At 35.7% G+C, this 102532-nt stretch overlaps 6 protein-coding genes across 12 annotated transcripts; 2 read left to right on the forward strand and 4 right to left on the reverse strand.

Annotated features, from left to right (window-relative positions):
- The first annotated feature begins 17336 nt into the window (after positions 1–17336).
- LOC141633644 (PHD finger protein ALFIN-LIKE 4-like) lies at positions 17337–21774 on the forward strand. Of its 2 annotated transcripts, none has more exons than XM_074446073.1 (5): positions 17337–17594; positions 17781–17813; positions 19535–19763; positions 20667–20799; positions 21317–21774. In XM_074446073.1, the coding sequence occupies exons 1-5, from the start codon at positions 17498–17500 to the stop codon at positions 21566–21568; spliced, it is 744 nt and encodes a 247-aa protein (XP_074302174.1). In that variant the 5' UTR covers positions 17337–17497; the 3' UTR covers positions 21569–21774. The 2 variants fall into 2 exon arrangements, with proteins under 2 accessions (XP_074302174.1, XP_074302175.1); XM_074446074.1 differs by having other exon boundaries at positions 21332–21774.
- A 1406-nt stretch (positions 21775–23180) lies between these two features.
- LOC141633647 (uncharacterized) lies at positions 23181–24903 on the reverse strand. Its single transcript, XM_074446075.1, has one exon. It carries the CDS (start codon positions 24290–24292, stop codon positions 23252–23254), a length of 1041 nt encoding a protein of 346 aa, XP_074302176.1. The 5' UTR covers positions 24293–24903; the 3' UTR covers positions 23181–23251.
- Positions 24904–25753: 850 nt separating this feature from the next.
- Positions 25754–29701, reverse strand: LOC141627384 (uncharacterized). The gene is made up of 2 exons (XM_074440681.1): positions 28920–29701; positions 25754–26616 (listed from the first exon to the last, which is right to left on the reverse strand). Exons 1-2 carry the CDS (start codon positions 29508–29510, stop codon positions 25861–25863), a joined length of 1347 nt encoding a protein of 448 aa, XP_074296782.1. The 5' UTR covers positions 29511–29701; the 3' UTR covers positions 25754–25860.
- A 412-nt stretch (positions 29702–30113) lies between these two features.
- Positions 30114–65721, reverse strand: LOC141633650 (midasin-like). The gene is made up of 76 exons (XM_074446077.1): positions 65303–65721; positions 64853–65199; positions 64206–64290; positions 61943–62205; positions 61637–61816; positions 61230–61387; positions 60598–60707; positions 60360–60479; positions 60183–60261; positions 59661–59783; positions 59509–59587; positions 59334–59430; positions 59122–59253; positions 58983–59039; positions 58709–58885; positions 58441–58566; positions 56233–57981; positions 56057–56097; positions 55741–55936; positions 55536–55637; positions 55154–55453; positions 54763–54953; positions 54608–54662; positions 53649–53799; positions 52950–53023; positions 52289–52436; positions 52029–52127; positions 51837–51937; positions 51606–51695; positions 51465–51530; positions 51193–51357; positions 50854–51061; positions 49234–50120; positions 47499–49010; positions 46871–47063; positions 46727–46792; positions 45987–46057; positions 45651–45899; positions 44607–44742; positions 44443–44528; positions 44255–44340; positions 43778–43919; positions 43597–43686; positions 43213–43336; positions 42982–43136; positions 42768–42881; positions 41895–42041; positions 41301–41480; positions 41026–41211; positions 40733–40834; positions 40399–40623; positions 40199–40318; positions 39946–40027; positions 39723–39853; positions 39301–39465; positions 38432–38507; positions 38221–38333; positions 38055–38134; positions 37846–37959; positions 37700–37768; positions 37420–37576; positions 36967–37109; positions 36772–36881; positions 36287–36567; positions 35856–36110; positions 35422–35640; positions 35150–35308; positions 34819–35037; positions 34358–34645; positions 34139–34270; positions 33856–34059; positions 31590–33248; positions 31209–31490; positions 30755–31033; positions 30488–30619; positions 30114–30394 (listed from the first exon to the last, which is right to left on the reverse strand). Exons 1-76 carry the CDS (start codon positions 65405–65407, stop codon positions 30362–30364), a joined length of 16227 nt encoding a protein of 5408 aa, XP_074302178.1. The 5' UTR covers positions 65408–65721; the 3' UTR covers positions 30114–30361.
- Positions 65722–68144: 2423 nt separating this feature from the next.
- LOC141633652 (GPN-loop GTPase QQT2-like) lies at positions 68145–71920 on the forward strand. Its single transcript, XM_074446084.1, has 6 exons — positions 68145–68259; positions 68707–68859; positions 68980–69206; positions 69707–69997; positions 70980–71185; positions 71447–71920. The coding sequence occupies exons 2-6, from the start codon at positions 68712–68714 to the stop codon at positions 71718–71720; spliced, it is 1146 nt and encodes a 381-aa protein (XP_074302185.1). The 5' UTR covers positions 68145–68259; positions 68707–68711; the 3' UTR covers positions 71721–71920.
- A 566-nt stretch (positions 71921–72486) lies between these two features.
- On the reverse strand, positions 72487–80109 carry LOC141633651 (putative phospholipid-transporting ATPase 4). 6 transcript variants are annotated; one of them, XM_074446079.1, is made up of 11 exons: positions 79845–80109; positions 79648–79689; positions 77247–79157; positions 77031–77141; positions 76428–76793; positions 75418–75505; positions 75107–75343; positions 74844–74969; positions 74517–74615; positions 73793–73984; positions 72487–73401 (listed from the first exon to the last, which is right to left on the reverse strand). In XM_074446079.1, the coding sequence occupies exons 3-11, from the start codon at positions 79022–79024 to the stop codon at positions 72736–72738; spliced, it is 3663 nt and encodes a 1220-aa protein (XP_074302180.1). In that variant the 5' UTR covers positions 79025–79157; positions 79648–79689; positions 79845–80109; the 3' UTR covers positions 72487–72735. The 6 variants fall into 6 exon arrangements, with proteins under 6 accessions (XP_074302180.1, XP_074302183.1, XP_074302179.1 ...); XM_074446082.1 differs by having other exon boundaries at positions 75107–75316; positions 79845–80073; XM_074446078.1 differs by having other exon boundaries at positions 77247–79175; positions 79845–80054.
- Between the last annotated feature and the right edge of the window lie 22423 nt (positions 80110–102532).

The following is a 102532-nucleotide window of genomic DNA, read 5'->3' on the forward strand; positions in this document are numbered from 1 at the left end:
CAATTTCCGAAAATCCCATTGCTCATACACAATCTCAAAACAAAAACACTAGACTCAAATTCTTTAAATCTAACAAATTCCTCTTATGCACCATATGACATACATCAAGAGCTTTAACAATTCTTGTCACCTACCACTACAATCAAATCCCACTTCTTGTTATAGTTTCCAAATACCTCAGGTTCCCTTATTCCACAGTGTATACGGAGTCTCCAAATTGACCAACTATACTGTACTATCTTTAAATTGGCCAAGAGTTCTCAATATAATGATTGGTTATGACGATCTCTTAATGCAAACATTAAGACCCACTTAGCAAACTATGACCATTATGATAAACAACCTATCATACCATGCATAATCAATCAGTACTCCAGTAGTCATTCCTATAAACAACCCATACACTTATTTCTTACTATAAACCAATTTAATCGCAAATTCCTAAATCAATCCTAATGTTAAACACGAAAAGCAACCCATCTCACAAATATAATTATTATACTACTATTATACCAATACGGATTTATGAGCATACTTGAGACGGAAATGAAAGAGTAATCTACCCACAACCTCAACACTCGACATGAACCACAATGACACTCGAAATCATGCCATGACAGCCATCAAACGCCCTACCATAGCTGAAGAAAACAGAGCACAAGATAGTCCAAGGTTCGACTCTAACAGCCCTATGAACTCCATTTCAACTGACCAAGAACAGCCCCGAAAGGAGTACATGAAATCATAACTTTAGGGAACCATAACAGTCCCAATTTCAGCATGAAAACCGCCTATCACAACTCCAAAAACGACGCCCAATAGTCCACACCACCCTTAATCCGACTGCTCAAAACAGAGGACAAGACCGTCCCAAAACAGACCATTTCAGACACTAATATCTGACGAAAATTTACCATACAAATGAGACAAGTAAAGAACCAAACTTTATCAGAAGAAGGACATATAAAACGACACAACAAGACGGAATTTCGACATTTGTCGAGTGACCTATCACTGTTACCTTAACTTCTCAAATTTTGGAGTGGAAATGTTCAAAATGGCACGAGCTACCCTCCGGGCTTCAAGCTTGACAACTAGGAGGAAGAAAGCGGATTATATAAGACCAAAAACCGAGTTGTTTTAAGACGACATTTTCGAAAACTTAACCAAAACCGAAACTTTCTTATTTAGAAAGAAGGAGGAAGGAAAGAGGAAGAGAATGGTACAAAATTATGAAATTTGGTTGAGAAATGGAGGAGGGATCCGGGTTTGAATGTTGCGCAAAAACTGGAGGTTGAAGGTTTGTGTTGGTTTTGTTGTGTTTGCAGGGAATTCGAAAAGCAGAAGAAGGAAGGAAGGGTGGGGGTAGGGACACGGTGAACAAGCAACAACAATAATAATATATATCAATAATAATATATAAATAATAATAAATAATAATAATAATAATAATAAATAATAAATAATAAATAATAAATAATAATAAATAATAATAATAATAATAATAATAATAATAATAACAATAATAATAATAATAATAATATAGAACAATACATAAAGGTAGAGGTTGGGGTGGATAGGGGTATGTGTTGTCGACATACGGTTGGTCCGTGTTTAGATAAGATTCCCAATTAAAACGCGACGGTCCATGTTAGACGGAAATTATTATTACTGTCACTATTATTGTCCGACCATAATATATATACATATATCCTTATATAAATTATGCCTTAAGAATATAATTTAATAATACGTATTTTATATAAATGAGCTTTTTATATATTACTTTTATAAAAATCGTGTTTGAAATAAAATTAATTAAATTGAATAATTCAAAAATATAAAATAGAGTAGTCAAACGGTTTAATTAATTTTAAATGTCAAAATGGGAAATTTGCGGGTGTTACAAAGGTCGGCAGCAGAAGCAGAGTATCGCGTTATGGGTAGTGCAACAAGTGAATTAATTTGGTTAAAATCTTTCTTAGCCTCGTTGGGGGTGTTCCACACGAAACCCATGGAGTTGTGTTGTGACAATCAAGCGCCCATTCACATAGCGAAGAATCCAGTGTTCCATGATAGGACAAAGCACATAGAGATCGACTGTCATTTCGTTAGACAACATCTCATGGTGGGTACGATCAAAATGGTACATGTTCGAAGCAAAGAGCAGGTGACAGACTTGTTCACGAAGGCATTGGGAGGAGAGACATTCGACTATTTGCAAGGCAAGTTGGGACTCGGTTTACCCGGAGATCCAACTTGAGGGGGAGTATGGAAACCATATCAGAAAATATCGACATATGATTGGATTACGATATGGTGTATATTTTAGAGTATAATGTATATTGTCTAGGTTATTCAGTTGCTATATTTGAGGAGATATCGTAGGAGTATAATGTGTATATATTGTACCTATGTTATACGTATGTATAACAAGCAAATATCCTTCATCATTCATCCCGTCTCTCTCGATTTTTCATGTAGAGGATTTTTTACAACAGAAAAATGTAAATAAATTAATATGATATCATAATCATAATCATTTATACTCTGTACCTTTTAGGTCGAAGTGTTGTAATTTTGAGTACAAAATCACCAAATCGGAGGGAGGTAGAAAATATTATTAGGCGCTTTTATAAGTAAAAGCGCATCAATTATATGGATAGAAGAAAATATACATTATAAATTTGTTGGGACCGAGTTGACAATAGCAACAGTAAAGTGGTCTCTCAGGTGAAGGTTGGATTTGAATCATTTGGGTTATAGATTATTTTATTTTGCTATATATATATATATATATATATATATATATATATATATATATATATATATATATTAGATTTTAGGTCATCTTCATTATTCAATCACTTTGAATCAAATCCTTATTCAAATATAGTCATTTCTAATTAGATAATTTTCGAACCAGCGATTAAATTTACACTACAAGTAGTTAAAATTATTATACATAATAAAATGTTATATTTGAACCACAATTTGAAGAGCTACATAAAAGGTTATATAATTGGGACTGATCTCCCCTATAAAACCACCTCATAAGAGACCGACGAACACCACAATTACGTGAACCTAAAGTCTAAAGTGATCATCTGACATAGTGCTATTTTAAAAGCATCCCAGAGGCTAAAACTAGGGTTATCAAATTTGTTCAGGTATTCTACGAATCGCGAACGATTAAGACCGAATTTTATATTACCGCTTAATGAAAATACATATAGCACACATTCTATAAAAGTGAATATATCGGTAATGGCGTATTGATAGTGATTCCGGTAACTACAGGGTAAACTATGCGAAAAGAAAAACACAAGAGTATTCAGGCCATTACAAGTAATTTTACTAGTGTTAATTTGGCTACTCTGAGTTTTCACGAGTCATTTTATACCAAAATTCCCCCACTGATACCCTATTCACCAAGCCATTCCAAGAACATCCTAACTAATAATAACTATTACTCCTTACTATATCCAGATGTAAACTAAATAGAGTATAATTTATATGCTTAAGAGAGCTATTTATCGGCCAAAGTGGCAAAAAAAGAGAGGTTTCCTATGAGTGTTTAGTGATCACCATCATGGAAGTAAGAACAGAACACAGGTTGTGATTCTAACGGATATTGAACGAGTCAGATGGCTAGCGGAAATCACAGATACTGTTCTTGGATCATGGCCTTGTTCTCTTCCCACCACACTCGCGCATGCATTTCTCCAAATCTTTCTCGGCTGCATCAACATAGAAAAATTCGTCAGTTGAGCATCGTCCCTATTCAAATACATATACAGTAACGAGCATGGACAAATTTACACCGTGTGTCTATCAAAACAATGGCGAAATTAAAAATTAAGGAATGTGGCTCATTTTAGAATTATAAAGTTCCATAATTTTATCATAGTTCTCACCCTACCATCTTTGAGCTTGCCATTTGTTGAAGAGCACACCGGGTTCAACCTGAGCAACCCACTCCTTAGGCTCATCCTCCTCCATGAAAACAACTGATTCCGACCTCCCACTCACTGACACTGAAAACAACTGGTCTTAAACTTACAACAAAGTCACTATACTAATATTAAATGAACAATATAACATGGAATTAAAGAGGCCAACTTAAGCTTAAGACATTCACATAAGTGGTGGAGCCGGAATCTTTTACCTATGAGGTCTATTTTAATGTAATTGTTAATCATTTCTTATTACAGGGTCTTAAAGACATAAAAATTTCAAAACAGACAAATTTTAATGATAAAAAACGTCAATTATCGAAAAGTTGTGGGATCTCAAGATCCAACAACCATATATGTGGCTACGCCACTGGTCGCATCTCTATCTCATTCATTTGTTTAGCTTTTAACTTCCATGATTTAGACATTCCTTAAACACTCCAAATATACTGAAAAATGCTTCCTTTATTAACCCAAATACATAAGCATATCAAACTAAAGTTTCATGGGTCTTAACTCTTAATAAATTCACAAAATCACACCTAGTCAAAATGTCGCAACAGCAACAAGAGTACCCCAATGACTCAACGGCTCCCTCAAATCTTATCTTTATTAATTCAGAAGAAAATGCTAAATGGAGAACGCGCCACGTCATTTGTACAACCTTTTTTTTTTTTTGGAAACTCGGGTTATGGTGGGTCCCGTTGGTGTGCAAAGAATTTTTTTCTTCGAATCGTCTGCCAATATAACCATGCGACAACTTCCGTCTTAGAAAAAAATTTATGAAATAATTACATACAATCGGAATAAATGAAACTAATTGCATATAATCGGAATGAATTACAAATCGGAATAAATGAAATAAATTACATATAATCGGAATGAATTACATAATTAATAATAAAACTACATAATTAATAATAAAATTACATAATTACGAGAATAAATTACATTTAATTACGGGAATGAATTACATATAATGGGAATATTACAGAACTTAATGAAATTAATTATTACAAACAATGCGAATAAATTAATTAACTTTTTCCGATGTAGATCTAAGTTTTTCAGGGAAAAAAAAAACATAGTATAACAACAAATTTCCACATGCATGTCGATTATTTTATCTAATTCGATTAAATATGTTAGATCGTCAATTTCATGTCGATTTTTTAATCTAAATGACTTCAAATTTTTATGGACAAATTTGTTTCTTATGAAAAAACATAATTTTAATAGTCCCAAATTAAAGAAATCGAAAAATTCATTCACTTATAACAAAATTAAAGATGAATAAAGAAAAAATGAATTAAAAGTTAACATACCAGATTTTCACATCTAAATTAATATTCCGAGCATCCATTCTGTTGTTTACTACACTTGGAATCCTTCACCTTCTTCATGGATTATAATCTTCATGAGGGAAAAAGGGGGAGGCGACGGTATTGTTGATAATCTTCATGAGGGAGCTTGAGGGAGGCGACAGGTTGTGTGAAAATTAGTGTGAGACTGAGTGTTTTAGTGAGAGAGTGAGTAAGTGAGAGAAGGAAGGAGAGAAATAAGGAGGCACGGTAATGAATAGAAGACGGAAATTGTAGGGTTTTAGTGAGGTTAAGATGTATTTATATGAAGGAACCATTTAGGGTTTACCGCATTTGGGCTTGACGGTCCAACTACGTAAATGAGTCATTCTTAATTGTATAAGTCCATTATGTAAATCGTGTGGCCTGTTTATGCATGTTCGGGATTTATTTACATATGGTCCAAAACTTTGACGATTTTAAAAAGTACATGTTTTAAATATCGTTTGACATAATTTTTTCGGTGACTTTACGCTTGACGAATATAGATGATACGATAACACAAACAAACTTAGTGATTACGGAAAGTACGCAACAATCAATGTGAAATCCCCGAGAACCGCTCTCAGACATTACGAACGGTGTAGGAGGTATATGTAGTCTTAACGATGTTGTTGAGCGCTTAGTGAGAGATTTATGTGCCGAATATGGTGAAACTCTTACTGATGTTAATCCGTCTCTAACAGGAAATGAACATTCACTCGGTAGTTGTGATTTTAATGCATCCTATTTACGCCGAGAATGTTCATTTTCAGTTAGATCACTGATCTACATTAAACATGTAGATCACTGATATAGAACTATTAGATAATTACAATAGAAATGTAAAAATAAAATATTCATCAAAAAACATTCACACCGTCCTAAATATATACCCGTGCAATTTTACACGGGTTTAAAACTAGTAATCCGTATCAATTTAAAGTTCCATGGGTCTTAATAAATCCACAAAACCACTCCTAATAAAAACGTCGCATCAACAAGGCACTCAAGTAAGTACCCACCTTTTAATTTTATACATTGTAATTAGTTCTGAAACAATGTCTTTTAAGTTGTTGATAATTTGCGGGAGCTATTGAGACAGTGGGGTAATGTCGTTATTGTTGACTTGTACCTGTATAATTTACGTAATGTGGTTTACATGAGATATGACTTTGGTACTGGATATGGTAAGGAATGACGTTATAATGCTCTTATGGTAATGCTAATGTTAAGACACTGTTATTAAAATGTACATTTGGCCAATGTATCATCCGGGACATTATTATTGGAAGGGACCGGACCACATTTCTATTTTATCCCGTGTACATGGACGTGAGCTCTGAAGCGGGCTCGGCAGGGGGCTCGACAATTGGCTCCGCCCGTTATATCCGGATAAAAAGAAAAAGAAGAAAAAAGAGAAAAAGAAAGAAATAGAGAAAAAGAAGGGTTTCAGACCCAGAGATTGTTATCTTGTGTACACGGAGGAGGGCATAGCCTAAGGGAGTATCTGCTCCGTAATGTGGCTCTGTTCAATAATAATGACCCGAATTATATTAATTTGAGTTGGAGGTTATGGGAAATATACTCAACTTGTGGTTGGTTGACCCTCTTTATTGTATTAATCTTTTCCAGATACATGAAACAGGGAAGGGCATGAGTGAGATTGACGCAAAAAAATGGAATAAGAATAATTTATCATAATAATATAATCTTATCAATAAGACCCGTTACTAATTATTTGGTTGTACTGAAGAATAATGTAAGCCTTGTATTTCTTTGTATGGGGAAATACGGCGGTAACGCTCTGTAATTTCCGCTGCTATTATTAAAAGGAAAATGAAAGGGCGCCACCGAGTGACACTTAATTTAGGCGTCACCCTCTCACATGGGGTAAGTGAGGACCCCTTCAATTAAGAATGCACGTGAGAGGGTAACACCCAATTTAAGTGTTATCTCGTGACACCTTGTCACTATCCATTCTTAAATGCAACATTAAGATCACCCATATTAAAAACGTTTTTTTTTTGTTTGGAAAATTTAACTAGGTTTGTGACCCGTGAAAAATTCACGGGTTTATCTGTTTTAATTTTGTTATTTTTATCTTTTTATTTATACTTGTCTGAGAAATTTGTTGATCCATTTAAAAAATATTGTCTTGGAATACATAAAAGTTAGTCGGTTAGTGTCTTATTTCTTTGACAACTTTGGTTTATTTTCAAAATTATATATTGTACTTTAGTTGTTTATTTTGATTAATATACTAATAACATGTGGCTTTTAAAAAAAAATTACCTTTAATAAGTCCAGTAATTCTTGATAAATGCTTAAGATTACCTTTTAATTAGATTGTATAAATTATGTACTAAATTTTCTATGCAAAAGCTTGAATGTCCCTTTGTCATTTAGTACGTGAAGACGAAAGAGTAAATTAATCCATAATATTAAATTATTGATCCTTTTTTTTTTTGAGAATAATAAATCTCAAAATGTAAGGAGTTAAGAAGATATAGAATTGTAGGACTTTTTATCTTCTTAATCTTTTAATTCTCACAAATCATATTTTCTAATAGTAGCATAATTATGAAGTTTAATAAATGATAATCTTAATATATCGTTTATATCAATTTATCAGAAATCCTAAATTTTAAAATTTTGCATAAAAGATAAAATGAGTTAAATGGTAGCCTACTACAAATCTCATTGCAATCTCATTCGTGTTATAAGACATACACACAAAATAATATGACATGTACGCATAAGTATTATAGACAATAATTTACATTTAGCTATTATCAATACCAAAAGAGATTTTTTTGTCCAACTTGTTAATAGGATTGAGATCATCGCAACTCCAATTTCATTCTGTGAGAGCTATTTTTCAAAGAAAAAATGATGAATGAAAATATAACACATACCCAAATAAAACATATAGTTGAAAGTTTCTGAAATAATAAAAAAAAAAAAATTATGAAGCTAAAAACAATTACTCATTCACATTCATGTTGTCAATCTTATAGTTAGTTTATAACATAGTATTGAGTGTAATGGAGGGAGTATTTGTTTAAGCAATTATAGTATTTCTCTTCTTCATATAGTCTTATTTCTCCAATTAACTATCCATGCAAAAAAAAAAAATCCACTGAGTGAGTAATAACAAATAAAATAGTGGAATTTGATTTATGTAATATTAACCTTATCGTTATTAATTTAAGTTTTCTCTTAAATAAGGTAAGAAATAGGCATTGAATTATAAAGATATAAGTATATTTACCACAAGTCTTGATAACCTCTAATGAAAACAAAATTACATATATATTAAGGTTAAAAATGTGAAGATTACTTCAAACCAATGGAACTTAAAAATAAATAAATAAATTATTAATTTAAAACCTTAATACACTTACCTTGAAGTTGATACAATGATAAGAAACATTATTGACACATACATACAATTCTTTTGGCAATAGGGGTAAAAAATAATTTGGCTTGAATTTTGGCTCACAAATGTTGCCTTCCATAAAACATTTATATAGCCAAATAAGGATGCATTTTATGACTTTTATACTTTTTTTTTTTATTATTATTATCAAAGTTAATATATACATAAATATGTAGAAAGGTTTTATGACTTCTGAGTATTCGTTTTCATTATTAGCATATTTATGATATACATAAATATAAAGTAAATAGAAATGAAATGTAAAAGGTTTTTTTTTTTCTTTTTTTTTTTTTTTACAAAATTCACATTACATGAAAATTTTTTAGGGAGTTATCTTACGAAACTAAAAGAGGTGGATATTTTGCCTTGCATTTTATTTATTAACTAGGTTTGTGACCCGTGAGATTCACGGGCTTATCTGTTTTAGTTTTGTTATTTTTATCATATTGTTTATATTTCTCCGAGCAATTAGTTGATCCATTTAATAAATATAGTCTTAAAATACATAAAAGTTAGTTGGTTACTGCCTTATTTTTTTGACAATTTTGGTTTATTTTCAAAACTATATATTGTATTTTAGTTGTTATTTTGATTAATATACTAAAAACATGTGGTTTTAAAAAAAAAAAAACTTTCAACGAGTCAAGTAATTCATGACACCATGTAAAAAAAATTAAATGCTTAAGGTTGCTTTTTGATTAGATTGTATAGATTTTGTACTAAATTTTCTATGTAAAAGTTTGAACGTCGCTTTGTCTTCCGGCAAGTAAAGTTAGTAAGTAAAGACGAAAGGGCAAATTAATGCATAATGAATTATTTATTTTCTTCTTTTTTTGAGAATAATAAATCTCACAGTGTATGGAGCTTATAACATATATAATTATAAGGTTTTTTATCTTCTCAATATTTTAATTGTCATAAATCATATAGTAGCATAGTTATGAACTTTAATAAATGCTAGTCTTACTATATCACTAGTTTTCTTACCCGTGCGTTGCACGGATATTAAAATAATGTGTGATAAATTTCACAATAAAATGGAATATAGACATATAGTACATCGTTCATGTCTAAGATTTTATGTATACCTCTTAACCAACAAATAATTCCGTTTAACATAATATTGACATAAGAATAATAGAGTGTTTGATTAATAAAATACTTTTTTTTAGGAAAATAAAACCAATATGAAGTTTATATATATGATACTTGGGCTGATAGTTTTTGAATTTGTCCATTAATACCTGTTTGTTTTTCAATTGGTAAAGGAAAACAATAACAACTCAATGATGCAACAAATCTCCTTCTTTCGAATAACAACCATAATTTAATCATTGCTGGATCAAATTGTAATTATGTAAATACATTTAGAGGTAGTTAGAATGTTATATCTTCCGGTCAAACTATAGAAATACGTTTGAATGTGAACCAAATTCCGACGTAATATTACATGGCTAGGGCTGCTTATGCCACCCTCTATAACAATAGTCTTGCGCCCCCATTTTCTCATTTGAAACAAAATCCTTCACGCAGACCCCTAATTTTCTTCCCTATTCACACACATGATCTAAAACAATCTCATCCCTTGAAAGATCGATCCTTGTCTTTGAAACTTCTCTCAAATTTATCCAACCAAGTGAAAAACTAAACCCCTACTTCTAGAAAAATCCACAATCCAATGGAAACTAACCCTTGCTCTAGACAATGTTGTTAGAATTAAGAATTTACTTTAATTTGGATTGATGGGGTCAAGATTAAGTTTATCAGTATGATCTTTTGAGGTTTCTTGTTATTATTCATGTTACCTATATGTTTTAATGCAAGCGATATTTTGCTGATAAATAACCTTATTTATTATCACTATCCTAGTTAAAGTCATCACCCTCCACAAATGCACTCTCCCTCCACCCCACTAATTTAACCGCAAAATAAAACATCAGCCGCTGTGATTAGTTCTTACTACTTGAAACAACCTCAAATCCACTACCACTATCACTACCTTTTTGTCACGTTTTACATCTAAGAAGTCATAAATCACATTCACTTCCATGAAACACCAATCTTTACTCTAGATGATATGGATTCTCGTCTCCCTTATCGAAGACAATTTATTTCTCCTTCAACAAAAAAAAGTTTAAGAAGCAATCTTCCTTCTTATCTCTCTCCCTTTTCCTTCCTAGTTTTTTTCTCGTCCCCTCCCCTACCTCCATTCCAAATACTCAAACAAAGTGTATGGGTACTATGTTTATAAACTGAATAAGTTTGAATATTATATATATATACACGAACTTTGCTATTTATTTTATTTTGGATAAATAAATCTTACTACCTCCATCTCATTTTTATTGTCTTTTTTTCTTCAAATTTTACTATCTCATAATTATTATCCCCTTTCTAGATCTAGTAAGGAAAAACTTTAGTCAACCAACTCGTCGCAATCAACCTCATTCCCACTCAAAAAAACCTTTAGCCCACTACTTAATCTCTTCAGTTCACACATAAAACGGTCTAAAATGCAAAGCTTTCATCTCTCTCTCTTTCTTGAAAAGTCCATCTAACTAATAGAAAACTAACCGCTACTTTCTGAACTTCATCATTTTTACATCCCGTAAAGATTAAGTTGAACATGACAAAAAAAAATGCAGAAACTTAGGTTTTGTTTGATAACGACAGATTGAACATTTTTTTTTTAGTGTTTTGAGAGTTTTTACACTATTTAAATAACAAATGTGCTATTTTGAGTGTTGATCATGGACATATTGAAATAGTAGATTGTGGTGTAATTTCTTGTTTTACATTATGACCTTTAATTAGTATATTATAAGAAAATAAAATTTGAGTTTTTTTATCTCTGAGGAAATTAAAGATTAAACTTTATTTTTAACATATTTATAATTAATATTTTTCACTTAAAATATATAAATTTAAGCAACTTCAAATAAGTTAGCTAAAAGTTATAAATCAAAAATTGTACGAAGCAGTATAATCATTTTTTTATTAATACGAAATAAATGTCATAAACTTCATGAGAATATTAATGTGGTAGAGAATTATAGAAGAGTTGCCAAGTACGTGACCCCCTTTTAGGTTTTTATTTTTTCATTTATTTTTATAGTTTTGCCTAAAAGTGGTTAAAGCATCGTATTATGCATGACGAATATGTCTCATCCTTCCCCAATTCGTATCTCTCCCTAAATTATAGTGATGTTGTGCTCAATTTACACACACACACACACACACACACACACACACACACACACACACACACACACACACACACACACACACACACACACACACACACACACACACACACACACACATATATATATATATATATATATATATATAGCATCAACAATAATTAGTTTGCTCCATATAATTGAATAGTACCGTTTTTTATGCATGTAAATTTGTCAGAAGAAAAGCTTGAGAGAGACGGCCTTCACTATGTTAGGGAAAGGCTACTCTTACCCTTTTATGTGTTTTTCATGACTTTTTTTTTAATGTTGATCGTTGCTTGAATTGAATCTTAACCTTATACATATTTCTATAATAAGTGTATCTAATTTACCTTCAAGCCTCATTTAAATCTATTTTATTATACTTTAAAGTGTAAAACAATCGCACAATAAAGATTTTCAAAACATTTAGTCATTTGTCATAATATGATATTTCGATTCGCAAATTAGCAGCAACTTTCTTTATCTCTTAATACTCCTTGAAAAATAGATATCAAACTTTGTACTTATCAATAATTTGTGAATATCTTATTTAAATTTTGATTAATATAATTTTATATAATGACAAATGAATGTAAATAATATAATAATAAATTATCAATAGAAGTTGAAGTGTATTGTGAGGGAAATAACTTTAAAATTAGTAGGAGAAATACATATGACATTTGAAAAATAAACTTCGTATTATGTATAATTAAATATGACATTAACAATAACAAAATAGGTAGGGGCATATTTTAGCGTTCATTTTACTCTTTACATGAATAAATTCCATGTAGTACGTATTATGCATGCACATTTGTCACAACCCAGTTCGGCCTAGGGCCTTTTAGCCTCATAATACCTCATTTTTTTAATCGCAAGTTGTTATAAAAATTGGATATTATAAATATATCAAAGGTTTTTTCCTTATAATTTAATAAAAAGTGAACAAATACTAATGAATAAATTTTTAATATTAATAAATTGTAGATAATTAATTTATTTCCTGTTTCTAATAATAAAATTATAAAATAATTAATAAATTCTCATTTCTAATAGAAAAATCATATTCCTAATTATAATAGAAAAATTTTAAATAATTATTATCTCCTAATTCTAATAGTATAATTAGAAAAAAAAGCCTTAATGAATTGTTAATTTATTTCCTATTTCTAATAGGAAAATTGTAGAATAATTAATTAATTCTCATTTCTAATAGGAAAATTATATTACTAATTATAATATAAAATTATAAATAATTAATTATCTCCTAATTCTAATGCTAATAGTATAATTAGAAAAAAAAGCCGCCTTTAGTTACATATATTGAATATTGATTTATACCAATTTGTCAAAAATTCTAAATTTTATATTTTGCATAAATGATAAAATGAGTTAAATAATAGCCTACTACAAATCTCATTGCAATCTGTTATGTGTTGTAAGACATATGCATTAGATAATATGACATGTACGCATAAATATTAGATAATAATTTACATTTAGCCATTATCTATGTCAATAGAATTTTTTTGTCCAACTTGTTAATAAGATTGAGATCCTCGCAACTCCAATTTCATTTTATGAGAGTTATTTTTCAAAAGGAAAAATGATGAATAAAAAAAAAAACACATACCCAAATAAATTATACATTTGAAAGTTTCTGAAATACTAAATTTTATTTATGAACCTAAAAACAATTAGTCATTCACATTCATTTAGTTAATTTTGTAGTTAGTTTATAACATAGTATTGAGTGGAATGGAGGGAATATTTGTTTAAGCAATTTTAGTATTTCTCTTCTTCAAATAGTCTTCATTTTCCAATGAACTATCCCTAAAAAAATCATTGAGTGATTAATAAAAAACCAAAATGGTGGAATTTGATTTATGTAAGATTAACTTTATCGTTATTAATTTAAGTTTTTCCTTAAATAATGTAAGAAATAGGGTACTGGATCATAAAGATGTAGGTATATTAATCTATGAATAGCGTTACTCCACAAATCTTGATAGCCCCTAAATGAGAACAAAACAACATATATGTGAAGGTTAAAAATGTGAAGGTTACTTCATAACCAATGAAACTTAAAAATAAATAAATAAATTATTAATTTAAAACCTTAGTACACTTACCTTGATGTTGATACAATGATAAGAAAGATTATTAACACATATATATAATTCTTTTGGCGATGGGCGTAACAAAATATTCGCTTGAATTTCGGCTCACAAATGGTGCCTTCCATCAAATATTTATAGCCAAACGAGGATGTGTTTTATGACTTTTGGGTTTTTTTTTATTATTACCAAATTTAATATATACATAAATATGTATAAATGTTTTATGACTTTTGAGCATTCATTTTCATTATTAGCAAATTTAATATAGACATAAATATTTTGTAAAGAGAAATGAAATATAAAAGATTTACTTTTTTTTTTTTTTTTTTTTTTTTTTTTTTTTTTTTTACAAAATCCACATTGTATGAGAATTGTGTAGGAAGTTATCTTAAAAACTAGAAATTGGTAGATATTTTGTCTTTCCTTTTATTTACAAATCATATTTATAGATTTACATATATATTTAATTTAATGAAATTGAGCAAGTTTATTGCAATAATATTTAAGGAGTTACACATATAAATAATTTAAAACTAGAGTGATGTAAATTTTTATTTTTCGTTTAACCAATTGTAGTTTTAAAATTAAAATGTCAATGTTTAATGTTAAGTATGTCATTATTTGCCCTTAATATTTACAAATTCTTTATTATTTCATAAACGGCATAAAATTAGAATTATGTGATATTTATTTGTTACTTAAAATATTCTAAGAATAAGTAGAAATTTAAAATCTAGTATGAATTTTGATTTTTAATTTATCTAAGAATTAAAAAGGCAAAAATTTAATCTTTGTTATGTAAATTGTTTTTAATTTGTGTATCATTTTAAATGGATCATTAAACACGTCATACTACATGGAGGATTTGTGACGTGGAATTTTGATAATGCAAGGTGGCATTTAGTAATGCGAGGTGGCATTATCTACGTGGCTTTTAAGGTTTACCCTTTTCATAATACTTATAGATTATAATTCGAAAAATTCACATGGTACCCTCGAACTTTCCCATTTTGTACGTGGTATTCAACTTTTTAAGTTTGTGTACATGATACCCTTCATGTTTGATTTCATGCACAACATGCCCTTTTTGTCGCTATAATAAAACTCAAATGCGTATAAGTCCTAGACCGTAATTCAGAATCGACCATTTTTTTTCTAAACTGATTATCTCGTCATAATGTACGATTTGAGAAAAAAAATTATCGGGTGACATTTTATAGGGTTTTTTTTTAACGGAAATCTCAAATCAACCATATCTTCGATCTTAAATTTCCGAATGACCATTTTCGTTTTATCAATTTATAGATCTAAAAAAGCTTATAAATTTGAAAAAAAAATTAGTCAATTCAGATTTCTGGTCTATGATTTATGCCCAATTGAAATTGTTAAGAACGTTAAAAAGGGTACAATGTGCTTGAAAATCAATTCTCAAGGATATCATGTGCACAAACTTAAAAAAGTTGGGTACCACGTGCAAGATGGTAAAGTTCGAGGGCATCGCGTGAATTTTCCGTTATATTTATAGATTTATTTATTTATCAAATTTAACAAAATTGAGCAAGTTTATTTCAATAAGATTTAAGAGGGAGTTGCACATATAAACAGTTTAAAATTAGACTAATGTAAATTTTTAATTTTTCGTTTAACCTATTCTAGTTTTAAAAATTAAAATATTAATGTTTAATGTTAAGTATGTTATTATTTGCTCTTAATATTTATAAATTATTTATTATTTTATAAACGATGTAAAATATAATTATGTGATATTTATTTGTTGCTTAAAATATTCTAACAATAAACGTAAAAATTTTAAATTTAGTATGAATTTATTTTTAATGGTTGTTTAATTTATCTAAAAATGAAAAAAAGTCAAAGTTAATGTTTGTTATGCTATTTACATTTAATGGTTCAATTTTTTTTTCTTTTTAAATAAGAAATAATGACATGGCTTTCTACAGTTGGTGACGTTAAATTTTGGTTATGCAAGGTGACATTTAGTAATGCGAGATGACATTATCTACGTGATTTTTAAGATTTACCCTTTTAATAATATTTATAGATTATTACATTTAATTGTCGTTTTAGGAAATACAGAAGATCTTAGAGAATAGGAGATAGTATCTTTTTGTGTAAAGAGAATCATAAGGACGATTTTTATACTAATAGGGTCGAACATAGATCATGAGTAACATCTCATGACTTTACCAACTAAAGCATCTGCTATAGATTGTTTAGTTAAACTTGCTAAAAGTCTTGAATATGTCAAAAGTTCTCTATGGGGAGTGTTTGGTAAACGGTAGATTGGTGAATTTTCAGCATATTCAAGCCTTTTAGCGTGTTTGACTCACTAATCTACTAATTTACGTGTTTGGTAAATGGCATATTGAAACAGTAGATTGAGCTTCAATCTACTGTTTTCCAACATGCTGCTCCACCCAGCATATTTACATTAGTAGATTGGGAAAATTGTATCTGTCAACCATTTACATATAGATACAACAATCTATTAACTTAAATCCGCTAATTATCAAACACTATATTATTAAATCTGCTAATTGAAATATATTAGTCAAACCTGTCAATTCAATCTGTCATTTATAATCTGCTTGCTTAATCTGCTTTTGCTATTATAAATCTGTTGAGTACCAAACATGACCATTATCCAGGTTATTAAAAAAGCAAATAATCCAAATATTTCACCCTAAATCGAACCGTACCCCATACCATTGTTGTCAGAATCGCGATTCAATCCAACGATTCTACGATTTTACGATCCAAAAATGCTTGACCGATCCTGGATCCTACGATTCTATCATAGTTGTAGAATCTTACGATCCTATTAATTTGAAAATTTCTAGAGATGGGATCATAATACGATCCTACGATTTTACGAACCTACGTTCCGATTCCATAATAAAAAAATCAATACATATTTTTATATAATGACATCGTAAAACCCAAATTTCGGGTAAGTTGTTCATACAATGATACTAAAATCATTAATTACCAATATTTTATGAATAATAAATATTAATAAACAAGTGTTTTGATTTTCAATTATATGTTTTTATCAAATAAAAAATTATATTTAGTGAGTTTGTAGAATCTTGCGATTCTACGATCCAATTCTACGATCCGATTCTACCGATTCGATCTTAACCTCCCCATCGATCCAAAGTAGAATCCCGATCCTGACAACATTGCCCCATACCCTCCCCTCTATATAAGTTGGATAAAAAGTCGACACACCCATCTAATTTAGGGTAAATGAGTCCCTACTGGGCTACAATCCTACCTTTATTAACTATCAACCTTCTTCGTATGCTTCATACTTTTATTACTCCTCAAATTCAAATTCATTGAAAAATTAGTTAAATATTTTCTTGGCAAACCACACAAAAAATCAAATTAAATGGAAGACGTAGAACATTGTAATCCTGGTACTGTTGAACAAGTTTTTAGGGATTTCAAAGGCCGTCATGTTGGTTTAATTAAAGCCCTTACTTCTGGTTATTTCTCCTCCTTTTCCCTTTCTTTTCCCGACATTTTTCAAAATTTTCATTTTTTTTTGGTTCAGCTTTCTGGGTTTTTGATTCTAGTGTGGTGTGAACTTTTTGGGGTAAAATTACTGTGAAAGATTTAATCTTTTAACCGTAGGGTTTAACGCTGACATGGTGAATTTTTATTTTTTGCAGATGTTGATGAATTTTATGCACAGTGTGATCCAGGTTAGTGTTAATCTCACTTGGTTGTGAAATTTATTGTTTGAATTTGATTTTTTGTGTGTTTGCTTATATATGGTTGAACATTGATGAGACTTTTATTAATGTGGTAATGTTAAGTATGAGTAATTATCGCGTAAGACCGTCTTATAGTGTGAGACGGTCATTTTAGTGAAATAGAAGTAGTGTTTAACGAATAAAAGACTATGATACGAAATAGTTAGTTGTATTAAGCTTTCATTTGCTTAAAAGTTATATTAATTGCTTAATTTATTGATAATGATGTTTATTGACATGATATATGATGTTGGATGGTGATGGTTTTTCCTAGTTTTGTAGGGAAAACTGTGAATTTTTTTATTAAATGATGTTCAGAATCAAACAAATTAACAAAAGGAGGCTGAGTTTAAAGAAATTATCGAAAATGGGTCCACCTAGGACAGATAGATAGTCGCTCAGCTTCATAGCGTAGTCGTCCTCTGGGTAAGCGACTTGACCACAAGTCTTTTGTTAAGAATTTTTTTCCAACAAGGCTCAAGTCGCCCTCTGGCTAAGTGATTGGGATTTGAAGTCGTTGTGGGACTGAGCGACTTTCTTTCTGTCCTACGTGGACCATTTGCGTTGTCTGACTTCTTTCAACTTAACCCCTTTTGTTAATTTGTTTGTCTCTCAAAGCCTGTTTGAATTTTGTTGAGTGCTGTGACTCCATGTATTACATTCAGATGACTTTGTTAAACAGTGTTTATTTCACGCGAATCATTGAAGTTGGTATACTTATTATGTTGATCAACTGTGCACAAGTTGCTTAGCTTTTTCTTGATTAGTTAATGAAATTTGAACTGGGATCCTGTCTCAATGCTCTGTGTGTCGTGAGAGTCGAACATGGTTAGTTGTTATATAGTGGGTGTCTGTGCTGTTGAGAGATTGGCAAGTGTTATTTCTGTAATGGTGAGGCTGGTGCTGGTCTTTAGTATTTATTACTCCTTAAATCATCTACTGTTGTGTCACATTGCAAGGTTCTTTGTTGGAATGAATTTTCTGGGTGATTCGTGCTCGTGTCGATTCATATAAATAGGATTCTGATACTCGTTTTGTAAAACATGTGCTAGTACTTTAATGGTTACTTAGACAATATCAAGAATCAATAGACTTGCGTCAGATTTGAACAACTAAATAGCATAAACACAGAATCTGACCGCAACAGTCTCATCTCATCTCATGTCGTGTTGTGTTGTGTTTCTTTTACTCGTTTTCGCTCCTTCATTACTGTTGCATGTCTATTGGAGGCAATGCATTTTTGAGCCTTTTTCGTTAGTATAGCGTTGGTAATCGGCAAATGGGTCTTTTAGAATTATCTTTAGTTATCTGGTAGTCTAGTTTTATATGTATGTGCCTCTAACTGTCATTTTGAAATCACCTACATAGATTTTTTTTTTTTTTTTACCGGAAATCAACTGAAAGAGAGTAGTTCTTAGTTTTGTCATACGGTATCTTTGTATATTAGTTAAATTTGGGGTTATGAATGTATGTTGTCCATGTTTGTTATAGGCAACTTATAGCACAATACTTTCAAGATAATATTGTCAATAACTTATATACTTCCTTTTATCATTGTTTCTCTTCTATTGTATTTCCTCGTCTAATCTCTATTTTAGCTGTTCTTTATTTATATTCCTCATTTTCACCTGTAATCTTCAGGTCATTAATATAAGTTTATTGCTAAACAGAGAAAGAAAACCTATGCCTGTACGGGTTCCCAAGTGAGCAATGGGAGGTCAATCTACCTGCTGAAGAGGTGCCCCCTGAGCTCCCAGAGCCTTCACTGGGAATAAACTTTGCAAGGGATGGGATGAACAAGAAGGATTGGATAGCTTTGGTTGCTGCCCACAGTGATGCCTGGTTGCTGTCCGTTGCATTTTATTTTGGGGCTAGATTTGGCTTTGATAAGGCTGACAGGTATATCCGTATATATAGTTTGTATGTCTGAGTGCTTGTGTAGTCATTAACATCAAGCCGATATCAGTGGTCCATATGGCCTTCAAGTTATCTCTTCTCCGTTTTATTTTCAATAGGACCTCCCACTCCCTCATGAACTCTTCCGATGGTGTAATCTGGCTATTTTCTGAGTGTTCAATCGTGACCATGTATGTTTTTGTCATTATTCTAGCGGAATTGGTTTTAGTGCCCTTGCTTTATGTTGTTGAGAATTAAATAGGATAACAATTTTAGCCTATTGTCAGACTGTGAGGGGAGTCATAAATAGTAATGTGGTCCATACAAGATTTTAGATATCTTTGTTTATCAGTTTAGCAAAGGCGTCATTGTTTTTGCCTGAAAATTTAGCGTTTCAATCTTTGCGGGATTTTGCGGACTTATTCTTTCTAGTGTTAGAAGTTATAACTTGCATTCCCGGCAATTACATGTTTTGATTCAATCTTGAGATGATTATGAAGCAATGCTAATCACCACATTTTGTTTGTTTCAGTCACTAATGTTTCTCTAACCCTTTTCTTCAGCTACGGATCACTTGTCTGACACCATGACACAACACTTGATTTTAGGCCAAAACATAAATATGTTTCACAAAATTGCTGGGTTCGACATTAGTTTTGTTTGAGTAGCATTGGTTAGCATTCATGAAGGGGTCAATCAGCAGTCTATTGGCAAAATGAAAGAGAGTTTTATGAGTTACGTTTACTGTAGCTTGCTGTCCAAATTTCTCCGCTTAAATTCTTGATGACCAGGAGTTAGGGGATTCCTAGGTCATTTATTATTACTTGCTTTTATGATAACTTGTGTGCAGGTGTTACTCTAACCAAAGTGTGGTCTCTTTGACTTCTCATATTTTTTTTGATGTAGGAGGCGGCTGTTCAATATGATAAATGATCTTCCGACTGTATATGAAGCTGTGACTGGCAAAGCTAAGAAACAAGTGGAGAGGTCTAAAGTCTCACAGCACAGCAGCACTAAATCAAAATCACATTCAAATTCGGTAAAAACTCGACTTTGTTGCTTTATTTGGCTTGTTCACCATCTGTATGCTGGCTTTTTCCTTGTTGCACACTTGTCAGTGGCGTGTTTTCATCGTGATTTCATCTGCCATCTCAATGGGTGTCATGGTGGTGATACTTGTCGATATTATGGTTGACACCCGAGTCATGACTAGTAGTCTAGTACAACTGATACTAAACCAATACTGTTTTTATCATGTTTGCGTTCGGGGTTCGTTTGGTTGAAGCTCAATCCAAATCATTTGACCTGGTAGGGAGTTAAGTCGCTAACTAGATTGCTAAAGTAATTTATACTTCTATTTTAAACTAGTTGAGACTAGGTAGAGCATTATATGCACTCGATTATGTTGTCTGAACCGATTTGAACACCAAACCATACAATAGTTTCACCGCCTTATTTCTTTCCCTACTTATATTCTGTGCATTATACGGTTTATTGGCTTATCTTCAAAAGATATGAATCCTGCTCATTCTTTGTGCATGGGGCGATGAAAGCAGCATCCTGGAATGCAGGTCAAGCATGCAAAGGCAATTCAACCAAAGGAAGAAGAGGAAGAAGACGAGGAGAATGGTGATACTCTATGTGGGGCCTGTGGCGATACCTACTCATCTAACGAGTTCTGGATATGTTGTGATATCTGCGAAACTTGGTTCCATGGCAAGTGTGTCAAGATTACACCAGCACGCGCTGAGCACATTAAGCAGTACAAATGTCCTTCCTGCACTATCAGTAAGAAGATTCAGCCATGACATTGCTCGATTTCCCTGGCTCCGGGTTTGGTATCTCATTGATTATGACTTCTGTTCATTAGCTCTCTTGTGAATGTTTTTGGAACTTGTTAGTAGGATCTAGGATCTCGGTTACTTGATCACGTAATTGCTTAATATTAGCGTCCTAATGATGTCTTACTCGAACACAAAAAGTTCTCACCAAGATCTAACTACTCATTTTAGTATCATCGGCTTATTTGCGAATCAATTTATCTTGCAGTATCCATCTGGCAACGTTATGCTGTTAGTCGGCTATAAACGGGTCTCATAATACGTTTATTTCAGGACCGTTTGTGGTTTGATGACCTGTTTTTAAAGCGACAATATTGAACTTTATAAATTTCACTACACCATTGTGTTTTATGAGAATTACGACTTGGAAAAAAAATTGTGGAGTTAGGAATTCGTGACCAAGAGATACGGTCACTCAAAGTTTGTTCGGTTAAAAAAAACTGACATACAAAAACTCTTAGCCACGGGATCCAAATACGACAATTTTTTTTCAAATCGTAGTTCCCGGAAAGATGATCGATTTGGAAAAAAAAAAAAATTATCTTTCTTGACTCGTAAACCTCAAGGATATTTCAGGCAAAATTGTCAAACCTCAAGGATACCGCTTGCATTTTACGAAACAAATTGATGAGTATATTATTAGTTTAGGTGTAATGACTAGAACGTGGTGGTAGATCATAGATTCCTTCATTATGTTATTGACCAAAAAGGATTCAATATATTACAACAACAAGGGACAATTATTAAACTTTAGATAATCCAATCCTAATTGAGATAAGACACCACCTTGCAGCTACTCCCTTGCCTTTATTATGTAGGTACTTCTCTGTCTTTGTCCATTAGTTTATTCACAAATTCTCATTAAAGACGGGTACTGTCCGTCACAAGCTGAAGACGGATAGTGCCCCTCTCACAATATGCAAGTGACATTATTCATGGGGTGTTCCATCCAACCTCCCCCCCCTCCCCCCCCACACACACTTGTCCTCCCACTTGCTTTATTGTAAGAGGGGTACTATCCGTCCTCAACTTGTGACGGATAGTGTCCGTCACAAACAAGACGCTTTGTTTTTTATTTATGCTACTAGAACTCTCCCTCTATTTGACCTTTATAAATACACAAATTCGTTAACGTTGTGCTTTTGTAAAACGGTTTTAGATAAAAAATGAATAAAACAGATTCAATCGCCAAAAAATCATGATCCATATAATATAAAGGTAGTTGTCAAATAGCCCTTTTACAATTTACTTGTTACTCCGTATAAGAATGGCCTAACGAATAACTACGGAGTATGTTTTATCCACAGAACTGGAGAAATTGATCAGTAATTCAGAGCCCATAGAACCATAGATCACTACATAACATAACCCGAGTAGTAGTTGGCTTATAGCCTTATACCATAAATTGTTGGAACTTCCTACATTATCAAAGGGTCAATCTCTAGATTATCAATTAAGGAGGGTTACGGTTTCATACAAGAATTTGGTGAAACGCGATGATAACAAAGCCGGAAACTGCATATGCTTGATATGCACAATGTAAATTATCTTTGAGAACGATATTTTCAAACAAAAGAAATCAGAATGAAAAATAAACACCACTTATTTATATCACTACATTTGATTTCATTTCATCCTTAACGGAAAAACCTAAGTGACACCCTGTTGTGTCTTAGCAGAGAGCCGCTTAAGAAACTCATAAGTTGTGATCATAGCCGTGGCCGACATCGACATAGACGCCCATCTCGGTCCCAACCCACGATAACAAGCCGTCCACCCGCCTTCTTGTACCAAATTCCTAACAGTCTGAGCCACTGTCAGACCCCTACCACTACCGCGCCCATTCCCATTCTCCTCATTGTCCAACACTTGCACTCGAGTCTTAATAGTATCCAATGGCATTGTAATCAAAGCCGATACACCACCTGCCAACGCTGCGCTCACTCCTTGGACTGCCATTACCGCTTTTGAACTCGGCCTATACCCCCCGCCATTGTTGGTATCCTCCTTTTTGCAATTATAGCAACTGATTCCACCCCAAATTAAACGCTGCGCAACAGAATAAGACGCCCACCAGACCGCATTTGACGGAGCATATGTTAGTATCGAAATCCCAAACCCTCTATATAATCCTCTAAAACCGTCGATTTTTACGATCTTTTTAAAAGCATCAACACCATTAACATACTTAACTTTGTTGTTGATGTGGTGATCCTGAACCATGAGTCTCTGGCTCACCACATCAACTGGGGTCCAGACCAGCTGAGCCGCTACGGCAGCCGACACTCCAGCTGCGGCATTAGCCAGTGTCGCTGCCGTCGGCTCTGGGACACCAAGCCCAAGGGTGGCGGACCCCACACTCGACTTAGTAACCTCCAAAGCAGTCATGTAAAGCGCTCTAGCAGGAATTGTGCCGGTCAAAGACGTCCCAAATCCCCTGTACAGCGCCCTGAACCCCTCGTTTCGTACCAAATTGAAAGCGGTCCCGATACTTGATCTCTGTAGCTGGGCTGCAACTGTAACTTGTTGTCGTGTCTTGAGTACTACCACCGGGTATAACGCGGCCGATACGCCGGAGAAAAGAGCTGCTCCTAGGATGAAGAATTTGGATTTGTCAAGCATTTCCCAATTAATTTCAGCTGGAAGTTGGATTTCTTCATGGGATTCTTCTTCTGCTGTTCTTAAACTCATTTTTTTGATGACTTTTTTTGGGGATTTTGGATTTAAAAAAAATTGAACAAAAAAACAAAAACACTAAAAAAAAAAGTGATTAATAACTTGTAAAAACAAGATTATATACAAAAATGGATCCCCAATTAGCAATGAACGCTAAAAAAGTGATTAATTAGTTGAAAACACAAGATTATATACAAAAATTAATCAAACAAAGATGCCCAATTAGTAATTAACACTAAAAAAGGTGAATAGTTAGGTTTAAACACAAGATTATATACAAAAATGGAAAGATTTGATGATGGGATTAGTGAAAATATTAAAAAGATGGGATTTTTTTACGTTTACGAACCCAGATTTTAGAGCAAAATATATAAACAAAAGAAAAATCAAGCATTTCTGATCAAAATTAAAATAAAAAAGATGATTTTTTAGTAATAAACAAAATTAGGTTAAGATTATCATGTTAAAGATAATAAAGATTGAATCTTTATGATTAAAGTTTAGATCTTTATGATAATTTAGGGGAAATGTGGGAAGAGTGGAGGAGTAGAGTCAAGAGAATTGGGGGTTTAGGAAAAGAGGGAGGAGTTGGGAACTGACACGTGTCGGTAAGTGTTAGGGCTTTGAGGTTGTTCCTTTATTTTTGGCGGTGTGTCTGGTATTAGCACGTGAGTGTCACGTGGGTCTGAGATTGTGTTCGGTTGCCCTTATCCGTTTGTGGGTTTGGTTCATGTAGCTCGTCATCTGCTCTTTTAGCCTTTTTAGGGACCATGGAGAGAGCTTTTGGACAAGAGAATGTGATTCCTTATTTCCTTGATCTAAATTTGGATCATATTTGTATTATTTTCTACGTTTTGATCATTTGTTTACTTTTAAATTAGTTATTCACGTATTTTTAAATTGAATTGCTTAGAGTCATATCGAAATTGAGTCGCTCAATTTACATTATAATTTTATCATGATTAGAGTACCGAGTATATCACTACTCTTCTCATCTTGGTCATTTGCTTAGTTATTTCATTTTATGATATCTAATTCATATATTTACCTTTTTATAATAAAAATGCTTCTAATCTAGGGTGAAATTCCCACGAGATCCAGGTTTAAGTCTCCCTAAAACAATATTGTGGGGGTGTTTATGGCATGAGTCTGCCACTCTCGGGTGACTTACTAGTTACCTAGTGTATGTGATTTGCAGGCTATTATGTATTTACGTATACTCGGGGATTTATCCAGTGCACACCAAAGGCAGCGACAGTAAATCCCCTCGTCATAAACATAGAAAAAAATATATTTGATGTGTGTGATATTAAAGAGGCTACAACAAAAAATCATTTAACTATAGTAAAATATGATCAATTTTTATTCAACAATAAATCAACATAATATTTCACTTCACAATTTAACAAGTATGCAAATATTAACAAAAAAAAAAATGTAGAACACAAACTTTACATATAAAGTAGGTCAATAAATCTTGCTTGTGATAGACACTATTCATTATAAGTTAAAGATGGATAGAGTAGGTCTCTTGAGAGTACAAAACGTAAGTAGATCGAAAAAGTAACACCATCCGTTGACTTTCAAGCATTTGACAAAGCATTAGAACTCCTACCTCGCAACTTCCTTCTCTTAATGCAAGCTTTCGTGCAAACCACAATCCACACAATTAGCCTAATGAGATTTAGTGCCGAGACCATTAGCAACAACCCAAACAAGATCAGCACCGAAATAAGCGTAGGTGCATCGATTCTCGAGTATCGACTCTCATTCGAGATCATTGATCCGAGAAAGTTCACCGCCAAAAACCCGATTGATGTGTACATAAGTTGTAGTACAAGCCATACACAAAGTTTGTTCCTAAGGGAAAATCCACTTACCAATAGGACCAATAAGGCCGAAACCGGTACAAATGTTAATGAAAATGTTGAGTAGTCATCGGTTAAATCAGGTCCATTGGTATTCATGTTGATAACTGGCACTGCTGATGCCGCGGCTATTATAGCCGCGACAATTAGCAGTGTTCCTCGGTGTTGTTCTAATCGGGTATTGTCAAAGGTGAAGAGTTTTTTCCATGATTTCTTGGACCTTTGTTGTCTAGGAAGTTCCCTTGTATCGATTTTGCGTAGAGAATTAGGTGACGATTTTGGTTGAATTGCGGATGAAGAACTAGCGTTGTAGGTGGTGGCTCTTTGTGCATTCGATTGTAACATGAAATTGAGTATCTCAAGGCTTTTTATGTCTCGGGGAGAATTTTCGACCAAATCTAGTGCCGTAAGGCCATTGTTGTTCATCGCGTTTAGTTCAATTCCTGGCCTTGACATCAAGTACTTCATGATCTAATACAACAAGATAACAAAAATGATTCAAATAATACATATATCGGCTCAATTAGATGGTAATCAACCAAACCTACATAATTGGCTAGTAAGGTTACTAAAGGGTCACTTACGATTTAAACTAGATAACAATAACTGGTCTTAAATTAAAACGTACTACGTACTATTTTGAAATTAGGTAATTCAACACCAAATTATCATCATTATTAAGACAATCTTAAATTCCCATAGGTCCACTATGAAGAAAAAGACCAGATTAGAATGATTAATAGAAGTAGTTTTGTTTCAAAAGGTTGAAGTTGATAGCACGTCATTTTGCCTTGAAAGACACATCATTCGATCAAGACTTTCAAAGGTTAGCTAGATAAGTACAAGAGTTAGGTTGCTCATGATTTTCATTTTTTGTTAAGGAGTTGGTGTCTCTTAAGATGACTTGTCCGCCTTAAGAGTAAAACAGGTTAAATACACTTTACATAATTAGATAAGATAAATTGTTTTGCTAGACTCTAAGAGCTAGAGGTGGTAAACAGGTCAATCGAATCAGTTTCGGTTCGGTTTCTTTTGGATCGGGTTATCTTTTTTTTCGATTTCAATTCGGTTTAGCTCGGGTTGGATTCAATTTTCACTTTTAATCGGTTTTAGATATTTTGGGTCGGTTCAGGTTCGAGTCGGGTCAATATCAGAGCAGATAAGGTTCGAGTCGGGTCAATAACAGAGCAGATGAGGTTCGGATCAAGTCATAATCAGATCAGATGTCAAAGGATTAGGTCTTTCTTCAAAACAGTACAAATAGTTTTTTAAAAAAAAAGTAATATATAATGTTTTTTTTGTATAACTACGATATAATATTAATTCATTGACGTCAAATCGGTGACATTCATGCACAAAAAGACACCTTAGATGTGACGCTTAGATACATTCGGGTTATTTCGGGTTTCAATGTTGGGTTTCAGTCATCAATATACAGGTTGAAATCGGTTCAGGTATATATCGATTCGGATTAAAACAATTCAGATTGAAACAGTTCAGGTTCATTCAATCTTGGGTCTACTTCGGATATTACAAATTCGGTTCAATTTCGAATCAGTTCAGGTCGATTCAGGCTTCGGGGCGAAGTTCAGTTATACCTTTCGGATGTACAGTCAGGTGTCGATTCAGGTATTTTCGATCGGTTTTTCGGGTTCGGTATACTTTTGCCAGATCTACTAAGAGCCCTCCTTTTGTCCTATCCTTCTACTTGACGTCTTAAGTTTAAGACGGATATATGCGTCTTAGACAATAATTTGTGCTTTCTCATCAGTATATCCATTTTAAGATTAAAAATGGATTAAATATCACCGTATTTAAATAGTGAGACAAGTTTTTTTTTTTTTTTGTTGTTGTTGTTGTGGCTAAATCCTAAGCATTTTAGTTTTGTCTCATCTATCCTCATTGACCGACCTAATTCAGACTCGGAATTTAAGTTCTTTTCGGGAAAAAGTTAATAACAGTATAAAATTGCTATATCACGCCCCCTGTTTTACTTGTTACGCCCCCTACTTTTTCATTTATTCCTTTTTTGCCCTTGGACTTGAAAATTAATTAAACTAAAAATAAATATTGTTTTATAGTTATTGATTTTTGGAGACGGTTTTTTACATTAGTGTTGAATTATTGTTGTGTAGAGCCTATTAGGGTTGCGTTTTTTTTGTCGTAAATATGTTTGCGTTTTTGGTAGTGACAATCGAAATAGTTTAGGGAAAAAAAAACAATAAACGACGGTGGGTGGGTAGTGTCATGTGAAGTACATGACGGAGCCAAGGCCTTGTCGTGTGACTTACATGACGGTGCCAGGGCCTTGTCATGTGACTTACATGACGCTACCATGGCCATGTCATGTGGTCTGCACGACACTGCCTGGGCAATGTCGTGTATTTCACATGACGGAGCTTGGGCCGTGTCTTGTAACCCACCCACATGACATAGAGGATGTTTTTTTTTTTTTTTTTTTTTTTTTTTTTTTTTATCGTGTATAATGTATTTGTTTTTTTTAATCGGTTTTGTTATTTAAATACATTAAAATAATTTATGTCGAGTGTTTTAAGAGGGACCGTCTACATTACTAAATTAATTATTATAAAAATAGTCGCCAAAATACATTTACGTAAAACGATATTTAATTTTTTCTAAAACTAATTTGAAAGTCCAAGGGTAAAATAGGAATAAATGAAAAAAAAAAAATAAATAAGAAAAACAAGGCGTGATATAAAAATCCCAAAAAAAATAATGAGATTTTAATTTAATGTAATTACTAATTAGTGTACCTCAAAGTTCTTGTAGAGAGCAGCCAAATGCAAAGTAGTATATCCATCATCATTCCTAGCATTTAACAAGTCAACACCATCATTTTCAGCCACCATCACCTCCTTAACCAACACTTGCAAAGCCTCCAAATTACCAAACTTGACACACAAGTGCAAAGCCATGTCACCCTTATCAACCGTCATCCGAATCGACTCAGGACACGCCCGAATCAACTCTTCAACCACCTCAACTCGACCACCCTTCATAATTGCCAAGTGAAGGGGCACCAGCCCTTCCTTGCTACGAGCAAGGCAGGGATTGTGCCCCACACGTAATAAATCTCGCACGATAACAACATCCCCCTTGGCCGAGGCGAGATGAAGAGATGAGTGGCCGAGAGAGTCTAACTCGGACATTAGTCGAGGGTTGTGCCTTAGAACTTCCCTTGCAAAGTCTGCATGGCCACGTAGGATTGCGACGTGGAGAGGAGTTTCATGGAAAAAAGTGGTGGTAACTCTATTGAGAATTAATGGATCGTCTGTTATCAAGGTTTTTAAGAGTACCACGTCGCCTTCGATGGCAGCTTCATACAGTTTCTTCTCCATTTCCATGTCTCTGTTTATAATTTGTGATACTATAGAATGCGTTTTGTACGCTATTTATTGGAGTATTAATAATAATATGGGAAGTGGTAACAGCTAAGAATTGAAGTGTTTCGTAGTGGAAAACGTTGACTATTTGACTTTTCTAATAAGGTCAAACGATGAAGAAAAATGAGAAATCATTAAAATTTTCATGAACATTGAACAGGTCAAGTAACGTGGGCATTCATGCTATATTCATGTTATTCCGAACTACGAATCGTTACGGTGAGCTGTCGATAAGTCGTTTCAGGTTTGAGTCATTTTCAAGTCAATGTTTACATAAATGATCAGTTTGTTTGTTTCAACAAGAAATCATCAAGTAACTCGACTTGAGTAGGGTATATGTTCTCGCTGTAAAGAATATAATGGGAGAAGAAAAATAAGATAAAGCAAAAAAAAAATTACTATCTGATCATATTAGCAAAGAGTTTGAGTCATTTTCAAGTCAATATTTGCAAATAGGATCAGTTAGTAATTTTTAGTTTGTTTCGACAAGAAATCATCTGGTAACTCGACTTGGGTAGGGTATATGTTCGCTGTAAACAATATAATGGGAGAAGAAAAATAAGATGGAGCAGAAAAATGAAGGGCTAACTTGATATAATTGCTCAACACAATACTGCAGTTTTATCTGTGGATTACATTGTTGGCTAAACCCTGCCGGCTGCTGTCGATTTACAATCCCGCGTTACATGTGAATATTGTACTCGTACCTCAAAATTGTTACTCCGTATCATTGAACAAAAGCTCGCCGGTGTTTCTAGCAAGTAGTCCAAAAGATGGACAGATCCACAAAGGTTTAGCAATTAATCATAATATTAGTCTCTTGAATTTTGCATCAGCTCAAACCACTGTAGGAGAAATCATGAAGTCGTCAGAACGGGAATAAAAAAGATGGGGGGAAGCTGGAAGTAGTACAAGAATAAGTTTGATGATAATGATACCTGTCTTAAGAGATCAGCCAGTGTTCTTGGAAGTGCCTCGATGTTCCGCAGAACAATGTAGTATGGGAATGGGAACGAGTTGAGATATAGATCAACCTTCTCTAGTTCTCCACTCTTCTTGAACCAGTAGCGCTTCATAAAAAAAAAGGAACTAGTAAGCAATGAAGCATAGACCAAAAAGTATACTTAATTATCCTGTTTTTACAGGGGAAAAGATTAGTCCCCCCTTGATAAATTTCTAAATCTACAACTTTTTCTATGACATACCGGGAAAGTCAAAATAGACTCTTTTGCGTTATCTAGAACAATAAACGCCACCATACAGTTTTTGTTCAAGAGGTCCCTAACACGCCGCTCGAGCTTTTCGTTCTCATGGAAGCGGCCATCAGCTATGATCAGAACAAGCTGTTGTAATGGGTTCTGACCAGAAGGCGTTCTAGCATTTGTAGCTGCCTGTTCTAACATTTTGTTCAAATACACGAGGAGATCAAGCATTGGCTTCTCATTTATCGTATTCTCTTGTTTAAATGTCAGGCTTGAGATCATCTGCGCCACACACCAATAAATGTATTACTACCAAATTATAATCTTGCAAAGAATTAAATACGGTATTCACACTTAGTCACTACTTTGACCTCAAAAAGTCAAATGAGAAAAACGCTTAAACAAACAAAGTAGCTCAATCGAAGTTCATTAGTTGCTAGGTCACTAGAGTACTGACCTGTATCCCCGCCTCTCCTGTGAAGGGTTGATCAAAGTCATGCAGTAGCCTGACATTCCCCTGTTTTCCAAAGCTTGTAACAGCAAGCTTCCCCACTTCCAGCTGAGACAATGCACGACAGACAGTGACCAGAGCTTCAATGGCGAAATCTCCACAGCAATTCTCAGACATACTACTAGAATCATCCACCACAATCACGACTTGGTAATCACGTTTATTAGGCTTGGTACGTCTCAACCATATCTTATCTTTCCGATAGTGACTAGCAATGTAAGGAATAATCTGTTCAATGAGCAAAAATATGAGTAAGATGAAACATGAGCACCAAATTAAGGAAAATAATATGGAGTACGGAGTATAATATAAGAGGAAAAAGCTTACTTTCTTCATGTTGATCCTCTTGCCGGTCCGGTAATCCCCTTGAAGTTTGCTAGCTAGTGTGGGTTCCATGATGAGACGCAGCTGCTCAGCCAATTCCTGAGACAGCCTCGTTGTGCGCAGTTCGTAGTTTCTCCAACGTGCACCAGCATCCACTTTCATGTCGTTGAATTGCTCAACAAGCTCATCAGCAAGATCTTCCGATTCACTTACCTCACTTTGATCACGATTCATATGAAAATTCTGCATTGAAACTAAACTCTCCCCAGGATTTCCATGACGAACATCATTTTCACTGACAGGTTCATTATCATCAACAGACAATTCTTCGTGATGTGCATCAGGAATTGTCATACTTTGATCAATCCTACCAGTGGGAAGTGAATGGTTTTGGACTTGCTCAGTTTCATTATCCTGACTATTGGATGCCTCAGTTGTACCATCCTCGTCAGCATCAAGTCTGTCTCTGTCAGGCCTGTCGTTGCTAATGTTATGTTCCATCTGATCAGGCATTGCAGGTCCCAATGCCTGATCAGTATGCCTGTCAGACTCTGATGTATACCTATATTCATCTGCAGCTTCATCCATCACTTCATCTATAGGTCCTTTGTCTGTTTCTGGAAGGTCAGAAGAGACTTTGACTCTCTCTTTCCAGTCTTGGAGTGCATCCCCCAGGTCCCTTAAAGGGTTCGGCTGATTTTTCTGGAAAGGGGAGGAATCTGGCTCTGGTAGTTGTGATTTTTGCCGGTCATCTGTGGGATTTCCCCGCAATGAGTTGCCCAAAGTAGCGTCTATTTGGCTGGAATCTTCGCCCGCATTGAAGTCATTCTGAATATCACTACTTGTAGGCCACATCGTTTGGACAGATGACTGTGTGTTAGGATAGTGGTCAGCTGTCGTGTTGGAATTTTGATGCTCAGACACGTTCGTTGAAGGTGTATCAATATTACCACCCATTTCCTCGTTATTCTCCTCTGAATTATCGTTGGATTCATCATTCAAATGATCAGATTCTGCTTCTGCTAGAGTTTCATCTTCAGGGACAACAGTTTCATTCTCCAAGTCTCTATTGTCGCTGTCATTTTCTTGTCCTTCATTTTCATTTTCTTCCACGGGATCAGCCTGATCCACATCCATTAGATCGTCTTGGTCCTCGGAAGTTTGATTTGGCTCATTGAGGTCTAAATCAGTGGGATCAGCATACATATCCTCCTTATCAATATTCATCCCCTCAGTTTCATCCTTGTCCGAACCCCCATCATCATGATCATGATCATGATCATCATCTTCTCCACCAGATGCATCAGAATTACCTTCGGCATGTCCATCAGTACCAGCAGAATCATCCTTAGCTCTAAGCTCCCTATTATTAGGATCCTTGTCTTCCACCGCAGACCCAGGCTCGTATTTCTCTTTGGTAGCATCAAGATCCTTATCCTCTTCCTTGTCCCATAACTTCTCGTCAGCAATCTTTCCGTCATCCCCAGTGGCTCCCATCTCACTTTCCACTTGATCGACTTCATCATTTTCTTCCTCACTTGCATTATTCTCATCAGCAGAATCTTCACTGACACTCAATGCGGGAGCATCAATATCATGTTCCATTTCAATGCCATTAACATCCTTGCTCGGGATTTCTTCTGAAGCATCCTCCTTCTCTTCCTGTGCACATCAGAATGGCATACACAAAATGAGGCACAGATATTCACATCTAAAAATACAATTCTTGCAACTTTAGTAGCAACCCTCTTTATTCTAAAAGAATAAGTGTTCTCAAACATTTTCCCTCCAAAATGCATTTTCTTAAAAAAGGAAACTAATGACAATTATGTGCATTAACTTAAATAAGTAAACTAATAATAATAAGTTATTTCATTAAACTATTATCTTTTCATCAAATTATATTATTTTCACTAAACTCTAATCATTAAATTAAAACAAAATAAAATTGATATATAACTAATTGTTAAATCTTTTATTGATTTTATTATTATATACAATGACTTGACACATACTCCATATAAAACAGACCTGAAAATTGTTATTATTAGCTTTGTGGTTAAAAAAATGTGTTTTCATTTGAAGTACATTTATTTTGTTACTCAATTTTCTTTATTAATTTTCAGTTTCAACCTTTTTTTTTTCTCAAAGCAAAATATAATGATGAGAAATATACTAAAAATATAAAACTAATATACTGTGGTATATACTTGTTATCAGTACGGATTTACGGGTCATTCTAAAAAGCATATTTGGGCGCAATAAATACCTCTTTAGAAGTTCCCAATAGCTGATTTTCATCAGTTATTTGGTCACTAACATCTTTCACTCCAACACCTTCTCCCATGCCAGTCCCACTAACATCTTCGGTTTTATCACCAGCGTCATCAACTTGGTCTTCAGCAGGTGTCCCGTAGCCTTCAGAAAACAAGCAAGCAAATACCTCGGCAAGGTTATGGGTCAGAGAAGATACCTGCACGTGCAGACTCAGTTAGGATTATGATACATCACATAATATCACCAATTAGACAAGTCGTAGGGAGTATACATACCAATTGGTGGACAGCCAAAAAGTCATGCAAAAGACCATCACAGAAGGTCAGTGCCAGTGTCAAGAGTTCTTCAAGACGAATAAATTGCTGACCCATTTTCCGAGATAGGCCATACACATTTGCCAGTTTGCCCTAGATGAAGAAGATTTCATTAGTGCACAAATAGATAAAAAACTATTACATCAAACTACACTAACAGGCTTGAATATGAAGCCTTACAGCAGAAGTCATTATATTTTCAAGTTCCTGGCTTATAAGGTCCAGTTGTAGATCTGCTACATACGAATCGAAGAGATGTTTCCCTGAGTTGATATTGTCTGATGACGCTTCGGCAGGATCACCCCTGTTACTCCAAGAACCTATTTTCTGAAGTGCATTGGTGATATAAATGCATGTACTATTGACACAGGAATACATTTCAGCTTCCATTTCAGATAGACCTTGCGGTGACAATGGTTGTTTGCCATGCTGCTCAGAGGAAAGGAACAGCTTTTCAAAGTCCTGTGCCTGCAATTCAGACATAAAATAAGCTCTCTCAATAGGGGTAGCCAATTGAAATGAATCATGCAACAATAATTGGGATACACACAAAAAATATAAGTTAGGAGCTACAACGACATTGGAATAAAATCAATAAATATATAAATATTTACATATATACATACATGGAGTTTATATACCTTATCAAATATATCCTGAAGATGCTCAAGCAGAATATCGATTGCCCTCTTGTTCATTCCCTTCTCACGCAAAGCAAGAAGATCCTCATGAAGCTCTCTTATGAACCGAAAATTCTGAGCGATGGATTGCTCCATATCCTTGGTAATCACAATAGCCCGCATTTGAGCTGTAAGTTTTATAGATGGACCAGCACCAAGTAATTCACCATCTAAGTATGCCTGTGAAAATTCATATTGAAAAATGATAAAGCTTTGTCAAAATACTCTCTAAAGATTGGAGGAAGATAGGGAAGAATGAAGAGTGCTATTGACAGTAAGATCACATTCCCACCTTAGAATCCTCAGCTAACTGATTCTTTTCCTTAATGAAGGTAAGGACGTCATCTGCTGCAGTTTTGATGTTTTGACAGGTACTCAAATGAGTACTTTGAATTGTTTCAAACATCAAGGATTCTTCATTCAATGTTGAACACAAGGTATCAAACAGTTCCTGCAAAAGGTTGACAAAAAATCATAAAACAAAGTTAAAAAAAGTAACAGAAATGAATCGACGACACATAGTACGTAATCCAGTCTGGAAATTCTCAGAGAACAAATGGTTACTTTTTGCTGCCACATGCATCGGAGAAGAACATGTTGGTTGGAACACGTAGCAACTCCATTATCGTGTCCCTCAGTCAGTGAACAACTGACTGATAGCTTTTTTAAACAGTGACTGAATTCTCTGAAGTCTTTCAAACGCCTGGTAAAATCATAAGCAGTAGCACGTTGCTCCATTTGATTTATCATTAGGTGTCCAAGAAAGCTGCTTGATCGATTAACCTGCAAGGATTAGAAGACACTTCGTATTAAAAGTGATACGTCCTAGCAATATTGGTTCATTACAATTTAGAAATCAGCAGTTACCAAGTCCACAAAATAGTCTTTATTATTTAAGCATCTTTACTACAAATTTTTAATACAACTAGATAGCCTGAATCGAAGAGTTAAAAAGCAATAAAGTAATATCTTCATCTTAGCTCCTCTGTGACATTTACCTGATCAGGATTGAAATCCTTGTGAAAATTAAGGGACATCTGTTCTAGATTTTTCACAGATGCCAGACTCTTGAAGTAGTGAAGATTAGCACATCTCCACCTCTCTTCCAAACTCGTATTGTTTGAACTTTTGGATCGGTAGGAAGCAACATCAGTTTCTTGAGAAGACAAGCTTTCAAGCTTCACCAGCAAATGGTTCACATTATAGGCAGGCAGAAAGAACCACCTATCTGATTGACACCTTTCATTTTGATCCTGCAAATTTGCAGTCTTAGAACCAAGTAACATGATGTCGAATGCGAGCTCAAATGGTAGAATATTGAATTTCAACTCCCAGATCCAGAAAGCATTGTAAGACAGCTTCTATCTAAACAAATGAATATGAGTAAAAAAGATGCATAAAAAGAAATCTGATGTGATAATATCCTTACATCCAACATGCCAGGCTTTGACTTGAACAATGTACTGCTTTCCAGCAGCTTTAGAAGACTCGATTTGTGTTTTGACAATCCGGAACTTTCCAAAAGCTTTAGAAGATCAGTGAATGCTCGTGTTTTCACTTGTAACTTTCCTTCTTCCTTCCATATTTCTGCAGTTTCCACCACAGTTCTACATATTGTTTCAAGGCTATACCATGCGCTACTCCAATATCCTTCGTAAGTCTGCCCTGGACACTTCAAAATACCATTGCACCCTTCAGCAATACTATCCACTGCAAAAAAAAAAAAGAAATTTAGACAGGTTAAAGAACAATGGTAAAATTGGCACGACGAGCACATTTTATAGCACGGAGAAAAAAAGATTTATAATACCACCGAACACCCCGTAAAAATCATATTAAATGTAAAAGATTAGTAATTATGTTTATTTCTCTGACAGGTACACAAGTAAACGAGCATTTTAGTAAATAAATAACCTTTCAAATCATTAGATAAAGGAATTGCAGACTGTGTCCTCAATCTTCCAAGTTGCAGGCGCTGCACAGCATTATCAAACTTGTTCTTCCAATCATCATACCATACAACCCTACACACAATTTATCATGTAAAAACAAGCGTTTAACAATTCTGAAATGAAGTGTAAGCATCAGATGATAATAATTAACAACCACCTGTTAACATCACTAAATTGCGACATGTCAAAAGCTGAGAGTTCTCCACTCTTGACAGTGGCGTGGCCAATTTTTAAAGATTTCAAACTTCTTCGAGCAGATTCCTGAGTAAGAACGAGCATAACTGGCTGCTCGAGCACATCCTACAATACATAAAGGTTGAAGGCACGTATAAACTCCTTTTATTCAACGAGTACAAACGAAAGACAGAAATGACTAAAGGTAAATTATCTGAATGCCATGTGAAACAACCAAGAGCCTATTAGCATTGGGTATTTCTTCCCATTAGATTCATAACTGAAATAATCTATTAATTAATAGAAAAGAAATAATATAAAATAATTCATTAGAGCATGCATAAGCTTAAGTTCCGAATAGCGCGCCCCCACCCTTGGCCGGAGCTAGCTAACACTGCTGGAATAAAAAAAATTGCATGCAAAATGATTTACGCACGGTGTATTTTTGCATAATCCTCTTCAGCTTTTGGCGGTTCCTTTTGGAGTTCTCCAAGTAAAAGTGCTTCTCAGGACGCTCCCATCGACACAGCTTCACAAGATCCTGAAGCTCCTTTTTTATACTTCTTGTGCTGGTTTCAATGTGCTTCATGACACTGAATAAATAAATCAAAGAAGCACCCACGTTTAATCCTTCCCTCCCAAAATAAAACTAACAAAATTTAAGAAAGAAAGATTGAAACAGTGGAAAGAGAACCGCGGCAATAAAATGAACTCACGTTGGTAGCGATTGTACATAAAAGCCGAACACATTGTAGAGAATATCTCTACTTTCCTTATCCGTACAACTGCATAAAAGTTCGGTAAGTTTGAATTTCAAATACGGATCCCACTTAAATGAAAAGAAGCTACGAGAACCACGTACCTCGTGTATGCTCCAAGGTATAATCCAGCATTAAGTTGTCCATAAAATGAAAGGATAAGCTGTAACCGCCTTCTAAACTCACCCAAGCTGGATGTCCGAATCAACTCCTCTAAGCTGCAGAAAGATAATCAGTCCACATTATATTACAAGTGACTAACTTCACTACAAATAAAGTTACTTCTATTTTCAAACTACATTAACACCACTACCTTTGCAAGGTGGACTGAGCATACTCCGCAATATCAGCACCATTCTTCCGGTGGAGAACTGAATACAAAGGAAACCATAACTGCAAAAGGAAAGTGAAAAAGTTTAACACCATAAATACATGATATGACAAGAACTCGGCTAACATAAAGTAAAGCACACAATCACCTTTCCAGCATTCATCTCGAATTGGACAAGTACTTCATCCAGTATCGTCTCCCATGTATCGAACTCCATCGTTCGAAAAGAGGAAATCAGAGATAGTATACGTTCCAGTTTATCTGTCACAATACACCCAAACAGAGTAAGTCACTGTTTCAAATCTTGGCAAAAATAAAAATTATGAACTCTTGCTTGACCAAAAGATCGAAGTGCCCACCATTTAAAGGAAGCCTGGCTCCATTTTCCTGTAGAGACTTGACTCGGCTGACAAGAAATTGCAGGCCTGAGAGAGCCTTAAGTACGGCAACAAATACGATAAGTACAAGCAACATTAGAATGCAATTGGCTGAAAGTTGAACTCTACCATAGTAACTACCTGTCTATCTCCACCAACTTATCAAAACAAATCAATTAAAATAAATCTGGGAGTGCTGAAGACTAGAAAAAATTCTAATTAGATTGTCGATGCATTTTTTCCGTTTTATGAAGTTAAGTTCCATTAATTGTCGATGCATTTACTGGGAGTTCTGAAGACTAGAAAAAATTAGAATTTTTGCTGCAGAGCGTTCCAAACTTGTCGGTGAATTTTTTCGAAAATAGAGGCAAAGAAGATTCATGTCAGCCGACCCCAAATCATTTTGGGATTAAGGCTCTAATGTTGTTGTAGAGGCAAAGAAGACATTGCAAACATAAAAAAGAATCCAATATCAGATTTTTTTAGCTTTAAATATTCCAAGAGGAAATTCACGGTGCATCTTTACCTATAGGGATAGCTCTTTGTAAGTAGTTTTCATTTAAATTAATAAAAAAGGATAAATCAAGTGGTGTTAGTCCAAAAGAGTAGCCGGGTTAAACTTTGAAGCTTGCAGAAATGCAGGAGTTGAGAGGTCCCGACTCCCGGGTTCAACTACCAGCTAGGACGATGATCACTTGGCCACTGCAGCCCCCGAAGGGGGTGGCTTACATGGTCCATGTGGTGGTGCGGGAATGCATGGGCCCGGGGGGATTCAACCCCCTAGTCATCAAAAAAAAAAAAAAAGGATAGCAAATATCAAAATCTATCTCCAATAAGCAGTTTAAATTTACCTGGCCAACAGAGGTACTTGGGGGAAGAGCCAAGAGCATTTCTGTAATATCTAGGATTTTTTGCAATCCTTGATCTTCATCCCTCACCTTCAAAAGGGAAAGAACATCTTCCCTTAGAGCAAGGAGCGACTGGATCATGCCTGCTACGACAGGAGGATTTGAATCCTGAAGAAGAAGAAAATTTATCAGCAACATTATCACAAAAAAGTGAGAGTTGTTATCCACGATAATAGCCTCATAGTACATACTTACGTAAGGCAGTTTTACATATTATTGTAAAATTGCAGTTTATTTTACCCATATACTTACGTAAGGCAGTTTGACTACCAAATTCTTTTATACGAGTATTTACGTGAATAACATTTGGGTTTACATTATCTTAGTCTATAACCGTCTTCCAGGGGACATTGTCACTGTAATACCTTGTAAAAATTCCGCACCCCAGTTAATTTCTCAGGAATTGGGAACTTTTGCTCGTGCTCCAGACAAAGACGGAACACATGCTCAGCAACAAGCCGACCATCCAAGGAGGACGAATTAATTCCAGTCAAATCTGGAAACAGAGAGAACAAGAAGAACCTGTATTTTACTTGATGAATCCTGAGAAACAATGTTGACTTGGCAGATTTAAAAATAACAATCTACCTTTGACAACAGAAGTTCCAAGAGCGTAAGTTTTAATGAAAGAATGTATCTTATCAGCTTCAGAAAAGTGCACAATGCCAGGCTGCAGAATAAGAACTAATTTAGTAGGGCCTATACGTATCTCATGTTATAACAGTACCCTTGGAAAAGAGTAACAGAATTGATATGAAACAAAAACTCATTAGAAACTGAGTGCCCCTCTCACTAAATGCAAGGAAAAAAAGAGGCTAAGGCGAGGTTCCTGAAAACATACAAGTTCAGCGAGATTACTTGACCCAAACAACTGATTGTGTGCATTCACCATGGTGTGCATCACTGACTCTGGAACAATGTTCCATTGTCCAGAGCTTTCAGACTGATCAGTAGATTCCTTCTGCAAATCGAAGTAGATTGCTCAACAAATGGTGAAAATGTATTAACACACTACCACCATGCTTACAAACTGAAACTTACCCTTTCAGTGCTTTCTTCATCATGAAGTAATTCCTTCCACTCTGAGAAGCTATCGCTTGAGAATGCATTGCCTAGAGATGACAAATCAATTTCACAAACATTGTCAAGGTTGAAGGCACGAGGTTTGAATTTGTACAATTGAGCTTCATTGTCCCTTTTAGTTTCTTCAAGAACTTTCACATCCTTCCAACAGCTCGTAAAGAAATTGAAAACATTATCAATTATCTGATGCACAAAACATTGTGGCAAAGTGAGTGTCCGGGAAACTCCAGTTAAAAGATCCTCACCAAAGAGGACGCAAGAATCAAAGAGCTCTCAGAAATTAAATCCTTACCCTGAAAGATGCATTATCCAATGTTTTGGTATTGGCGACAGTATACACAACATGCCTGAGCATGCAATCAAATAAAGAAGCTTCGGCTTCAAAAGATGAAACCTGTAACAGCATACAATCACTCAATATTCTAACCAATGTAGCATAATTGATACGAATATGCCTGAGCATGCAATTAAATAATCTTGCACCATGATAGAATATATAAAACAACTATTCGCTGGGACTTAGCGGATTAGGTAACCCAGATTTTAGCAAATATTTTTCAAGTCCTTGACAAACATGATACTAACCTTTTCTTCCCCATCAACTTTTTCAGTTGAAGTGATAAGCTTCTTCAATAATTCCATCTTCTCCCTCCAAATAGACAGAGATAAATCAATGGTATACATGGGATATTTGGGAGAAAGGACGTCAAGCTGTATGTGCCTCTCAAAAGGATACTTGTGGGGAAATCTCATGAATGAATAAATAGCATCCTGCAATACCTTACATAAATTAGATAATAGACAATGAGAAATGACATAGTATACAATAAATATAATGCTGGTGGAAAGGCACCCAATACCATAATACAATGAACTTTGCTTCCTTGTATTCTTCCAAGAAAATCCTTCTCCAGGGCATTTGTTAAGAGCAATGACATGCCTAGTTTCATTTCGTACACTGCAACTTGTATCGGCTGGATAATATCGACATAACTACTATACTCCTCGGCTAAGCGGCCCACAAACTGATTTGCTGTGACCTAAGTGGAACAATGCAACATTCAAAATTTTGGTTGACCTATAATTCTATACTCATTTAAAATCAGTCTTCAACCTACAACTTAAAAAACACCCAAAAGAAAACTAGCCACCATTTAAGGCTCAATTGAACAACCTTGTCTGACCAGTCTGTATTGACCAGACCTAACCCCTACTTAAACAGAATAACACGAATGTGACTTTCTAATCCAAATTAACTTGATTCGACATGAATGGCAAAAATTTCCGAAATGACACTACCAGAACTGTACCAACCTGAATATGTTTACAAGGTCTATAATGTCTATTGTGTACCGTTAGCGAACCATGTGAACTAGTGTCACTTTTGTAACTTAGGATCATTACTCCAAAGGAGTTGAGGGAAGGTTATAATAAAGAGGGACAGAAAGACATACCTGCCAGTTACTAGCTCGACTAATAAGTGATGGCAATGTCATATTAGTCTCCTGAAGAAGCTTTAAGCCTAGCTCGACATTCTCAGAGAACTCTCTACACTCCTCTTTCAACTTGAAAAATTTTCCAGGATCCGAACGAAACACAATCTGTATGTGTAAGTTCAATCAGTTAGCAAAGAGCTATGAATTAGGAAATGAGAAATTCTTCAAAAACTCTTGTACACCTCTAATATTAGCTACAGATCGTCTATGGCAAGGTAAGAGGGTTGGGCGTATACAATCATCCTGTAAGGGCGTAATGAAAACCGACTGCTATATTACAATAATAAGCGCAAACCGGTTTGTAGTCTGTTTGAATCATTTGTGCAAGGTTTGCAATTTCTTAATGAAAAAGGGCCAAAAAAAAGTGGATATCACAGAGATAAAGGACAAATGAGTATTCACAGAAAGAAACAGCGAACACTTTAAACAATTGCATGCCTGTTTGGCATATATCACAAATCTCTGACCCATAATGGAATTAAAGAGACATAAAGACAAAGTTCCATCAAGTGCTAAGGGGGTGTTTGGTTGGAGCTTTTGGAATGGATTGGAATGGATTCAATCCATTCTAGTGTTTGGTTGGGGTGATTTGGAATGAAGTTAGATACCCAATGGATTCTAACTCCACCCCAACCCCTTGGAATCCCATACCCACCCTCCTACCTTGGATTCAAACTCCATTCCCCCCTTATATAATTTATGGTGAACCAAACAAGTTTAGGCAAGTATGGATTTAGAACCCCATACTACTATACTATCAAACTCCATTCCATTCCATTCCAACTTGTTGAACCAAACGACCCCTAAGGAAACTAACAGATTTTCCTATACCTTTTTCTGCAAACGTTTGCGCTCAAATTCATATTTTTCCAATAACCTTGCTTTTTCTTCATCAGATTTTCTTGAAGAATGTGAACCCGCCAAATAATCACAATGCTGTCTGACCTGAAAATATCAAACAAAGAGCCATATATAAACATACAAAAGTAGAACACCCAATTTTCAACAAAGCATTACAATCTGGCACTAACAAAATTATCAATACCTCAATTTCCAAGGAAAGCGAATCACATTTTTCTACTAGCTTCTGATACTTGGAACTATATTTTAAAGCTGGATCAAGCTCATCACAAGCAAGAAGAAGGTGAAACCGTAGTCCTCCAAGTCTCAGCCAAGCAAAGCTAATCCGAAGCAATAAATCTAAAAAAGAAACCAAAAGTTAAAATTCCTGTAAGCATGTACAAGTACTAACACAAACAATCTATACCAATACTACCATCTGAAGAGCCCGTAATATAAACTTCTTTGACTAATGGTTCAATGAATGGTTTCACGAGGGAGAGGAATCTCTTATGCCTCGATGACGAAAGAAGTGCAACCAAAGCTTCAACATCGACTTCCTGCAATGTGTATCAAATAAACAATATGAAACCTTTCTCAAGTACATTATATGTTAATTCAACTCGACCGCAAGTATCACACACGACACAGTGCGGAGTGAAAGACATGACTATCTTTATGGAAGTTATCGTGTTGCAGTGTCAGACACTCGTAAGTTGTAACAATACCAAAATGCAGAGTTCAAACTTCAAAGTAACATATTGGATGTCTGAAGTTCATAAGAACCAAAATTATAACTTAAGAAGCTAGAACAAACTACCTTAGAGACATTCTTTCGTAGAGACGCAAAACCTGAACTGATGGCCACAAAGTCTGTGGTAGTGAAGGACTTTCTGTGGGCAGATATAATCTGAAAGCAAAGGATACAAAGCTAAGAGAGAGAAAGAGAGAGACATCTAGCGTTTTAGAAAACTACATGAGCAGGATCACAGATAGCATACCTGCTGAAACAATGAACGAGCAGCATGTAAAAGAGAGTAATGTAAATCTTTACTAGGACTGACGCCACGCAGAATATGTAATGAAGCAACCCTAAGCTTCAAACGATGTAAATGGTAGTCCTTCATCACAAACGCCTTCTTCCTGCACAACATAATATCTATAAATGTGATACCACAGCAACCAGTAACAAATGACAACCCCGACAGGTTTTTGTCAGGAAAACTTATAAGGGTTAGAAACTGAGAGCCAGAAAAGATTAGAGAAAAAAATATGTTTGGACAGAATGAAGCTGAAGCTCAAAAGCGTTGAATCACCCAGCATGGAATATAAACTTTCTTCATTCAGGAATGAACAAAATTATACAAAAGCCATGAACAAATTAACAAACAAAGATGACCTTCTATATCTTAATATATGGACACGAGAACAAGCAATCAAACAACATTGGAAATAAGAGTTCTCTGCGTGTCTCTTACATAGTAAGGTGAACAGTCTTCGTTTTAACAGGCTTGACAAGTATACTGGGAAGCACAAACTCAAAAGCATTTCTTCCAGAAGGCTCCTGAATAAAGAGTGGATAATTTAGTTCAAGCTGAAATACACACAATTAAGCTAGTAATATACATGTATTTACCACTGCTTTACAGGAATGAAACGAGCATACCTTACTAAAGGCATATTGGCAGTTCCACAAGGAGGAATGCCAGTTGCACCACATAGCATGAACAGAGCTGACAACCTTTGAACTAGCTGCATCACAAATAGAACAATTTTTTTAGATTTAAGACTTCTAAAGGATACTATGATGTCAAATAAAACACACTCTACCTTCAGGAATTTCTGACCATGCGTCAACTGTCCAAACCATTTCCTGATGAGGTACGAAGTCTAAAGGTGTTCTCGAAGAATACTTTATTGAGTAGTCACAAGAATATTTTAGACGCTCATTCAACCCGGATAGAAGCTGTAATTCGCAACAAAAGATTATAGGTTAGCCGACCCAACATAAAATAGAACTTGTCTTTAATGATAGTGCATATCAAGAAACATGCTCTACTAATATCCAACAACAAACAGCTAGAAATAAGCATGAAAGAGCACTTGAATATCATAGTGCAATAAAAAAACAGCCTTCTTGGCTAAAGACAGCTAAGAATACACGAATCAGGAGAAGTATCCTATGGCAAAATATGGTGAGATACCGTATGTTTGCTGAATAAATCTCATTTCCAGCGTTTCTTATTATACAAGGACCATAGAGCGTTTCGAAAAATCTAATCCAAAATAGAAGCCCCGGCGCGGGTATATAAAATGACAGAAAACTGACCGTGCAAATAATTTTATGATCTCAATATGAATCTGGACATTGTAGCTAACTATCTTGCTTTGTTATCTTAATACAATCTCAATAAATAGATTTAGGAAGACAAGTGTCATTTTCCATGCAACATAGTACACGAAGAAATACTTCAAGGGACACTAAGAGCATCCGCAAAGGTGAGGTGCCCCATATTTTATCTCTCATTTTCTTATTCGTCCACCTCATTTTCCACTAACTTTTTTATCTACCCTCCCCATTTTATAACTACATCTTTGCAATAATGAGGTTCCCCAACAACATAAATTTACATACAAAATATGGGAACCTCCCCAAAAAGCACATCAATTTGCCTTACTTTTTCTTTTGGGAACCTCCTCTAAAAATAGAGGAATCCCAATATTTGGGGAACTTGGTGCAATAATGAGGAGGTCCATTTGAAGAGAGAGAACGCAAATGAGGAGCTAAAATCCCACCTTTGCGGATGCTCTAATAAGTCAGTTGAAGAATAAAACGGGAACTGTATTACAAATGGTGAGACATATCAATCTTACCAATTCCATGTCGCTTCTATCAGCAAGGACAATTTCTGAAAGATCTTCAAGCAATAACAAATCTAGTAAAAGGCTTGTGTCATCAGCAATTGGAATACTTTCCATCCAAGTCTCGAAACCAGACATGTTGCACATTACTTCCGGAATAATAGTACAGCATTCAGAAGCAGCCAGAGCATATGCGGTTGTTGGAGAAGCGGCATTCATCTCCAATTTGTTCTTCTCACTTTCGTATCTATTCAATAACATCTTTACAAAAGAGAAATAATGTTAGATAAAACAATAATACCGACTCCTCCCTCAAAAAATCCAGTATGATTAGGCATTGGTGCGTACCAGATACATCTCCTCTAGCCGCTCGGCAACATTTTCCACATTTCTGTCAAGACAAGATGTCATGCAAACACCTACATCCCAAGAGAGATATTGAGTATTTGTGGGCTTTAAATGCAACGGACACACTACAAAACTGAACATGGACCATTTTTTTTAAAGAAAAATAAGCAAAAACCGAAACAATAATATTTCTTAAACCCGCTCTCTAGAACTCTTGTTCATTGTTTGGAGCAGTAGTTGTACAATCATTCACCAGATTTATTTCATATTAATGGAACTTAAATTCATACTTCAGCTTCACACTAACTGATGTTTTTGAACATCATTACTATGACAAAACATTTAACTTAGTTGCCAGCCAAGAGTTTTGATCAGTAAAAGGTACAGTCAGCATAGCAGTTTTCTTCAATCATTCATACTTTCTTGTGCTTAAGGTTTGCCAAGTTTAACGAAGAGATAACAGTAAATCTTAGCCGTAATCAACCAATGAAGAGATAACCTGTATACCATGTACTAGCACCATGCAACCAATCATAGCTCCAAAATGGCATTCATTTCAGGAATAACAATCCAAAAAATAGATCTTGATTCATGTGTAAAACAGATGCCAACATATCACAGTGAACCCAGAAACTGCTTTTCAAGTGTGAATGCCAACATAAAAAAGAATCTACTATACAATTCAAAGGCATACACGTCTTACAAGAAACAAAGAGACATCACGGAGGCTTGCGTCTTACCTTGCATTGCAAGAAACCGAAGATCTGGCTTGGTTGACGTTGCAATCCCAGAAATGAGAAGATCAACTACAAAAATCAACGTTTTCAGCAGAAAGCACGCTTGCAACTTTTATTAAAACTAATACATATACAAAGCATACTTACTCTGATTCGTGGAAATAATTTTACTAGGCCAGACTAGCTTGGTGAAGGCAACAAATTGCTGTAGTTTGTAGAATATGACAGCAGATTGGGGCAATGAAGGATGTCCGCCATACGCCCATAATAAGGACTTCTCTGAGCTCAACGAATAAGGTAGTCTTCGACTTAGATTGGTTGACATCATGCCAAGATTATTCTGCATAATAAATACATAAATTAAGCTTTGGTTAGGAGAGCAAATCCAAATATCCAATGGACTATATTGACTGAATAATACTGCTTTTGAAACCACTGCACATTAGCATGGTACTGGATCTCGGTTTGAGGATCTCAGAACCGTTTGTCACAGTATTGTGCTATAAATCAGGCAAATACTGCCTCAAAATATAACCTTCAACAGTTCAACACTTCAACCTTAATAATCCGGTCACGGTCGATACTTAATACCACGCATATGTGTCACGGACTCACGGTAGATATTTAATACCATGCATATTAGTTAGAGTATCATGGCAAGATTAATAGAGAGAACTAATTTTCTTTTAGATAAAAGGCTTTGTTTCCGATCCCCACTCCGCCTTTAAAGTGCGGGGTATATGAAACGTTAAGCATATGGAAGTATGGAACGTACCCACACATTCTCTATTGCATCTGGGAAGAGTATTCTCAATTTAAGCACAATCTTGATCAATGCACGCCAATAAACTAGCAGAGATTCAAACTGTGAAGATGAAACAGCATTCCAAAGAAAAATGTGCACTTCAAGAAGATTGATATAGGTCTGATGTAGACTATCAAAAATCGGGGATTCAATCATCGCAGCAAGCACTTCTTCTTCCAGCTTCTGCAAAGACTGAATCAAAGCTTTCAAATCTTTGTCGGTGCAATTGACCTCACGACTCCATTGATGTAAGCTCGCTCTTAATAATCCAACACTTCTAATAGCATTTGAAAGACGTTTCGCACAAGATATCGATACTCTTTCCAAAACATCAACTGACTCCAAATCAAGCAATGGCATTGAACGCAAGTCAACATCCATATTTCTATGACAAACAACCTCATCACGTATCTGAAAGATGGATTTCCAAATTGGATGTTCTAGTTCTCTTTTGAGCAAACCTTCCATAGAACCAAACAGCTTACAGAAGGGTTGCAATTGACAATTAAACCAGCTAAACCAAAGAAGATTTAGCTCAATATCAATTGGTCCAGTAACTTGCTCCATAACCCAATCAATTGCAAAATGTATCCTTTCACTGGTTTTCACAGCATCAACGTCACTGCCCATAGTATAACTGATAGTTTCACCATGTATGCCCTTAGGATACATAAATGTCTGCAATTCCTTCCAGTTCACTAAATATATTGACTTTGACCTGTGGCAGTTAAGCGAGTAGTCCTTCTTGGAGCTCATAAGTTGTTGTGATGCATACTGCGCCCCAAGATATCCCAGATAAATGCAATCTTGTTGCACACAAGCACCCTTCGAATACCAGACAAAATCTGTAAGTTTCAATGATGCGGGCCAGCCACCAGGCAAACAAAGAGACAACTGTTCATCGTGACAATTGCTAAAGTTGTTTCCTTCAGTAAATGAAGAATAGATTTTAGTCAAATATAAGGCTTCAGCTTCGCCGACAATATTCCATCCTGCAGATTCACCTAATGAAGAAATATATGAATGTTCCCAGCTCTTGAGAAGACTCCAAAGAAGATCATTCCCTGTCATCAAAAGCTGCTGGAATAAGTGAACCCAGCGTCCCAGCTCTAGATATGTAATTTCAACATTGAGGTGAAGACCTTTAGTCCTAGCATGTATATGTGCTTTGGCCATGGAATCAACTAAAATCTTGGTAGGAATGTTGGACAAAGCAAGAAACATCTTAACATCGTCTAATTCAAGTTCCTGGATCTTCTCCTCATCATTTGTATCAAGCAGCCAGTGTGGTTGCATCATAACAATTTCAATCCCCCTGTTTCTCATTGCCCGGGAAACATTGCCACGGCTTGGGTTAACTGTAAGAAACATCCTAAAATTAGGATGTGGAAAGAGAACTAAAGGTTTTCCATCAATGTTCCCACATTCATTCACAGTAATTGACCCATTCGATTCAGCTAAAGAATTGATGCGGTCGAGAACCTGCAACAAATATGTCAGAAACAAAGATCAGGAATTGAGTGAAACCTTTATATTAAAACACAACGTAGAATCAAAGAAAAACAATACTGCAAACTTGTAAACAAAAGTTCTATTTGATTTTTTTTTTAATGAAGGCCTTGGTAATATTTCTTTTATAAGAGAGTATGTTTCTCAATGGGCATAACGAGGGTGTTGCCTAGGCCTTGAAATGAAAATGAAATACCGTTGGATTGCAGAGATTAGCGTCCTCCAACACAATCCATTCTCCATTTTCAATTGCTTTTATCAGCATTCCAGCAGCCCATTCAAATTTCACCGGAACTGGCTGTCTGTTTTGAATTGCCTGCAGCTGATGAACTTTTTGCAAAATTTTAGACAGGTCCTCCAAACCCCAAGAAATAGTTGACATATGACTCGGTAAAACTGACATTAAAAGTTCAATAATCTCAGCCAGCAACGATAGAGATTCTCGCCAATTTCCGTCGTCGCCATTATCAGACCTCGACATATAACCATAGTGTGCGTTAGATGAAAAGTGGAGCCATTTAGTGATCAAATCACTTCGCTCTCCTAGGAACTTGTCAGCTGAGGAATCTAACTGCAAGTTGCAATAGTCATTCACAAAACCTTCAACTTGATGGACAATCGAACCAAAATTTCTGTAGGCATTGTATTGCTCAAAAGACCCAAGTAACTCAGATATATCAGTCGAAGATGAGAGATTTATTTCATTCAGCACATTTCCAGTTAGGTGGGCAAGCAGCCTTATCATTGATGTCTTGCCGGACGCTGTGGGCCCAACCAAGATGCACAGCCATTGCTGCATAATACATTGTACAGCAGCTTCCAGGGAATTTCGGAATCCTGGTAGAATCTTTAGCTCACTGCCAATAGTCTTAATGGACTGCATATGGTTCCTCTTAATGCTCGCACTTCCTACTCGTAGATAGTTATCATCCAACTCCACGCGAGGGTAGGGGTTTATATAAGGCTTTGTTCCGAAAACTTGTTCATACAACCGCAGTACCTCCCTTCGGTCGTTCATGGTGCGCATCCTCTGCAAATAGATAACATTCAAGAAACAATCGTTCTTCCGATTTTCTGGCGCACCTGCAGTATGAAACAGTTTAGAGGGAAAGTTAAACATAACATGACACGCCCTTATCCCATATTGATTTGGGGTCGGCTAACATGAATCCTCAATTGACCCCGCCAATGCCATGAAAAGTAATATATGAATAAAGAAAATAACATGTTAAAACGATAGTAAATATAAAGGGATATTCTCTCGTGTACCCCTCAACTTTTTCATTTTCTATAATATACCCCTCTTTTCATACAAAAAAACTTTGACCGTCAATAACTCTTGGCTACAAGTTCAGAATACGATATTTTTTTTTTTCAAATTGACCGCCTTGAAGAGGTCTTCCGTTTGAAAAAAAAAAAATCACCAACGTTTCAACTCGTAGTCGGGAATTATGGTCGATCAAAGTTTATTCGTTAAAAAATGTTTGACCAACCATAACTACCGGCTACGAGTTCAAAAGGCGGTGAATTTTTTTTTCAAATTGAAGGCCTTGACGAGATAATTAGTTTGAAAAAAAAAATTACCATTTTCTGAATACGTAACAGAGAATTATTGTCGGTCAAAGTTTTTTTGTGAAAAACGAAGGGTACACCATAGAAAACGAAAAAGTTCAGGGGTACACGAGAGAATATCCCAAATATAAAAATAAAGGTAAGAAATAGATAAACATGTTAAAATAGTTTTCTTTTTCTTAAATAAAAAGTTGAGAAAAGGGTAGATAAATAGAACAATAAATTAACATGGGAATATGCATACATTCAATTATCTGACAGGAGCGAATCACATCACGGAGATTGAACTCCCATGGAGAACCCTCTACAGCGAACTTGCGATGTAGCATTGTGTCCTCATATAACCTCTTGTTAAACAAAATCAACTTGGAAAGTGTGGACTCGGGGATTGCTGGAAAGAGGGAGCGACATATGAAATGATAATCCTTTTCACTTAATTCATCTACATAGACCTGATTTAAGAAGAAAGATGTGAGGTTTAAGGCATAGTGGTTCACTTCATGACTGTCTCAGTGATAACTGATAAGGAATGAGCCAACAAAAAGTCTGAATAGACAGTAAGCATAAACAATTAAGCACATACCTTGGTAAACCGATTTAGAAATGATTTCGGAAGACCTTTTCTCCCGCCTCCCTGATGAGTAGGATTTTGACAGGCAAAGACTCTAAAAGATGATGGGCACTTAAAGGAACGGCCCAGCTCTGGAATAAAAACCTCGGCTCTATGGTCTAGTATAGCATTTAACCCCTGTGCAATGAATACCAGAATAGAGTTGATGAAACAGCATTGAATAGGATGTGAGTGAAATAAATAGCGAAACACATGAAGTAACAAATTCAGAGAGTGATAGATACCTCCAAAACAGATTGCTGAGCCAAATTGATCTCATCCAGTAAGACCCAAGATCCCTCTTTCAGAGCCTGCACAGCCAGACAACAGAAGTAAGCATTACAAGCTTTAACAAAAATAATGAAGGAAGATGGTGGTTTGTTTACCTGAAGTAAAATGCCATCAGACCAAGCAAATTGCAGACCTTCCTCGCTCTCGATAGGCAAGTCTGAGCCAAGGAGATCCATGATATCAGTCTGCAGAAAGTCAACAACTACATGAAAATTAATGCAAAATTAACTATAAAACAACGCATAACGCCTACAAACCTACAGAAGAGACAAAAAAAATAACAATTCAAAAACACAAATGGATGGCAAAAGGTGAAAGATTATGACCTGATCAGATAGGTTGATTCGCACTACATTGTGTCCAGAAAATTTCCCAATGGCCGAGATTAGACTTGTTTTCCCAACTCCAGGGCTACCCTCCAATAATACTTGAGATTTTGAAAGCAATTACCCAATAAGAAAAAAAATAATATACCAGGTAAAAAACAAAGTTAACATTAAATGAAAAACTAAACAAACCAGGCTTTCGTAGTTGCATAGCACGCAAGACCCGCATGACATTTCTGCTAGTTGTAGGAGCCAAGAACTCGAAACCCTTCTGTTCAAAGGGTGCACAGCCTACATAGAAGTGTAACCATGAACTAGGGCATCTCCCAAACATACAGTGACCATTATCATTAAGGGACGAAAAAAAGAACAAGCGCATAATCCCATAAAATTGATTAACAATGTCATTTAACTAGCACATTTAAAAGCCAACAGAGATTCATAATGGTTACCTTTCTCAATATAAAAAGGATTAATACCAAAAAGATTATCACATTGCATCTCGTCATGCACTGAAGAAGGTGTAGTTGTGGTGATCTCCGCCCAACCATAATTTTCCATCAGAGACAGATTTGACTCATCCACGGAAGAATCCTGGCCCTGTTACAATAGACATATAAGAAACTGAATAAGCAAGAATCACAAGTAGCAAAGTGCACAAAACAACTAACACTTGGCAGTTGGCACTGTGTATCATCATAGCCTTATATTTGAAGCGCTAATATAGATACTATTGGCAATAAATATTCTATCTAAAGGTCCACATACATGTCTGGAAAAATCTTAGTGATGTCAATATGCGGCAAAACGGCTTCGCGTCTACTGAATAAAATATTGTGGTTGTCCCACATCTCCATTCCAATAATAAGAGTTTTCAAGTTAGAACTCTAGTGAAGCTATAATTGTATGAATACACTCAACCTAAAGAGCATAAAAAGAAAGAGGCCCCAAACACTAGCCATTTGGTCAGATAACTGATAAAGTACTACTAACTTGCTATGAATTACCAAATCATTTGGAAAACTGGGTTTTAAGGCATTTATAACCAGTCTAGAAACAGAGACAAAAAAGCTACAAGGACAAAAAGAAACAGTATCTAGCTGAATAGAAAACCTTGAGTTGCTTCACTAGATAGGCAAGACATTTCTCTCTTAGTTCAGTAGCTTCACTCTTTGATATACTAGTGCCTGGAAAAAATAAAAAAATAAAAAGATATAAAATAAATGGCAAAAGACAAACTTTTCTGTCCACCTTAAAAACTCACAGTTTCCTTTCTGGGGTTGTCCGTATTTAAAGTTCCTCATCGGAATCTTTCTACCACTATATATTATTTGTGGTCATTATGTGTTGTGATCCCCATCTTATTCAGCTAGCGTTTTCAAGTTTCAACCCCATATTATTAAGCTCTTTCATTCTTGCACCCAAAGAGACGTGACCTTTAAAGGTGGACAGTTTGAGAGTTATTTGTTTATAAGTAAAATACACACACACTGACTAAACTGATGAAAGGAATCTGAAATAATACCAGCAGATGTATAGCAAGATCTGAATTATGTAGAAAGACCTTTAACATCCTTAACAAGCTATAGCCAGGAAATACACTTTGTACACATAACTACTAAATGTAGATGGGAAAAAAAAAACTCCATTCAAGGAAGTGATAAGGGGTAATATCCCCAGTCAGTCAAATACTAAATCGTCTTATGAGTAATACAAAAGTTAGTCCTCCGCTAAAAACAACAGATAGATAATTACGGTAGATGTAAGTTGGTGAAAGATCTCAACCGCAGCATAGAAACAAAAAGCACATACCCAAGCTTAATCCATCTAGCAAAACGAGGAATGCCCCATGAAGGAATGCAAAATCAGGCTGCAAGCTCTTCATCGTGTGCACAACAAAATCTAACCAAGCAAGAAGGTCCCTCACAGTTAGGGTTCTGCCTGTTTGTAGCTGATTGTACCACTGTGGAAAAAAAACACCTTCTAAGAACACAGAAAGACAGAACACAGACACTTGCGCCCTTCCTTGGATTGCATTTTTAAGGTGGTGGTGGGGTTGTAACACTCCGAGAGAGCGAGATTCGTCCACATCTACTTAACTTAGTAATAGGGCCTTGGTTTTGAGAATTAAGAGGAGGATAGGTATTCTTCTCCAACATTCTCCTCCCAGACATAAATACATATTTAGCCATAACAGGGGAAAACCAGCTCAAGCCTAAATGAGACAAGGCTTAAAAGGCCACAATGACTTGTCATTTCAACATCCAAGAAATTCAGTCATCCCTTACCAGGCACATGAAAGAAGACAAACACTAGCAGTGTGTCTCAAACTCCTAATCATCTCAAAGAGATTACTCATCGTCATCAAAATCAGAAGTGGTTACATGTTTTATGGAAGATGAAAGTATTTGGAAGCCAGTCACGAGGCTTACGCTTCCTCAAACAAGCTATTCACGATTCCACGCATTAACTTTCTCCAAGCACATAAATTTTGCATTCAAAATAGGAATCTCAATAGCTCATCTTAATATTTTAAAGTTTGTGCATGATGGTAATAAAATGTGGTCTAAATAAAAGTATATACATATACAATCTAACCGAAGTCTTACTCACAGCATAATCCCGTTATGCTTTTCTATCTGGCAAAGACCGCAGTTCATTTAAATTTTAAAATCAATGACGGAATTTTTTTTAAAAATGTAAATAATGCCTGGAACTTGTACAAATAAAAATAAACCAATCACTGGAGATGGAAGTCAAGAGAATCATACCTCCCAGAAGTTTATAAGAGGATCCACAAAATGATGGAGTTCGGGAATAAGAAACCTGTGCAAGTTCAAAAGAAAAGGTCAATGAAACACAAAGAAATCATAAGCAACCGAGTTATAGAACAACCATGTAAAACCCATCTCACTATGTTGCGTACCTTTTAGAAATCTCCCTAAGCTCATCCAGGTCACCAACAGAAGGAACCCAAATCTCAGTGAATCTATTGCGTAGTGCTGGAGATAATTCTTTTTTACCAAAATCACCACCAGGGTTCATTGTAGCAAGAAGAAAAAAATCATCATGAGCTGTAACAATCTCCAAGTCAGGTCCTCCCTTCTCAGCCAAAGACTGCAGAAAAATGAGAGGGCACGTCCTTTATTTAAGCATACTGGAGTGTGAAAAAGTAGACGTAAAAGCATGCATGAAGTCATGAAGATAAGCAAACCACCCAAGCCCCTATCTAACAGCAATCATTAGAAGCAGCTGCCGTAAGTAACACTCTATAGGTTACAAGATTAATTATTGAAGAAAGGTTACATAATCCTTACCAATTTTCGGTCAGGCTCGAGGACACTGTTCAATCTTTCAAGCACACTATCATCAGCCAATGAGATCTCATCTACAAGTAGTAAGTCGCCATGTTTCATAGCTTCTACTAGGGGTCCGTCTTGCCATAAAAAAATTGTTTGCCATTTCTGGTACAGCTGAGACAGCTCATCTTTTACTTTCTCAAGATAAGCAATATCTTGTTCAAAAACATCAGATATCAGACCCTTTTTACAGTTATCCAAAATTGTCGTCAGCTGATCAAGGGTAGAAGGAGCTTTGCCAATATCCACTGAGATGTTCTGCAAAAAAATCATAATGGTCACGATCAAATCACCAATACATTACAAAGGATGCTGAGTGACAGCGCTATAGCAACCATACATTTTCATGAAGATAGAGTAAAGCCTTGGATGATAAAAGCTGCTCGATCAGATTCTTGAAATCGGATGCTACTTTTGGCCTCTCCCTGATGGGATAAAACCCCTGATATTCAAACATCAAAGAAACTTCAGCAGCGTACACCAAAACATCAGTAGTTTCAAGACAAATTAGAAAATTTAAGGTCAGTAAAAAAGTGTTTGCTTACCCCGAGAAAATCTGATGTTTCTGTATACTGGTGACAATTCAGAACATGTAATTTGGCCTTTAATGCCAAGCTTAGTAGCTGGCAAGCAGTTGTCTTTCCACCGCCAGTTTCACCGACCAACAACACAGGCTCCCTTAGCTCATAACACCGCTCAACAAGAAAGAACAGTCTCTGCATACTTCTAGTCTGAACGATCCTGTAACAGAGCAAAGAAGCTTCGGTTATATGAAGAACATGCACCAAAATCAAGAGAAGCTACTAACATATAGTTCTTTTCATCAACCAAGCAAAGGCAGGCCTCTCTGCATATACATACTTTTGAAAAGCATCAGTGAAGAAGTATGCTTGTGCTGGTCCCTGCATACAGTCAAAACCCCAACTTCATCAAACCGAACGCCAAGGGAAAGGCCACCTATGAACTCAAATATCTAAACAAGGAAAAAAAAAAAAAGGCAGCTATGAACTGCTTCAGTTAACAATCGTTACAGTCACCTGATTATAGAGCTCATGAGTCTTCAGTTTTACTTTCAGGTGCTTCTCCAAAACTTCCTGTACAGTATTCTTCTCACTCTCATCGCGGAGTCGCTCAGCCAAAAGATAATAGCCATCCTTCGCCAAGTCCTCATAAGAGCACCCATCTTTCTGGAAACGGCTAGCCCATCGAAACAAATCTCGTGGAGTTATAAAACCATGTTTTCCAGCAAAGACTTTACTCTTCTGCCTAATCTTCTGCAGTTCCTTCATAACATCGATCATCTTGTCGGCATAACTGCGAGGGATTTTGCCCCGTCTCTCCAGAATTTCAGCCAACTCTCCCTCGGGTATTTCATCAACATGCAACTCAACAAAGCGATTACGAAATGCACGCGAAAGCATTTTACGCCCTCCATAAAACGTGGGCGGATTCTGAGTGGCAAACAACATAAAATCTGGGTGAGCACGAATAGTTTCACGAAGTTCGGGCACAAAAAGTTCTCTATTATCATCCAAGAGCCGATTTAATGCTTCTAGAACATCAGAAGGCGCAAGATTAAGCTCATCCAGGACAATCCAGTGCCCATTTCGGACAGCCTTAACCAGAACACCTTCATGAAATACAAGCCTCCCACTTTCATCAGTGATATATGAGCCTAGATATTCTTGCAAATCCGTATGCTCATGATTGTTGATACGCACAAACTCATGACCAGTTTTTGCAGCTAGATACTGCACCAGACTAGTCTTCCCGCTCGACGTTGGGCCCTGCAAAAGAACAGGATATCTCTTGATAAAGACAGCTCTAGCCAAGCTCCTTATGTGCTCCTCAACACTTTTGGTTAATACATAATCTTGCAGAAACTCTTCAGATCTAGCGCTTTCATTGACGTCCAAAAGACGGTCTAGAGGAATGGGGACAGGTAATTTAATATCAACACCAAAGAAATTTTTGATTATACTTTTATTCATCAGATCAGCACTTCGACCATCCAACAGGGTCATGAAGAACATGCAAAATCCATCATAAAGGGCTCTCTTAAATCCAAACTTGCTAGCTTTTCTTGTGTATTCTAAAGCACGATAAAGAGACCTTAGACTGTATTGTGGCCTCTGATTAGCACCATCCTGCAATGTTTCCTCAGAATCACTCTTTGCATCTTGGTAAAATTTGACAATCTTACTTACTAGATTTTTGTCCCTATGACTATCGTCAAGAAATTTATTAACAAAGAGAGACAAATCTGCATCACCCAAAACATCATCCACAAAATATTCGGTGAACCTGCTACGCAATGCATATGGCAGATCCCGCTTCCCAGCATCAGTAGCAGGGTTCATGCAAGCAAACAAGCGGAAATTAGGATGTCTCTCTACAAAAACGCCATTTTCAGCTAAGCATAACGAACTACTTTCCCGATCGAGGACGCCAATGATTCTTTGCAAGGTCTCTAGAGGAGCCAAATTAACCTCATCTAGCAAAATCCACTCTCCGTTTCTAAGCGCTGAAACAAAGACCCCTTCAACAAATGAAAATATCATTCCTGATGAGGCAAGAATTTGTTTCCTGGCAATCTCAACTTTCTGGTAAAAAAATTCCCACTGCGTCATTACTTCTTCTTTCAGAGGTCTCTTCCGCTTAGTTCCAGGTCCACATCTACCTATTTCAGCAACTCTTTGTACAACCTTCTGAAGGCCGCTCAGAAAGCTGGTCCAGTGTTTCTTGTTGACGTGTTTCCTCAGACTGGAAAGAAACTCATCATTATCCTGTACAAATTATAGCAGCGTGTCATACAAGGTTCACAGTCGATGCAGATAAGACAAACTACCTGCCAGTTTTAAAAGGCATGTGGCACTGTAGCAATGAGGGCCAGTGGCGAAAAAACACAAGCACGAAGCAAAGATGAGCACTTCACGAGTTCACGCCCACGCCGCATGCCGTTTTCACAAGAAATTACGTATTTTCAGAATAAAGAATTGGGCATCAACCCCCTTTTTTGCATTTTAAAGAGGGCTACCATGTAATATATGGATACAATTGGGTAAGATAGGAAAACTTCAAGGAAATAAATATGAAATTCACATAGCCCTGCACACCGCTTGGTACACATTATGCACAACGCACTTTTAAGGCACCACGAGGGGCTTTGGCTAGTGCCACACACAACATTGACCTGAAAATGTGACCAACGCACACGTCTCTACAGTAAGCTTTGAAGTTGATACCTTTCGAGAGAAGGTTACTGAGAACAGAAGTTCAAACTCCTTGTACAGAGGCAAGCATATATGTTGTGCATCTGTTGGTTTAAATCCACCTATCAGGTCAGCTACATCACTCTGTTGACTTAGATTCTGGAGCATCAAATAACAAAATGAATCAGAAACAAAATAGTTTAACAGACAGACATATCAAACAGAAGTCAGGAGAAAGGTCCTGCAAATACGATAATAACACAGAGTGGAAAGAAGAGAGCACAGAAGCTTAAAAAGATACCAGAACACTAAGCTTTTGACCAAGTCTTGCAGCAAGATTCTGCACAAGTGTAGTTTTCCCAGTTCCAGTTTCACCCACCAGAAGTATGGGCTCGTTCCATTTGACAGCACACGCTATCCTCTCCAGTACATGAAAAGAACTACGAATCTCGACAAATGGTTTAATTTCATGTAGAACCTGTGGCACAATTAGTGAAAGACAGTATGTGACACTCTAACAACTATCTCGGAAAAAAAATTATGAATGTCAAGGCAGAAATATTCATTCAACTTACAGAATCCTCCCTTCGTTCAAGAGTGACTCTTCCAATTTGCACAGCTCCACGCAAATTCTACATATTCGAGTTGGAGAACTTATATAACAAAGAGCGCCAATCAAAACAACTTCAGTACGAGATTTTAAACATAACTAACCTGAAGTATGGGTCTATCACTATATAAAGTTTCAGCTCTCGAAAGAGGAACAGCCCACATCTTTGCTATATGTCCAGCAATTGCCTGCCGTTTAACTCGTGAAGCAGAATAAGCGGCAAAAACATCGACAGCCTGGAATGAATATGTTAAGTCCTTAAACCAGAAAACCTAGTAATCCGGGAAAAGATGAAATTGAAAAATAAAAAATCTACCTCTCTATAGATCCCACTGCGTGTGTCAACTGACAGGCCATCAGCACTGATGCTTACGCCTAATCCAGTAATTCTTTTGCACCATTTCAGAAGATCCCTGAGAAGTGCATTGCCTTAGTAGAAATAAGAAATCACGAATTATTGTAGTCCAATGCACAACAATGGTTAAGCATACCTTAAAGAAAACTTGCTGGAAGAATTAATATTTGAGGGCACAATCAACTCAAAAGCCCCATTAAGTAATTCAAATGTTTCTGCAAGGGAAACACAATCGTAAAAACATGCACAACATGCCAAGATTGCAAGCCCATAAGGAAGAATAATTACCGGTGAGCTTCTCAGCAATAGCCTCCAAATTTGGATACCACGTACTCACAACATTCACTAAATCTGTGGAAGCAGCTGGCTTGACCATCACTCTCCTCCAAAAAGGAGATAAGGAACTCTTACCTTTAAAATTGAACAAAGTTTGTATTCTATCAAATTATCTTTTCAGAAAAAGAAAATGATTCTTTAGTAAGGATTCATTAAGAAGCTTGGCAAATCAAGAAATATATAAATATATCATGAAACACGCGTCTTTGTGTTTGCATACAGAATAAGGCTACGAACATCTGATTATCCTTACCCTACCATAGGATTTTTAAGCTATGGTAGATCAAAAGCTTCTGTGCCAAAAAAACACAGAGTGGAAAGAAGAGCGCACAGAAGCTTAAAAAGATAATGATAGAGACCCAAGACAGACATACAAGGGCAAATTGGAGTTGAAAAGAACTCTGACACGTAAAAGAGACAGTCAAAGCTCACGACATCCAAAAAATATCATTGAGAAAGAACTGCTTCACAGACCTTCAGTACAGTGATATACATCAGCCTTCGAAGTTGAAATTGTTGAAAATAATCGAAAACCTCCAGCTACTTTTATAGCCTGCAAATAAGTGATTGCTAAGAAACCCTTCTGAGACCCCACCAGGTTAGATATCATGTCAACATAAATCACCAATTCAGAATCAACGAGATGACTACCTCTCCATAACCAGTCAGAAAAGAATTATTACCCTCCAGAAGAGGTAATAAGATGGACTGCACATCTGAAGCTGATTGATCTATATTTTCAAACACCACCCAAAAGCCACTTTTAACAGCCTGTTTAAGGGTAATCATTCGGTGACTAATGAGAACGCCTCCGTGAAATAAGAACATAGAAAATAAGAGCCCAAAGCGGCAAGCACAACAGTAAATAAACATAAAAACAAAAGACAACCTGAGTCAGGGGACCTGGTTGCCAACGGAACTCGCCAGGCTGCTCCGTACAGACATAGCTTCCAACTAAGGTCTTTCCGTCAATATGTTCATCCATGTGAATTGAAAGAACTTGTGGCAGGAAAATGTAAAAAGGAAATATACAAAGATAGTCAATAGGTACGTCAGACTTTTTTTATAAGTAATTTAGTGTATCAATAAAAGGACACTAATTGGAGGAAACCCATGCACAAAAAAAAAAACTCCAACGGGGTATTGCAGTAAACAAAAGGAGAGCGAGAAGATAAAACTCTAATGAGACAACAGAGATTTGTGTTATGAAGATGCGATAACACAATCAGCAAGAATTTTTTTTTTTTTCTGCTACTATTAGAAAGCACCGTCTGGGATTTTAGATGAGGGAAATGTAACGAGGAGAAGAACGTAAACCACTCCATTCCTAGAATACTAGGACTAAAAATATATTAAACAACCAGTATGACATCACATTTTCATTGTTTACCGTCTACCAACTACGGTGATGACAACAATTAAAAAGACCAAGGCATACAATCAAGGAAATTTAATATAAAAGCAGTTTCCCAATAGAAATTCAAATTTACTGTGATGAAAAGACATAATAAATAGAGCTACCTTGACTTCCACTTTCCTCAGCTAACTTATTAAGAAGGGCAGTCTTCCCACAACCAGGCGGGCCATACAAAAGAACAGGCCATCTCTGATTGACAGCCATTATGACCCTCTCAAAACTACTCTTCATCGAAGTCGTCATGAGAAAAGGTTCATAGTTTCTGATCATTTCGAAAGAAAGAAGAAATATGACAATAAGTAAGGGAGTAAAGCAAGCATGGATGTCATTCTGATAAAAAACAGAAAAAGAAAGAACATGAAGAAAAAATTCTTAAAAGAATTTAGAACCGGATAACTAACAAGAAAAATTTTGAAGTATATTAATAGATATCATAGAGTTACGGAAGACCATGAAGTCCAATACCTCGTTGATTGGGATGACAATAATAATCATGTAGACAACAACATACCTTATTAAGCATTTTCTAGACTTTTTAGGAGGTGCATGGTCAAGAAGCTCCAGCCCACTAACAGCCATGGAATCTTCGCCAGTTAAAACAGTGACTCCATCTGAAGAATATGAAGCTTTTGTTATGGTCGTGTACCAAGCAGCCTTTTCTATTGATACATCCCAGCAAAACTCGCGCCACCTATCAAATGCAAAAGAAAGAAAATTAGTAACAACCCGACTTAGAATCCCATTACATGTACTCTACATGTTTCCTTACACCTGATGGCTGCATTATGATGACCAAAGTGTGCACGTTGAAACTTACCTCGACAAACATGTTAGCCCTTCTACAGGTTGTATGCCAAAGCTAGCAGCCTTGTTTGGTAATCTCAGAAGAACACACAATATCTGGACACCCCCCCATCGTATATCTCTAACAATCCCGTGATCAGATGAAGCATCAAAGCTTCCAGACTGATTCACCAGATCCAGGAAACAACACCAATTCCAACGGCTTGAAAAGTATTCCGGTTGTAGAAGGAGAAGTCGATAAGATGTCCAGACAATGTCTCTCAAATGTCCTGCAACCTGCAGGAAAACAGAGACAGAAAGTACACAGAATGTTAATGACTACAAAACAGCACAGTAAAACATGAATACAGTTGCAACAGGAAAGGGAATACAACAACAGTGGTGAGAAATAAGATTTTTAGTAACCCCTTTACTTTGAGCCTGTATAGGAGGGTGATTTTATAACCTATTCTTATAGGGTTTCGTAAATACTCTGTAAACAAAAATAATGACTTAGGTTCTTAATTGAATTTCATTTTTCTATGGAGCCAAAGATTCATTACTCTTTTGTTCGGATTATGATGGAATAAAGCAAAATGTCTCACTAAGGTGACTGCACTTCTTTCAATTGAAGTGGGGTCTTCGGAAAAAGTCTCTTTGTGTTGCTAACACAAGGGTAAGATCTGGACATCCGAAACAGTCTCGTTGAGTGTGGGACTTGCATGATCTAAAATTGTCACAATTTTAAAATTGGATCTAGTTGCACATAATCTCAAATGTTTGGGGAGTAAATTGAACTTATGGAAACATTTGGGGGTAAACTGCACCTAACACCAAATGTATCGGGCAATTTGTTATTTTCGCCCAGCGAGGTAAACCTTGACGTCACAAAACAATATTATGAATATAGATTTTCAGAAACATCAAATCACTGAAACCTAACTATACTCTTATATGGGGGAAGTTTCTAAACATTCATCAACACAAAAGGGTATTTTGTCAAGGAGTACCTAACGTGTACCCTCTTTGGCATCAAGGAACCTGATTTTTTGTTGGCCAGAAGTACCAAATATTTTGTGCTATATTGTCGCGTGGTACCAATTGCCAAATGGGATCGGAGTTTAAAAAGGCAACCTTCCGTCAGTTGGCTAATGAAGCTCCTTTTTTAGATGTTTTCTTCCCTCCAATTTTTCCCTCCTATTAGTTCCCACCAAAACCTTCTCTGCCTATTTAGTATCTTTATCTACTCCTTTATTTCTCTCCAAATTCATCCTCCCACAACCCAACATGCCAACTTATGCTCCAAAACAACCTCAACAAAGTTAAGAGAGAAATGCAGATGTGGGTATTCCTGCTTGTGAGAAAACATCATGATGCTTCCAAAATTCATGTTGAAGGTTTATGTTTTGCAAGTTCTACAGTTCCCAGACGGATATGTATAGCTGCTAGTTCTTCAAGTGGATAAATGAAGACATGACGTATGGACAAAGGAATGTTATCAATCAGTTGTTGAGTGTACAAAGGCGTCTCGAGAACGACTTGAATCAACAAAAGAAAGAGGTAGATGGTGCAAGGAAGCTTGAAATGCATGTTAGTGAGCTGGCTTTCTGAGTTGATGTTTCTAAAGAAGTAAATAAAGAAGCACAAAATAATGTTAAGCTTAGTACTTTTTGTAATCTGTGATTTATGCAAAAAGGGGTACTTTATATTCCTGCTATTATAATGGGTTTGTCTTTTAGTAAATCCTGACTAATTTTCAGCCCTTCGTTGTAACTTTTGTAAGCCATGAACTTAGTTATGTAATGTAATGAAAGTTGAAGAATGCAATGAAATTAGATGAGCAACATGTGTTTGATTTCACAAATCTGTCTATATATTAGATGTTTCAAAGTACAAACTTGACATTGTTTTATACAAAATATAAATTTGACTTGCAATGATCTTCAGTTTAATCACAGTAAATGTTAGAGCAACGTAAGGTAAGAAAGAGGGAGCAGTATAGTGGAAAGAAAGAGAGAGCAGTACATTGGAAAGTAAAAAATGGGAGTTGGGGAATGTAGGTAAGTAAAGAGGGAGTTGGGGAGGTAAACTAATGAGGGCTCGTTAGTCAACTAACATAGGTTTGACTTTTTGTAAAGTCAGGCCCCATTTGGTAATCCGCGACAAGCTAATACAAAATATTTGGTACTTCTGGGCAAAAAAATAAATTGTTAGGTGTCTTGGTGCCAACGAGGACAAGGGTTAGATACTCCCTCTCAAAAATCCCACAAAAAATTGACAAAAATGAATAGACTTACATCTGTACCCCGCTTAGAAATAGAAGTCATCTCAATAATACGAGCAAATGGCGGACCTCCGAATTCATAGTAGCAGTCTACAACCCTAAAAGAAAAGGGGGGGCAAGTTCAGCATATATATTTATATCACACGAAGTTCATCAACAACTACAAGGGAAAAAAAGTGAAAATAAAAGGGCGATCACGATTTTTTAAATCGCTAAAGCATTTCACATCTAGTGAAGAGTACTAAGAAAAATAGTACTCTTATATGAGTTTTATACCAGACAAGTTGCATTCCTCCGATCATGAGAACTGATAAAATGCAAAGATCGGATTTCATGATCGAAACACCATCAGGGAAAAAAGGGTAGCTACTTGTGTTTAGCTACTGCCCCACTATTTCTAAAATGCTCCAAGTATAGCAGCTGAAATTGCATGGATGCAGCGAGGAGCATGGAAGAGATTATCGTTTTCACAACTCACAACGAGTAGACGAATACCATACTATTCATAACAAAATGGATAGATGCCAACAATAATAAATACTCCATAGAACAAATGCCGCGTGCACAAGATTAAAACTTTCAACATGTTGATCAATATAAACGAAACCAAACAAGCTTAACCGAAATCAATGCCAAGAAACACTAAACCCGTGTGCGTACCAATTGAGAAAAGGTGCCAAATCAAGGACACTGCAAAAGGCGCGACCAGCAAGTTCATGAAGATCCAAAAACCTCCCATGGTTCGAATACACCTCAATCACTCCAACACTCTCTATACCATCAAATTCTTCACATCCAATAAAAAACCTATCATCCATAGAATTCAAAATTCCCGGAGAATTACTAATCCACCTCAATTGTGGCACCAATTTAAGCAACCCAATAACCTTTTCGACAATCTTTCGAGCAATTGGGCGAAAACAACCCATTATAGGTATTGTATAGCTAGGATGCAGAAACACAGTTGCCAACAAACTCACCACTTCTTCCTCATTCAGCTCATTACCCTTCAGACACCAAACACATAAACCAAAACTAATCAATTCAATCACAAATTAATCAAAAAAAACAACACAAATTCATTAAATTGAGAAAACCCAAATGATATACCTTTGCAACCAACAAATTAAAGTTGGGTATTGAACTGAGTTTAGTACACCTGAGAACTAGTCTCTCTAACTCCATATGCAAACAAAAACTCCCGTCCAAAGACATCTTGTTAAACCCAAGTTTTCGCCTTTTGGTGCCGAAAACAGTGAGAAAATCAAGAGGGATAAAAGGGTTTGTGTGATTGAAGATAGTGAATAAGAGGGATAAAAACGCCTAATTTTCGCAATTTATAAAATTGGTAATTGTAGACGTTTGTAGTTTTGTGTTGAAAAATGAAATTAGGGTTTAAGTAGGGTTTTGGGATGGTTTGGTTCTTAAGGTTTTTGACAAGGACGGAATCCCTTAAACTTACTAACCTATCGGCGCAAAATGGAGGCGGTGAATAAGACTGTTTTTTTTTTCTTAAAATATGACAATTTAAATGTAAGATGTAAAACTAACCCTGCCTAATAAATCGAGTCTATAAACATGGTTTGAGCCTTTAAAGTGAGATAGATAAATAGGACTCATATCCACCCAAAATATATCACACATGCTGACATGCACAATACTTAATCGGTCTTGACTTGATAAAAAAATGACTTATTTACTGAGGTTTTTGGAAAGGAAGTCGTATGAGAAATGAAATTATGGCGCAAGAGTTGAGGGCTTGAGGTGTTGAATATAAAAGTTTGGTTCCAAAAATAAAGAAATAAATGGAGAGATGATGCGGGGTAATTAGAAATGTGAAATTAACTTAATCAAATAAATCGATTTAATGGGTTTGATCAGAGTTTTGAAAGTTGGTTAGGTAGAATGGTGTAGACATGATTTGAGTTACACTTGACTCGACTTGAATTGAATCGTGTATGAGATTTGCTAAGGTGAAATTGACCGACTTGGAAATAATACGATTTAAGATGACATGTACAACACTACATCTACTCATCTAGTATGAATTTACAACACACCTTCCTCATCCAACGCAATACAACTATCATCAACAAATATATACCCACCCATCTCATTCCCCTCCAGCTAAGGCTCTGTTTGACAAAACTAACTGAAAAGGTAGCTGAAAACTGAAAAGGTAACTGAAACCTGAAAAGGTAACTGATAAGGTAGCTGGAAATTAGGAACTGATAAGATTACTGATTATATAAAAATGTGTTTGACAAACTAGTTGAAAAGGTAGCTAATTTTGGTAAAATGACGTAAAAAGATATGAAAATTATTTAATATTATAGAATTAAGGGGTACAAAATGGAAAATAAGTCATTTCAGGTACCTGAAATGGTACCTGATTTCTCAAATGCTACTCGAGGTAGCATTTCATTTCAGATACCTTATTTGACCAAATAACCTACTTGCCAAACACTTCCAAAAAAATCAGGTAACTGAAATTTTGATCAAATAAGTTACTTTGGTCAAATAAGCTACCTGAAGTGTCGTGCCAAACGGAGCATAATTCTCGTTAAAGAAAAACCGTCAATCCAATATCCGTGGATGCATATCAGTCGATTGCCCGAAAACCAACGACATAGCCGCATCGTATTAGAACCACGTAATAGAAATTGCCATCATCAAAGAGAATCCACGTGCGTTAGACAAATTGTCCTCATATTTAAAATTTAAAATTCATAACAACTCGTCACATTCTTACTTTGATTTCTATTATATTACATTTCTTTAAAATGAGGCAAGTGACTTACTAACTTATCCCCTTTTCTATTTGCATAAACCTTAGTTTTATAAATTTAATTAACAAACTTAATCCATAAATCCTAAATTCATAAATTTAACGGTAAAGTAATTGAAATAAATAATTTTAATAACTAGAGGAATTTGAATATTTGATTACGTATTAAGAAGAAATAAAAAATAAAGTGGGAGAAGTTTAGCAATATGATTAAAAGGGTACATGATGGAAATTTCATAACAAAGTGTATTACTCCTATAGTCCTATGATATACTCTGTAGTAAAAAATCCGTATGTGCGAAAAAGTAATTCCGTAAACGTAATTTATTTTCGCAGTACGTTTTTTACTCAATTCAGTACATTTTTCGCAATGTTTTCCATTTGCTTGCCCTTAACTTAAAAACGAAACAACAAACAGTAAAGTTAATCCTCTCAAGTCTCAACAAGATAACTTCTCAAATTTATCGAATTTCTTCAAATAAAAATTCTAATTTAGTTGTAGAACAATTTTAGATTCATTAATTATAAATTAATCATCGAAAACAATGTTGTTTTCGACTTTCGTTTGCTTTTCGTTTCTTTTATCAAGGTTGGGGTATTTAGGGTTTGGTTTCATGGTTAGGTAAAATTATTAACGATTGAATTGGTTATGCACACCCAAACTACTGCAATCAAATATCATAATGTCCGTTTAACATTGATAGAGATGCCTACTACAAGATCCATATCTTGGAGCATAAACTCTGCAATAATAACGACACTATGTGTCTAATTTTTATTTAATTGTTATTTTGTTGGATTTCCTGTCGCACGCCGTGGTGGGATATAGTGCAACGGCGTGAGGTGGTGGAAACGGGGAGTGCGCTAGTGCCGAATTCGGTGGGACGTCGGTGTTTGGCGAGTGAGGCGGTTGCCGGAGAGGGGTCGGCACAGTACACTCTTTCTTTTCCATTTTTTTCCTTTCTTTTTCTTGCGTAGTACATACATAAATTCTTAGAGTGGAAATGAGAGGGGTAATTTGGTCAAGAGTGTACTACATTAAGTAAAATATGTACTGCGAAAATCAACACCCTTCCGTAAATTATACCTGTATTTCCGAGTTGCTTTATGCCCTAACCAAACGAGAGGCCTCCTTAATAGCAATACCACGGGTCCAATAGCGCTCCCAAAAGGCCAAAACCCAGAAAACCTCTCTACACCCTCACACCTTCCAAGTTCCAAGTTAAACACTCCCCTCTCTTTCTCTTACGCGCGCCATTGTTGTGATCCCTTGACATAGGTCAGTAAATTCCTCTACTATTAATCCTTACAACTCTGTTCCCCAATTTTAATTTGATTTAATCTACATATGCTACCAATTATTCCATTTCGCGATTGTTTTTTAACCCCTTTCATTAGGGTTTCCTTTTATTAATGATTTAGGTTACAATTTTAACTTTATTTTTGTTTCGTCTGTTTAGTTGATTTTTACTCAATTAATACTAATTCGTTTAATGGGTAACTGTTGCTTTTCTGATTTTATGCAAAAAAATTGCTGCTTTAATGGTTTTGATTAATTTTGTAGCCTCTGTGTAAAGATGGTGTTTTTCACATTGTTTGATTAGGATAGTAAATTTATTATATCGGTAGCTTATGGGTTTCGGAACACAAAAGTTAGAGAAGGATGGTCTGAAATGGTATTGTTATTGGGGTTTTTGTTAATTTTTAATTGTTGAACTATTGTTAGTTAAAATGGAGGTTGATTCCGAGATGCACGAGCCAGCCGTTAATGCAAATGAAAAAGATGAGATTATGCAGTCAATGGAGAACTTGCAGATTGAGGAACCGTCTTCGGGGTTCAAGAAGAAGCCTGTCATTATTATTGTTGTGGGAATGGCAGGTGCGTCTACTCTAGCGGACCTTTAGTTATGCCATTTTGTATAGTATTTTGGTCGTGAGTGTTGTTTGGATATGCTCATTTATTTCGTGGAAAATATTGATAAAACTGTATTGTGGTTAGGAAGTGGAAAGACGTCGTTCATGAATCGACTGGTTTGCCATTCACAAGCTTCAAATCTTCGGGGTTATGTGATCAATCTTGACCCAGCTGTCACGACGCTACCATTTGGTGCAAATATTGATATTAGGGACACAGTCGCGTACAAGGAAGTTATGAAGCAATTCAACTTAGGTCCTAATGGAGGAATATTAACATCGCTGAATTTGTTTGCTACAAAGTTTGATGAGGTAAAGCTTGACATATTTTTATTCTAGCATTTATTTCATTTTTGGTTTGAAGATTTCATGTGGTGTGTTAAAGAATTGCGCTTGTGAGATTGTTCTGCTATGGGAGTCAGCCTGTTGAGTTAATCATGGACTTCACTGATGTCTCTAGTTGTATCTCATCCTTTTTAAATGACATCTTGTTCCGAGTTGGGTTTAACTTAATCTAATACACATGTTTTATCTGGATGTTCAATAATACGTAGCTTGTGATTTGTGACTCATATTCCGATGCATTATGATGCATTCTGATTGTCTGTGTTAATGGCTTCTTATGTATCTCATTCATGTATGTTTTTTTATTGGATGTCTTCAAATCTTGTTTTCTTGTAAAGTATCAATCTTAATTTCTCATTCGCTCAGGACTTCTGGATGTCCTATTTTCTTGCCTCACTCTTATTCACTTTTAGTTTTTAATGTGTGATATATGCCTTGTGGCAACCTAATATAATGAATGATTGTAGGTTGTATCTGTTGTTGAGCGAAGGGCTGATCAACTAGATTATGTACTCGTGGACACACCTGGGCAGATTGAGATATTTACTTGGTCTGCCTCTGGATCAATAATTACTGAAGCCTTTGCGTCTACATTTCCAACGGTGATCACATATGTGGTTGATACTCCTCGTTCCCAAAGCCCAGCTACTTTCATGAGCAATATGTTATATGCTTGCAGTATTCTGTACAAGACACGACTACCTCTTGTACTAGCTTTCAACAAGACAGATGTGGCTCAGCATCAGTTTGCTTTAGAGGTTAGTTTATTAAGTATGAAGACCTAATTAGTTAATTTCACTTCATCTAGTGTAAGAGTATCTTGTTCGCTGAACCCAAATCCGAAAAATTATTAGACTAATGCTTTGTTGGTGGCGGTGTAGACTTGTAGCATATGAGTTTTCTGTCTCAAACTTTGCCCTTCTTAATGCTACATGCAACTTGATAGAGTCTATGTCTTCTGCTGTATTATGCAAACTGTTATAAAGAACTTGGTGTTATGGTAAAAAAAAAAAAAAATGAAATTTATGGACCTGCGTGCCTTGGTGGTAACTGGGGGTCTACTGTCTGGCTATTTAGAATTTTGGACCTGCGTGCTTTTATGCACTTTGAAGTTATCTACTTCAATCTGGCTAAGGGAGACTCGTGCTTTTGAAGTTATGTTTGAATCTTTGGTCTACCACTTCAATAAGTAATGCTAAAAGATATTCACAGTTATAGTCAATATTTGGAATATTTGGATGGTTTATAAATTATAATTATTTGCTTGAAGTATTTGGTACACTAGTGAATCTGAATCTAACTAGGGCATTATACTTTGTTTCTCTTTCTCTGGCTGTATGGCTTCAGAGCACGTTTGGAGCACTATTTATATTTGTAAATTATTGTTGTGAAGTTTGAGTTGCTGTTAGGCTCTTAGTTAAATCCTGAGATAATGCTTAGATCATGCCATGGGAAAGACTAGTGGCTTGATTGCTCGATTAGACTCTTTACTTGGGAAGTAGCGTCTCTTTGGTGGTGTAAGCATCGAGGAGAGGAAGTGCACCAAGTTGTAGTTGACGAGGTAGTTTTTAGAACTGTTGTGAGATATAGAGGCATATCTGAGACTTGATGCTCTTATAGGTTTAAGTATGACTTTGTTATAACAGCATTTCGGGCTAGCATATGTGCTATACGGCCATGTAATGCCAATTTTTTAGTTGTTTGTATAGTGCTGATAATTTTCAACCTCCCCCTGTGCAGTGGATGGAAGATTTTGAGGTGTTCCATGCAGCGCTTGACTCGGATCAATCTTACACTTCCACTTTGACTCGAAGCCTATCTCTTGTTCTCGATGAATTTTACAAAAACCTAAAATCAGTCGGAGTTTCAGCGCTTACTGGTGCAGGGATGAATGAATTCTTCAAAGTTGTTGAAGACAGTGCTAAGGAATACATGGAGACTTACAAGTAATTATCTCGACATTTTTCATGGTTCTCCCACCCAAACAAAGGCATTTTAAATTATTATTGTTAGTTATACATGGTGTGTGGTATGCGATGGTCTAAAACTCTCATACGTGATACAGAAATACTTCCTTATTCTTCATTTAGTTGTCTGGTTAATCGATTCGTCTTACAGTGTAGGCCATCTCTTATTAGTAGAGCCCTATTAGCGAGTCTTGTATCGGACAACTCAATATGATATCTAACGGTATGATATTTATGCAGAGCGGATCTTGACAAAAGACGTGCAGAGAAGGAGCGTTTGGAAGAAGACCGTCGGCGTGAAAACATGGAGAAGCTGAGGAAAGATATGGAGAAATCCCAAGGTGAAACTGTGGTATTAAGCACTGGTTTAAAGGATAAGGGAGCTGGCAGCAAGACCATGGAGGAACTCGAGGAAGAAGACGAGGAAGAAGACGATGATGAACAGTCTAGTGAAGAAGAGGAAGATATGATCGATGATGAAGATCAAGTATTTAATAGGTTTTCTTCTTTTTAACATAAAACTACCCGGAAATATCATATCTCCGAATTTGGGAACTTTGTAGTTATGGAATATTGACTGGAGGGATTCGGTAACCTCCTTTTTGGGTGTTGGCTTGCTTATACAGTACTGGACTACTGGTTTGAGTAGAATGTGGAAGGAAATTGCTTAGTGTTGTACATACTACATATGCACATTTATATTGTTTGTGGGTCTCTCTTGTGGCTAGAATGGAAACTTAGCATCATTGCAGAGGAAAAGTTGGTAAAGTCCACTTTGATGCACCATGTTAACGTGCACGAGTATGAAGTTGTGTAGATTCAGATGTACGGTATAATTTACATAGCGACACCATGTTAGAACTTAGAGATGGGGATTGACCGAATGTTGGATACTTGGTTATACAAAGACCCTGTACCGAGTCCACCTAATCAGGTACCAAATATTATCATAATAAGCTCCATAATTAGGTACGGAGTACTACATAAAATCCGACATAGAGATGAGATTTAAGTCTATTTCACAATGTTACAAGCGCAAACATATGACTCGATTGCATATTTAAAACTACTACTCCATGATCTTATTCATCGTCTCCACTCCCCTGTTTCATCTCGGCTCTGTTCACCATCTTCGGGAATTGAATTTTCTTCGAAGAATTTTTAGAGGGAACTTGTTCCAAGCGTTGTTCTTGGGTTCTTTCAATCCCATCGAATTCCAGTATTAACTACTTCAACGAAGGCTGACTGAATAGGCCGAGAAAAGCTGGAAATATTGCTAGAAAAACACGCCGCAGCTGAAATCACACGCTGTACTCTCAAATTTACTCGTATATACGGAGTATGGTACATATACAACAGCTCTCAAAACCTCTCGTTTGATGAACAATGAGACTTTTAACACAATTCCGACATTAGCTCTTGAAAATTTTGCTGCTATACATGTAAAAAAAGAAACAAAAATCCTAGCAAAAAATAAGCGAACTTACAAAACGTTAATCTAAAGAGGAAAAAAAAAAAAATCAATCATGTTACGGTGACTGGAAGGTTGAGCTTGCTCCTGAATGTTTCTTCTGCAATTTGATTTTCAACTGCCTGATTTTGGCTTCAACGCGAGCAGTAAAACCGATCTTGGTCTTTTGCCTTGCTTTCGATTGTTCTCGAACCCACATATGTTGGTCGTCGACGTGCTTGTTATAGTACTTCATTTCCTGGATTACATGGTGATCCATCGGGTTGAACGCCCGCTGGAATGCAATGTGGGCAAAATACGGAAGATTACAAGCTACTGTTACTAATAGGGTTGTTGCCCAAAAGATGGGGGAAGGGGCAAGCGCTTCTACAAGGAGTTTATGAGCATTCCCTGAAATTGTAGACGGCATTGCCCCGTAAATCAACAGAAAAATGTACCACATTGCAATGCTGCCCCACACAAGTACGTGTTGGATCCAAGTGAAATGACTCATTGTCAAGGCTATCTGACAATTGACGGCCCATATGACGGTCGTGAACATGATGGTCCCCACTGCTGACATGTCAGCAGTCTGTCCTCCAACTCGGAATGCTTGGTGATGGAAGATGATGATGTTGAGGCCGAATACTATGAGGGACGTGTAGAGACCGTTTCCTATCCAACCAAGAATTCGAGGCCAGTCAAAGAAAAGGTTTCGCGGTCCTTGCTGATATAGAGCTGGGAACTGGACATAACAAGCATGATACGATCATTATATGTCAAAAAAATTCCTATTAACGCGGTCTTGTGGTAAGATTAGCAGGATGATTTGCAGTCCCCATTTGATTTTCACTTTTCGTTTTCTATATTTTCGCATTTTTAGGTGTGCAATCACACATGGACGGTTCTAAGGGATGATTCATGTCAGCCGACCCCAAATCATTTTGGGATTAAGGCTGTGATGTAGTTGTTGTTGTTGTTATCATTTTTTGTGGGTTAGTATGTGTTTTGAGCCGGGTTTTAGTTAAATGGGTAGGTCTCACAAACAAATTAATCTGAGACAATCTCAAACTGATATAAATACTCCGTATAAATTACATAAAAATTATGAATTTGGTTGAAAGATAAAAACTTGCCTCCAAGCAAACATCAGAAGAAACATCCTGCTCAAAGACTCCAAGGGAAATGACTGGCAATGATGTGAGAATCACATTGAAAGAGAGCGAGTACCAATCATCATATATTGTTTGACCGGAAAATCCAGCAAAAATCTCGAAGTAGAAGAGTGTAAGACCAAAAGCTATGTTCTTGTAGAAAAAATAGCAAATCTGCACCAAAGTCAGTGAAGCATAAAGTCAAATCAGTCTCAAAATGAGTTGGTGTCAACTAACACGACTCGTTGTATGGACCGGACCCATCAGTCTGAGCAGGTGGGAAAACAAGATGTTAAAATGAAGCAAAAATAGCTCATGATGGAAAAGAAACAGACGTAAAGATAAAAGGAAACCTTTCGAATGAGAGTACAAACAAGATTGACGAGAGAAATAAAAAGTGTGAAGAAATATCCACAGAAAAAAGTAACATTAGATAGGGTAAAGGTAATCAAGATAAGATTAAATGGAAAGAAAAAGTTCTCGAAAAAAAAAAAAAGAGAAGCAAAGAGTCGAGACAAAAAAATAAAGTAAAACCCCATCATCCACATAACCTCATGTATCATCTCCCTCCAACTGGTTGTCTAACTCTATAAATCACACCAACTATTGAAGAAACAGCACAAATTAAAAGAGCAGAAGATGGTCCATGATCACCATGTAAAAGTGAGAAGCCAAGGACATGCGTGGTGGGGTACGAAATCCTTACCATTTGAGCTATTCTCTTATAACACCAATGTCCATGGACGAGCAGTAGTCTTTCCAAAAACCGAAACTGAGCAACAGCAAAGTCACTAGCCATCACGGCCTGCACAAAACTGAAAGTTAGGTAAGTTGCATCAATATATTCATTGTAGCACAAATACAATTGAACATTATATTATTTCCTCAAGAGCCCAGACAATTATGTTTTCCCCATTTCCTTTTATAGTCCATTACAAAATTAATTTTTCCCTATACATATGTACTAAAATAAAATATAGAAAGGAGTGCAGAGTCAGTGTCAAAGAACACGAGAGCAAAGAAGGTGACGTACCTGCATCCCTTCAGCTCCACTAATGCCAACGCCAATATCTGCTTCTTGAATCATTCCGACATCATTTGCACCGTCTCCGATGGCCAGAGTGGTTTTCCCAGTCCCTTCTTTAACCAACCTTACAACCTACAAGGAAATCAAGCCAAAATTTTCATTTTCTTAAATTTGGAAAGGAGGGTTCTTAAAAAAAAACAAATGGTATTATCCATGGAACATGGAATAAATATGGTACTATATACGAGTAATTGGATAAAACCACATACCAGTGCCTTTTGCTTGGGAGAAACACGACAGCAAATAACAGAAGCACACAGAACTGCCAGGTTCAAAAATTGGTGTTTCATGTCGTCTTCCAATGCATAAGCCAAACTTCTACCGTCGATAATCAGGGCAAATGCAGCGTGAGGATCCTTTTCAAGCTTGATCATTTGAGAGGCGTTGGTGATTTGTAATAAGATATTCTCTTTAATAGCCTGCTCAGTTGTCAACACCAAAACTTTCTAGCGTGAAATGTAATTATGTTTCTTGTAAATTAAAATAAAGTACATACAGTTCCTCTGAGGATGATAGGTACCTCTTCGGAATCATTAGAAGACTCTTCAACATTCATTGCTGCTATGCATATCTGCTTCATGCCTTGTCGGAGAAGACTGCAAGAGAAGCTGCAAAAGAAAGAAAATAGTACTAGTGATTCACTACGCAAACTGCTGAGAGACATCATGACTCAATTGGCCTAAATTCCAAATTTTATTCAACTCCACTTTCAGGTGACCTGAGTTCCCCAAAATAAGAATGGACAATAACTTTGTCACTTTGACTTTTCTTTACTGTCATACCCGTCTCTGAAATGACTCAAGAATATGGTATGGAGTTCATACCTGACCCTTACCATCTAACACTTCTATCTAAGAAGCAAAAAGAGAAGCCTGTTTGACAAAAGCTGAGGAAGAGACTGTGTAAAAAAATCTATATTACTTGGACACTTCGCGGATGGCAGAACGCGGCATGTCCGACACTCCGAATGTTTCAACACGACAAGACCCCCCGACACTTCTCTTTAAACCAAATATATGGAATTTTTCACGAAAAACAAAAAAAAAAAGTTATACCTGACAAAGAGTCAAGAACAAAGCATAAAACATATACTCTCTCCACACATCTATTTTCACCCCATTTGCTTTTAGAAGGTCATAAATAAGTTGAATAAAAACTATTAGATTATAAAAAAAAAAAAAATTACACTTAATTTTCACACATCTTTCACGAAAAAAAAAAGTAATGTATAGACGTCGAAAAATACGGTCAAAGTGCCGTCTTGGAGACCGCAATAAAGCAAATGAGGTGAAAATAGGTGTGTGGAGGGAATAGTATCTAGTGATTTTAAGCCTTATTTCTCAAACTAGATAATTCACTTGAAAACTCTAGATTTCAAACTTGTAAGAAAATGTTGGCATTTTGAAAACATGTTGTGCACCCATACCCTCATTTTAGGATAGACATAGAGTACCCATGTCTACAAAGTTGAGTCGTATTGAGTCTAACAATATGTTTATAGGAAGAGAATGGAAGTAATGGAACACATACCCAATGTTTATAGCAGTTTCCATTTTATCACCAGTGAGAACCCAGAGTTTGAGACCAGCTTGAGCTAGTTTATCAATGCATTCAGGCACCCCTTTTTGTAGTTTGTCTTCAACAGCAGTAGCACCAACAAGAATTAGATCTTTCTCCATAAGATCTGCCACCCGTTCTAAATTTGCATCTCTATCAGCCCCAATGGCACTCTTTGCTTTCTGAAATTCGTTGTTCCAAACAGAATATTCCGACTCCTCGAGTGGTTTATAAGCAAGGGCTAATGTACGCAACCCATTGTCCCCATAATCATTCAGATGTTTCGTAGTGGCTTCTAAATATGTTTTTCCATTCTTTGCCAGACGTTCAAAAATTATGCTGCATAACAACAAATTTACAAAGCATTAAATGAAGTTAGTTATATCAATGTAAATGATGAAGCTCCAAACCCAGATTAAAAAGGGTTTAGAGAAAAAGTTGGCAACACTCAAATGAGTAAGGCAGTCAACGCGTAATATTTGATGGAGAAGAACCAGAAAATTTGCTTCCAGTGTTTTGCAACACTTTTACGCTAAGTCCTTAACTAGCAGGTCAGAAGAAAACGAAGCTACGAACCTGTCTGCTCCTTTACAGAAAAGAAGTATTTGGCCATCTTCATCACGCACAATCACAGACATTCGCTTCCTCTTGCTCGTAAAATCCAGTAGATTAAGAATTTTGTACTCCCTGGCAAGTTCCTCATGTAAGTGGATTGATTTCTTTAAATCAAACAAGAACAAAATTTCATACAGTAATAAAATTTCTAGGAAAAAACAAGTTATATACACGGACCTTTCAACAGGCTGGCTAGGGTTGGGATACCTTTCCCGGACAACAACAGTTGATTGAGTTCTTTTACAAAATTCAAAACCGAATTCTCTGGCAGCGGCCAGAAAAGCATTTTCATCTGGAGACTCCGCCTCATAGGTATAGGTACCAGTCTGTTCATTCAGTTCAGGAATTGCAGTGTGACAAACTGCAAGAATGCGGAAAAACAGTAACATGGTCTCCCTGTTAGGCTCATGTAGCCAATTGCCACCCATGAGCCGGTTATCCTCAAAGCCAAACCCTTTTATCCCAGGCTTATCTCGGGAAGTTATCACAGTTTCTAGTTCTATTTCTGACGTCCTAGAGGCACCGCCAGCATTAATTTCTGCTTCCTGGTCATCAAGGTCCTTAGCCATTTGTCTAGCAGCAGCAAGTTCCACTTCACTAGAACGGGTGCCATAAGCAATACCAGCAATAGAACACTTCAGAAAGTCCATTTGATTGCAAGTCAGAGTTCCAGTTTTATCAGAAAGAATTGTGTCAACTTGGCCCAACTCCTCGTTCAAATTCGATGTTCTCGCCTGTGCCGGAGTGCCAGACTCTTCATCATACATATGAATGTCCTGATCAATAAAAATGGCTTGCAAAAACTTCACAAACTCAATGGACACATAAAGTGAGATTGGAATCAAATACCCATACAATATGAGGGCAGTCACAAGATGGAAAAGACCCGACAATTCCGGCCTATTGGGATCGTACAGGTGCGCTGAGTCTGGAGCTTGTAAGTACCACCAGGTTGGCATTTCATACTTTGTCCTCACAGAGAAACCAAGTGAGCTGGCTAAGGAGATCAACACAAGCACGGAGAAGAGAAAGTATATGATATGGTCCATCTTCTTTTCTATCTTAGTTCTTTTTGAAGGGGACTCAGTTGCATTTTGCATCACTTTAGTGTCATGTCCAGTAAAAATGACCACTCCATAAACGTAAGCGGTATTCCGGAGCTTTGAGTCTCTTAAGAGAATCTGACTTGGATCAATTGGAAAAATCTCGCGTTCAAACTCCAAATTGCCAACAAAAGTATAAAGGTTGAAATTAGGGTCCTCGCATCTGATCATGGCCTTGAAACCCTTAAATGTGGCATCATCATCCAACGGCAGGGTTACTTCCAGAGATCGCTTTACTTTTAAATTTGTCTCGCCATCCAAGTTCATAGTCTCCACATAACAAATACCATCCTCGTAGCTTGATGACAACAACAACAAATCTGCAGGGAAAAACTCATCCTTTTTTACTTTTACCACATCTCCAACACAAAGCCTCTGCCAAGTCCTATCTCCGAACAAACCGTCCCCTTTGTGAACACTAACTTTCCGATTATTAACCTTCATATCCTGAATAAACCTACGCCAATCTTCCACAGCTTCCTTAGCCATTGTAAGCCCAACCACAATGGTCAAAGGAGCAATCATACTAACAGGACTAAATGGCGATACTGAGGTGGTTGATAAACATGTTGCCAAGAGAAAATAAATGTTGGCCGCACGTCGAAATTGCTCAAAGAGACCTTTAGGAAGAAATGTAAGGATGTTGTATTTCGTGGTCGAAATATTATTAGACTTATATCTAAGGGGCTTTTTACGATGGAGATTTGATTGGTTACAATGTACTACTCGTGAATAGCCAGGGCCAGCAGGCAATGCACTCGGTTCCTCATCTTCACGGACTTTGGGTCGGAAGCAGGCAAATGTATGAAGATTACTCCTACGAATCTTTGCCCTTATCCTACCCCCAGCCATTCTTAAATCCTCAGCTCAAACAAGTCTCAGCAGAGATGTCTTAACCAAAGTAAAAGCATCTCTTTGAAATCTCCTCTTACTTTCAAGACAACTCCCAAGATACCACGGCAACCCAATGTCGTATTCACCGATCCTAAAAAATTCTTACAACCTCAATCAGCCAGAAAACATAACCCAAATCAGACACTATAAACCAATTCATTCTAATCTACAAAAACACCTCAAAATTTAAAGTCAACAATCAAGAAAAGTTCCTCTTTAACCCAAAAACATGACTTTTTCAACCAAGAATTACACAATTCATACCATGATTAGGTAAAACAATCAATAAAACGTAAAGAATCTGTTGAGTCGGTGGGAGTACATTATACATGCTAATCATATAATCACAAACTTTCAAAATTCACAGAAAATGTCATCCTAAAACCTAAAAATCCAAAAAAAAACCAAGAAAATCAAAAGAACAACACAATTCCCAGCTAAAATTCATGCACAAATCATCAACATTTCACAAAAATAAATCAAACCCAGATGATTAAAACACACAAAGATCTTTCCTTACATACAATTCATGCCTAAATTAGATAAATCAACAAATACCCAGATAAAGAAAGATTGTATACCTTGGATAATCAATCAGAAATTCACAATGTTGAACTCTTGACCTAATAAAATCAAGATTAATGATAAACCCAGGTTAACAAACAATTAGATCTTAATAAAAAATCAATCTTTTTTGTTAATTTGTTACAACTGATCCTAACAAAATTAAAATGTATTATGAATGTATTATTATTAGCTGAGAAAAAGAGGGCTTAACTCTTATAACTCCGAGACAATTACCAGATTTTGCACGAGAATTTTATTTTGGTAAAAAAAATGGAAAATTTAATTTTAATTTTAATTCCTTTTCCCAATAACAAACAAAATGGTACGGGGAAATTGATTGTAATTTGTGTACTTGTAAGTTGTAATTAGGACGAAGTAGTGACATTCACGATTTATAATTTTTAATTTGAGTAATGAATGTATTGAATAGACTTCTTGTTGTTGTTCTATATTCAATGTAGTAGGAGTAGTAGCCTAGTAGCATGCTTCTTGCTAAAAAATAAAATAAAAATAGCCGAATTGTATTACTTTTCTCGATTACTTTTCTCGGTTTTGTATCGTTTTATCGTTCTCAAATACTTTTCTATCGTAGTCGATTCTTTGAGAAGTTTTCTTGGATGTTGTAGTTTTGGATGATTTTGGCCGAGTTTTTGGTGAGAAGAGTTATCGAGTGAACATTCCAATTATGTGTATCGTATTTATCATTTCGGTTTCATGTACTTACTCCATTGTGGACGATTCTTTAGGAAGTTTTCTTGGATGTTGTAGTTTTGGATGATTTTGACTGAGTTTTGAGGCGAAGAGTTGTCGAATAAAGGTTTTTTTTTTTGGAGTGAAAGATGGTAAAAAGAAAAGTTTGATCGATTAATGAGACTAGTCACTAACCTCACGTCTGATTATGTAACGAGTAGGCTAGTAGTAGGTTAGTAGCATGCTTTTTGCTAAAAAAATTTTAAAGAAAATGGCAAAATTGTATTACTTTTCTCGTTTTTGTATCGTATTTACTCTCAATTATTGTTTTCATGTACTTGTTTCATTGTAGTTGTAGTCGATTCTTTGAGAAGTTTTTCAACGTTGTAGTTTTGGATGATTTTGACTGAGTTTTTTGCGAAAGAATGGTCGAGTGAACATTTCTATTATGTATATCGTATTTATTGTTTCGAATACTTCTTGCATTATAGTCATTCTTTAAGAAGTTTTCTTGGATGTTGTTTTGGGTGATTTACTAAGTTTTGAGGGGGGAGAGTTAGTCGAGTAAATGTTCATATACCCTAGGTAAGTATGTAACCAGTAGGCTAGTAACATGCTCCTTGCTAAAATATACAAGGAAAAAATAGCGGCATTGTGTAACTTTTGTCGATTATGTATCTTATTTATCGTTTTTATTTACTTCTTCCACCGTAGTCGATTCATGAGAAGTTTTATTGGATGTTGTGGCTTTTGAGTGATTTTGATTGAGTTTATGGGGGAAAGAGTTGTCGAGTGAACATTCATATTATGTATATCATATTTATCGTTTTCAAGTATTTCTTCAATCGTAATCGATTCTTTGAGAAGGTTTCTCCGATGTTACATCGGTGAATGAGATCTAGTCACTAACCTTACTCTGATTATGTAACTAGTACTCCGTATTAGGCTAGTAGCACACTCCTTGATAAAAAAAATTTATAAAGAAATCAGTAAAATTGTATTGCTTTTCTCATTTTTGTATCGTATTTTAATTATTTCGTCGTTTTCATGTACTTATTCCATTTTAGTCGATAATTATTTGAGAAATTTTCTTGGATGTTGTTGTTTTGGATGATTTTGAATAATTTTTGAGGGGGAAGAGTTGTCAAATAAACGTTCCTTTTTTTGGTGTGCAAGATAGTAAAGAGAAGAGCTTGATCGATTAACGAGAGACCAATCACTAACCTTGCTTCTGATTACGAGGCTGGTCTCAAGGTCGTCCTAAAACAAATTGGGACCCTATGCTCCACTAAAATAACGAGGTCCCAAATATGAACATACAAGTGTACTATACATTAAGATTTTGATTGAATTCCATTAATAAAGCTTGTAAATTTGATGATCTAAACTAGGGCTCGGTTCACGCACTCATGACTGAACACGGCCTTAGAAGGCCTTATCTGTCGAGAAACTGTAATATAAAAGAATGATTATCTAAAGATTTTCCTAAACACGTTTTTCTTAAATGCTTTGTTTGATTATTTAGTAATCTGTTTTTTTAACAGTTAATTTTTTACTAGAAAATAATTGAATCACATCTCATATATAAAGTAGGTTATGACTAATGACAAGAAAGGGTGTATTTGTACATTTTGATTCTTACCTTCATTATTTTGGTGTAATGTGACATGTGAGACATTAAGGCAAATTTGTTGTTCACAAGATTTGAATTCAAACCATGTCATTACATTACCAAATAAGCTCGTATCACAACCATACTTTGTGCTCATCAATTAGTGCTCTACATGTTTAACATTCTCAAAACTATTATATTTTCATTTCAAATTAATCACCTTATTAGACTTTTATATTTTCGTCGGTATAAATATTAAGCTAATAAAATTATTATATTGGGTCAATTACTCCTAACCAAAATATTTGGATAATTTTTTGAACTGATTTGATTGGAAAAAAGGATTACGCATCCGATATATTATCTCATAACCCTTTTAGTTTTTGAGTTTTCATGTATTTTTTCCGAGTATTTAAAATTTATATAAGTTATATAATAATTTTTTGATGACAAAACTCAAAATTAATTGAATTTATAAATATAGTTTTTGAGCAATATTGTTTGAGTGAACGAGTATTTTTTAAAATAAAACTCAAAAAATTTATCATATTTATCATATTACCTCTGAGGCTCTAATTGTATGATTTATGAACTGGATTTTATTGGTGTACTATTAAACGGCTGATATTCATAGAATCATAGGGAATATATTGTGGACTTTTCATCAATCATTCAATTGCATTGCTTAATTGCTAATTTATTAATTGGATGGTGAATGCAATAATTTTTGGTTCGAAAGCGTTGTGTGTCTCAATCTACATCGTCTGGAGTTCTGGACATTCATATGAATCATATCTGATACCAGCATCTTACTGCTGACTAATTGTCATAGAGAATACAACAATGCATTATCTAATTTTTTGGATATATATATATATATATATATATATATATATATATATATATAGAGAAGAGATCAACTAAGGTCCCAATATATATTGAGTCCATAAGTTCTATTGTGAGCCATTGGATGGAGGGAGATGGATGGCCAAGATCAACCTCCAAAAGTGTGTTTATGTACTAATATCACTCATTCTCTCCTCCTTCACTAATCTTTCTAATCATATATTATATTAAAGCAACAACCGGCTACCCCTTTAATCGCCATGTGTCACACCCCAATTTCTTGCCACGTGTCATCCAAATATTTAGAAGGCCAATACAGTTTACAAAATATTCACGCTCCAATCATGGAAACAATTTTGACGTGATTTTAGGAAATATATTTATGAAGTCATTTTATATTTTAGGAGAAATTTAGTTTACAAAACATTCACGGCCCAATCATGGAAACAATTTTGATTTTGACATAATTTTAGGAGATATTTATAGAGTCAATTTATATTTTAGGAGATATTTATGGAATCAATTTATATTTTTAGTCAGTTTGAAAACAGCAATCATATTTTAGAAGATATATTTATGCGTAAAATTAAGATGAAAACAACAATCATTTCCCACATACTCCATATTTTAGTCAGTTTGAAAAAGATATTATTGCAACTAAATACAGAAGTAAATCATACGGTATAATAATGGGCCACAACCCACAACCATGCAAAACATCTATTTAGGAGCCATAAGAGGAAACATTTGATTGACTTTTTATATTCTCATGCATGACTTTTTTCTTGGTAGAATTCTCATGCATGACTTTAGCAATTGATGATTTTTAGTAATTTTTTTAAAATTTCTTAATCTTTATACCTACCTAATACAAAAGTACAGTGGCCGAATTTATTTGATACCATACCAGAAACAAAAATATTGCAAAATTGATTATAATTATAAAACAGAAACTATATCAGTATAATTATAATTGATTAGAGTTGTTTGATTTTAGGACTATATTATATTACCTTGAAATTCGGGTTTTATTTCGTAAAAAAAAACTATAAAAACAATTGAAATTTTACTTTCTTGAATAATCTAATATATAGTATTCTAATCAAAATACTAATGAGAATAATCCATAAAAATCGCCTATTTTAGTTAACAATACGTGAATATCATCATATCGTCATATCATCTTGATTGAAGGAAATGATACTCCATATATGATATGATATGATATTTAGACATTATAAGTCAAACTCAAAATAATATTAAGGTGTTCATTCACTTTAATATCTTACAACTAACATGTCGTAATGTATCATCCTTATCCGCTTCAGTGACATTACTATGGACTCTCGATATATCAATATTTTTAATTTTTAATCGTTACAAATAAATCAATGCATAAAAAAGGCAACAACTCATTAATTTACGCCAAATAAGGAAGCTTTTTAGAAAAATATATGAAATGATTCCACTTTGCCAATACCATATGTATCTCAATATTATTCTGCGTAAAATCACGCATCAGTTATATGCACTTATAGGAGATTCGGGGTACTACACAATTCAGCCTAAAATATCGGTCAAATCATCTAATTTACCATATCAGAATAAGTCCCACCCTTATTCTCCACCATAACCCTCATCAATAAAGTTCACAGACTGCCAACGCAGAAAGAAAAAAAAAAATTCATCGACTTCCAATAGTATTCCGTTCTTGAACTTCAAACCAAAATGTCTCTCCACACCTTTTTCACGAGTAATGACATCACTATTGAAATACGGTGTGTCAAATATGTCAATATTCAATGGGAGCGAAGTAGCGGACCGATCTCAATAGTAAGAAAGAAGCTATTTTAGATTCACCAATTATCATTGCCTCATTGTTTCGGTTGAATCAACTTCAACGGGGCCGTCAAGAGGTGAGTACCTGCGTCATTGAAAAAACATGCAGATAATTTCTTTAACAAAATGGTTTCTTAGTATAACATTTTACCCAAATGTGTGTACTATCGCACTTTTACTACATTAATTTTTGACGGTACCAATGATAGGGATCTCATAATCACAATCTGATCACTATACATACATGGGTCATCTTTTTAACTTGCAGGAACAGTAGAAGCTTGGTAAGGATCTCATAATGTACATCTTATACAATACAATAGGTATGAAAAATCAATGCTATAGATCAAGGCTTTCAAGATCGAATGAACGGTATTCATCAATTATATTATGCTACAAGAATGCAGTTTTGTTGGAATGCTAACATTTTCGTGGTAGTCATGGAGTCAATGGTCAATTCTCTCCATAATCATACCGAACATGTTATGTGCATTCCGAATAAAATGTTAGAATTATATTTATCGATCATTTAATAATTTCAAATTACAAGTACCAACAATCAACTAACCTTATCTGTCATTTTAAAGATCCCGAAAATGACGATATTGAATATGTTTTTCTATCTTCTCAGGGTTTTGGTATATTGGTGGCACGCTGCCCATACAAGTCTGGGCATTGTAAAGCATAAATGTGGCATACATGAAAAACGAGCAAGGAAGATCGAAGGTAAAGTGAAGAGGAAACAATTCTCTCTTACCGTATGTTTTGCAACGCCTATATTTAAGAGTTAAAGGCACTCTATTACATGTTGGGTTATAACTTCCTAAACCCGTACTTGGCCATGGACAAACTATACTTGGCTATGTCAAGGGTAACAAACAAGAAAAGGGGCTCAAAATCCTTATTTGTCACAAAGAAGTGACTTCAATGCTACTACTAATGTAGTGGTGTATTATAACGAATTCTTTCGCAACTTATAACTGAAGATAACTTACATCTTCTTAAAACTCTACTAAGTTCATTATTCCATTTGTAATTCTCTTATTTAATTTCATACGCAAACAATTGGAACATAACAATTCTTCATATGTTTTCATTTCGGGTACCTGTTGGCTGTTGCGATGTGAATGCATAGAATACTTGATTAAGGAACCTTACTTTCAGCAATTAATTGAGAATTGCAATTTTTCTATAAAAAGTTGCAGACTTACAGTTACTATTGAACTATTAAGTTTTCTTTAGGTAAAGTTTCAAAATTCCATAATATGTATAAGATCATACACAATCAATGACATAGAATTATCAAAAAAACTAATTTAGATACTTCGTATTATATAAGTTGGAGTGACTTTAAAACTTATCAAACAACTAATGCATAACATTATAACTTTGAAAAAATAACGAGTAAATAAGGTATTAGCAAAAAAAAATACTTTTATCCTTTTTCATTTCATCGTTCAATCTCTCATTTTAAATTATCCAATTAACTTTGTTGCATCACAAAATGATTTACAATTTTGAGAGGCAAGAGTTAACATGACTTAATAAACAAAAAAAAAAAGAAATAAAAAAAAATTAGTATTTGGCGATTTGAAAAACGAATGAACGAGCGGTGTTAATGGTGGGAGGTCGTGATAGAGATGGGTTGCAAATGAATGGGTAATGATAGAGTTAGAATCTCTGGGTTAGGGGTGGGTCACGCATAAGGTGGGGCCGGGATGGTGGTTATGTTAGAAGTACGGGCCGTAGGGGACGGTGGAGGCAACAAGGGGTCGCATGGTAGTTGGAGGACGTATGATATGGATGGTTGTGTGGGGCTGCTGAGATAAGGGTTAAGATGGACGTCGTATTCCGATGTGTTAGGTGCGGTTGAGTAATATGATTAAAAACGTAAGTTATGGGTAAACTTAAATGTATATTGTGTAATAATCAGGTTATGAAATCTACAATAATTTTATATCCACTTTTCAGATTCACCCCTCATAAGTTAATCGAGAAAAAAAAGCAGAGTACACTTACCAAAAAGTTTACGAGTAGACATAATAAAATTTATATATTTACTAAATCTAAAAAGTACTTAAATTTTACTTTTTTTATAATTTTTTCGTTACCACCCGTGCAGTGCACGGGTTCAAAAACTAGTTAATCACTAATTCACTATAACTTCTTTTCCTCTCATCCACCTCTCTCATATATCACACAACTCATCTTCTCTCTAAAACCCCAAAAAATAAAAACCCAAAAAATCCAAATAAATAAAAAACCCAAAACCCAAATAAATAAATAAAACCCAAAAAATCCAATTAAATCAAAAAACCCAAAAAATCCAATTAAATCAAAAAACCCAAATAAATCATTCATTCTTCTCTTCCTCATTCACCACCACCCACCACTATCCCACCCGACACCAACTCACCGCCCACCACCGCCGCCACCACACCGCCGCCATTTTTTTTTTTTTTTTTTGTTTCGGTTTTTTTTTTTTTTTTTTTTTTTTTTTTTCGTTTGGTCTTTATTTTCATGTTTTGAGTTGTTTTTTCCATTCATTTTTTGTTGTTATCTTTTATTTTCTTTTATTTTGTTACTTCTCCTTTTTTATTCATTTTCTCAAATCTCTTCTTGTTATACTTTTTTTTAAGATTTCGGGTTTTAAATCTTGTTATTTGGTTTATTTTAGATTTCGGGTTTGGTTGGGTTGTTGGTTTTTTGGTTTTATTATTGTTATTTGGTTTTTTGTTTTTGTTATTATGAGTTTTTTTGGTTTTTGTTATTTTTTTTTTTTTCATATTTTTCATATTTATTGTTTAATTTTTTTACTATTTACGAATAAAGTTATACATTTTATGACCAAAGTTATACAAAAAAAGACTAAAGTTATACAAAAATTGGACTAAAGTTATACAAAAAATTGGACTAAAGTTATACAAAAATGAACCAGAGTTATACAAAAATGAACCAAAGTTATACAAAAATAGACCAAAGTTATACAAAAAAAGACGAAAGTTATACAAAAATTGGACTAAAGTGATACAACAATGGACTAAAGTTATACAAAAATGAACCAAAGTTATACAAAAATGAACCAAAGTTATACAAAAATGGACTAAAGTTATACAAAAAATTGGACTAAAGTTATACAAGAATGAACCAAAGTTATAGAAAAATGAACCAAAGTTATACAAAAATCGACCAGAGTTATACAAAAATGCACCAAAGTTATACAAAAAATGTACTAAAGTTATACAAAAAATGGACTAAAGTTATACAAAAATCGACCAGAGTTATACAAAAATGCACCAAAGTTATACAAAAAATGGACTAAAGTTATACAAAAATGAACCAAAGTTATACAAAAATGAACCAGAGTTATACAAAAATGAACCAAAGTTATACAAAAATGGACTAAAGTTATACAAAAATGGACTAACTTTTGTATAACTCTGGTGCATTTTTGTATAACTCTGGTCCATTTTTGTATAACTTTGGTTCATTCTTGTATAACTTTGGTTCATTTTTTGTATAACTTTAATTTAGTCCAATTTTTTGTATAACTCTGGTGCATTTTTGTATAACTCTGGTCAATTTTTGTATAACTTTGGTTCATTTTTGTATAACTGTGGTTCATTTTTGTATAACTTTAGTCCAATTTTTTGTATAACTTTAGTCCATTGTTGTATGACTTTAGTCCAATTTTTGTATAACTTTGGTGCATTTTTGTATAACTCTGGTCGATTTTTGAATAACTTTGGTTCATTTTTGTATAACTTTGGTTCATTTTTGTATAACTTTGGTTCATTTTTGTATAACTTTGGTTCATTTTTTGTATAACTTTAGTCCAATTTTTGTATAACTCTGCGTGCATTTTTGTATAACTCGTCAATTTTTGTATAACTTTGGTTCATTTTTGTATAAGCTGTGTTCATTTTTGTATAATTTTAGTCCAATTTTTTGTATAACTTTAGTCCAATTTTTGTATAACTTTAGTCTTTTTTTGTATAACTTTGGTCATAAAATGTATAACTTTAGTCATAAAATGTATAACTTTAGTCATAAAATGTATAACTTTAGTCATAAAATGTATAACTTTAGTCGTAAATAGTAAAAAAATCAAACAATAAATATGAAAAATATGAAAAAAAAAAAAAAATAATAACAAAAACCAAAAAAACTCATAATAACAAAAACAAAAAACCAAATAACAATAATAAAACCAAAAAACCAACAACCCAACCAAACCCGAAATCTGAAATAAACCAAATAACAATTAAAAAAAACCAAATTTAAATATCGTGTGTATAACTCTAATGCACGCAGTGTATAACTTTAATAGACAAGATGTATAACTTTAGTCCAAAAAATCAAATAACAATAACAACCAAATAAAAAAATAACAACCAAATAAAACCAAATAACAATAACAAAATAAAGTAAATATGACAAAAACACAAAAAAACCAATAGATCTAAAAAAAAACAACACCAAATGTATAACTTTAGTCATAAATAGTATAACTTTAATGTTTTAAGTGTATAACCAACAAAAAATTAACAACCAACAAAAATTAAAAACCAAATAACAATAACAAAATAAAGTAAATATGACAAAAACACAAAAAAAAAAAAACAAAATAACAAAAACCAAAAAACAAAGAACAAAATAAAGTAAATCTGAAAAATTAAAAAAATGGACAATGAAAATAAAACAAAACCCATACAAAAACCCATACAAAATAAAACAAAACCCATATAAAACAAAACCCATAAAAAAAAAAAAAAAAAAAAAAAAAAACCAAAGAAAACACATAAAGGAGGGTGGTGTTTAGGCGGAAAAAAAAGGACGAAAAAAAAAGAAAGAAAAAAAGGAGAAAGAAAAAAAAAAGGCGGCGGGAGAGAAAGGAAAGAAAAAAAGGAGAAAGGAAGAGCAGGGAGGAGAAAGGAAAAGGCGGCAGGGAGGGAGAAAGGTGGGTGGTGACGCGGCCAGATCTGGACGTGGAGGGGATGTGGGTGTTGATGGGGTCAGGGGCATGTGGTGGTGTAGTCGGTGGTGTTGGGTGGGTTGGGTGGTGTCGGGTATGTGGCGGCGGAGAAGGGATCTGATGGTGAGGACGATAGGAGGGAGGTCGTGTTGGTTGGGTGGTGTTGCGGTGGTTGTTGTCAGTCGGGTCGACTGGTGGTGTGCGTGCTGGTAGTGGGTTGAGTGGTGGGTGTCGTTGTTAGTTGGTGACGGTCGTGTCGTGGTGACGGTGGTGGGTGGCGTCGTGGGACTTAGGGACGGTGGTGGGTGGCGTCGTGTTAGTTGGTGACGGTTTTGGTTTTTTTTTTTTTTTTTTTTTCAGTTTGGTCTTTTTTTTTTTTCAGTTTGGGTTTTTTTTTTTTTTTTTTAGAGAGGGTGGGAAGAAAATGAGAGAGAAAGAGTGAATGTGAGAAATGAGAGAGGATGAGTGAATGAGGAAGTGAGTTGGGAGATTAGAATGATGGTAGAGTTATACAAAATTAGGTGGAGTTATACACCATTAGGGAGGGAGATTAGGGAGGTTCATTTGTGACCCTTGAATGAGATGTAATCTCATCCCTCCATCCCTTCCATCCAAAGGCCCTTATAAGGACTTAGGGACTCATATGATATGAGGACCTTATAAGAACCCTTCTCTCTCTCTCTCTCTCTCTCTCTCTCTCTATATATATATATATATATATATATATATATATATATATATATATATATATATATATATATATATATATATATATATATATATATATATATAGTAATAAGATCATCTAAGTCCACCTCTTACATTTGAGTCCATGAGTTCTATTCTCATCCCTTAGATCATGTTATTGAATGGCTTAGATTAAAAGTAAAAAGCAACTAATAATATTATTCTAATGGCTAAAATAATTACCTCTCTCCTCCTACCACTCATAGGGTGGGTATTAGCATGCATGCAGCAGGTTGTCAATCAAAACATCACACACACACGTCCTAAAAACTTCCCCCCACTTTCCATCTCTCAATTATTCAAAATTAATTTTCCCCCAAAACATTTGCCCCAAATTAAACCACATTCATTTCAAGAGGAAACTGCTCTAAAAATCCCCCAAATTTATCGTTTTTTTGCTACCTTATTATCGTTTTTTTCTCCATTTTCTTTGCTCACTTGCAAACTGCCATTGTCGTCCATTGAATCACTTCAGAAGGTAATTATTTTTGGGGTTTTTATAGTTTTATGATTTTTTTCCGGTTTTTACGGTTTTATTATTTGTTCTCTTCATTTAATTAGACGTTTTTTTTAATTTATTGGACATTGTTATGCTATTGGATTTGTATTTGATCACATATTTTGTCACCATTGTTGATGTCTTGTTCTATTTGATCACATTTTTTGGTTTCTTCATTTTGATTACCCAGTTATTTTTAGCACATTTAGGACATGAACGACAGTTATTTTTTATCACTGTATTTTGTCAACTAACGTTTTGAGTATATATGTTCATATTCATTAAGATTAGTCATATTTTTTGGAGAATTCCTACTTTTGTTGCTTACAATTACTCTTTCTTTGTTAAAATTACAGTTTATCCATTTTTGGTTGGAGAAATCCCACTTTTGATTACCCTTTTGTTAGAATTACACTTTTGATGCTAAAATAACACTTTCTGCTGCTGCAATCACACTTTTCTTTGCTAAAATTACAATGTAGTATGTTAAAATAACACTTTATCTTGTTAGAATTACACTTTTCTCAGCTAAAATCACACTTTTCTTTGCTAAAATTACAATGTAGTATGTTAAAATAACACTTTATCTTGTTAGAATTACACTTTTCTCAGCTAAAATCACACTTTTCTTTGCTAAAATTACAATGTAGTCTGTTAAAATAACACTTTGTATTTTGTTAGAATTACAATTTTGTAAGCTAAAATAACACTTTATTCTGCTACAAATCCCACTTTTGACCCTTTGTTAGAATCACACTTTTGTTGCTAAAATAACACTTTATCTTTTACAATTAGACTTTTGTCACTAAAATCACACTTTTTTCTGTTAAAATGTCACTGTTGCCTGTTAAAATAACCCTTTATTTTGTTAGAATTACACTTTCCTCTGCTACAATTACACTTATGTTAGTTAAAATAACACTTTGTGCTGCTACAATCACACTTTTCTTTTGCTGATAGTTCTCTGTTCCCTGTTAAAATAACCATTTATTTTATTAGAATTACACTTGTGGCTGCTATAATTACACTTTATGCTGCTACAATTAGACTTTTGACAGCTAAAATCAAACTTTTTTCTGTTAAAATGTCACATTTTGCTGTTAAAATAACCCTTTATTTTGATAGAATTACACTTTCCTCTGCTACAATTACACTTTTGTTTGTTAAAATAACACTTTGTCTTTGCTACAATCACACTTTTCTTTTCTTGTGATTTTACATTTTGCACTGTTAAAATAACCATTTATTTTATTAGAATTACACTTTATGCTGCTACAATTTTAAATTTTCTTTTTGTCTTATTTTTTTTTTTATTTAACAATGAATTTTGAGTAATGTTAACAGATGTCAGGTGGAAATGAGGGTAAATCAGGCAAGTCCAAAAAAGCAAAGGTGCACGATAAGTCGAGTAAGGAGCTTGTTGTTGCCAAACCAACCAAACCAAATGAAACCGGACACGAAGAAAATAGCAAAGGTGGTCAAGTCTTGCGTAAAGCAATTTGGTTGAGCTCCTTGAAAAGCTCAATGATGCACGAACAGATGCGGTACGGAGGATTGGTTTCGGTGGTATTCTGGAGCTTAAGCTCAAAACATACCCGATGGGGTACGTTAAAGATTTTTTGAAAGCATTCAGTGATGGATCGTATATTTTTCGGGCCAAGGATAAGGAGTTCATGGTCACCAAGCATGACGTGTATGACTGTTTTATGTTACCACTTGGTCCTAAAACTCTTGATCTAGTACCTACGGGCCGCCAAAAGGATTCTCAAGCGCCGGAGAACAAGCAATTGAAAGATAAATGGCGAAAAGCGTACAACATAAAAGGGGTTAATGAAGGCATTAACTTAGGAATTGTCTTCCAAGATATTTTAAAAAAAAAATACAAAAAGGAGGTCCGCACTTCGCAGGCTTTGTTTGTTACGCTCGCAATGTCATCATTCCTAACTCCAACGTCATACATGGGGTTGACTTCAAGCTTTTGAGAGTCCGTTCAAGATGTGGACTCGATTACGCAGCATTTATTGGTGTACTTATGTCTTTGGAAAATTTGGTGAAGGTGCGAGCGATCTTGGTGAAAATAAACAGTATTTCTTTGGGGTGTATCCCCTTCTTAATGATTACGTACTTTCAACGTTTCGATTTCCGTGGTGAGAGTTGTCCCCACACCCCGCCCCTCATTAAGCACTGGGGCCGTGAGACGCTTTCGACGGACTACATGGTGAGCTTGACAAGAGCCGTTTGGGTCGGCTAACTTGGTCGTTGGTTAAGTATCCTCGGTGCCTACAAAAAGAACTGTTAAGCATTGGTGGGGTGCCTGATAACAGCCAAGTGTTGGCCATTGGAAATGTGGTTAGGGATACGGCATTACAAGTGACTTCAACTTCAGACAGGAAGAAGTTCATCGAGATTGAACTCCCTTCTGGTGTTGATGATGACGAGGAGTTGAAAGCTCGGGCTGTAGATGTAAGTGCTACTTTAATGTTTTAAAACATCAATTTTTCTTTCAGTACAATTACACTACAGTTGTAATTGCGATATTAATCAGTAATTGCTTAAATTACAAGGTTGTCAGTAAAAATTATACTTTTTAATGTTAAAATTATAGTGTAGTATGTTACAATTACACTTTTGTCCGTTAAAATAATACTTTTTAAAATGAATATTATACTTTTGTCTGTTACAATTACACTTTTGTCCGTTTAAAAAATTCTTTTGTCAGTTAAAATTATACAAGGTTGTCAGTTTAAATTATACTTTTTACAGTTAAAATTATACTTTTGTATGTTACAATCACACTTTTGTCCGTTAAAATAATACTTTTTAAAGTTAATATTTTACTGTTGTAGCTTACAATTACACTTTCGTCCGTTGGAATTATACTTTTGGACCTTAGACTTACAGTTGTTAAGGTTAAAATTATACTTTTTAATGAACAAGTTTTGACTGAACAATTGTCCAATTATCTGTATTTTAATGTAGGATGTGCATGAGCTTTACTTGAAGATGCAAAGGAACGCTACTGTCTTCTATTCATGGTATGCAGATGCAGCCATGACGCTCAAAAGATTAACAGGAGGGATGAACCATCCTAGTGACCACAATAAGCTACACAATGCACGCAATCATTCTTTCAAAGCCAAAGGATGAAGGATTATCTTTGTGGAAATGCAGGGAGATGGTGAACGAATAAATCGTTCCGTGAAATCGACTGTTCGCAACAAAGTCCAGGTGATCGATGCTCGAAATGATGAGGTAGATGACGACGGTACGAGCAAAGCATGTTGGTGACGATGATGAAGAGGAGGACAATGGTGATGAGGACGAGGGAGATGACGAGGATGTTGATAATGTTGGCGATGAGGAGGACGGTGATGATATGGAGGATGATGGATCCGATAATGAGAAAGAGGTGATCAGTAGATCTTGGTAGAGACCGTGAAGGCCCGTGGCGCGTCAATTGTTTCGGATGACGCAGCTAGTGAGAAAGCACTGGAGGTGTCTACACAACAGATAATGGAGGCCGTGCAATATTACGGCTCCGCTGAATTTACGGACATCGGTCACGAGACGAGTACGATGAAGGACACCGACGTGGATGTTGGTAGTACTCGTGAGATCTCCGTTATATACGAAGGAGGAAGGCGGATGATGGAAAGCGTGGGCATTAAAGAACCACCAAAATTTGACCGCGAAGCTCTGGAAGGTATATATTCAAAAGAAGAGCTTGACGAGGCCGAGAAGAAGTTCTATGCGAATGAAGCAAAACAAAGGAAGAAGAGCAGACGATGGATCTGGACGTTGGTGTGGCCGGGGATAATGAGATAGGTGACAAAAAAATGAGGCCGAAGAAGAGCGGAAGATGGATCGGGCGTCCAGGTGGTCGGGGATAATGAGTTAGCGGACAAAAAAAATGAGGACGATGGGCCCACCGACGCTGTTCCACCCGTCTCTCAATGCTGATTTCGTCTGGAGATTATTGAAGCGCACCGTCGAGTGAAAGGTCGGCCAGAGAAGACCATGGAATTGGAGAGGTAAGAGAATTGGTGAATGTGGCCTCCGACACTACGGGAGCGGTTGTGTATGTGAGTGAAGCTCTGAATGCCGAGGCGGAAAAGGATGATGACAAGATGGGGAAGGGTAATGCTGAACCTGGTCTCCAATGTTCAAGTTCAATTGTGGTTTTACGCAACCCTACACGATCTTTGTACAAGTGGACTCTAAATCTTTGGAATTTAGAGGGCCGATGCTTGGAGACCGAGAAGGCGGATAATGCTTTGGCGGAAGTTCGAACACGAAGTTCCCCCACCTGCCACTCGTTGATGTTCTCTCTTCTTTGAGATATGCGATGCAGAGCGCGCACCGAACAACATTATCAAGAGGGTGCGAGGGAACGGCGGAGGCGAAACCACCGACGAGCGGGTGTTAAAGGAAAATGAATGACGACTGAATATGTATATGCGTTGCAGGCAAAGGAATTTATGGACGTAGAATGGACAAGCACTGTATATTCTTCTCGGAAGTAAACGCGCTGATCGAGGAGCACCCAATATCTGTCGGCCGATTGTAAATGAGGAGGGTTGGAATAATGATGAGCCAAATTTGGATATAAGTTCTCGGGCAGTGGTAGAGAAGGTAGTGGATGGGGCTGCACTGAAGGATCACGGAGGTAATGCCGTGGATGAAGGTATTTACTTAGAATTACATTTTTCTATTTTAAAGTTACCCTTTTCTTATTTACAGTAACACTTTTTTGCCTTAGAATGACACTTTTCTCTGCTGCAAGTAGACAATTTGTTAGTTAAAATCACACTTTATTCAGTTAGAATCACACTTTAAGTTAAAAATATACTTTTGTAGCTTACAATTTGTAGTTAAAATTAGACTATTTGTAGTTAAAATTACACTTATTTGTGATAAAATAACACTCAATTTTGTTTGAATTATAATTTTGTCTACTGAATTATACTTTCTTCTCTGCCACAGTTACACATACTTACTGATGATGAAATAAGACTATTTTTATTACAGATGCGGCAGTTGAGGATGTTGCCGCGAAGTCTTCGGAAGGGACTGTCGAGAGAAGAGAGGTATCAGCTGACGTTCTTCCGAGGGCGGAGAACGTTGACATTCCTATCCTGGTCCCGTCGTCCCTCACATGATCTGAGCTACCATCCTTTTTTACTTCACTCAAGTGAGCCCTTACCATGCATGGATCACGTCATTGAGAACCTTGGGTGTTCTCTTGATTGTGGGGCACCTAATCCCGATTTGTGCTTTGCGACGAAAAACCTAGCATTCAGATCAGAGCTCTTAGTGCCAATGTTCAAGGATGACGAAATATGTGATTGACTATGCGTTCAATCGATCGGGCGTGTTTAACGAGTTGTAAGTGCATTATTCTTTACAAGAGCCTCTTAACATTGCTAATTATATATATATTTGTTGGCTAATTTCATTTTTTCGTTGTAGGGAACAATTGGTCCAATTCAGCACGGTATTTCATTACCCGAAGATATTGCAACTTTGAACCCTGGGCGAAAATCATGACCAGTGTTATTGATGGTTGGTGCTTGCTACTCAACCACATCATGAAACCTTCGGACATATCCCGTTCTTTCTTTGGACTAAGTCACACTGTAAGTTAAAATGTTACCTTTGTGTGTTAAAATTACACATTTGTCCGTTAGAATTATACTTTTTAAAGTTAAAAGGTTGGTTTTGTATGTTAAAATTGCACATTTGTCCGTTAGAATGATACTTTTTGCCGTTAGAATTACACTTTTGATTGTTTAAATTATACTTTTAACATCTCCCTTCTGAGTTAATTCTAACACTTTTTTTGGTTAAAGGTTCACTTTATTTGTATAAAATAGTTCTTTTAATTATCTGTTCACGCATTTAACACTTTTCAAATTACAGTCCCCTGCAATTATGATTTGGGACGCTCAAAAGCTTGGGAAAGTGTTGAACAAAGACGAAGACATTTTTGGTGGCTGGGATTCATGGGCTGAAATGTGTCGTGCACCATTCCAGCTTGATACGGACATGGTAGGTAACAAAACATGTAATCTTGTCTCATGGTTTTTAAGTTTTAATTGTTCTGATCTTAGCAACACACGGTGCAGATCTTTCTCCCCGTTTTATCCGGCGACGGTGATCACTACAATGCGTGCGTGTGCATCAACTTTCTCACCGAAGCGGATTGACTACCTCGACAACCGCAAGTACGATGACCCAATAGAAACGCTCCCTTACGGAGGGATAGCGCGTATTTCCGTAAGTGGCCGATATCTACAATTACTCTTTCTTTGTTAAAATTACAGTTTATCCATTTTTTGTTGGAGAAATCCCACTTTTGATTACGCTTTTGTTAGAATTACACTTTTGATGCTAAAATAACACTATATGCTACTGCAATCACACATTTCTTTGCTAAAATTACAATGTAGTATGTTAAAATAACACTTTATCTTGTTACAATTACACTTTTCTCAGCTAAAATCACACTTATCTTGGCTAAAATTACAATGTAGTCTGTTAAAATAACACTGTATTTTGTTAGAATTACACTTTTGTAAGCTAAAATAACACTTTATTCTGCTACAAATCCCACTTTTGACCCTTTGGTAGAATCACACTTTTGTTGCTAAAATAACACTTTATGCTGCTACAATTAGACTTTTGTCAGCTAAAATCACACTTTTTCCTGTTAAAATGTCACTGTTGCCTGTTAAAATAACCCTTTTTTTTTTAAGAATTACACTTTCCTCTGCTACAATCACACTTATGTTAGTTAAAATAACACTTTGTGCTGCTACAATCACACGTTTTTTTGTGTCCAGGCAAATATAATGGGAAGTATTTGGTGTCTAAAGGGTCATCTAAGGGGGCAAAGGTCGGCGGGTTCAAGATTGTCAACATTGAGTTCAAATTTGGCAAGGTCAAGGGTATTCGAGAAATGACTGTGGTGTTTTCATGATGCTACATATGATGTTCTACCGCGAAGCCCTTTTAAATGTGACCTCGGGAAAGGATGCTATGAGTTTATACCGTCTTTGAGATTGCTTTGCATCACTCGTCCTCTGTGACATTAACGATGACGGAGAAGATATCCCGACCAGGTTGGTTTTTTCAAAACGATTGCTGGACATCCGTTGACAAGAAAGTTGAATGTTTGTTAAGAGGAAAACAGATGGTGACATAGGGCGAGTCCATAAAACGTGCTCGCGTAATCGAATTTGAAAAGCCCGTTATGGAGGTGACGCCGGTTGCCATGCGCATTCCATCCGGTCAAGCGCTATCGCCGTCGAGCCATCCCCGTGGAAAGGGGGACGGGTTGGGCTGCTCTCTCTCGATTGTGGTAGAGGTGGTCTCAACACAAATGTGGTGTCGAAGGCCGCTCCGGGCAATCGGGCGTTAATCAAGGATATTAAAATCAGGAGGAAGCATGTAGCCGACTATTGCTTGTTAGATGACCACACTTATGATGAACGGTCATCACGCCGGCTTAATTAACGCCTTCTTTATTCAAGGATACTCAGATTATTTTTGACATTTATTTTACTTTAATTAACGACTTCTTTAATATTATGGAGTGCGGTGAATAGTGATGCAGTACACCCGTCACGCAACGCTTCGGAGAAAAGACATTATGTCCTTGATGCCTGAAAACCTTATGTCGTTAGATGTGATCGAGTCTTTGGTCGATTTTGATGAACCATTTGGAGAAGGAGGAATATGGCGACCAAATGAGGATGTCATTCTTTGGTATACGTCACATGGTAATTCCATTTATCATTGCATAATATTTATGTCCACTTCTATTCCACCTTTGTTGCTTAGAATGTCACTTTTCTTAGTTACAGCGTTTTAATGTGAATGTTTCACTTTAGTTCTTTTAATCCACAAAAGTGTCATTCTAACCTTGTGAAGTGTAATTTTAAGGGACAATAGTGTAACTTTGGGTGACAATGTAAACACAAGAATCATGTGTACTATTGCCTTTTCAAGGAGTTCTTGTTGCGTATGCTCGGGACGTTTGAGCAACCAGGCACACAATCGACAAAGAACTATGACGACTGCACTGATCTGGGACACCTTCATCCAAGACAAATGACCGCACCGCTAACTTGAAAACAGACTTGCTATTTGTCCCGTTCTGCATTGATGACCATTTTGCATGCGTTTGTATCAATCACAAATCAAATACGATCGACTTGCTTGACGGGCAAAGGCATTCGACTGAAGAAGTCGCAGTTTGGCAAAGCGGTAGCGTTTAATTGTAAGTTATTGTCGATCGCTTTCTTCCGAATGCTATCTTTTTGTTCAATCAGTTTTATAGGGTAATTATGTACATTTGCGTCTAGCGCGTGAGTGATTATTTAGAATCACGGGATAAGGACAAGAAGAACACTAGGGCACGGAAATTCCTAATTATGTGTTGCGCGAGATACCTTTCGTTGGGATGTCACCAACTCTCAACCAACCGTGTCGGGTCTTTCACCATGATGGCGATGCTCTTATACGAGGGTCTTCCTTTTCAGCATGAAGATCTCGAGAAGAAGAAATCACGGCGCTATTTGGTGATCCAAATGGTAGCTACCCTCGTTACGCGGACATGAACATTTTGCGCGAAGGTGTGCTCGAGAAGGTCAAAGCTTTTGTTAGCACGAAGGACAAATCGTGGAAGGTATTACAACGAAGCGTGAGACAGCCCCGTCCCAATGCGAAAAAATAACAACCTTAATTTAGTAGTTCTGTTTTTGTTGGAATATTCCCTTGGCTATGTAAACACTTATTTCATATTTTGTATTATTTGCACTTTGTTAGCAAACTTAATGTAGACAGTTATTTTTTGTGTAAATAATCTTACGACATTCTATAAAAGAATGCCTTTTCCTCTCAAGCAAGACGCAGCCACAACTGTCTTTCAATGTATCTACTTCAACAATATAGAGTAATATGTTATCTAAATCGATCGAAGAAAGTGTGACTGTAATACACGAAATTGTAATTGTAACCTTCGAAGTTTAATTCTAACAGGCAATATCGGATGATTTACCTTACATTACATAAAATATAAATGTAATTTTAAAAGACAAAAGTGTCATTTTAGGAGTTTTATTTATGAAAAGATAGTAATGTTGTTTTACCTATCGAAAGATGTTGCGAATAATCGTGTACTTTGAAGAACATAATTTCTCATGATAGTCAAGCGTTACATATTTTAACTTAAAAAAAGTGTTACTGTAAATAACAAATTATTTAGTTAGAATTACATTTTTTAACTTTAAATTACATACTTTGAAGAACATATTTTAACTTAAAAAAGTGTAGTTTTAGTAGAGAAAATTGTAATTCTAACTGAATAAAGTGTGATTTTAACTAACAAATTGTCTAATTGCAGCAGAGAAAAGTGTCATTCTAAGGCAAAAAAGTGTTACTGTAAATAACAAAAGTGTAACTTTAAAATAGAAAAATGTAATTCTAACTAAATAACTTCATCAAAATACATTGTCATACCAACGGCGACCGGTTGTCTACATCTGCGATTGATGTCTAAACACAATACGAAACATCATGTTGTACCTCGTATTTTGTGTAGACATCCCAAAAAATTGCACTACTTATTACGTCTTAAATTGATTATTCTAAGATGCCTGCTTCTTCATCTTCTTCGTCTTCTTCTTCTTCTTCTTCGTCTTCTCCATCTTCTTCTTCTTCCGACGAGGTTTCTGACGATTGCGAGACTGGCGGGTGCTCTGCGAATGGGTTATGGCAGTTCCTTTTGTCATGGTTAGCTAATCGCTTGCAATTTTTACACATACGTTTTGGCTTCCTTGCCAAAGCAATCGCTTTTTCCTTCTTCGACAACATTCTCTTTCCGCTCCCTTTGTTCTTGGATTTCTTGGGCGGCAAAATGGTTATCTCCTCAGTAGGAGAACATCCAAGAATTTTCTCCAACTGTTGACGTTTATTCAATGGTGATCCTAATGGTGAGAGTTTTTCCTTAAACTGTCTAATTAGACACGAGAAGTTCTCGACATCATTCTTCAATTTGCCCATGAGCAACCCAACTGTCTGATGAATCTCCGACCACATTACTGACATCGCAATCTGTTTTCCATCTATTATATCAATGTCCTCAGTTGCTTCACCATTACAATCGAACATTTTAGACAACCTTGCATCTTTACACCATCTTTTAACAATACATTGTTCTGGAATAATCTTCACTCCGTTTGATGAGTAAATCCATATGACATGCCGGCAAATGATGCCTTTCCTCTCAAGCATTCTGCAGCTACAAGTGGCTTTCAGTGTATCTAGTCCAACATTATAAGGTAATATGTTAGTTAAATCAGTCAGACGAAAGTGTGACTGTAGTAAAACACAAACGTAGCATTTTAATCAATAAAAGGGTGATTCTAACGGATAAAAGTATAACTATAATCAATTTGTAATTTTAACTACCCAAAGTGTAATACTAATCAATAAAAGTGTTATTCTAACTGATTAAAGTATAACTTTAGCAACCCATCGTATTATTTTAACAACCCAACGTATAATTCTAACAACCCTAGGTGTAAATCTAATCAACAAAAGTATAATTTTAACGGATAAAAGTATAATTTTAGTAAACAAATGCTACAGAATGATACCTGGGCAGTATGTGACCTCATAATTTCTCTCCCTGCTTGCATCTCTTACAGTGGTCACTTCTAAAGAGCCACACTCAGTGAATCCTCTACTTTTACAAGTACCAATTGACCACTTGGCCTCTTCTTTAAATTCCTCGAATACTTTATGACCGTACACTTCCGCCCGTGCACTTCAATAGCTAGATGCGTTGATATTTCAGAAAACGTATCTCATTACGAGTTGTCAATCTGTTTACGTGTGTGTCTTTGCTGGTCCATCGCACACAAAACGCATCATAAACTCAACTAATGTTCCCGACTTACTCTCAAATCTCTTAAAAAAACTATTTTCGCTCTCTGATCTTTGGGTTGTCCTCATAACACCTCCCATATCTAGGTCCCTACAATGAGCCATAACCCACTTGCCTCCTTTTAGCAAACATTTCTTGGAACCCGTCAATGTTATTAACATTGTGTTCCCTGCCAATTTCTTCCCATTTTGCATCGAACTCTGCCGGTTCAATGTCTTCATCCCATATTATGGCATTCAATTTCTTTAGAAACACTGAATAATCATCTCTCGCCATTCCATACTTGCTTGGAACCTTGTTCATGATATGCCACATACAATAGCGGTGGCGCGTTGTCTTGAACACCAATGGCACCGCTTTAAGAATACCAAAGATCCCGATCGGTGATAATGTACTTAGGCTCTTTGCCACCCATCGCACCCAGGAAACGGGTGAACACCCATTTAAACGAGTCTGCATCTTCATGAGCAACAAGCGCTCCACAGAAAGTGACTGACCGTTTATGATTATCAACCCCCGTGAAAGGTGTGAAAGACATGTCATACTTATTGGTGGAATACGTCGGATCGAATGACACTGCATCCCCAAAGACTGAGTAGTTCCTTCTAGCGATCCCGTCCGCCCATATAGCTTTACTAAGGCTACCGTCGAATCAACATCATAGTCAAAGAAGAACCCCGTCTAGTAATGACCAATTCCTTAAAGTGGTCCACGAACATCTGACCGTCCCGTTCATGAAT

This window comes from Silene latifolia, chromosome Y, assembly GCF_048544455.1.
Source record: "Silene latifolia isolate original U9 population chromosome Y, ASM4854445v1, whole genome shotgun sequence".
NCBI classification, from domain to species: domain Eukaryota; kingdom Viridiplantae; phylum Streptophyta; class Magnoliopsida; order Caryophyllales; family Caryophyllaceae; genus Silene; species Silene latifolia.

Bases quoted from the DNA above. Each gene is read 5' to 3' on its own strand.
- LOC141633650 (XM_074446077.1), bottom strand. From the start codon at position 65,407: ATGTCTTTGGACGGGAGTTTTTGTTTGCATATGGAGTTAGAGAGACTA. The intron at 44,341-44,442 runs GTATGCTCGTTT...CTCTTTATTCAG, and splicing joins GCCAATATGCCTTTAGTAAG to GAGCCTTCTGGAAGAAATGC. The intron at 37,960-38,054 runs GTAGTGGTGTTA...ATCTTTCTGCAG, and splicing joins GCTCAGTCCACCTTGCAAAG to CTTAGAGGAGTTGATTCGGA.
- LOC141633652 (XM_074446084.1), top strand. From the start codon at position 68,712: ATGGAGGTTGATTCCGAGATGCACGAGCCAGCCGTTAATGCAAATGAA. The intron at 69,998-70,979 runs GTTAGTTTATTA...CCCCCTGTGCAG, and splicing joins AGCATCAGTTTGCTTTAGAG to TGGATGGAAGATTTTGAGGT. The intron at 71,186-71,446 runs GTAATTATCTCG...ATATTTATGCAG, and splicing joins GAATACATGGAGACTTACAA to AGCGGATCTTGACAAAAGAC.
- LOC141633647 (XM_074446075.1), bottom strand. From the start codon at position 24,292: ATGAGTTTAAGAACAGCAGAAGAAGAATCCCATGAAGAAATCCAACTT.
- LOC141633644 (XM_074446073.1), top strand. From the start codon at position 17,498: ATGGAAGACGTAGAACATTGTAATCCTGGTACTGTTGAACAAGTTTTT. The intron at 17,595-17,780 runs GTTATTTCTCCT...TATTTTTTGCAG, and splicing joins AATTAAAGCCCTTACTTCTG to ATGTTGATGAATTTTATGCA. The intron at 20,800-21,316 runs GTAAAAACTCGA...CGATGAAAGCAG, and splicing joins CAAAATCACATTCAAATTCG to CATCCTGGAATGCAGGTCAA.
- LOC141633651 (XM_074446079.1), bottom strand. From the start codon at position 79,024: ATGGCTGGGGGTAGGATAAGGGCAAAGATTCGTAGGAGTAATCTTCAT. The intron at 77,142-77,246 runs GTCCGTGTATAT...GGAACTTGCCAG, and splicing joins CCTAGCCAGCCTGTTGAAAG to GGAGTACAAAATTCTTAATC. The intron at 75,506-76,427 runs GTATGTGTTCCA...TTTCTTTTGCAG, and splicing joins GAAACTGCTATAAACATTGG to CTTCTCTTGCAGTCTTCTCC.
- LOC141627384 (XM_074440681.1), bottom strand. From the start codon at position 29,510: ATGGAAATGGAGAAGAAACTGTATGAAGCTGCCATCGAAGGCGACGTG. The intron at 26,617-28,919 runs GTACACTAATTA...TTGTTGTATTAG, and splicing joins CTCTCTACAAGAACTTTGAG to ATCATGAAGTACTTGATGTC.